Consider the following 144,179-nt stretch of genomic DNA (forward strand, 5'->3'; position numbering starts at 1 on the left):
CATTATAGTACCAGAAAGACCTTATCCGAGTTCTTCCTGCCCCTGGTAGCTCTTGGCTAACTTATCGGCAGCCCGAGAATCAGGTTTCTTCTTACAGGAGAGGCAGCAGCCCTCTAGCAGGAAGCACGCCCTGGTTAGCAATGCCAGTGAGTGACGTTAATAATCTGATGTGGCTGAGATCACTTACACTCATTTAGAGTCTGGGTCACGTATTGGAGGAAACATGCTAGCCCTTTATCTACTGTCAGTTCAGATTTCATGCTTCCTTCAGCATGTGCTATCTAAATTAAATCTCGACTCCACGAGGGAGCTCTCTGGCTTTTAGCTCCTATTTTTGGAATAGTAGTTAAGACTTGGATCTCCAGAAAAGGAGGCTCTAGGGCTCCTGCTGGGGTCTGGACTCTCCTAGGCTCTGCATGTCTGAGGGTTAGTGTTTCTATTTTTCTTGCCACTGGGCTATTGTTCAGCCAGTGACACCAGTGGTCATTCCAGGACCTCCCTCCACAGTCTCTGAAGCTAGAGTCCCAAGGACAGCATTGAAGTCCTGCCTTTCATGCTTGTCTGCCTCTTTTTTGCATGGGTAGATAGACTCCCAACAAAGAAGGACATGTAGTTAAGTAGCAGCTAGAGATCTGAGTGTGAACACTCAGATTTACCTGCTGGATTGAGAATATTGCTGAAGGGCAGCTGTTAACAGTGCTGGGACCTATTGCTATTTTCAGTAACACCTTTGGGTAGAGCTGGAGTAGCGGGGGAGATGCTCCTGTGGACCAAGTATGTGGAGGTCTCTTACAGGGCTGCAGGGACCTGGTGGATAGGGACGTGTGGTGGGACCAAGGGCTGTGGCTTGGTTTACCCTTGGAGCCCTCATCCTGGGATGGCTACTGCCCCCACGGGGTGTAGCATTCCCAGGGTGGGAGGATTGAATTGGAAAATTTGGACCCACAAACAGATGCAAACCTCTTCCTTTGGTTTCCCTCAATGGAGCTTGGACAAATTGGCATTTTCGAGAGGACTCTACCAAATTCTAAGAGCAAATGTAGAATATAAATGAGGTAGATATTAGAGGCATAAAAAGTCCAGCTCACACGGTTCTGGTCTCATGACACCTGGGTAGCCTGTAGCATTCTTCTGTGCCCTCCGGAGTCCCCTAGTTCCCTAGTCCCAGCTCTGAGATAGCCTCCCTGTGGAGGGCACCTTCTTCCCTGAGGCCGCAATCTGGTTTCCCAGATGTCAGCACTGGGTTTCCTTGACTCTTTAAGTTCTTCAAGGTCAAGGCCAAGGAAAAATGCTACTGCTGCGGGTCTGTAGGGACTTCCCACTGAGTTTTAGATTCCGGTCTGAAGATGGGTACTTCTCCAGCCACCCCAGAAGATGATGCGTTTCAGGGGAGACTTTTTCTCTGCTTAGAAAAAGCAGTTTGTTCTTAACAGATCCAGCAAGGAAACAATAGATACAAGCATTTAAGAACTACCCACTTAGAGCTTTGTGGAGGAGGTCACTGGTACATGGTGCTCCACTGGGGGCAAATCTGAAGAGTGAAGGCCTGGAAAGACACAGTTGGACAAACTCTTGCTCTTCGTCAGTGCCTTTCTGAGTGCGTTTGTTCTGGTATCACCCACGTAGTGCATTTCTGCATTGTCACTCATTATGCCTCTGAGCTTCCATAGGCTTCTCAGCAGGTGTGTCTGGTGTCTGGAGCATCTCCTTGCACTGGGGCAGAAAGAACTTTTCTGGGGGTGCTGGTGGGAGTGGTGGAAGGTATTTCCTCAACTGTGAGATGATGGGTGTGCTGGACAGATGGGATGGTCTCAAAGGGGCCTATTCTATTTCAGTGAGCCTTTTCTTTATCCAGCCTTTTCCACCAAGCCTTGCTTTCTCACTTTCTCTTGATCCAGGACTTGGTCAGACATTGGTTTTATGACATAACCTGTGTGACCGCATTGAGGTGGTATAATTCCAGTGCAAAGCAGAGGAACTTGGACGTGTCAGTTAACAACTATGTGTGCCAGCTTGGGTGATCCCTATGCCCTGTGTTTTGAAATAGCAAGGTATCCAATTCAGAGGTTTTAAAGGGACACCAAGGGAGATGGTTGGAGGAAGAGTTGGTTGATGTGGGCTGCAATGGGCTGGTCTGGGCCGACGTCATTGAGGGTGGTGGGATATGAACCCTAGAGTTATGTCTGACCAGTTTGGAGAGGCAGCGAGGGTTGGGGGGGGAGGTAGGCAGTGCAGGAGGATAATGTGGCAGTGGGATTGTGAGTGGCTGTGTCGAGTCGTGGAAGCCAGAGTTGAAAACAGAAGGGGTTGGGTTGTGAACAGGCTCAAGCACCAAACCCAGGAGTCGGGACTACATTCTGGAGACAAAGGGGAGCCTTGGGAGGGATTTGAGCTCTGAAGTAATCTGATGAATCTGCCTTTAGGAGATTGGTCTGGCTGCAATGTGTAAGATGATTGGATTAATTTTAATTACCAAGTTGTAGCCAGCAGTGTATTGAACGATGAAACCATAACATATAAATATTTTATTTGCAAAAGCATAACTCTTACATTATATTGTGGTGTAAGGCAGGAGAATATTATAAGATACTGATGGATATATATATCTTTTGTCCTGGAATTCACGTCAGTCTCTTCCCCATTTAGGCCATTAGTTGGTCCTGAGCTCCATACCACGGGGAAGGGGATGTGGTAGGAGATACAAAAGTGTGGGAATGTTCTGGAATGTGGTTTTCAAAAGTCTAAACCTCAACAAACAGGGAGAAGTTTCTGAAGAATGGGTAAAATTTCCCGGCCAGAAACTATAGGGAGGGGTGATTTCTCAAGGACCAGAAAAAGGAAACTCTATGTGAGAGGGTGAGAGGTGATGGAAGCAGAGATGGAAGCAGAACCCCACAGGGCCCTGCAGAACACTATAGAGACCCACAGAGCCCCATGGAACCCCACAGAGTCCTGCAGAGTTCACAGAGACACACAGAACCCCACAGGGCCTCACAGAACTCCACAGAGCCCCACAGAGCCCTGCAGAGCCCCGCAGAACCCCACAGAGCCTCACAGAGCCTCACACAGTGGTCAGTCTCCCAGAGACACTGCAGCAGGAAGACATGGCCACAGCATCTCCCCAAAGGCCTGCCCCTCTGTGTCATTGCAGCATCAGGGCCACGGGACTTGAAGGGTTATAGGCAGTACTCCATGTGAGCAGATGACATGGTCGCCAGAGGGAACCCTGCCCCATAGCAACCTGGCACCGGTGTGAATCCTGAATGGACTGAGCAGGAAGCCTCCACTTGTCCCCCTCACGTCTCCTTCCCTCTCATACCACGACCACACCCACAGCACTTCCAACACCAGGTGTGGGCAGATGTCCACAGTGAGCAGTTCTCCAATGCCAGCTGGGTGTCCTACGATTTAATTCAGTTCTGACATCTGCTCCCTGGAGACAGCGGCCCATCTCACAGGGCAAGCGCTTAGTTGCACAAGACCACTCCTTCCTCAGATGCCATTGCAAGTAGTAGGTCTCCACAGCTTCTGTCCCATGTGGCTACAAAACAGAGGTTCCTGTGTCTTCCTCCCCCTTGGAACTGATTATTTGCTAGAACAGCTCACAGAACTCAGTAAAACACTTACTTACCTTTACCTGTTTATTATGTAATAAAGGATGTTATCAAGGACACAGAGGCAGAGTCAGGTGAGGAGGTACCAAGGTGAGGTCTGAGAGGATCCTGAACAGAGAAACTTCTGTCCCTCTGGAGCTGGAGCATGTCACCCTCCTAGTATGTGATGTGGATGTGTCCACCAACCTTGAAGCTCTCCTAACTCCATACTTTGGGGCATAGGCATGGTCAATTATTAATTCCGTGTCCAGCCCCTCTCCCCTCTCTGTAGAATGGTGGGGTTGGGGTGATTGGTGGTGCTGGAGGAGGAGGAGGGGGCGCTGAAAATTCCAGGCTTCTAATCATGGCTTGGTATTTCTGGTGACCAGACCCACCCAGGAGCCATCCAGGAGCCCACCGAGAGTCCCCTCATTAGAACAAAAGACACGATTACTCAGAAAATTCCAAGGAATTTGGGAACTCTGTGTCAGGAACTGGGGTCAAAGACCAAATATTAGAACAAAAGTGCTTTCATCACTTAGGTATCCACAAGTGCTTTAGGAGCTCTGTGCCAAGAATGGTGGGGGTGAGGGCCAGAGACCAATACATATTTTTTCTATTATCTCCTAAGGGTACATCCCAGGGAGAGGGTCAGGAAGTAGTGCTTTAAATATCCCAGGAGGGAGATTTAAAATAGGAACTAAGTTGAGTTACAAAAATAAAGCTATAAATTTTTGACACTAGGGTGTAGGGATTGAGCCTCATACCTACTACAATGTTAATTTAGCTATAGTGACATCTAATAGTTTACATGGCTGGTTGAGGATCTGATACAGGCTGTTTTCTTTCTTTCTTTCTTTCTTTTTTTATTGTGTTATGTTAGTCACCATACAGTACATCATTAGTTTTTGATGTAGTGTTCCGAGATTCATTGTTTACGTATAACACCCAGTGTTCCATGTAATACATGCCCTCCTTAATACCCATCACTGGGCCAATCGATTCCCCCCATCCCCTCTCCTCTAAAACCCTCAGTTTGTTTCTTGGAGTCCACAGTCTCTCATGGTTCATCTCCCCTCCTTCACTTTTCCTTTCCTTCTCTTAATGTCCATGTTATTCCTTATGTTCCACAAGTAAGTGAAACCATATGATAATTGACTTTCTCTGCATGACTTCTTTCACTCAGCATAATCTCCTCCAGTCCCATCCATGATGATGCAAAAGTTGGGTATTCATCTTTTCTGATGGAGGCGTAATATTCCATTGTATATATGGACCATATCTTCTCTATCCATTCGTCTGTTGAAGGGCATCTTGGCTCTTTCCACAGTTTGGCGATTGTGGCCATTGCTGCTATGATCATTGGGATACATATGGTCCTTCTTTTCACTACTCTGTATCTTTGGTGTACGTACCCAATAGTGCAATTGCCAGGTCATAGGGTAGCTCTAGAGGTAGTTTTCTATAATGATTCACAAATCTGCATAGGAATTTTAGGTCATTTTCGTGGTGGAAAGAGCCCTAAGCTTAAGGGAGAAGCCCTATCTTACATGACCAGGTACCATGTACCATGACTTTAGGCTAAGGTTGCCATAAAAATACTGGACATTCTGATAAATGTGAATTTCAGATAATGATTACTATTTGGGATGTACTTACACCAAAATATTATTTGTTATTATTTGAAATAGATTTAACTGGGTATCCTGTGTGTCTCTCTCCCCTGCCCCGCCTACATCTAGCAACCTTACTTTGGGCAGGTCATTTAAACTCTTGGAGCTCCAATCTCCTCATCTAAAAGATAGAATGCTACCCACTTTGGAGTGCTGTGCTTAGGATCAAATGGGGTTCCAGCAGCGAGGGGAGAGTTTTTCTCTACCTTTTGAGGATCCCTGGCTGGGTCCAAAAATTGAACTGGCAAAGATAGGTTAGCAGGAGAAAATCATACAAATTCATTTAATACAAGTTTCATGTGACATGAGAGCCTTCATAAGGAAATGAAGACCTAAAGAATCAGCTAGACCTGGTATTTTTTTTTTTAATGACACACTAATTTATTTGTTCTATGCAAACATCTGCAATCTTGCTCATCTTCCCATTTTCTCCCCTAGAGTAGGAAAATTAACAGTGTAATACATAAGGCATCAAAGAACCATTAGGATGAAATTATAAATGAACCAGAGGGCCTTGGCTCAGTGGGCCAATCCTCCGACCACCACTCAGGCAACAATCCCAGGCTCCTGGGATTGAGCCAGCATCCTGCTTTCTGCTCAGCGGGGAGCCTGCTTCCCCTCTTCCCCCCGCCCATCTCTCTGCTGGACCTGGGTATTTTTTATCCTAGTTTTGATAAGGAGTGAATGCTCATGGAGGACTATGATAGATTAAAAGTTATGATGTAAGTGGAGGAAGCTGGAGAAACCAGCAAGGCCTGTTTACTAGGATTCTTCTCCATGTCCCTGTTTCAGAGGTAAGGATACTCCTTTCCTCTGGGTATAGGGAGCGTACCTCTCCCATGAGGGTTCTATGACCTGTTTGGGGGAAAAGGATGGAGAGAAGATCAAAGTGACTTTCCTGTTCCTGTTTTCTCAAACTCCTTCAGCTTAAAATATTTGCTATGCCAAGGGTGCCATATTTTAGGGCAGCATATCCTGGACCCCATCATTACAATGGCTGACATGATTTAGAATCTATAATCCTACGTACTCCTAGAACAGTTCTAAATTGTTAAGTCTGTGTTATATAGGACAAATTTAGGTTTTAATTCTTCTACTTAATAGATGTGTGTTCTTTGATATCCATAATATGGGATCATAGTGCTATCTTCCTCAGAATGTAATTATGAAGCTTCAGTGACTTAATGACTGTCAGGTGCTTAGCTCTGCGCATGGTATGTTACAGGTGCTCGATAAAGAAACTTGGTTACTACCACAGTTGTACAAAGATGATGTAACATTCTCTAGGTCAATCAGGAAGACTTGGAAAGGAATCATTGAACTGAGGACCCTTTCTGGAGTGCTCTCTCTGCACTGGGTGCTGATGGGTACTATCTTCTCCTTCCAGTTGGTAATCAGAGGGGACAGAAATTGGGAGTTTTAGTTTAGCAGGGGAACACATTTACACCTTTCCCTGAGTACATTAAGAGATAGAACACCTTTGTGAACATTTTTGAAGAGGCTAAAAAATTTCCTGACTCTTGGTGCCTTCAGTAAACGCAGAAGAAATCAACAGCTGATGCCTACATTTTACCTCAGGCAGAAACATCCCTCATAAACAAACTGGGGTGCGCGGCAGCCCTAGATGTATCACTAGCCCGAGGCTAAAAGGCTCCCTGTGTATCAGATGAAACAGAGGCAATCTGGGTGACAGCACTGGCGAGGGGTGAGCTAGCCTTGCGCCCGTGCTCAGAGCACAGAGGGAGAAAAAGGAATGAATCAAACAGCTCGCCAGGGGAGTTTCAAGAGAGGCTTGGATACCTTTTAATAGAGGAAAACCGTAAGATGTTAAGCACACGGAAAGAAATAAGAGCTAGGGAAGAGCGGCAGCAGGGTGCGTTTTGAACAGCTCTTGAGCTGGTGTAAAAACTCTAAGTATTTGTGTAGCTGCCTCTCTTGCAGTGTAGGCTTTTCAAGGACTCCAAAGACGTCATGGATGTGGGGACCGATCGGCAGATGCAGCTGGCGTGGAAAACCGCTCCCCCACATCCTCCCTCTCAGAAGCCCAGAGCCCACCATGCCTGCCACGCCCAGTCCGCGCACCCTGATACCCAGGCAAGTGTCTTCCACGGCTCTCCTCTCTCCAGATCTTTCAAGCGCCTTCTTTACCAAGTTTCTCCATTCGAAGCTCTCACAAGCCAGTTTCCGTGTTGCTGCCTTGCGAGTCGTTTTTTAACATTGGGCAGGTTTCACTGCTGAAATAATCATGCGTCATCCTGAACCAAGGTGCTGGACCCAAGAGTGGGATCTCGTATCTGTTTCTAGGGTGAAGAGCGCATTTACATCGATCGAGATCGAGCCACACGGTGTGAGCTGACAGAGAAGACGCCCCTTGGGAATGACCAATTTTTCACTTTTTTTTTTTTCCAGCTGAAGTATTTGTTATTTCATTTCATGTTTCTTTAGCGGCGATCAAGGCTTGTTAGTGCAAATGCACAAGTCAACCTTTCTTAAAAAAAAAAACAAAAAACAAAAAACAAAAAACCCCCAAAAACAAACAAACAAACAAAAAAATTAAAACCACAACTGCTTTCAAACCTGAGAGCCTGTGGAAGTCAGCTGTATTTTCTTATCTTAAGGTAAATATTTGCCTGTGTGGAAGCCTTGTTGTGTAAACCCATCTGCAGAGGCAATTGCAAATAATTCCTCGAAGCCATTGGCTGGGTGATGAAAGAGTCTTACAGGTTGAAAATAAATCATGCTCTCTGCTAAAAGTATATATTTTCCCCTTTTCTTATATTAGGTTCCCGTAGAGCCAAATCCAAGGGTCATCTGGAAGCCTCCTGCATTCATTAGTTTGGTTTCCCTGGTGACTCTCTTTAGATCACCTTGTTATCCCAAGCTGCTTTCAGTTTGCTCTTTTCTCATTTTCTCGTTCTTTCTCCCAGAAAGCTTACATAGAAAAATCCATCGCTAGAGAGCACGTGTTGACTGTGTCCCCAACATAGGCTCTCTCTGTGGTCTGGAGTTTGGGGAGGTGCAGATTGAAGAGTGGGGGAGGCAGCCCATGAGGCTGACCTGGTTAAGCAGGTGGATGGAACCAGATCAGTCACCCCATCCCTTCTGCTTTCACCCTCTGCCCTACCAGCTCCTTCCACTGCGCCCAGGACTTTAGACAAAGGCCTTTCTAGAAAGAGCATGGATTTTGGAGTCATACAGAGCTGTCTTTGCATCCTTCCACCTTGTTAGCCAGGTAAGGCACTTGGTACTGCAGATCAGGGTTTCTTTAGCTGAAACGGGAGGATACCATATGCCCCGCTTTCTCCTGGTCAGTCTTGGTTTATGCTTTGTGTCCCGGCACACTTACGCATAGAGTCTCCTTTCAATGTCTCAGTTGTCCCAAATAGGTTATATGGTGACCCTACAAAAGGAGGCTAACTCCTACCTCCTGTTGTTATGGTGAGGGTGGCATTTTAAGTGGCTACTGTAGTGTCTGGTACATAGATCCTCGAGATGGTACCTTTTGTTATTATTAATAATGATTTGAAATGATGCTCCCACCTGATCTAAGTGGTTTCCTTGATATGGTGAGTTCATACACGAACTTGGAACAGAAAAGTTCATTTCTGTTTTGCGTTCTGGAACCCATTTAGATTTTATGCTTTTCATCAGAAATGGAATTAACTCCTACCCTCCTTTTTTTTTAGGATTCCAGTTAAATGTAAGACTCACCAAAATGAATTCACCAAAGTCAGAAATAGTAATGATCAGCTTGGGTTGAAAAGGAGAAGAGAAATAAGGCACATTTTATTTCATTTTTAACAGGAAAAAAAAAGTGCTATTTAAAACAAAAACAAAACAAATAAAGCATTCCAGGGAAAGGTGGAATTCATCACAGGGTAGATTGCTTTTTCAAAAGTAATTCCCCTCAATGAGCTCTTTGGGTAGAAGTGAGAGTTGAACACTCTGGTAACAAAGCCCAGATGTCAGAGATATTTGAAAAGATGGGTAAGGTGTCCTAGCAGAGAGGGGGGAGTCCAACTGATGCTCAAGGTAAAACATACATTTGAAAAATAGTGGAAATGGCAGAGAAATTTATGGGAATAAGTTTGTTAGGGAGAAAACCAAGGGTTGGCCCAGTTTTGTTGTTGTTGTAGTTTTTTTGTTTTGTTTTCTGGAGTCCTGAACCAACTGTCAGACCTATTAACCTCACCTAGGTGCCAGGCCCTGGACTAGACCCTGGTACTGTGGGGATGGGGCACAAGGTGTACAGACTACTGAGAAGGAGACAGACACATGGGCGGTGGCAGGACTGTGGACTGTGGTACTGCCGTGCTGTGTAGGTTAGGATGGGCTAGTGGCTGTAACAAACAGCCCCCAGCCCATGACTCAGCTTGGTAGACAGTTGTTTCCCTCTTATATCACAGATTCATGCAGGTGATTGAAAGGCAGTCCACAATCTCCATGGTCTTGGAGTTCTTTTCTGGATTCTTGGCATCTCATCAACAGATGAAAGAAAGAGACAAATGGAGTGTTGCACAGGAAGGTTTTTTGGGGTCTGGGTTTGGAGGTGGTCTCCACAAGCCATTTGTCAGAGCTTAGTCACATTGTCTCTGCAGAATGCCATGGCTGGGTAACCACTTCCTGGCAACAATTCTACACGATGGAAGGGGAGTATTAGTTCTTTGGTGAACAGTCAACTGTTTTTGGGACTGACGCACAGAGGAAGAGTCTAAGAAGAGAGCTCAGAAGAGAGATTAAAGCTAATTGTGTGTGTGGTTGGGGAGGGAAGGGATATTATAGCAATTGATGGCTTCCCAGAAGAATTGATATTGAAACTGAGTTTTAGAGAAAAATAAGATTTAAGTCAGGAAGGCAGTGGGAAAGTACAATTTAAATAGTAGAAGCAGCATGTACAAAGGCACTGGGGTATTCATTCATTTGTCTAGCCAACAAATCTTCATAAAATTACCTTTAAGGCGCAGAAAGCATTCCAAATGCTGGAAATGCTGCTATACAGAAGATAGACAAGTTTTTCACCCTCATTACTCTATATTCTGAAGTGAGATAAACTATAAACAAACCAATGAAAAAGTACACAACTTGTTATACGAGGGAGAACTCTATGTCTTTAAGTAGGAGTGGAGCTAATGGCGTATATTGAATGTGATGGGTCAGGAAGTGAGAAATGATGAGATTGGAGGACATAGAAAAGGCCAGCCAGGAAAGGGCCTTTCATTCATGAAGGGTATCAGGAAGATGAGACGAGCTCAGCTTTAATTGTGGAAAGGTCTTTTATTTTTTAAGATGTATTTCTATAACATCACAGAAAAAAGCCAAAAAAAATTGGATCTCTACTCTGTAATCTTTTATTAGACAGTAGTTGGTGTAATTTATTAACTTAATGTTATTTGATTTATGCATTTCAGTTGTTGTCTTCACTATTTCCATTTCTTACATCCTCCATCTGTCTTGGTCGGGGGTGTGGCCCTTGATATTGCCCCTCTAGGGAACTAGAACATGACAGCACAGGGAACCTCCTCAGAGCCTTCTGTTGGCCCGCACCACCATCTCTGAACCAGGCTAGAGCACGAACCACTCTGCTGGGGCGTTCCTTTCTTTTTACTTCTTCACATTTCACTTTCTTTCAGCTCTCAAATGAGATGGCTCAACATTCTTCCTGACCAACCTGGAATTCTAACTAACATCTTCGATTTTGAACCAAAATTAAAAAAAAAAAAACTGAATAGCAACAGATAGTTTAGAACTGATTTCTATTGTAATAGAAGTGTACAGATATATTTGGGGGACTAGGAAAGAAAAAGAATATTGAAGTAACAAATGCAATTATCATCACACAGAACAGCTTTCTTGAAGATCAGAACTTCAATCTTCATATGTTTTTAAATTAACTTATAAATGATGTGACTTAAGGTGCCTATATCTGATTACAGCTTTGTGTGCAGCTGTGGCTCCCGGCATTTTTAGCATGCAATTTTATAGTAATGCTTCGTAATAGGAACATGGCTGTTTCTGAAAAGATTTAAAGTATTTCTCAGAATAAATATGACCATCAGCTAGGCAGGAGACAGTTAGAAGGAGAGTTTGGTTTCTTAAGGTGTATCACTAATAGCAATGGCTTTATGTTTAAGACCTTCTCCCCTTGGGTGGAAAAATGGAACCACAGTAGCCAAGGCAGAACATTATGCTTGTCATCTTCCGGATTCAAATGATTGGGCTTTAACCTCAGTGTAATGAAATTTCAAAGACGAAGTGAGTTGCCAGAGGTGCAGCTCCTTAGAGCATGGAGGGAAGAAGGAAAAGCATCAGAGAAGCATCCCATGATTACTCTACTCCAAACGTTCTGGAAATGTGACAGATACTGCTGCTAAGGCAGGGATTAAGGTTGTGGAGCATTCCTTCTGGGCAGTGCCAGAAGATGTCACTGTGGAAGGAGCTGGGCTCCTACACCTACCCTCTGGCAAAGGAAGGGAAGCAGGAAGTTTGGAGACTAACTTGTTTCCTTAGTGAAGCCAGCCAAACCCAGACAGAGATCAGAAGCCTGGAATAAACAGTCCTTCAAAGTTCAAGTTATCTAAGAAGGAAAACTGTTTCCTTTCTGTTGTGTGTTTTTACTAAGAAATGATGTGCTAGATGTGAGTATGAATTGAAAACCAGTGTTATCGGTTGTTTATTTATTTATTCAGAATAACACTTATTGAGTATCTACAGTGTGCCAGAAAGTAGACTTGACTCTAAGGATCTGAAGATGAATTAGGTATAGTGTTTTACCTTCCAAGGCTCAAAAACCCAGGAGGAAGTCATTTAAACAAATAAGTTTAATTTGATAAGATAAATGCTAATAGAGGTGTGTAAACATGCCAGAGGAAACCATGCTAAAACCAGCTCAGTGAATTTGGAGAAATTTTCATAGAGGATATGATATTTGGGTAGATTAAACTTATCTTCCCTTATCTATCTAAACTGCAGTGAAAATCAATAAACATGAACAGATTTTCCAGTTCAGCACTTCTTTTTGAGAGTTGGGTTTGTTTTGTTTTTTGTTTTTAAGATTTTATTTATTTATTTGACAGAGAGAGAGAGAGAAAGCACAAGTAGGCAGAGCAGCAGGCAGAGGGTGAGGGAGAAGCAGGCTCTCTGCTGAGCAGGGAGCCTGATGCAGGGCTCAATCCCAGGACCCTGGGATCATGATGTGAGCCGAAGGCAGCCTCTTAACCAATTGAGCCACCAAGGTGCCCCAAGTTCAGCACTTCTTAATTGCCCAAGCCACAAAGGACAGGAGAGTAGTTTCCAAACCCGGCACCAATCAGATTCACCTGTGGGGCTTAACAAACATTCCTGTGACCTTTAAACATATGAAAGGACTCACAACCACACTCACAATAAAACAAATGCAAATTATTTGTTGGAATGGGCTTAGCAATTTCACTCCTGAAAATGTATCCTAGACATATACCTGCATAAATACAAAATAACATACATATAAAAGTTATTCATTGTAATGTGCTCGTCCCCTTCCTTCCTTCCTTTCTATAATTTAAAAATATTGGAAATAATTCCAATGAGCATCAATAGAGGGCTGGAGGATAAGTCCAGCTACTCCATGGGGCACTATGCAGCCATGAAAGGAATGAGGAAGATCTCCATGTACTGATGTGAAATGCTACCGGAATACTCTGTTAAGTGTAAAACACAAAGCAAAACAAAACAAAAACCAGAATGAGGAATAGTGTGTGTGATACTACTTTTGCTCAAGAAGGGAGGACATAAGAATTTATGTATTTCTTTTCTTAATTTTGCTCCCCACAAACCACTGGAAGGTTAAATCAGAAACTAATAAAAACGGTAACCTATCTAAAATTTTAAATAATCTCAAAGTTAAGAAAAATTGCAAGTCTGGTGCAAATAATTTTTTTCAGAATCATATAGAGTAAATTGCTGAAATGGTGCTTCCTTCAACCCCCCAAAATTTAGTGTGCATTTCCCTGAAACATGTTACACTCATCAAATGAGGACTTCACATGGAAACATTGTAAGTCTGGAAACCCTAGACCCCATCCAAGTTTCAATCTCTGAGTGTACTTTAGAGCAAAAGAATCCTTGCTGAGAATCACTGCTACATTTAGTGTCAGGTTATTAAGCCTCCTAAAGTCTAGAAGCATTCTAAAATTTTTTTTAAACAGCTTTTTAAAATTTATTTGTCAGAGAGAGAGAGAGAGAGCATAAGTGGGGCAGGGGCAGTAGGCAAAGGGAGAAACAGAAGCCTAACATGGGGTTCAGTCCTGGGACCCTGGGATCATGACTTGAGCTGAAGGCAGATGCTTAACTCACTGAGACATCCAGGCATCCCAGTTCCTTAGTCTTTACTCCATGACCTTCTGAAGGTTTTGAATATTGCTGACCCATTATGTTGAAGACTATCCCTTGATTTGGGTTGTCTGATATTTCCTCATGATTAGATTCAAGGTTGTGCATTTTGGGAGAAACATCACAAAAATGACGTGTGTTCTCATTTCAAAATTTCAAGTTGTCCCATCACTGATGATGTCGACTCTGATCACTTGATAGTTACTCTCTTTCCCTTCGTGATTAATAAGTAGGTGGCAGGAAGGGACTTTGAGAGTGTGTAAATATCCTGTTCGTCAACAAACTTTGGATTAATTAATTCATATCATGGTTTCCTATTCTATTCATAGATTACAGTTTTTTACTAGCATTATTTTGAGGCTCAAACTATGCCAGATTTGACTAGTAAGAGCCTCTTCAAGATGGTTTCTGTGTCCTTCTGAGATGGTTTCATTATCTTTGGAGTACTTCCTTGCTTTCTGGCACAAGGTGTTCAAACGGACTTTCCCTGCCCTATCCCTGGAAGCAGTCACTTCTCCAAGGATACCGGATCCCTTTTACTGGAGAATGAGGTTTAGAAACTAAGATTTATGTGCTAGCTGTGCTTGTTATTATTGTGGCATCTCCTCTCAGGCCATATCAGTGGACAGATGAATATACATATATGTTTGTGTGTGTATAGATTTACATCTATATTTATTTCTATATCTATGAATATATTTTGAAAACTGAGGTCAGCTTAATTGCTCCAGTTCCTATTTCATATCACAGCATTCATTCTAATTTTCTCCCTTCCTATGATTTGTTACTTCTTTCTCTGACACAGAATCATCTGGCTCCCATTTCCCTTAATAGATTCACTTATTTGCCCAATCCACCTTTTGGCAATCAATCTCCCGTCTCTCATTTGCTTAAAGTAGAAGCTCTGTATTGTTTAATTTGAATTGGAAATTTCCATATGAACATATGATTTAAAAATATACACATGTTTATTTTCTCCTACCTTTATCCATTGAGGGGGCTTAGAAACACTGACGATTCAGGGACAGTGGGTACCCCAGCAAGCAGATTTTGGTTTCTAGGACTCCTTAGGAAAGTGGCTGATTTGGGGTCTGGGTGAAGGAATGAGCCTGGGATACCTTGCTGGGCTAGAAAAAGAGCCAATTTAAAAAGGAGTCTTATGGGACAAAGGTGGATAAATTTGAGCTTCAAAAAGAATGAATGCAATGGGATGAAACACGCTGACTATACAAATCTGTAGGTCTATAAAATGATACTCAAAAAAGAGAAAACCAAAGACAAAACAAAACAAACAAAACACCATTTTTCACCTAATCCTTCATCTGAAAAGTGATAATTCAAGATAATTATTTACTTTGCCTTTCCAGAAGGAGCAGTTGATGAGACAAATCTCTTGCTTTTCCTCTCTCCTTCTCATAAAGGTTATCAACTGATAAATATAAAATGAATGATAGAAATAGAAAAAAAAATCACCATTTTCAACCCCTAATGAAGGAATTGATTAAGACAAGAATCATCCGTGGATGATAAAGCCATTAGGTGATATACTGATGGAGAATTAGGTACTGTAGTGCAATCAAAGTATTGCTCCACAGATGATCTGATGGTTTAAAAAGAAAATGGAAATTTACAGTGGAGGGAGGAAGCTATCTCTGGTTCACCAATAATGGTTCAATTAGATATGATACACCTCACAGTGTGTTGCAATGTCATACAGCATAAATAATGACATCTTGCTTGAAATGTTTAACCTGGATGTAATCCAGCCTCTAGCTCCAAACTCTAGTTTATAGGGAATGCATGAATGAGTGGAATAAACCACATGACACTACAAATACAGAAAGTGGGCCATTCTGAGGAACGCCTGGCCTGGTCCCCCCAAGTCATGCCTAAGAATGGGGCAGAGGGAGGATTGTTTTAGGTTATAGATGACTAAAGAAATATAACAACCAAACGTTATGTGATTGGATCTTGGTAGGACTAAACTGGGAGAAATATATATTTTTGGAGCAATTGGTGAAATTTGAATATGGATTAGGTATTAGATAATAATAATAAAGAATTATCATGATTTTTCAAAGCAGTATAATGGTATTGATTTTAACAAGGAAAATATTATTTTTGTGATGTCCATGTAATTTCTTTAAAAACCTTTAGTAAAAAAATTGGTGAGGCAAGTATGATAAAAATGTGAGCAACTGTTAATCTAGATAATAGGCATATGGGTGTCATTATACTCTATTTTTCTATATGTTTGAAAATATTCATAATTAAAAATAATTCTGATTCCCACTCCCCAACCCAGACCTATTGAATGAGCCTAACCCTCAGTTGGTATCTTATTTTATCAAGTGTACTATCTCAGTGAGGGGCTGGATGAACAAATGTCCTTTTCATCTGTGTAATCTTCTTCAGTGAATATTGGTTCAAGTCCCTACTGAGGGTCAAGTACTTTTCTAGGTCCTAAAGAATCTGCAGTGAACAGATACAAGGGACTTTAAACTTAGCATCTTGCCTTCTCCATAGTAGGACTCTTTAACACAAACAAGCAAACTTTTAAGAATTATTAAATATTTAATTATTATTAAATATAACAAAAAACACAAAACACAGAAAATATACAGACAGCATAATGACTTGTTGAACAGTAGCTACACCCCTGATCCATACAGGACCCAGAATCCTCTGTCGGCGAGGACTCCTCCATGTCCCCCAGCCCCCAAGTCACAATCCTCTTCCTCCCCAGAGGAGTAGGTTTTAGAAGGCTATCGTAAGTTCAGAACCCTGCCCTTAATATTCTGAGTAGAACTCAGCCCCTCAAAAGTGAGGTTTTACATTTTTCCTCTGGTTCAAAAGATTTTCCTCTCAAAGTTTTATAAAACAGTACAAGTCAGACATGCATTATTACGCATGCGATTTTCACTTTATCATTTCAGGTAAATGGAGAAGCTCTGGGGCAGACTCATTCCTGATTCACAGCTAATTTTGAGAACATAATGTCATAAAGGATCTTCAGATGCAAACACATAATTCTGTCGGGTTGGGATGAAGAAATTAAAATGTTATTTAAAATAACCTCAGTGCCAACTTCAAATGAGTAGAGTTAGGGTCTTGATGGTCTGCGGAGTCATTATGTTGGAACGCTGTCAAAGGATGACCTGGGGCATCGCTCGTTTCTTGGGCTGCCCAAATCAGATGAGAAAGAAGCTTCTTTCCTTTAAAAAAACAAAAAATAAAAAAAAACCAAAAAAACCCATAAAAAACATTCGGAGAACTTTAATCATCTCCCCCTTTATTTGATTTTTTTTTTTCTCTTCTAAGTTAAGTTTTTCAGTTCCAGACCTGAAATATTGTAAAAATAGGCGATGTGTTCCCTGCCTAACAGTTCTCAGAATGCTGTCTTGGTTTAACAACAACAAGGATCGAAAAGTAGAGATAAGTGCATTTTGTCTGGAAGTTTCAAAGCTCTCCTCCTAGGTAATGTTAGATACACAATGACACATCATCCTCCCCAGGTTGTTGTGTGCTCTGAATAAAATACTAAGCACACAGTGCAGCATGGGGCGTACCCCCAGAATGCTGGAAGAGCTTGTGGGGAGGCTGAGGTGGCGGGAAGTGTTCTAGACTGGGTGGGAACTGGGCACCCCTTCCAGCAACTCTGTCTCCCACCTGGATGGCCGTGGGCCCATCTCTATGTGGTGAAGCCTCAGTCCCCTCCTGGGTAAATGGAGGCAGCTTCCCCACAGGGATGCCGTGAGGATTCGTGGTGACACCTGCCATTGACTTCGTGCTTACTGTGGGCCACCGTGCCCCTCCCGTGTGCCCCAGGCATGTCTGCTGTCTCCCGTATCTCAACGTTCCCAGCTGCCCCCCACCCCCGTTACTCATGAGCAACTAGAAAATGGAGGAAGCATAAGCATTTTGAAAAGGGCGCGCTTTGCCCTTTCTGCTCCCAGCCCCTCAGAGAGGCTGTTTGATTGCCTCCTGAGTCCTCAGTTAATAGTTTTAATCTCTCTCCAATTACTTAATCTCTCTAAACCTGAATTTCCTCAAGTTAAAAAATAAAGACGACCCTCCCCATGGGCTGCAGTAAGGATTAAATGAGATAATGAGTTTTTGCTTTCATGAGTGGTGAGTCAGGAATAGTTCGCAAAGTCTGGGGCCTGAGGCCCAGCTGCCCGTGTGGCAGGCTTCACTGTGCTCCGAGGACCCCCATCTCACCCCTCCTGGTCTGAAGGAGGGGGAGATAATTTGGAAGGAGCAGCTGGGGTTCCAGGATGACAAATGTCATTTTCAGTATGTGACGGGAACTCCTGCTACGGTCCAGGCTTCCCACTGCGAGCCCTGGAAAACATCAGTGAGAGATGGGGAAAACACAATTGGATTTTCCTTCTCTTATTATCTATCACTGCCTTCCTCTAGTCAATAAATGTCTCCCAGCTATTGCCTCTTGGCGGCTTCCTTGGGGTTTCGAGCCTGACACTTTAAGTTTTGATGAGGAATAATAGCCACACTTGGCCTTTTTTCCCCCTTGCCCAAAGCCTTATATTTGCTTTCTGGAGGAAAAATAAAAGTGTATCATGTTGTCAGTCTTGGGCTGGACATCAGATAAAAACAGCCAAATTGAAACAAAATGTCAGCAATAGGCTCTGGGGTTTGGGAGTGAGCTTCCTGGCTCTGAGGCGCTGGGAAGGGTGGCTCCTCACAGAAGAAGGAGCGTGGCTCTCTCTTCCTGCAAGTCTTAAACGGCCTATTGTGTCAGAAAGCCATTGGGTTCTAGTCTCAAGTTCTGTCCTGTCTACATTTTATTTCTCTTCATGGTGCTCATTTGCATGTAGGATGTGTGCCCAAGGATTAGGGGGAATCAGGCTGTGCTCCTTCCCAATGGCGAAATCCAGGAGAGAGCTTATGTATTCTACAAGGTTCTTTCTCTCCTTAGAATTTGAAGCAGTACCTGCAATTTCATCTGAAGGGATGAAAGCAGATGATGTTACTGCTTACACTTGTAGGAACACTTCATTACTTAGAGAAATAGAAGGTCTCAGTCTTCATGACATCCCTGCAGTAGGCTGGCAAGGAGACATTATTCCAATCTTATAAATGAGAAAATAGACTGGGGGCTCGAGCAACTTACTTTGGAATACACGGTAGTCCATTTTGCCTCAGCAAAATCATCAGACAGGGGCGTTATACACACCCTAAATGCACCCTGGTATCCAGTGGCTTTGGAAACAGAATCTTTGCTTGGATGGAAGGAAAATAATATTTATGGAGTGCTTACTGTCCAGCGCACCAAGGGTAAGTCAATTTGCCTGTATTTTTTCATGGTGGGTGACCACCTTCCTATGTTGTTGTGTATGAATTATCCCCACTTTATAGATGAGAGAACTGAAGTTCAGGAAGTGTATGTGGCTTGCCCTACTGGAAGGTGGGGATGGATTTGAACTTGTCTTCTTCTACTCCAAAGTCCAGGACAGCCAGGGATCATGGAACACAAGTCCTGACTAGACTTTCCTAGCAGGATCATTGTAACAGAGCTTCTGTCAAGCAAGGGTGGTCAAGGCTGGGTGTGGCTATACAACCCGCGCCTGACGGTCCAAGAGCCACAGACCTCTATGGAGATTCGTGGAAATCCTTCATTAATGCCCCTGTTGACAATTCAACGTATTTATGCTCCAGGCCATATTTCTTCATGTAGTCGTCAAATCATTTAAAAAGGCATTTAATTAGGCCTATTTATTAATTATGCTCCATCTGACTGATAAACACAATCTGTTGGACTGGCTTGAACTAAAAATGTATTTATTATTAAAACATTACTGAAATATAACCAATTTCCTCGTTTCTTGGGTTTACATGGAATCTCATGGTGTTGATAGATTATCCATTCTGATACTTAGGCTCAAAATAAATCATTTTGTCTCTCTTCGTAACTCTTGCTTTGTCATGAAGTTTGCTTGGCCTAATGGCTAGTTAGATATCCCCACAGCAAACTCTTTTATAACTCCATTTTTTTTTTTTCCGAAGAAGACAGAAGTTATAAATGTAAAGCTTTTCCAGAGAGATAAACACAACACCAGGCAAAGTGAGTGCAAGGCAAGATTTATTAAAGGCACTCTCCTGCGAAGTTTCAGGGCTCAGGAGAAGGGGAGCCAGGAAAGTTGCGCCGGGAGGAGGTGGGCACCCTCGGGCGAGGTTCCGCGACTCTGGAAAGCAGAGTCCAAGGCAGGGAGTCCAAGGCAGGGAGGAGGGGGCTTTTAAGGGGTCTCGAGGGGAGTTCAGGGGTCTTTTGGCAAGTTTCCCTTATTTGGTTATTTCGCCTGCTCGCCGGGGTTCCATTGATCCACTGGAGCCCAGGGCAGGGGTCTCAGATTCCCACTTGTCAGGGTCCCATTGGTCCATGGGAGCCCGGGGCGGGGGCGGGGGGGGGCGTTTCTTATTCCTGCTTGGGTCTTTGTTCTCCTGTCCGAGCACAGGTTTTGCGGCGGGAACTTTTCGCCATCTTAAGTAGCCCTTTCTTTCTGCCAGCCCAGTAATAAATATGCATGGAGAAGGAGGCTATGGGAAAAAAATTTGCAACTCTTGGTAACTTTGGGTGAACCGTGTACAACATCAGAGAATGGAGAAAAGTTATCTTGTGGGCAAATGAGTATGGTTGTTTGTTGAAAAGTCAGCACGGGGAGGGGCCAAAAGTCCAATGGATGATAAAAAGTTCCCACTGAATCGTTTTTCTTCAAAGTTTTGAACTGTTTGATTTAGAAGGTAATATATTTAGGTAGTTGTGGCTGAATCGTGTTTTTAAAAGGACGCTTAGGAATTCTGAACTTAGGAAGAAGTGTAGAAGAAATTTGTTTCCATCCTCTTGATAGAGATCCAAAAGGTGAAGTGACTTGTCTAAAGACACACATCTGGTTGGCTCAGAGGCAGAATGGATGGGGTCTACTGACTCTGACTGGGCTGAGCTCCCTTTGTAAGAAATAGGAAATTCATATGTTGGTTAATGGGAAGTTGCTGCACCTGAGTGGTCCCTACTCACAGGTGACTGATTATGTATATATTTATAATGCTACATACCTGTAAAAATTCAAACAAGATGAATATGTATAGAGTATGTACAGGTGAAAGCCTACCTCTTCCTGTCCCCTTCTGGTCTCACTTCCCAGAGCTCACCACCAATAGCCTAGTCTACAGCCACCAGATTTTTCTATGCACATTTAAAACTCTTCCTTCTTCCCCCAAACACACAAAATGTACTTTTATAAATTAAAATTAAACTGTTTACATATACATAATCTTGTGTTATTTGCATTTTCATAGCAAATTTAAAAAAATTATGATGTATTTTATAATCTATTTCAAGAAAATAGATCATGGGTTTCTTCCCATGTCAGTATATAGAAGGCTATCTCCCTTCCTTGTGTGGTATTCTAGTAGGTAGAACAGAATTTATTTAACCAGTCTCCTACTGGTATAACCTTGCTGTACTCTATTGCCAATTTTTTTTTTTAAAGATTTTATTTATTTATTTTACAGAGAGAGAGAGAGAGAGAGAGATCACAAGTAGGCAGAGAGGCAGGCAGAGAGAGAGGGGGAAGCAGGCTCCTCGCCGAGCAAAGAGCCCGATGCCGGGCTCGATCCCAGAACCCTGAGATCGTGACCTGAGCTGAAGGCAGAGGCTTAACCCACTGAGCCACCCAGGTGCCCCGCCAATTTTTAAAGATTGCAAATCATGACCATGGCACATTCTATTAGCAGAACCCAACACCATCCAACCTGCCTCTTCCCTCCCCTTGCAGTTTAAGAGTTCCTTCTACCCACCTCTGACCATCATTCAGTTTTTGGTTCCATGTTTCCAGTGAGGCATTAAAGTCACTAACAGCATATGCTGGGCACAGGCAACATGTAGCTCTAAAATGCAACATAATTTGTGCTCTTGTAGTGACTCAGAGTTTTGCAGAGCTGGAGGCTCATTATTAAGAATACGAACAGCCATTAGTCTGTAGAAGCCAGGCAGTGCTGGTTATTAGAAGCTCGGACGAAGAAATGTCAAGATCAGTCATCAGCAAATGTATATCTGAAAAATGCTGCTACTAATTATTTCTTTTCTTTTCTTTTATTATAAGAGTAGAGGAAGTTAGTGTCTGAAATTAATAAGCTTAAAAAACTCTATGTATTATCCCTTATGTCATTCATAATTCAACAGACATTTATTGAGTACGTGTTCTATGGCAGGTTCCATATTAGACCTGAGGCTTCAATGAACATCACACGTGGCTTCCACACCGAGGTGCCCCAGACGCTGATGCTTGAAAAGACAGTGTGTTCTTTTGTTGGTATTTGATGCTTTGTTAACACTAAAAAAAGGGAAAGAAAGAAACAGACAAGATGAACATGGAGAAAGAGGAAGAAGAGGAGGAAGAGGGGGAGGGGAGAACTTCCTTTTGAATGCTGTGTGCCTGGGGCAGTGGTTTGCATATTTCAGCGGGTATCAGAAAGGCTAGTGTGCTGTATTCAAGCTTCTCGCCTGAGTTATTAAGAAGGAAGGAAAGAAAGAAAGAAAAAGTAGGAAGGAAGACAAAAACTCAGTTCACAGCAATCTCCCCTTTGTCTCCCCAGTGCTTCCCCACCCCCACCCGCCCACCCCAAGGGCTTTACCGTGCCTGCCCCACCCCCTGCCACTCTCCAGGGGGAATGAGGGGCCACATCTGCAGGAATTCAGGCTCTTCGATTCTCCTCGCCTGCTTGGTTTATCGGACTTCCCATGGAATGTATTATTGTAGCGAGTCCCACTGCTAAAAAGCAGCACAAACAAACCAAGTTTGAAAGACACTGGCCTGGAGGATGAAGCCCAGGCCCCTTAGCCTGGCATTTAGGACACAACACCCCCCCCCCACCCCGCCGTCATCTGGCCCAGCCCCTCCTTCCCCATTCCCCTCCAGCTGCTCCGCAGTGGGAACCTCCTCTCTTTGGATCTTCTTTGGAAGAGAAGAACCAAACACCTTTGCCATCCTGCTGCTTTTCCTTGTGAAAAGCGCACCCAGTCGTTGAGCCCTCAGCTCCAGACTCCCCCATATTCTACCTCCACCCACCCTGGGGTGCCAGCCAGGGCAGCCTGCTAGGCTCCTGCTGGAGTCATTTGTGTGGGTGTTAAAACCAAACTGAGGCCCTGTGGCCTGAGGCCTAGAGGTTTAGACTCTGAAGTCAGAGCCCCTGGGTCCTTCCTCACAGTGTGACCTTGATGAGCAAGCGCCTCAGCTTTGTGAGCCTTTGATTCCTCACCCGTAATCACTCCAATTTTATAGGGTTACTGTGGGGATTAACTCTCTCCAGGGATTTCCCATAGACCCTGAGTAAAAAAAAAAAAAAACTAAAGGGATAACAAAGCCTCCGGCCCCACCCCACCCCCGGGTCCAACAGTCTGCCTCCCTCCCACCCCACTGCCTTATAGCTTCATTACCTTCCCTGCCTCATCTATACTCTTCGTTGTTCATTCCTCTTGAGTTCTTCCTTAAACATGTCAAGCACGCTCTTATTCCAGGGCCTTTGCACTGGCTGTTGTCTTTTCCGGGAATGTTCTTTCCCTCAATATCACATTGTTCCTTCTCATCTCCTTCCAGAATTTGCTCAGATGTGGCCTTCTCACTGAAAACTTCCCTGGGCCACTTTATCTAAAATCACCAACCCCCAACCCCTGCCACCACCAACACAGCAATGGAACTCTTTCCCTCTTTTAGGTTTGCCTCCTCTGCCATACTTAGTACTTATTACTATCTAACTCTATAATTCACCTATTTATTGTATTTTTTGTCTGCCTAGATTTTATCTCTTGTTCACTCCAGCACCCAGAACACTGCCTGGCACACAGTGGGTACTCAGTAAATATTTGAACACACTAATGAATGATGAAATAGATAAGGCAGGCAGATCATTTTGAGGGACATGAGCTTTTGATGATTTGGAGCCTCTGTTTGCTGGCTATGTAGCCTAGTTGTACACATGTGGAAAATCAGATTTGGAGGGAGTCACAAGGACTAAATTCACAGGTGTTGTTCTGCCTTAAATTTTTTTTTTAAAAAGATTTTATTTATTTATTTGAGAGAGTGAGAGCAAGCGCACAAGCAGGGGCAGAGGCAGGGATAAGCAGACTCTCTGCTGAGCAGAGAACCTGATGCAGGAGTCGATCCCAGGACACTGGGACCATGACCTATGCTAAAGGCAGACGTTTAACTGACCGAGCCACCCAGGCGCCCCATCCTACTTACTTGTTTTCAGTGAGCCACACCTAGCCTAGTTTCAGCTCCTGCCACTGGGGAAAGGAATCCTCTTCCTAGTATACACATCTGTACAGGAACCCAAAGACTCCTCAGGAGACTGACTGAGGCATGAGGATCAGAGCAGAGACAGCTGGTTATTCTGCAAAGACCCTTCTCATTTATGATTCATCTGTATTTATGGTTACATTGGTCTAAAGACTAAGGAAATGTCAGAAACTCCTTTCTTTGGTAGGTCTTGGAAAACTGCTATAACTTTTTACTCTCTGACTTTGGTTTTTCTGTTTTGTGGGGACAATGACCTATGCTTGCGAGCCAAGAGAGCTTCCTTCCTTTCATCATTTCCCCTTTTTGAGTTACATGTCTTCAAGGTTACAGCCCTTCTTTCACTGATTTTATTGTAGATTGCTCTTCTCTAAGGGACCTATTTTTTTCCTTTTTTTTTTTTTTAAGCTCCATGCTGGGCATGGAGCTCAGTGTGGGGCTTGAACTCATGACCCTGAGATTAAGACCTGAACTGAGATCAAGAGTCTGATTCTTAAATGACTGAGCCACCCAGGCACCTCAAAGGACCTATTTCTTAAGGCCCTTGGGAAAGTGGTTCAAATGTGATAGACTCCCATGCTCCTTTCAGCTGAGGTCTTGTAACATTCCTTGTAACATGCTTAAATAAGATGGCGGATGAACACCTTTACCACTGGAGCTAGTCTGTTTTTCATATTGGTAAGTACCAATCCTTATCAACCTCATAACTTAAGTGAACTTCATTGATGTCTTAGCTCATTCCAGTTGCTATAACAAAATACTACTGCCTGGATGGCTTATACACAATGGAAATTTATTTCTCACAGTTCTGAATGCTGGAATGTCCAAGATCAAGGTGCCAACATGGTTGTGTTATGGAGAGGGCCCTTTTCCTGGTCGTTAGGCACTACTTCTCTTTGTGTCTTCACATGGTGGAAGGGGATAGGGACTTCTGCACAGCCTTTTCTAGAAGGCTCTGATTCTATAAGACAGATTCCTCATGACCTAATCCCCTTCCAAAGACCCCATCTCCTAACATCATGCATAACCTTTGGGGTTAGGATTCAACATATGGGTTTTGGGGGCACAAATATTCATGGTAATAGACACAGTTCTATCTGATTAGAACATGGGACCCCCATTTTTAAAACGACAACCATTTTGTGCACAGTAGGTATTTCATTCACTTCATTGTCATAGCTCTCTTCTCTATCCTGCCGTCTGGGTTTCTAGGCTGACATTTTTTTTTTTTTTTTTTTAACTGATAAGGATGATTTTAATTTTTATGACTTTTTGTTTAAAATATTGTTAGTTCCTTAATGTTTTGTTTTACAGACTTAAACTTCTTCTTTTAAAATATTTTTAATATAGAGCAACTTGATAAGATACATCTTTGTGAGTGGAAATACAATAATAACAATTGCTCCATCCTAAATCCCTCCAGAATTTAGATATTTAGTGAATATTCTTTATGACAAATTTGTGTAAGTTCAATAAGAATCTGTTCTCCTTGTAACAGAACACAATTGAAAACGTTAATTATATTATCATGACTTTGACTGGAATGTCAGTTTTGAGAATGTGCATAGAATCAGATGTGTCAGGCAGCTTGAAGGAACTCAGGTTGACTTTATGGAACCATTAAAGTCTTTTGGGAACAGAGCCTAGTTGCTTGCTTACAGGGTTCCCAGTCCCCTTCCAGGTGAGGAAGAAAGGTTAATTCCCAGCACGTGCAGGAACTTCAAGCTACTTGGTGAACCTCAAGAAGAGAGGAATTCACCCAAATTTATAGGTATTGCAAGCAGTCTGATGGCTTGGCTCCTTAGCCTTGAGAGGTTTTCAAAAGTCTAATCTGAGATTCCTTACGAAAAGTTCCAGCAAATAGGCTGACATTTTGTATGAGAAGCAAAATTTTCCTTGGCTTGTCCATTCATGGCCATGCTCTCTGCTGCACCTTGCTCAAAACTTTTACTGACCTTTCCTCGATATGTGGCTGTGACAGTAGCCAGCTTTGGCTCAGACTGAATGAGTTCTGTATGGATTCATAGCTGTTGACATCTGCTTAAGTCATGATTATTATTGTAGTGACTCTTCGCTCCTCCATCGCATCGTGTAATTTCTATTTCTTTTTTTCTTTTTCTTTTTTTTTTTTCTTTTGTGGTGGAAAACATTAAGATTTGGGTCTTAGCAAGCTTGATGTTCATAATACAGGAGTGTTGTCTATAATTACTATACTGTGCATGAAATCTCCAGGACTTAATTATCCATTAGTTGCAAGCCTGTACCATTAAACAACATTGCTCCTGTTCTCCCACCTCCAGTTCCTGGTAACCACCACTCTACTTGCTGTTTTAATTTAAGAGTTCAGCTTTTTAAGTTGCATATGTAAGTGAGATAATACATTATTTGCCTTCCTTTATCTGACTTATCTCACTGAGCATAATACCCTCAAGGTCCATCCATGTTGTTGCAAATAGCAGAATTTCCTTTCTCATGGGTGAATGATGCATACACATATACATATAAGTCACATCTTCTTTACCATTCATCAATGGACAGACATTTAGGTTGTTTCTGGCTTATCTTTTGATAATTCAACTAATAGTGTCCAGTAGCACAAAGCAGGGTTGGGTTCTGCAAACACTTTTGATGAAGTTCTAGAACCTAGGTGAGGTTCGGTGGGCTGAGGTCCGGAGCCGATGACCAAGAAAGAATTCTTGAGACATCTTTGGTGCAAAATGGTGGTTTATTAAAGCACGGGGACAGGACCCGTGGGCAGGAAGAGCTGCTGCCCCGGGTTGTGAGGGTTGGCAGGTTATGTACCCTGCGGTTGGGGGAAGGTGAGGGAAAGGGAGGTTTCAACGGAGTTTTCATATGCTAAAGAGGGCCTACAAGGTGCGGGGATACCGGAGGCCTTGCGGCTTGATCAATGTTGTCTTTTGGCAAGCCATTCACATTTCTGCTATCAAGCGTCTTTGTTAGTGAGATTTGGGTTTAGAAGAAATTTAACTTTATTTAGGGCTTGAGGAACTGAGTTATTTGCCTCTGGAAATTGTGCTATTGATAAGGTAACTTCTTTGTTTGTAGATCTCTAGGACATTTGTAAACCAAGGGAGACTCCTGTCTTGCAGGATTGTGATCTCTGCAAGTTAACTATTTGTTTATCGTTTATGGCAGTCAGGGGTGCCTGAGGAATGTCACACATATTACCAAGGGGAGCGGGTGGAGAGGGGGTGCAAGGTGCCAGCTTTTGCTTTGTCTTCAGCCAGCCTCCTGCTCCCTCATCACTTTTGTATTAGTTTCATATTAATTATTTGAAACTACTTTAGTAAATGTGGATGCCTGTTTGCTGGTCATGGAAAATAGCTGAGTGAGTTTCTTCCTGCACACAAATATTAATGTCACACACTGTATGTGGCCTGTGTGGGTGAGGCATCCTGTGATCACACCACTAATGGTAAGACTAGTCTTTTTTTTTTTTAAAGATTTATTTATTTATTTATTTATTTATTTTTAAGATGTATTTATTTTACAGAGAGAGAGATATCATAAGTTGGCAGAGAAGCAGGCGGGGTGGGGGGGGCAAGCAGTCTCCCTGCTGAGCAGAGAGCCTGATGCGGGGCTTGATCTCAGGACCCTGAGATCATGACCCTAGCCGAAGGCAGAGGCTTAACCCACTGAGCCACAGAGGTGCCCCAAGACTAGTCTTTTTTTTCCCACACCACTCAGAAGTGTTTTATTAAAAAAAAAAATGAAGCAAACAAAAACCCCTTTAAATCAGTAAGTCTGATTAATTCAATATTAACTCAAGTTCTCAAAAACCCATCAGGGAAAGCCTCACAGGTATATTAGAGAAAAGCAGGCAGCTGCTGACAAGTCTTCAGTGGAAAAGTCAGTTGCACACTTATGCCAGGTGCTCTAATGATGATCAGGCCCAAGTTGTGTTTTTCAGAAAAAGGTTTCAAGATACACCAAAGAAACCACATGGACACCCCAACAGTACAAAGATGTGACAGTGAAGTTCAAGGATATAGGAAAAGCCAAATATGACAATACACACCAATAATCTATAAAATAAAATAAGCCTTTCAGTCATGGAAAAAAAATGGGAAACCTCATAAATCTAACACATAAAAAGAGAATTAACCCCACGTGGACCAACCCTAAACGTTTTTCAATGACTAAGCCAAAGACAACAGCTTAGGGCACCATTAATGTGTAGTTTTTACATACAATGTGTATGTAAATTAGAGTAATTTTTTTTTGCTCAATTAGCATTTCTTCCTTTTGATAATTTCCTTAATTTTCTCTAGGAACATTTTTCTTTTGGTTTGACCAGTGAACTCAAAAGTTTTGGAAACTGAAGTGAGTATCAACTCTTAATTGGGATACAAGTTGGGAAATGCAATCCTAGAAAAAGCTAATTTTAACTGAAGTGGCTTGACAAAGTTAAGCATCCATGCTCAACATGACAATGTTTGCCATGTTAATTAGTAGATGAATGGCTTCTTTTGTCTGGATCACATGACCCAGAATGATATTGGCATGCTCTATGGTGAGGTACTGCAGAACTATGCACTGACGCCCACCTGTTTAAGCTTTCAATAAATACAACCATTTTAAATCATTTAAAACAATTTCAGTAAAATAAGTGAAAAATATTGCTTTTCTATTGGCTTGTTTTGTCTCTCGAACTAGCTTGGAGTGGTATTCATGACAGAAAACACAACAGTTAATTAGTTGTTACTCCAAGCTCCTTGGGGTTCAATACTTCCTGCTCTTCAAGACTCAGCACTTTTTTGCAATGATAATGATATTCTTCATTAAGATTGCTACTGTCATGGGACCAACACCCCTGGGACTGAAGTGATGTCACTGGCTTTCTTTCTGACTCCTTCAAAATCCACATCTACAATCAATGTGGGGTTAACAAGTACAGGATCCTGAAGTCTATTTATTCCCATATTGGTGATTACTGCTCCCTCCTTTTAAAAAAATTTTTATTTTATTTTATTTAAATCCAGTTAATTAACATATAATATATTATTAGTTTCAGAAATAGAGGTCAGTGATTCATTAGTCTTATATAACACCCAGTGCTCATTACATCACGTGCCCTTGTTAATGCCCATCATCCTGTTACCCCATCACCTCCCTCCCCACCCCAGCAACCCTCAGTTTGTTTCCTATGATTAAGAGTCTCTTATGGTTTGTCTCCCTCTCTGATTTCATCTTGTTTTATTTTTTCCCTCCTGTCCCCTATGTTCCTCTGTTTTGTTTTGTTTTTTTTTTTTTTTTAAATTCCACATATGAGTGAAATCATATGTCAATTGTCTTTCTCTGATTGACTTATTTCACTTTGCATAATATCCTCTAGTTCCAGCCATGTCATTGCAAATGGCAAGATTTCGTTTTTTATTGGCTGGTTAATATTCCATTATATATACCTATATATATACATCTCACATCTTTATCCATTCATCTGTCGATAGATATCTGGGTTCTTTCCATAGTTTGGCTCTTGTGGACATTGCTGCTATAAACATTGAGGTGCAGGTGCCCCTTTGGTTCAGTGCATTTGTATCCTTGGAGTAAATACCCAGTAGTGCAATTGTTGGGTGATAGGGTAGCTCTATTTTAAACTTTTTGAGAAATCTCCATACTGTTTTCCAGAGTATGTCATTCCCACCAACAGTGTAAGAGGGTTCCCCTTTCTTTGCATCCTTGCCAACATTTGTTGTTTCCTGACTTGTTAATTTTAGCTATTCTGACTGTTGTGAAGTGGTATCTCATTGTGGTTCCTATTTGTATCTCCCTGATGCCAAGTAATGTTGGGCTGCTCCCTCCTTAATTATATCTGTTGTAATCAGTTTTGGACTTCCTGTATTAGAGACCACAACATCTGCCAGAACTGTATGTTTGGGAGTATATGGATGATATATTATAATCTCATTGCCTTTATGTCATTCATGTGCCCCATCTGTGTGTAGTAGTATTGCAATGGGCATTCCAACATTTTTGATCTTCTAGCCACAATCAGATTCTTCCCTGGGGTTGGAATGCCAGTTTGCTTAATTATTTCCTAGACACTCTATGAGGTCATCGGTAACATGGAATACTGGTCCAAACACATTTGACTTACATGAATGACATGAAAGCCATCAACATCCTTGTCTGGAGAAACAGTATTACAGATCTCTCTCTCATCCGTGTGGTCTGGAAGAGGCAGCTGAACAAGGAGGCCACCACCTATGTTATCATTATTTAGTTTATGGATTCAGTTCAACAGTTCTTCCTCTGAAACTGAAGTCAGTTTCACCATGGTGCAGTGATTCCCATATCTGCAGCTGCCCTGGTTTTGTTGAGGCTGGAGGAGTGACTTGCAGGATGCTCACTAACCAGAACCACACTCCCAACAAACCTGGCATCATGTGGCCCAATGCCACCCAATCTTCCACCTCCCGCCACACTTCCTGCTTGATCTGCTGGGCAAGGTTCCTTCCAGAAATGAGAACAGCTTCATTTTGAACTATGGAAAGGGTGATGGAAAAGGCGGAAAGGCAGAAAGGGTGGTGGTGGAAGTGGCAGCCCTTTGCAGGCTGGTGGGGGGGCGGGGGCGGCCAGTGAGCAGTGGCGGTGGGGCGGGGGGCAGTGGGCAGCCGGTGGCTGATGTGGTTATGGAGGATGCAGCTGCCATCACCCGTTCCAGTGTCCACGCCAGGCAAGACTAGTTTTCAGTCAACTCTGTTAATATTAAAATAATTATTACATGGCTGTTCTCCAAATGTAGTGATTCTAAGTTTAATAATTCCATTCAGCCAGTAATTTTTAAATTAAAGCAGTGGTATCCCAACTGTTTTAATTACATCCCTCATGAATGAAAATATGTATCCGCATATTCTCCCAATCCATATGGACTTATTTATAAATTATATACCCATGCCAGGATATCAATATGTCATCTGTATTAGAAAGCATGAATAAAATGGCAATTTTAAAAGGATGACATACAGATAAAAATTAGTGACTTTTTTCTTTTATTATTAATTGCTAGAACAATGTCACTCAATTATGATGATGTCTCTTTAAGCTGCTTCCTTTTAAAAATACCTTGCTAATCCTGATGGCTTCATGCTCCCCGTAGCTAATACAACAGGCACAACACAAACTCAAGGCAAGGTTCATAATTAACAAGAGGGGAGGTAAATCCATATTTTAGGTAGTCTTTCTATTAAGTTTAAGTTTGGAGGTTGACTTTTGGTTGGATAGATCAGAACCTTGCTTTACCTYATAATGTGGCTGATAAAAAGCTTTCCTGTCTGARGAATCAGAGATATGCAGGCTGTGCCATTTCTATTTTGTTTACTTATGCTTATTATCTGGGGGATTTGTCTTCAATTCTCTCCATTTTATGAAAGGTAGTTTACTTGAAACCAGATGCTCCATGCATTATACCCACCGAGACACATCTAAACTCCAGCATGGGGCCATTGGGTGCAAGTGAACAGCAACAACAACAAAAAAGTGTCAGCTCCTTGCTTAGGGAACTTCCACGCCCCCCCCACCCCCCCCACCCCGGCCAGATACCTAGAGAACCACAGGGGGTGCCCCAGGCAGGTCACACCTGGCAAGCTGACCAAGCAGGTGTGGTGCTTGTTTCTCACTCTCTCGCTCTCAAATAAATAAATAAAATCTTTTAAAAAAGAAAACAAAACAGGGCACCTGGGTGGCTCAGTTGGTTAAGTGACTGCCTTCAACTCAGGTCATGATCCTGGAGTCCCATGCTGGAGTCTCACATTGGGATCCCTGCTCAGTGGGGAGTCTGCTTCTCCCTCCGGCCCTCTCCCTTCTCATTCTCTCTCTTGCTCTTTCTCTCTCAATAAATAAATAAAAATCTTAAAAAAAAATAAAACAAAAAGGCAAGTCTCGAAGCTACTGGGCTTGGCATTAAAAAAACAAAACAAACAAAGAGAATATTTAAATTAGTGCAGCACCTGGGTAGCTTAGTCAATTAAGCCTCTGCCTTTGCTGGAGTCATGATCCTAGTCTTGGGATCAAGTCCCACGTGGGTGTGGGGGCGGCGGGGTGGGGGGGTGTTCTTTGCTCAGCGGGGAGCCTGCTTCTCCCTCTCCTCCCCACCTGTGCCCTCTCTCACTAATCTCCATCTCTCTCTCAAGTAAATAAATAAAATCTTTAAAATAAAATAAAATAAAATCTCCTTAAAAAATAAATAGTAGTAAAACTCAGCTCATTTCATATGCTTACATATAAATGTAGATATAAATGCATCCCGTCTTCAGGACCCCGACGGTACACAGACTCCAGGGAGAAAGACACTTGCTACTAACTCACCCTGGAAAGTTCACTGGGAACCATTGCTGCTTATAAATGGACATCCCAGAAAACTGCTTCTCAGACGCCAGGTGCTTATGTCATAACTTCACAAGTTCGTCTTAAACATACATCGTCTGTACTCTTTTTTTTTTTTTAAGATTTTATTTATTTATTTGACAGAGATCACAGGTAGGGAGAGAGGCAGGCAGAGAGAGAGAGAGAGAGGAGGAAGCAGGCTCCCCACTGAGGAGAGAGCCCAACGTGGGGCTTGATCCCAGAACCCTGGGATCACGACCTGAGCCGAAGACAGAGGCTTACCCACTGAGCTGCCCAGGCGCCCCTCATCTGTACTATTATTATCGATATAGATTTTAACTTTTTTAAAAAACATTATTTATTTTTTGACTTATTTTTAAAAGCTGAATTTATTTTAAAAGGAAACATTGTGTCGCTGGCAGGAATGGAAAAATCCGTCTCACTTCCCTGCCTCTTGTTTCACAAACCCACGTTCTTCTGACCACAGTCCGCACCTCGCTGCTGAGAGCCGAGTGCTCCTTGCCCCGCCTCCCTGCATTACCCAGCATTCCATGCGGCCCGGGAGACCGTTGATACGGAAGTGCATCCCATGGAACCTGCTGACGGGTTTCTCCGAGTCAGTGCCCAAAGGGCAGAGAGGGTGAGTGTGCTGTCTGGTTTGTGCCTTCACAGATCAACTTGTAGACCATACCTGAGGAAGGACATTTTTTTTCTTCTTCTAGGAAATGCGGAACCAAATATAAGATTCAAAGATAGTCGCGGTATTGTCCTGACGGCTTGCGCATTTGAGCTCGTGTCCCTTACCACTCCTAACCCTGGGTCTTGACTTCCTACCCTCAGTTGTGTTTTTCTCAGTTCTTACTCATTGTTTGTATTTATGGTATGCTGGCAAGTATGTGGATGCATTCGTGTACCAAACCACCGCAAAGCTTTGTGGAACGGGGCGGAAATACACAAAATATCTCACACGACGTTCCCTGCCCCCAGATGTCATTACTGACTTCATCTCTCGTGAGGATACAAGTCTGTGTATCTTATGGAGGACAGCACTAAGCCGGGACGCGTTGGATGTCTTATTATATCTACTTCATGACATATCACTACTTAGCGCATCAATTCTACACAGAGACCGACTTACTTAGTACTCAAGACAAACTTGCCTAAAGGGCACATCAAAAGAATGTTGTAGAAGTGTTAGATGGCCAGTTCTCTCAAGAGACCACCTTCTCTCTGTCTCCCTCACTTTCTCTCTCTCCCTCCCTCCCTTCCTCACTCTTTCTCTTATGCCCTCTATTCCTTGCCCTTCTCTCCTCTCCTGTTCTTCCCTCCTCTCTTCCCCTGTTTCTTCCTCATTCCCCCCACCACTATAAGAACAATCCTCGGCAAGCTTGCTGGAGGTGGAGATAAATTTCCTGAAATGGAACCAATTTGTCAGAGCTGAAGCCATCTTAGAACTGCCAGCCCCCAAATGAGCTGCCAGTGGACCCCAGCTGAGCTCAGTTGAGCCTCTCTCAGATCAGTGGTAGATTTGTGAGAAATCCTAAGTGGGTGTTGTTTTTAGCTACTAAGTTCTGGGGTGGTTTGCTGTGTGGCAATAGCTCACTGAGCTAGAGACTCAGAGATTGAGGGTATGTGACCCTTTGTTGATGGCAGAGCTAGGAGTAGAATCAGGCTGCTGCTTATTTGTGGTCTGGGTGTTTGTCTGTCATAGCACACTTCTGAATTGATCTACCTGCCTGCCTCTGGGGGAGCTGAGCTGTTGTCCTCTGAGAGTGACCACTGGTGCATTCTGTCCCCTCAGAGTCAGTGGTGGCCCCATGGATGCCTGGTGACATCCTTATGCCAAGAAGTTCCATTTAGATTTTGTGGAATGAATCTCTGTTTTAGAAGACATATCCAATAATCTTTGGTGGTTCTGTAGCGATCTGCCATCTCCATCTGCCTGTTTTTTTACATAAAAATTTCATAAACCAAATCAAATTAGCTCTACTTGATTTTCCATCTTAACATGTAGTGGCAAAATAAAACACAGTGCGTTGTCATCTGGAGGTCACGGAATCCATCAGTTCCCCGTGTTGTTGTGACTCTGAGATGCCTTCAGGGAATGTCTGGAGGTGGCTCTCCCTCCCACTGAACCTTGGCTGACTGCTTCCCTTCTGGCTGTGGTACAAAATGTCAGCCTATGGCTGATACTAGGCTTCATTTCTAAGACCAGCCTCGTTCGCATGCTTTGTAAAATCTCATAACAGCATAGTAAGAAAGGTCACTTAGCAATGAGACAGTCAATATGTTTCCACCCCATGAATGAAGTTTGGTGTAAAAAAAAGCAAAAATAGTGCCAGGAATAAATTATCAGCTTATCAACATGTTTATTAAATGCATCATACTTAGAGCACCAGATGTGAGAAAGACAAAGGCTAAATGCCAGCAGCAGGGTTGCTAAGTAAATTATTTGGCTTGTTGCTGGTAATGAGAGGTTGTACTTGGTGGGAGTTGCCATGAAATTATATGTTTCTGCTGTTTTGTTCCTCAATGAACCGTGATCAACTCTAGGAATTGTTTGGATAAGTTTTCCCTTTGGTGTTGATAGAAAAGAAAATTCCTTCTAAAAGAAAACCTTTATAAGCTCCAATTTTTTTTTTTTTTTTTTTGGAATTCACAGTTTCCTTATGTCTTCATTTTTAGTTGTTGGTGCCACAGCAATACATAAGTTAAACTGATTAATAAATGTATCAAATGTAATTTTATGATTACCTCCAAGTCTCCCTTTTCCTTATACCTTGCAAAGAAACTGTGACTTGAGTTATGGTCAAGGGTTAGAATGGGCAGAAAGAAAGAAGATCCTAAAAAGATGACTTTTGTTAGCATTTTCAGATCGTATTTCTGCTGGAGAAATGGACAAATCTTATACTAAAGCTGCTGATTTGATTAGGAAGACTACTAATTACACACTGTAGCAACACCCTCATGCACAATCTCCTATTCATAGAGCTGGTATTTTCCCCATTTCTTGTTTAGAAAAACATTTTCTGGCTTAGTTGAGAAGAACAAGTCATTAAATCTCCAGTAAACAATTCTGTGTGGGGTGTCCATTTGAGCAAGCAGCTGTCCTTTGAAAATTGCGTTTATTGTTTGAGGCTCCCAATTTTGCAGTCAGGAGGTTGTATAAAATCAATTAAGTCAGAGGATCTCTGGGTAATCAGTTCAAAGAACTGTTGCCCCAGCTGTGATTATTTGCCAACTGTGGCAGCTTACGCCCTGTTCCTGTGTCACTGGCGCCCACGCGTTAGCCTTCACCTCCTGGCAACAGTGTGGTCCTGCCCACCCCCCCTCCCCCGACCCCGGGCTCCCCTTCCCCCGCTTAGCTTGTCTCCTTTGGTACCCTTGCTGGTTGGGCGGTTGGGCATAGGCTGCCATGTCCAAGTCTTTCCCCGATTGCACTCTCCAGAGGTGCCAGGAGGATGCCCTGCTGGGTTAACAGGTTGTGGCTTTCACTTCCTCCTCACTGGCAGGTAGGAAGCTGGAAGGAAGGACCGCAAATTGCTGCTGTTGCTATGACAACCAGAGCGGCTCCTCAGAAAAGCTGTTGAAGAGAAAAAGCTTCTCTAGTCTTCTGATTATCCTACTGTATCTTCCCCCTTTCTTCTCCCCTTATTAGGCACCTTACGCAATCACATCTCCTAATAACTCTGTACACCTTCCCCTAAGAAAATCACTCACACTGAGGCTTAAGCAACTGACAAGTGTTCATCCTTTAAGGTACAAACTCTTAAACCCAAAGAAGTAACTCCCATAATATCTAATATTCTGATTTTATGCATCATTTGGCTGGGTGAAGAAGTATTTTTGATGTAGAGGGCGGAGACGTCATTCATTCATTTATTCACTCACCAAGCACATATTAAATACTCACCAGTAAGTACCAGGAGAAATGCTAAGCCCTGCAGATTCAGAGACGAAGAAGACATTGTTTCTATCTCAGTCTGCTGGAAAGGCAGATATGAAAATAAATAGTCACAATAAGGTAGTGCTGGTGTCTGGTAAAAGCCCATCTGACTCTGTGGGGCATCAGGGATGGGGAAATCGTTCTCCTAGGGAAGGGTGTGAGAGCCAGGCAAGGCTCAGGCCGCAGGGCGAGTTGTGAGGCAGGCCCAGGTATGAGGTACGCGCTTCTTACATGCTCTCCTGAGTTCATTCTCTCAGTTTCATTTACTGGCTAGTGGGTTGAGACCTTAGAAAGCCCAGGCTGACTTTGTGAGATAAAGTATAAATATGATTCAGATAAAGCTGGGGGAGTGTCATTTGTGAGTATTTAGAAGGTGGAGATGGTAGTGACAGAATCCAGGAGGCTGGAGGCTGGGAATGAAGGGGGACCTTGGGGTCCCCCTCATGGGGGAAAGTCCTGGCTAGAACTTTCAACTGGACCTGAGGGGCAGAGTGGGGACAACCGGAGGCTAGTGTGGGAGGTGTAGTTGGTGTGAGGTAATCAAGCCCTGGGGGGCATGGGAGCCCCAGATTGGTGGGGATGCAGATGAGAAAAGTCCGTCTGACTATTATGAAGGGCAGTAAGTAGTGTAGTGAGTGGCCTGGTTAACAGTTGGGCTCAGGTATTCAACAGATGGGAGTTTGTCTCTGCTCTACCACCACTAGCCGGAGCCTTTGAAGCAAGTAAGAATCTTTCCGGGCCTGTCTTCTCCACTGTATGGTGGGGAATAGAGATCTGTTATGGGTTGAATTGTGTCCTTCCCAATTCACATGTTGAAGTCCTAACCCCTGGCACTGTGTTTGATGATAGGGTCTCCACAATGTGACAATGTTTGGAGACAGAGTCTTTAAAGTTTAAGTGAGCTCATTTGGGTGGGCCTTAGTAGTGCAGTATGACTGGTGTCCTTATGTGAAGAGGAAATTTGGACACAGACACATATAGAGGGAAGACAATGTGAAGACACAGGGAGAAGATGGCCATTTACAGTCAACGAGGGAGGCCCGGAAGGAGTAGTTCCTTCCCTCACAGCTCTTGGTAGGACACCTTGATCTAGGACTTCTAGCCTCCAGAACTGTGAGAAAATAAATCTCTTGTGTAAAGTCCCACCCAGTCTGTGGTGCTTCATTATAGCAGCCCTGGGAAACTAATACCTAGAGTGGTTGTGAGGATTAAATAATTTATATAATATAGCAAAGCATGTGATAATATTCAATATGTGGTAGCTGTTATTATCAATAACAATAAAATTAGCTCTACTTTAAACAAAAATAAATCCTAACTTACTTGCATTGTTAGAGGCATAAGGCTATCAAGATTATTTGATATCTCTAACTGAGTGCCAGAGGTCCTTTGTTTCCATTCTGATGTATAAACCTTTTAAATATGCCTCATCCATCCTTACACTGATTAAAATTAAACTTTTTTTTTTTTTTACTTACAGGCCCGAGTGCCTCTCTTTAATTGCAAGAGATTGAAATTGAACATGTCCTGCTTATAGAAAGAAGTTTTGTTTTGTTTTTAATAAGTGAGTCGAGTTGTCAATGTTTTCTAATGACTTGCTGCTTTTTTTTTTTCACAATGGAGTGCTGAAAATTCCAGTTAACTTTAAGGTTCTATGCAATTGAATAAATCCAATGTGTCAACATTCTTTGCTTTCCATGGGCACAGTCTGCAAAACACAGTCTTACATAACTGCTCTACATTGTAAGGACTCAAACTTGTGTCTGGAACTTTAATTATAATAAAAAAATATGTAAATTACTATCATTGTCTCTATTTATTTTGGACCAGCTGCTTCTAAACAATTAACAAACAAATCATGTAAATGTAATTAGTTAGGAGAAATACCAGGCTCGGAGCAGAAAGCAGAAAAAACTGAATTCTGTTTACAATCTTCCAGATTTATGCTTCTCCATTGCATTTATGAGAGCTGGTACCAGAGAGTAAATTGCACTTTATCATTGCCCCGATCTGACATTTCTGTTTATCTTTTAAGACTGAAATTTACTCAGTTTCTTTCTCTCCCTTGAGAAGAAGGTTATATACCACGGAAAAAATGATCTTTATTGGTTCTTATCTACCTAAGGAAAGTCTGTGCCCGGAATTTCAAGGAAAGAAGAATGGGAAAGGAAGATGTAATTCAGACTCTAAGGAGCTGGGACTACAGGACCTTTAATGGGTATGGTGGATTAAAATGCCACTTCTCCCAACAGGAGGTGAAGCCTAGTACACACCTTCTTGAATCTGGGCTGTACTTTGCAACTAACTTTGGCAAATTGAACAGTGTGTTTTCCGAGCAAGGCCTAAAGAGTACTTAGAACTTCACTCTCATTTTCCTGCATCATTATCCTGAGATTGCCATATAAAGAAGTTTGCTTGAGTCACCTGGAAAATGAAAGATCACATGAAAAGAGACCCAGCTGACAACCAACACCAACACCAGACACATGAGGGAGGCCATCTTAGACTATCCAGCTGTAGTCCCAGGCAAGACCAGGAGAAGAATAATCTGGCTGAGTCTAGCCTATATTGCTGACCTACCAAATTGAGAGTCAGTAAAAAGAATGTTGTTTTAAGTCACTAAATTTTGGGTTGTTTGTTACACAGCAATAAATATTTGATACAAAAGTACATAGGATATTGACAAAAGGATTTTACAAAGTCTAACATTTTATCATTAAAAAAACACTCAACAAACTAGAAATAAGAAGGTAATTTCCGAACCTGATAAAAACTATCTATGAAAAACTCTTGACAAACATCGTACTTAACTGTGAAAGACAGAATGTTTCTGCTCCAAGGTCATAAACGAAAGGATGTCCACTTTCACCACTTCCATTCAACATTGTACTGGAGATTCTAGCTAAGACAATTAGGGAAAAAAAGAAATAAGAGGCATCCACATTGTAAAGAAAGAAATAAGATATTCTACTTGCAGTTGATATGATCTTCCATGTGGAAAATCCTAAGGAATCCACTAAAATGTACTAGAACTAATAAATGAGTTTAGGAAGGAGCAGATGCCAGATCAATGTACAAATATCAGTTGTATTTCTATACACTTGCAATGAATAATCAGCAAATGAAATTAAGAAAACAATTCCATTGACAATAGTATTAATAAGAACAAAGTACTTATATATTTGCTTAACATAGGAAATCTAAGACTTGTATAATTAAAGCTTTAAAACACTTTTGAAAGAAGACAGATCTAAATAAATGGAAAGACATCGTGTACATTAATGAGAAGACTTAACATTGTTGAGATGGCAATACTACTCAAACTGATCTATAGATTCAACACAGTCCTTACAATCCTTGTCAAATCACAGTTGACCTTTTTTTGTAGAAATTGACAAGCTGATCATGAAATCATATAGGAATGCAAAAGACCCAAATTGGATCTAACAATCTTGAAAAATAAGAGCAAAGTTAGAGGACTCACTTCCAGATTGAAGAAGTTATTACAAAACTACAGTAGTCAAGACAGTGTGTTATTGGGATAAGTATAGACATATAGGTAAGTTGAATAGACTTAAGGGTCCAGAAATAAACCCTCGTATTTATGTTCAACTGATTTTTTTTTTTTTTTTTTTTGGTTCAACTGATTTTTGACAAGGCACCCACACAATTACACAGAGAATGAGTGGTCTTTTCAAGAAATGGTACTAGGACAAATGGATATGCGGATACAAATTAATGACTTTAGAACCCTACCTCACACCACACACACACACACACACACACACACACACACACACACACACTAACTCAAAATGGTTGATAGAAGAGTTAAAACTATAAATCTCTTGGAAAAGATAAAGGAACAAATCTTTACGACTTTGGTTAGGCCAAAGTGAATTATCACTTTGGCTTTCTGCTCCACATTGTGCCCTCAGAGGTGTTAGTCTTGTTTTTGAAGCTGATGGGGTTTTCTTTTTCTATGTTCATGCCATGTCTAAGTGTTGGAACAAAAAGTGTCATGAGGTGAAGAAAACCAAGTGTGAATTTACAGTGATGCCCTTAGACAATATACCCCAGTCAGGATGTGATGCACTGGTAAGCAAAAGCCAGTGATCTAGGACGGATGGATACCTAGATAGGTTACCAAGATAAGTTACAACATAATCTGTTACCTGAAAGAAAGAGCATTCATTTTATGAGGTACTCTCTGGTAAAAGAATTCCAGGGGAAAGAGCTCTGGGAAATGCTGCATAGCGTAATCTACTCATAGAGATTCAAAGTGAATATTAGTAGATTAAGGATTCTGAAAAGTCCTATAGTAAATAAACTTCTTTGTCTTTATTTAATCTGGTATATCTCAAATTTTCTTGACCATGTAACAATTTTTTTTTCCATAAAGCTCATTAATAGCTCATGAACATTTTGGCAAATACCAGCTCTGAAAATCCTCTTGTTATTGATAGAGAATCACATTGCTTACAGAGCTAGTTTCTAGAAGATGTAGGAAGAAGTGGATACTGTATGAATTAAAATGAAGTTTTAGAGGGCACCTGTGTGGCTTAGTCAGTTAAGCATCTGCTTTCAGCTCAGGTCATAATCCCAGGGTCCTGAGACTGAGCCCCACATGGGGCTCCCTGCTCAGTGGGGAGCCTGCTTCTCTCTTTTCCTCTGCCCGCAGCTCACCCTGCTAGTGTTCTCTGTCTGTGTCAAATAAATAAAAAAAAAAATCTTAAAAAAAAAATGGAGTTTAGAGACTCAAAAGACTCTAGGCCCATTTAAAGTCTTTTTGCTCCTCTCTTTGCTCTAAACAAATTTTCTAACCATCTCTCAGAATTTAGACGTGGTTTATTCTGGAACTGTTCCTCTTCTGGTTAGAAGCCTTCCTGGGGCACCTTTGCATGGCAGCTCTGTCTTGCTTCAATTGCTTTGTGCCTCAGCTTGTCAGACAGTTGGCTTGCTCCTCTTGTCTGTGTTGGTACCTGCTTTTCACAAGGAGCAACTTTGGGGGCACAGGAATTTCTCTTTCAGCACCTGAGTGGATTCCAAAAGAAAGCGAGCTCTTCAGCAAGATGGGAGCTGTTTAACACTGTCCATTCCTGAAATGCGCATATGCTATTTGCCCAACTATGGACTCAGTGATACCCAGTGTGTGATGGGCACATCGAGTTCATGGGCTGGTTCTCTGCTGCTGGTTTGCCCTTCCCCCTTTCCATTCCTAACCCAAAAGATCTTCAAGAATCTTCTGAGAGCTAAAGACAAGAGTAATGTACCTCAGCTCATCATGTTGTCAGAAAATGTTTTCTATTTAAATGTTTGTTTCCTCCCACTGGCCACTGTGTTTCTAAGGATAGAAATTGTATCTCATTTTTCTTATTTCTTCTACAATAGGTAGAGATGATAATCCATAGTAACTGCACAGTAAATAAATAGAATATGAATCAATGCTTTCCCTATGGGTTAAAATGATTTTTGAATAAGTTCAAACTTCTAAAAGAATACATGAGGGGTGCCTAGTTGGCTCAGTTGGTTAAGTGTCTGACTTCTGATTTTGGCTAGATTCATGATCTCAGGATGGTGAGATTGAGCCCTGCATCCGGCTCCACACTCTGAGCAGTCTGCTTGGGAGTCTCTCTCTCCCTCTCCCCTAGTCCCTCCCCCTGTTCACACGCCTGCTCTCTCTCTCTAAATAAAACAAACAAACAAACAAACAAACAAACAAAAACTTGAATCAGACAGTGACCATTACCAAAGATTTGAAATAGGGAGTTTTTCTCCAAACAGTAAGACGACAGGAATTGATTCTTACCTTGGGTCCATCTCTCCTTAGTCCCTTCTCTTCTCCCAACTCTTATCTTTTTCTTTTGGGGAAAAAAAAAAAAAGTGAACTGCAGAAAAGTTGAAAGAATAATATAATGAATACCTGGGATACTTTCACCTACCATTATTATATGCAAGAGGATTAACATTGATCCCTAACATTATTTGAAACACAGTCCATATACTAATTTCCCTGTCTCCCTCGCCCAACCTTTTATAACTCACCCCCTGCCCCATGATTCCATCAGGGATTTCCTATTGCATTTGATGATGAAGGACCTGCCACAGGGCGCCACAGGGCTAAGAATAGTAGCTCCTCCCTACTGGGCTGGGCCTGCTGACAACTCAGGGCGTGATTTTATTATCCAGTATACCTCCCCAGATCCCTCTCCCCAGCTTGTACCCATAAATTACAACCAGGTTTCTCTTGTTTTCAGTTTGTTAGAGATTTTAATGAAATAGCATTTAAGATGTTGACATTCCTAAGACGAATAAATTCTACCCAGTGAAAACAATAGTGATGTCAGCATTACCGATTTTATTTTCTTGTGTACAAGGAGTCTAAAAATAGCAAGTTTCCTATTAGCCCTTCCTTCCATCACCACTAGTGTTTGGTATTTGTTCTCATGGTAGAAAATGGCTGCAAGAACTTCAGCCATCACATCTGTGTTCCAGGCAGTAGGATGGAGAAAGGGAAAGAGTTCCCCTTTTAAAACTGGTCCCTGTTTTAAAAAGGAAACTATCTGGAAAGAGCACATAATGCTTCTTACATCTCATTGTCAAAAAAGCAGTCACATGACCACAGCTATCTGTAAGGGAGACTTAAAAAAATGTAATCTTAGCTAGGTGGTAATGTGCCTAGCAAAAATTGGGGTTCTGTTACCAAAGAAGGACAGAATATTGGGTGACAACTAGCGGTCTCTGTCTGCCATATCTCCCTTATTGGGGGGGCAGGGCATAGGTCTTCAGCTTAAAAAAGATTACAAACTAATGCCCCCTAGGACCCGTGTTAGCCTAGGTTGGTTCTGGTTCCTTGGGGAAGATGCAGTATAAAGTCTTGTGGGGGCTTACATTTCCTATTTTATTTAACAATATTAAGTCTAGGGGGAGTAAATATTTATCAATCGATTTAGAATAAAAATTCTTCATAAATTCATTAAAACCATAATTTATTTTTTTAAAGATTTTATTTATTTATTTGACAGAGATCACAAGTAGGCAGAGAGGCGGACAGAGAGAGTGAGGAAGGGAAGCAGGCTCCCTGCTGAGCAGAGAGCCCGATGTGGGGCTCTATCCCAGGACCCTGGGATCATGACCTGAGCTGAAGGCAGAGGCTTTAACCCACTGAGCCACCCAGGTGCCCCAAAACCATAATAATTTATGTAAGCATGGTTGAAAAAGCATGGGCCTGGGTCAAAGAGACTCGGTTTGCCCCTTGCCTGCTGTGAGCGTCCAGTGGTACACGTGAATGGGTTCAATAACTAGTCAACAAATTGTAACTGCTCAGCGGCCTTCCTGTCTTTCTCCCATCCTCGCATCAGGATTCCACGTCTGGGCAGAGAGGCCTCATTAAGATCTGCTGCTTTCCAAATGCTCTTTAAAGCCAACTGTGTCTGGCTAAATTGAAAAGGATCCTTAGCCGTGGCCAGGGGGCCATTTGCTGACTAGTGCACATCTCTGGGTGAGCCTGCCTCGGTCTCAAGCTTTAAGTAGGGCACTTCTTATGTGAGGGGCGATTTTCAGGAAGAGCTTAGAATAAATGTATCCTCCATTTTTGTTTGTTGGTTTTGTTTTCATTTTGTGTTTTCATATAGCAAGAGTTAAGCTATGGAGACAGGAGGAAAAGCTTCAGTGAATGATTTAGGTTTCCTGACCCCCTGACTTTATGTAAAGGGCATGCTCTCTCCGAGGTAGACCCACAAAAGACCTAGGAACCTCCTCTTCAGTTCTGGACAATTCCCATCTCAGCTGTTTCTCTGGAATCCACTGCCTGAATCATGTAAACCGCTGAGAACAAAGAATAGAAGGGGAAGCTTTTTTCTAAAACATCTGTACAGCGTCCACTTCAAGTGGGGATGGGGAGTGGTGGGGAAAATTAATGGTTGTTTTGACAGGCTGACTCTTTAAGCTGAGGCACTAAAAGTATGTTTCACATCGTTAAATACAACTTCCCTTACTTACTCAAAGTTGAGATGTGACAATGCTTGATTATTATGTACAGGCTACTTTATTTGACTCTTTCTCCGTAGTTCACATGGGAGGATATTAATCACAGATTACTTCTGAGGCTTGGATAGAGTGATTTTGGTCTTCTTAATAGGTTTGATGTGAAATTGGTGAAAGTAGCTACTAAAATGTTGACAAGCTTACCACCATGTTAGGGATATTTATTATCTTTGGGAATCTCAGGGACTAAACATATGAGTAGTTTGGGGGACTACCTCTTTACCTAGATGCCTTTTAAGTGGAGAGATTGATTCTTGATTCACTGAGTAGTAAGTGTGGAGAAGCAAAGTGGTGAAATGGGTAGAGCTTTGGATTTAGAGTTGGACCATGTGGTTCAAAGCCCCTCCTTAGAAATTAGAGTGAACTTGATAAGGGTCACAATGAGATTCATGATAAATAATTTGGGGTGTCAGGGATTGACTTTGATGTTTCAACTATGCCCTATTATTTAATTCTGACACTGATTCTAGAAAGTGGTTTCACTTTAATCTCAGAAAGACTTGGTTAATCTCACAGTTAGATCCACCTGGCATGTTTCCCTGGGCTGCATGTCTTCACATGGGACACTTAATGCCATTTTGTAACCATGAAGACTAAAGCCACACACAAAACATGGTAGAGCAGAGAGAAGTAAGTTAGGTCCATGATGACACCATAGAACATCTCTCCCAAACTTAGACTAAAGAACCCAGGACTTCTGGTAATATGAGAAAAACAAATCTATGTGTTTAGTTTCTTTTGGTTGGGTTTCTGTTGTTTGTGGCTAAATACATTTCTAATTGATGCTGCCTCTCCCCCATAAACTGCAAATTGTGACAGTTCAGAAAGGGGGACAGGTTAAGCAAATTTTCATGTAACAGGTTGAATATAAAGAAATGTGTTTTTCTCCTCCTCTCACTTCCTTTCCTGAAATGGTTCCTTAACATATATTTGTTAGGACAGAGGGAATTATGTTCAGAAACCAGGACTCTTTTTTCCTTTGCTATAATGTTGAGATTTCTTCAATTCTAAAGTTTTCCTGCTTCTCACAATTTGATGAAAATTAAAGATGACATCTTCTTTAGAGATCAGCTGCTTTTGCTCCATTCATGACAAAAATCATTTAAAAATGAGAATTATTAAGTTATTTTATCTGACATAACTATGCTTGAACAATTTGTGAACAAATCAAACTGTAGCTTTTTCTGGTCCTAAATGAAAAAGGTTTCCTACAGCTTTAAAGGTTGTTGAATTTTTTTTTTTAATACACTAAAATTATCTGTGGAGATCTATAGATTAAAAGAGACTTTATGGAAATATCAGCCAGTTGTAATTCATGGAGACCTTATTTGGATACTGACTTAAACAAACAATATGTTAAACAAACTTATGAAACATTGAGATAATAGTGAAATGTTTGTGACTTTTATGCAATTACCATTAATTTTTCATTGTGGTGATAATATTATGATGATATTTTGGAGTTTTTATCTTTCAGAGATACAAACTGAACTATTTACGGACAAAACATCTTAGATTTGTCCATGAATTCATAACATGGCCATGAGGCTCATTGTTGATTCTGGGAGATGAGGTTCATTGTTCTAGTCTCTCAGCTGTTGTGTACAGTTGACATTTCCTGTAATAACAATATGAAAAACAAGCTAACAAAGGTGATTGGAGGAGTGATGGCATGACACAGGAAAAATTAATTGGGGGTTCTGCATACTGTCCCAACAACAAGTAAAAAGCTGGACAGATTGAAAAATCAACAACTCTTCCAGGAGCCATGAGAGAAGTGATGAAGTAGGGCACATAGCAGCCCTCAGGAGTTGACAACAGGCAGCAAGGACAGGGAATAACAGCTTACCTGAACAGAGACTCGGAAACTACCATGGGAAACAGTATCTGTAGGCAAACCACAACTGTAATCGGTCAATTGCTAGAGGCTCCCTGTGGACAAGTCTGAGTTAAAAACTTGAGGGTCTTCAGTTTTTTGTGAGATTTGCTTCTAGGACCTTGTTCAGGTTCTCACAGTAAATATCAAAGGAAAATCCCCTCATGCTCTTAGCGAGGGGAAGGGAAAAAGAATCATTTGAAATACACCAGAGACTCTGTCCCTAACAAGGTCTGTCCTCAAGAGAAAGTAGTTAATGAAAACTTGACCTGCTGGGCTGTTATCAGAGCCTAACTGAAAACCTGGGGAAATCCTAATCTACTCTAGCCATCCTCCATACAGAGGGAGAGAGAAAAAATGTAAACACTTGTGACATTCACAGATCAGAGGCATTGGCTTACAAAAGACTGAGACTTAATCATAGGACTGCAGAATGCCTTCCCCTCTTTGTACATCTTACCAGCACATTGCTAAAGGCCTACTTACAGAAGTTCTTTTTACCTGGGATATCATGTCTTGCTATCAAGAAAAATATTATAAAACATACTCAAAAGCAAAAAACACAATTTGAAGAGATAGACCAAGCATCAGAATTAGACATGGCAGGGATTTTGGAATTATCAGACCCAAAATATATAACAACTATGATTAATATGCTAAGGGAGCTAATGGATAAATAGCATACAAGGACATATGGGCAATGTAAGTAGAGAGATGGACATCCAAAAAGAAAACCAAAAAGAAATACTAGAGATTAAAAAAAAAATGTAAAAGAAATGAAGAGTGCTTTTGATGGGCTTACTAGTAGTAAGTCTGCACATGACTGAGGAAAGAATTTCTGAGCTTGAGGATATCTCAATAGAAACTTCCAAAACTGAAAAACAAAGATAAAAAAGTTTGAAAAAACAGAACAGAATGTCCAAGGACCGTGGCACAACTATAACAGTGTAACATACATGCAATAGGACTGCTGGAGAAGAAGAGAAAAGAAACAGAAGATTTATTTGTAATATACTTACTGACAATTTCCCTAAATTAATGTCAGACACCAAACCACAGATCCAGGTAGCTCAGAGAAGACCAAGCATGATAAATGCCCCCCCAAAACCCACCTAGGTATATCATTTTCAAACTATAGGAAATCAAAGTGCTGAAAAAAGCCAGAGGAAAAAAATACCTTTATTATAGAAGAATGAAGATAAGAATTACAGCTGACTTCTCCTCAGAAACCATGCAAACAAGAAGGTAATGGACGGCAATATTTAAAGTGTTGAGAGAAACTACTACCAACAGAGAATTCTGCATCCTTCAAAAGTGAAGGTGAAATAGACTTTTCAGACAAAACAAAACTGAGGAATCTGTTGCCAGTAGACCTGCCTTGCAAGAAAGGTTAAAAGAAGTTCTTTAGAGAGAAGGAACATAACATAGATCAGAAACTCAGATCTACATAAAGGAAGAGTATCAAAAAAAACAAAAGATTAAGTTTTAAAGAGTAAGTCTTTAAAGATTAAGAGTAAAACAAAAAAGATTAAGTCAGAGTAAAACAAAACTCAAAACTTTTGAATTTGCTCAAAATACTAATTCTATGGGGTGCCTGGGTGGCTCAGTGGGTTAAGCCTCTGCCTTCGGCTCAGGTCATGATCTCAGGGTCCTGGGATTGAGCCCTGCATCGGGCTCTCTGCTCAGCAGGGAGCCTGCTTCCTCCTCTCTCTCTGCCTGCCTGTCTGCCTACTTGTGATCTCTATCTGTCAAATAAATAAATAAAATATTTAAAAAAAAATACTAATTCTAATATATATAATTATATATGTTTATATGTAAGTGAAATGAATGACAATGGCACAAGGGATGGGGAAAAGGAATTAAAGTTATCTTTGTTATTAAAAGGTACTCATACTACTTGTGAATTGATATAGTGTTATTTGAAAGTGGACTTCTATGAGTTGTAAATGTTGCAAATGTGGAAAACACTCCTGTGTTTCTCCTTTGTGCTTACACAGCTATCATACACTATTTCTAATATTGTTGGGATTTTCCATATGTCAAACAATTTTGTCAAACACGAGCTGGCTATCCTATAATTTGATTTAATTCAATTCAGACACTAACATGAGTTAGTGCAGACCATATGGATTAAGGGCTCAGTCCCACAAGACTGCCTTCCACTTTAGGTCCCAACCGCTAGTGTAGGTCCCCAGGTTACCCACAACTTCTGCTGACTTGGCTACAAATTGGAGGTTTCCGTGACCCCCTCCTTGAATTCAATCATTTACTAGAATAGCTATAGAACTCAAGGAAGTGCTTATTTATGTTTACCAGTTTATATTACATAATAAATATGTTTATGTTTATCAATTTGTATTGTATAATAAAGGATATGATAATGGATACAGATAAACAGTCAGATGTAGGGTGAGATCTGAAAGGGTCTTGATCCACAGGAACTTCTGTTTCTGTGGAGCTCGGCAGCACCCCTCTCCTGGCATGTAAATATGTCCACTAACCTGAAAGCTCTCTGAACCCTGCACTTCTGAAATTTTTTGGAGGTCTCATTATGTAGGTATTATGGATTAGTAACTCAATTTCCAGCCCCTCTAACTCTTCCCAGAGGATGGGTGGTGGGGCTGAAAGTTCTGAGATTCTAATCATGACTTGATCTTTCTGGTGATCAACCCCCATTCACGAGCCCAACAAGAGTCTCATTAGAACAAAAAACATTCTTATCACCTGGGAAATTCTAAGAAATCTGGGAGCTTTGTGTCAGATGTTCCTAGCATAAATAAATGGAGATATATTCAATGTTCATGGATAGGAAGTCGCAATATTATCAAAATGTCAGTTCTTTCCAACTTGTTCTATAAATTCAATGAAAACCCAAGTAAAACCCTAGCAAATTATTTTGTAAGTAATGACAACTGATTATAAAGTTTGTCTGAGTAGTCAAAAGACCCAGAAGAGCAAACACAATATTGGAGAAGAAAAATTAATTTGGAGAACTGACATTATATGCTTTCAAGACTTACTATAATGTTACAGACATCAAGACGGTATGGTATCAGTAAAAGAATAGATAGATGATAGATAGATAGATAAATGAAATAGAATAGAGAGCTCAGCAACAGACCCACAAAAATATAGTCAACTGATCTTTGACAAAGAGGTCAAGGCAATACAATGGAGCAAAGATAGTCTCTTTGACAAATGGTGATGAACAATTAGACCTCCACATGCAAATAAATGAATCTAGACATAGACCTTACATCTTTCACTCTTACATCTTTCACTCACTTTCACAAAATTAACTCAAAATGAATCCTACATCTAAATGTAAAGCCAAGCTTTAAAACTCCTAAAAGGAAAGAGGAGAAAATTTAGGTAATTTAGGTATGGTAATGACTTTTTAGATACAACCAAAGGCTTTAACAATGAAAGAAATAATTGATAAGATGGACTTGATTAAAATAAAAACTTCTGTCCTGTGATAGGTTATGTCAAGAGAATCAGAAGAGCTATAGACTGGGAGAAAATATGTTCAAAAGACACATCTGATAAAGTACTGGTGGGAAGGGATGAATAGGTAGACCACAGAGGAATTAAGAGCAGTGAAAATATTTGGTATATATTATAATAATGGATATAGGTCATTATACATTTGTCCAAACCATAGAATGCATAATACCAAAGTAAACCCTCATATAAACTATGAACTTTGGGTGATTATGATGTGCCAGTGTAAGTTCATCAGTTGTAAGAAATATTTCACTCTGGTGAGTGATGTTGATAATGGGAAAAACTCTGCATGTGTAAGGACAGGGGTAAATGGGAAATCTCTATACCTTCCTCTCAATTTTGCTGTAAACCTAAAAACTGCTGCAGAAGGTTTTTAAAAAGTACTAAATAAATTGAAGTCAGAAATGTTACTCAGCTATTAAAAAATTAGAAAACAAAAACTAATTTTCTTCATTTCTTCATGAGAACCTTCATTTAGTTAACCCAGCCTTGAAAGACCTCTCATGGGATGCTTCTTACATCGTAGCTGTTCCAGTCTTTTCCAGTTTCTGGAGTTCCATCTCAGTGATGTCTTTTGTGATTTATCAGACACCTAGCATTTATAGTCCTGTATTGTCAGTTACTATATAACATATAGGTATTTCATCTCAACTGGATTAAAACCGTCCAGAAGGTAGGGACATATATATATTACAAATATAAAAAATACATATATAAATTATATATTTAATATATAATATAGTATATATTTAATGTATATTTAATATATTTATATAAATATATGTGCGTGCGCGCGCGCGTGTGTGTGTATTAAACTCTCTCTCTCCATGGCTGTTGAGGGTCTTATACAAGAGAGGCATTTAGAAAAATATTGCTTCATTTGGTGGCCAGCTCTGATTGTTTTGTACGGCTTATAAGATTACTCACACCTTATTGAATATCTGCTATGTGCTAAATGATTTTTTTAATCACATTATCTCTGATTTTTAAAAACCACAGTTAAGTGTTTTTAAAAAGGTTGTTACAGTTATTAAACAGATGAGTTAGCTTAGGTTCAGGGAGGTTAAAAACAGCTTGTATGTAAGCACACAAGGAGAAGTCTGCAGAACTGTGATTCCAACCCAGGTAGGATTCATTGCAAAGACCTAGCTTCTTGCACAAAAGGCAGAAGATGCCAATATCCTGGGAACCCAGAAAGAGAGGACAGTTGATGAGAGCTGCCTATCAGAATGCATTCCCTTCCAAAATAGTTGTGTGATTTTTCTGGCCTCTAGCTGGCCATGCAGAGTCCATCCCATGAAGTGAAGTGCATCTCACCCTTGCCCCTCAGTGGTGTGGTCCCTGCAGCTGAGCTTGGAAGGCCACTGTGGATCTCTGGGTGTTTCCCTCTACAATCCCACCACTTCCACCAGACAAAGGCAGGTGCTTGAGCACTTCTGAAGAGAAATACGTCTGTTCTTGAAAAAGAAAAATACCTCTCTGGAGGGTTCAGGAAAGGATGTTACATAGCACAGCTCATGGTTCCATTGCCCCCAAATCACAATTAGAGGTCTCTTCTGCCTCCACAATTCTCACAAAAGCTGTCCTCGATTGTCCTGTCAGGTCCAAGTTGCACCATCCCCAACCCCTCTCCCCATGCCACTCCCCACGCCCCCCATCCCTGCCCTCTGGTTAGGACCCTTTTTCCAAATAGTGTTATCTCCATGCCCAACCTCTTTAAGAGAGAGGAGAGAGAAAATGTCAAATAATATATTTATAGTTTGATATTTTTATTCTAATTCAAACAACACAGAAGTGCCAAGTAAAATATTAATATTTACTCCTGCCCTCTTCTCCTCAGTCCCACTCATTAGAAACAGAAGATGGCCTTGGAACCTTCTATATTTTCCTCTCTTCAAAGGTCATCATCCATTTCTAGAATGGTATACGGTTTCAGCAGAAACAGGAAAAACTGATCTTTCAAAGCTGTCAGATGTATGTGTCCCTGGTTCTAGGAAGAGATCCATCTTTTGTTTAGGGAAACAAAACCGTTTCATGGGCTTTTTGAAAAATACAGAGCCAAGGTCTGGAGCCCAGTTCACAGAGAGAAAGGGAGACTGAGAAACACTAAGCTGCTTTGCATGATACAATAAAAGCGTGTCCTCAGTAAGTGGAGAATGGTATGACTTTGGATTCCTCAAGAATCTTTGAAAATACTGGGAGGCCCTTGGAATTGGGAGGCTACTACCCTAGAGGAGAAATGCTTGAATCATTCTTTGGATGTTGCAGGAAAGGGTGGCCTGGGAAGGCTGGGGAACTGGGAGCCAGTGGAAGCAGCTGCTCTGAGACAGCTTCCCCCTAGCATTCTGAGACATCTTCCCTGTCCATGCTTATCCTTGTCCAAGCTTAGTGGGCTTATCACAACTTCTCAGTGATAGTGAGAGAAGCAGCCATCAAGAATACAAGAAGATAGCTCATTAGTAGGTGAAAATAAATGGATTATCACTGGGCAGGGAAGTAAATTAACTTTGCTTCAAATGTAAATGTTCCTGCAGGAGCTGGAAGAGCATTTTAATGACCTTCCTATGGCCAAATATAAAACACATCAGCAGACCAGAGCCTGTCGTCTTTCCTAGACTTTAATTTCCTCCTTTGAACAAAGGGACAATGAGACATCTGATTTGGAACAGAATGTGTTGCACTGTTGTTAAATTAAATGTGAAGGGGAAAAGATTGAGGCTTTAAAAATGTGTGCTCAATTTTACCATCAATAGGAGGTCTCTGCAAAATCATCACCTGACTCAGTGAGGGCTCTGTTGGGTTATCAGACGCCCTGGGCTCTTGGGAAATGAAAGGACCTGAGGTTGGTTGCCATCTGTTTGTTGCTGGGTCCAACACTGTGCCTCCCCCACCCCCAACCACAGTGCCCTTGATTGCCCTCTGCACTGGCTCCTTGCCTCAGTACACACTTGGTCTGGTCTTTCTCCTGAGTCCTGTCCTCAGGACCTGTGGGCTCTCTGGAAACACTCACCTGCTGTCCTATTTCCCGAGACTCCACTTGGTCATAAACAGAAGGTTCATCTTGGAGTTAAAGACCTGGGCTTGAGCCTTGTTTTATCTCCGATTTGTCCAACTGGGAAGTGGATTAATAGTAGGTCTTTACAACCTTAGAATGGTAGTGGGTGATAGTGGACATGGACATACTTGCCAAGCTTTGAGAATTATAGAAGACAATGCAGTTGGCATTAACAGAAGCATCCAGCTTTACAACTCCTGTCACTGTGGTGATGACTTCTCAAGATGCCCCCTCTGGGCCTTGGATAGGTAGGTCATTTGATGCGTAGTCCTGGGCTCCTCCCTCACTCCATGATGCATTTCCTGGCTCCCGACCTTTGTCCAAATACTCAGTCTCCCATTGTTCATTTCTCCAGGATGCTCCCAAGGAAGCTAGTGTTCTGAGCTCTTACTGAGAAATGAGAGTAATGGCTTGATGTCTTTATTGTTTCACATGATAATTATGTATATCTATCTGATGAATTTTATTTATTGTAAAGAAGTATAACAGTAATAGTAAATAAAAAAAAAAATCCACCACTGTTTCACCCTTGGCCATGCCAACTGTTTCCATTCCTTGAGTTCCCTGCTGGTCTTTGTCCATATGCTACCTGCTTTATGGAGCAGTAACTCATAGTAAAGCTACAGTTCAGCCTTTGCTTTAGCCACACGAATATGTTCATTTGCCATGTTGTTACACAGCTCTCAGAATCAACCTATTTGTTGGTCATGATATTTCAGACCATGGGTATATTAGGACTTTTTTAGCCATTCTTCCCATTTTGGTTATGCGGGTTATTTCTATTTTTCTTCATTATCAGCAACTTTGAGAAATAGATACCCTAAATTTGTTTCTCTTTTTGAATGATTTCCAAAGAATGAATTCCAAAGACTTGAACTGAGTCAAAGGCTAAGAACAGTTTTTGGGATGAACTATTCATTTAATAAACGTGTTCTGAGGATGGCTATGCTAGATCTTGAATTGTTACACATGAAAGTCATAGAAGCTGCACTCAACTCAGCATCTAGTGGCAAAAAAAGGACATCGTTATCATAATTACTCCCCATGAAGTGTTTGTTCAGTGCTAGGCTCTATGCTGTCAGGTGTTTACATATATTATTTGAATCCCACAATATTGCCAAGGGCAGCATTGTTGCATTCCTATTTGGTAGATGAGAAAACTGAGGTTAAGAGAATTTAAATAACCTGCCCAAGGTCACACAGCCAGTGAGAGACCGAGCTGGGGATTCAAACCAAGGTCTACCTGATTTCAAAGGCCCTGGGCTTCTCATCAGGCTGCTCAGTCCCTCTTCATACACAGATATTTGCTAAATTGTTTCCCCTTAAGAGTGTGCAATGTAGTAGTCTTTCTTGGTCAACAGCATGAGACTTTGTATTTCATTTCTTACTGATAGCATAAGGTATGATTATTTTCTCCACCGATTGTGTAGGTTTTTCAAGTGTAAAAGTATAAATATTATTATGCTTTTAAAGGGAGGCTTTCAAGAACTTAAAGCAAAGGATTGACTAATACAATGCCTCAGAGAGTGTGAAAAGGCTTGCCCTCAAATCCTACTCTGGAAGCAGCTGCTTAGTCCTAGGGTTTTGCCTTGACAAAGGCAGAACTCATTCACATGGTTTCTGGAACTGGTCCAGATAATGTCATCATCCCTACCAAAGAGGATTTGTGGGATGTACTCAATCATTATCAGATTTCAAAGGCTATGGCTATGAGGCTCTTCAGCTTATCACGTAATCCAGGACATGCAAGTTCCATCATAATACATTTTGTTTTTAAATAACTTTTATTACACAAGGGATTCCTATTCATTGCAGACAAATCTTGTAATCAGATAAGCCAAAGGAGATAAAAAGTCATAGTTCTACCTCTGAGATATAGTATCACTGTATGTATTTTGTAGCATAACCCTTGTATATATGATCTTGCCACACCCAGTTTCCTGTGAACTGGTTTTCACATTCAGAATATTCCCTACACATCTCCCAGGTCACTGAAGATACTTCAGTAGTCTTCTCTAATGGCTTCCATGGTGTTTTGTTCTGTCATAATGTACTTAATAAATTATCTATTATTAGATATTTAGGTGGATTTCATCTTTTTGACACATAAACAGTCCTATACTTAAATCTCTTATCCACATGTTTACTTGCTTTCTCAGGTTAAATTACTATAAATGTAACTACTGGGTCAGAAAGCATGTGGTTTTTAAAAGGCTTTTATCAATATTAGTAAGTTATCTGACACAAAGACTCTATCAATTTACGCTTCCCAAACTCTTGGATGCTATTACACACTGTACTTAGTTTTGTTCCCACCACCTTAATAGGCCTATATATGATCTCATCTTAGTTTTAATTTGTATTTCTCAGGCTGAAGGGTTGCCAATTACTTTTTTGTGTGTGCATTTTTTTCCCCCAAAATGCCCTTATTTTAAATACATGTTTGACCAAATTCCCATTTCTAACTCACCACGTGAGGTTAGGCTAGCTTCGAGGCACCATGAAATCTGGAAGCTCCCATTCTAAAACAGATGTCCGTTCTAGAGGTGTTTGGGAACATGGCGGCTATGATGAGTACCTTGGAAAGAAAAAGATGACAGAGATTTTTCTGGAAGTAGGATTTTACTGTGCTGTTGTGGCTGGAATCAACTTATTGTTGGATGAAAAAATGGTGAGAGCCATAAAGGGTCTTCTGTTTAACCTAAAAGAGCTTCAGCCGCTGTGAATTCTTGAGTGCAGTGTAGATACCAACTATGACACCTGGGAGGGGCGGGTGCTGCTGATTTATCCACATACCGTTTCTATTTGTTGCTGCTTCACTCTGGCAATCTGTTGCCAAATGTTACTTTCCTCTCCTCTGGAGAGCCACACATTTTAATTAGTCGAGGAGGGAGTGGGATGTTCTGTTGCCTGCCAGATGACAAGTCTTGGCTAAGAATGGAAATCAGTAAAAACATTAAGGCCATTTAAATAGAGTTGCTTCTGTTTCCGGAAATGAAATCTCTCAAGGGAGTCTTAGCATGACAGGACTGTAATAAGGGCTTTGTATTTTACTTATGCTTATTTTGGTAAACATGTTTAGAATTATGGACCAGAGGCAGATAATGCTAGAGCTTACAGTTACATATGATTGAATATCCGCACATCATCTGATAATACACAAAACAGGGGAACAGTATCTAAGGCAATACTCGCTATGAAAGCCAAAGTGATGGCGTACATCCTTACATCTTGTGTTGCAACACCAGTTGTATTTTCAAGGTATTCAACTTGAACACTAAACCTTTCACTTATTATTTATTCATTCAGAAGACAGTTTTAGGATCCGGTTTATGCCAGAGACAATACTAAGCAGTGAAGATAGTGAGATATGGCTGCAGTCCCAACAGGAAATTGTATCTGGAGAGGATAGTTGGCTAGACAAACAGCTGTAATATAAAGCATGACACAAATCCTGAACCAGAGAGAAACAAAACATAATAAAGGGGGTCTAAATGAGTAAAATCATTGCATGAGAAAGTTAACTTTATGCCTCATTTCCGGTATTATGAATATACAAGATTCAAACAACTTAAAACACGCAACTTAAATTGCGTTGTTTAAGGTGGTTATCTCTGCAGGGTGGGTTGATAGGCAGAAGACAGGACCCTTTCCTTGACCTCCGCCTCTGAAGCAGTCCTGGTCTTGAACCCCAGTCTGTCTGCTGAAGTTTCTTGACATCCTGGGTGCTGAAGGCTGGCGAGCTGGGGCTGTGAATAATAAGATGTCTTATTTCCAAGCTTAGCACCATCGGATCATAGGGAATTCTGTTTCCTAAGTTTTGACAAACTCAGTTACACCCCAATACATGTCTACTGGGATCGAGAAAACCCAGCTTTATAGGCTATATTATTTTAGTCCCTTACTTTGGCTTCAGAAGCATTAGAATATATGAAGACCCATATGGACTCAGGAGCCTTGTGAGCTGCAGAATGCCAGGAGCTGTGAGTCATTCATGGTATCTTCTTAGCAGTTCTATACACGGCTTGTCTCACACAGAGGTCTGCTCTCAGAGCATTGCTGACTTTTGGTTTACAATTGTAACTGTCTTGTGGTCACTTAAGAAAATCTATTTAGTGTTTTTATTTACATTAAAGATTATAAGCATTGAGTGTTATATGTATAGTTCATATGTTGACTAAATGAAGTCATTGTGCTCTATTCCAGTGGTAATTATGTTTTCAATGTAATTATTACAAAGAGAGTCTATAGCTTTCAGTAGGTCATCAAAGGGGTCAGTGATCCCCCAAAAGGTTGAGGTGAATTTCAGCCCAGGTAGAGGCCTCTTCGGACAGGTAGGGGAGGGTTTCCTGATGGGCAGGATGCTGCTCAGAAAGTGTGTAATCCACCAATATGGCACCCACTGATTTTCCAGATCAGCACTGTCTGTGCTTCTAAAGAAATGCCGTATACATTCTCTGGTGCTGCCTGTGAATTATTGTTCATATTTTCTTTTATTAGGTTGAACAATATGAAATTGCTGCTATTTGACCACTTTTTTACTTGCAAAAATCAGAATACAAATGGTTCAACACAATACAGGAAGCCAAGTACCTAGTTTGAGCCCTTTTAAGAAGGAAAATGGAAATTCCTCTTAAATCCATTTGTGACTTTGACACTTTTTCTCCTTTTCCTCAGGACTGTAATGCCAAACATCTGAATCACAACAACCACCAACTCTCTGTAAGGAGTTTGATGACTGACTCTTAAGGACAAGACTTTAACCATGACAAGATGACTTCTCGGCTCTAGGGCCAGCTAGAACAGATGCTAGGATTAAGGGAAGAGAAGAGAAGAGAATTATTTCATGTCAAAATCTTACTGGGCTGAGCTATAGGAATGTAACATGCAAGAGCTGGGAAATGCTCTGTATACTTTATTTGACGCTAGTCTGGCCCTCACACAAGCATTTTGTATGGTTTATAGCCCTGTGATTTGACAGGTGAGGGGAAACAGGAGGGAGGACCAGAGAAATGCTACACCATTGACAAAAGAGCCAGAACATCATTCCTTTGAATAAAAGGATAAAGGGCCTGATTTCTTTTGCCTGGAGAAGAGGGTTGGAAGTGATTTAGTAGCTACTGTATTTAAGGCACTACTAGGACCACTGCTGTGGTTCTCTACCTCAACAGAGGCCTGACTAAGGAGGAATGAACTTCAACCACAGGCAGGGATGGCTTCTTGATCATTATGGCAACAAATATAGGAGGCACTAGGTGACATTTCAAACAATCTTTCCCCCACCAACTATGGAATCCTAGTATGATCCTTTCAAGATATCATAACTGTTTCATCTTTATCTCTAACCAGTAGGAACAAGTGTTTCAGAGTGAGTCGTCAGGAATTAGGAACAGGCTGGAGGGAAAGAGTTTGGGGTGGGGGCCGAGACCTTTATGTTGTCTTAAACACACTTGAGCTAAGGTCAGTCCTGCCTGTGACAAAATCACATAATCTCTCAGGATCTTTTTCTACCTGTCAACGGAAGGTGAGTCAGGAAAGAATACCATCATCATATAATTTATTGAGATGAAATCCATATGACATAAACCATGTTAAAGTGAATAATTCAGTGGGTTTTGTATACTCACAATACTGTGCAAACACCACCTCTATCTAGTTTCAAAACATTTCCATTAATCTGAAGTGAAACTTCTTGCCCATTTAATAGTTTCTCCCCATTCTCTCCTCCCCTGGTTAACCCTTGGCAACCACCTAATCTGCCTCTTCTTTCTACAGATTTATCTATTCTGGAGATTTTATATAAATGGAATCATGCAATATGTGACCTTCTGTGTCCGGCTTCTTTCCCTTAGCATGATGTTTCCATGCTTCATCAACATTGAAGCCTATAGAAGTATTTCATTCCTTTTTATGGCTGAATAATATTCCAGTGCACATTTGTACCACAATTTGCTTATCCATTCATCAGTTGATGGGCATTTGGGCTATTTCTCCCATTTTTTGGTAAAGTAGGCTCCACACCCCAGCATGGAGCCCAGTGTGGGTCCTGAACTCACTACCCTGAGATCAAGACCCGAGCTGGGATCAAGAGTTGGACGCTCACCCAGTCGGACGCTGGGTGAGCCACCCAGGCGCCCTGGGCTATTTCTATATTTTGGCTATTGTGAACAGGGCTGCTATATGACATGTATGCACATATACTTGTCTGAGCACCTGTCTTCAATTTTGGGGGTACATGCCTAGTAGTTAAATAGTGGGGTAATATAGTAATTCTATGCTTAACGTTTTGAGGAACTGCCAGACTATTCTCCACAGTGGCCATTCCCACCAGTAATGTATGAGGGTTCCCACTTCTCCACATCCTTGTCAACACCTGTTATTATCTAACTTTTGCTACAGGCCATCATAGCAGGTCTGAAGTGGTATCTTATGGTGGTTTTGATTTGCATTTCCTTAATGACTAATGATGTTGATCTTTTCATGGTTTTTTGTTGGCTTTTTAATATATTCTTTGGAGAAATGGCTATTCAAGCCCTTTGCCTGCTTAAAAAATTGTTTGTCTTTTTGTTGTTGAGCCATGCAATTCTTTATGTATAGTAGTCTAATTCTCCTCCAGTATTTTTAGAGGATTTTTTTCTTTCTTTGTCATGGATGCAAGACATATGTATAAGAATCACCCAGAAAGTTTGTGTTAAAACACAAATTCATGACCCCCTCACTTTTCCTCTCCCAGATTCTGACTCCAAAGGTCTGGGATGAGACCAAGAATTTGCATATCTAATCAACTCCCAGATAATACTGATGGGGTTGACCCATGGACCACATTTTGAGTAGTACAGCTAATATAGACAGCTTTTGGAGTGGCTGTCCCATCCTTAAACTCCGATTCTGAGACCCTGCTCTTATTTTCTTCAGAATAATAGGTTCCTGTGACCATATGTGTACTTCATGATTGCGTCCCTTGGCCATAAGCTGGTTGATCAAAAGAGGTGCCTGACCCAAGCTGGACCAGCCACATTTTCTCTCTTAATGAATTTGCAGTTGGGACTCAGAGATACTAGTCAGTTTTCTACTGGTTTCATAATTGAATTGTGTAAGTGCTAAGCTGGGGTGTGATCATTCTCTGTCTTATGCTTATAGAAAAGTTAGAAGGATAACACAGAGCTCCTGTGTATGTTTCACCCAGTTTCTCCTCATATTAACATTAAATAACTATAGTATACTTACCAAAACTAAGAAATTAATATTGGTACATTACTATTAACTAAATTTTAGAGTTTATTTGGATTTTTATCAGTTTTTACACTAAATTGTCTATCACCACCCCCTTTTTTCTGGATCCAATCCAGGATACCTCATTGAGTTTAGTCATCTCATTTCCTTAGTCTCTGGGCTTCTGACAATTTTCCAGATGCCCCTTTCTTGCCATGACCTTGACAGTTTTAAGGAGTTGAGTAATAATCCCAATTTGAATTTGCCTGTTGTTTTTCTTATGGAGAAAGTAAGACTAGTCATTTCTGGGGAGAAATCCATAGAGGTGAGGTGCTCTCCTCATCATTTCATATCGGGAGTATTATGATATCTACATGACTTATTGCATGTGATGTTATCCTCAATCATTTGGTTAAGGTACTGTCTGCCAGGTTGTTCCACTGTAAAGTGATGATTTATCCCTTTCCATTTTCTATTCTTTGGAAGTGAGTCATTAAGTCCAGCCTATACTCATGGAGAGGGGAATTAAGCTCTACCTCCTGGAGGGAGCAGTATCCACAAATATAATTTGAAATTTTGTAGGGAAGAATTGTCCTTTTTCCTTAAAAATAGTTATTTATTCAGTCATTTAATTATATTAATATGGGCTAGCAAATACTTTTATGCTTTGGATTATAATCTAGTACTATGCTATTTCTTTTGCTGCTCAAATTCTTCCAGTTTTGGCCACTGGGAGCTCTTTTAGTTTGGCTTCGTGTCCCTTTGACATCCTTGCTTCCTCCTCCCCTTCCTCCACCTCCTTTTCTTTTTCCTTCTTTTTGCACTTCTTTACTTTCCAGGCACTGAAAGAACTTTCTCTTTCAATTTATTCATTTAACAGAACAACCCATGAGATAGGTTCCCAATATTTTCCCCCTTCTACAGATGAGAAAACTGAAGTTCAGACGTGGCCATGTGTTCTGTGTGCTTGTGCTTGTGGGCATGTCGTAGACACGGAGGAGGTGGGCGAGGCTTCCCAGTGCTTGAGGGCTTTCTAGTTCTTGATTCCTGCATCTCCTGAAACTTATCTGTACTTTTCTTAGGTTCTATGAGAAGTCTCTGTTTGTTTTTAAAAGATTTTGTTTATTTATTTGACAGATAGATCACAAGTAGGCAGAGAGGCAGGCAGAGGGAGAGGGGGAAGCAGGATCCCTGCTGAGCAGAGAGCCCATTGAAGGGCTCAATCCCAGGACCCTGAGACCATGACCTGAGCTGAAGGTGGAGGCTCAACCCACCGAGCCACCCATGCTCCCCTCCCTGTATCTTTATAAGATGATTTCTCTCCCCAGAAAGATGGTTTGAATGGAATTCTGTGCATGCTGGGGGGTCAGACTTGACCCCACCATAGCTCATGGCATCATCTTAAAATCTGAAGGAAGCATCCACACCATCATTTTATAGATGAAGCATCTAAAATACAATGAGCATTAGTGGATCAGATATCAGTCCATGGACTGACTGCCAGTCCAGGGTCAGCTCTACAGGATTTCACCACCTACTGATGAGAGCTGGGCAGATAAGGAAGGAGCTCAGGGTTTAGGTGAGCAGAAAGCCTAGTACTGAAGTAGCACTGCACACCTAGTACCCTATGGCTCAATGGAGACACCCACTACCTCTCCCAGGCATTGAGGGAAATGACTGCCCGCCCCCCCCCAAGAAGGCGCTGCTGAAGCTCATGAAGCAGGTGAGTCTTACCAGCAACAGTGTGGGGAGAGAGAGACAGAGAAGTCCAGGTGAAGACCACGCAAGCACAGCAGGGTGGGGGTGGTAGCTAGAGCTGGGAGCCATGGTTCTTGCTTCTTGTCACAGAAGATGATGGGGGAAAATCCCACTGAATGTTGGTTGCAACATTTGTATGGGATTTATTACTGACAACAGGGACTATTTACATTAAGCAGATGGCCCCTCTGAACACTCTTCAGCATTGGCAAATAGAGGGGGCATTAACTTGTCCTTTTTCTGCTTTGCCTCAGGAAACACCATTACCCAGGTAGAAGGTGTAGCTTTTTCAGAAGACTGTTGAGAGAACAAGCTGCTTTTATTTGTCTGTTTGTTTGTTTATTTATTTGTGTGTGTGTTCAATATTCTGCCTATTTTAGTTAAATAGCTTAGAATTTATATTTATGAAACAGACATATTTTCATTTTATTTAAGATTTTATTTATTTATTTATTTGAAGTGGGGAGAGGCAAAGGGTGAAGAAGAGAGAAAGAATCCTAAGCAGACTTCCCATGGAGCACGGAGTTGTGGGGGCTCAGTCTCACAACCCTGAGATCATGACCTAAGCCTAAATCAAGAGTCAGACACTTAACTGACTAAGCCACCCAGGTGCTCCATGGAACATGACCACTTTGAGGAAGGAATTTTCCCCAAAAGATCAGAGAAATGTTTGGCAACTTTGTAACTTGTAGGTTCCATAGCTTATCACACTTTTTAAGTGGAAGATCATTTGAGCCTTAGCTTTTAGCCTCCTGTCTTACTGATTTACAGACTGCTATCACTGAGGAACATATGAGTTGAGTGAGAGGAAACCAGAGCACTTGTTCTTGGTTGTTTTTAAAAGCAGATTATTTACTGTATTTTTATGGCAGGCAGGAGAAAAAGTGTTAACATGGTTTTTAATGAATTCAGATATTTAAATGATAAATGACTAATGTGTTTTGTAGATACAAAATAAACCAATAAGTGATCAATGATTAAAAAAAAAAAACAGATTTTTCCAGTCTCCTAATTCTGGACCTGCCTGTACCCTGTCGCTAAAGTCCCCTGTCTGAGTGAGGTATAGTGAGGGGTCAAGGGTCCTCCCTGGCCCCACCTGCTTCTGTGAGAAGTAAGAGACTCACCAATCCTGATCCACGTAGCAGCTGATAAAATCAGGTTGCCCCTGTCACTCTCCCTCTCCCACATACACCTAGCACACATGGGTGACTTAGTGTGGAAGGAATTGTATGTATTAGTATGAGTAAAGATAATAAAATTATAAGAACAGCTAACATTTAAACACTCACTATGCGGCAGATAACGTTCTAAGCACTTTATCTTCGTTAACTCAATTCTCAGAAACTGTCATAGAATGTATACTACTAACACCCTGAATTTAAAGATGAGGAAATCGAGGCACAAAGAACATCACGCAGCATGTGGGTGGCACAGTGAGCACTTCGTCTTGGCAACCGTGATCACAGCCTTGTATACTGCCTTTCATGTGCTCCAATTCACATTGATATGTGTTTCCCACATCGTTCTCTCAGGGAATATTGTCTTTGTGGACGTATTTCTGTCCTTCTGGAGACTTCTGAGGGGTGGAATAGGCAGAGAACACCAAACTCAACTGCTGTAACTCTTCTCCCAAGATTGCTGGAAATGCAACATGATAACGAAATCTCTATCCCTGTCACAAATGGCTTGTGGGTCCTTTATGGAGATGCCTACCTTGGTTGGGAAGATAGGGCAATATGCTCGCTTTGGTGAGGAATCTGGGCAGAGGGTTGACTGGCTCTGTGGTTTAAGGGAAGAGACATGTGCATTGGGGGACAGGTGTAGTGGGTGTTGGGGGTTGGCTCTTGGTCAGAAACAAGAAGGAAAGTTGTCCCCACTTTAAAGAGGGACGGCAGAGGCCAAGGGGGAGCAGGAATCCCCAGTAGCAACATGAAAGCCAATGCTGTGGAGAAAGGTGCAAGAGGAAGAAATTTCAGAGTGAAATGACGCATGCTCTGCAGTGTGATCCCCTCGTGACTTCCCTGCACTCAGTCTTCAGGAACGTTCATGAAAACCGGCGAAGGGTTATAGTCACTGGAGCAGGTGGAGACAGAAGCAGCCAGTCTGTACACAGGGCGGGTGTCAGCTAGGTACAGAAGGAGGAAAGTAAGAGAAAGAAGCATACATCAAGTTGCCAATGTTCTGTGATGCACACATATGTGTTATATATATGATAATATACAGGTTGATTACAAAGAAAAAGACGTGTAATGAGCATGAACTTGGGAAATGATGGACAAATCTGTCTTTGCCTGGCCTTCACCTCACTGCACCCCAGGATAAAACCATGGTCCCTTCCTGAGTCACCTTCCACTGCCCTAGGATGGCCCACATGGCTTCTTTCATGAAGGTCAGAAGCAAAGCCCTTCCCCTATGCCACCACCCTTCTCCTGCTTGATACTGAGCCATCTCTCATCACTGGAGACTCTCTCCTTGCCAGCAAGCTGCAGACCCACCGCTTGTTGGTACCCACTGGGTGACCCTGCCTACCTTCACTCCTGGAGACAGGGCCATACCTAAAACTGTAAGCTGGCCTGAGGTTTCCTGCCTCATAAAGCATGAGGATCACCAGGGCAAATGCTCTGGCAAAGCCTTTGGGTGGCTAACAGGCAATTGTAAGGATTTTGATCAAGGTGACTTTGGTGCTAATTAGGGCTTCCAGTAAAGAAAGAAGTGCAGTGACATTGTGAATTTAGCAGCTGAATGCACTCTGCTGCTTCACCAACTCTGGGCTCCTTCTCCTGGCTTGTTGGTGATGAATCCTTTGGTAGAGATGCCATGCCCTTGGGAGCAGAGCCTCGGGGAAGCCAGGCCAAGTCTTCCAGTGAGGGCCTCCCACTCCATGCATGCATCACAGGAAGTGTGTGCCAAGCGGGGATTTTCTGGCCATCACAGCGCTGAGGGTGGGAGGCTTTCTTGAGTACTTCACGAAAGGTGTAGTCATGTCGTCGACAGTGTGTGCTGGTTAGGCAGACTTGTTGAAAGGAGTGCAGATTCACTCATGCTGCCTCAGGCAGTGTTGGGGAATTCACATTTCGGGCCCTAGGCATAATTGGGGACTTGCCCACATAGCCAGGCCTCATGGGCACTGAGGTCTGATAAAACAGCCAGTCTCCAGGAGGACATGTGACCAATGTCTCTCAGAAGGCAGAGCCATCCTAGGATTTTCTGACCTTCACTTGAATGTTCTCCAAGCCCCAGGATCCAGGGCCTGGTCTTCCTCTGCTCCTCTTTGTGCATCATTTTGTTTCTTTTTTTCTTAGCCCCTAACTGATTCTCAGCACAGCATGGCAGCTTGCTTTTCCCAGAGGCAGAGGTCCAACAGAGAGGGCACTCTGAAGACAGAAGCGATAGTTTTTTCCTAACCCAATGTTAGAAGTGACATATCTTCACTTCTGCCATATCTTAGTGGTTATGAAGACTAACCCTGGGAACAGGTGGGCGTGGTCTACATGCGTAGATACCAGGAGGTGGCAATCATCAAGAGCCCAGTTGAAGGCTGGCTACTGCATTTTCTCGAGAAGCATTGGATATTTTCTTTTTTCTTTTTTTTTTTTTTTGAATTATTTTATTTTTTAAATTTCTTTTCAGTGTAACAGAATTCACTGTTTTTGCACCACAGCCAGTGCTCCATGCAATCCGTGCCCTCCTTAATACCCACCATCTGGCTCCCCCAACCTCCCACCCCCTGCCCCTTCAAAACCCTCAGGTTGTTTTTTAGAATCCATAGTCTCTCATGGTTCACCTCCCTTTCCAATTTCCCTCAACTCCCTTCTCCTCTCCATCTCCCCATGTCCTCCGTGTTATTTGTTATGCTCCACAAATAAGTGAAACCATATGATAATTGACTCTCTCTGCTTGACTTATTTCACTCAACATAATCTCTTCCAGTCCCGTCCATGTTGCTACAAAAGTTGGGTATTCATCCTTTCTGATGGAGGCATAATACTCCATAGTGTATATGGACCACATCTTCCTTATCCATTCGTCCACTGAAGGGCATCTTGGTTCTTTCCACAGTTTGGCGACCGTGGCCATTGCTGCTATAAACATTGGGGTACAGATGGCCCTTCTTTTCACTACATCTGTATCTTTGGGGTAAATACCCAGTAGTGCAATGGCAGGGTCATAGGGTAGCTCTATTTTTAATTTCTTAAGGAATCTCCACACTGTTCTCCAAAGTGGCTGCACCAACTTGCATTCCCACCAACAGTGTAAGAGGGTTCCCCTTTCTCCACATCCTCTCCAACACACGTTGTTTCCTGTCTTGCTAATTTTGGCCATTCTAACTGGTGTAAGGTGGTATCTCAATGTGGTTTTAATTTGAATCTCCCGAATGGCTAGTGATGATGAACATTTTTTCATGTGTCTAATAGCCATTTGTATGTCTTCATTGGAGAAGTGTCTGTTCATTTCTTCTGAATGTGGCAATGTTTTATGTAAGCTTTTTATCAGGGAAAATTTTAACCAAACACTAAAATAGTACCCCTTTCCCCCGACACCCACATACCAGCTTTAACAATTGTCAGCTCATGGTCTGTCTAGTTTCCTCTACATCCTCCCCTCCCCACATTCTCCTCTCCTCAATGGATTATTCTGAAGCAAATTCTAGACATCATATCATGTGACCAGTAAATATTCCAGTCTTTTTTTAAAGTAGTGAACTCTTGTTAAAAATCACAATCATAGTAAGTAAAAGAATAATAAAAATTGTCCCAAATCATATAATATACAGCTAGTATTCAAATTACCCCAATTTTCTCAATATTTATTGTAGTTTGTCATGATCAAAATGAGACCCACACATTGTAATTCATTATTATGTCTCTCAAGTCATTTTCAACCTATACCTTCCCATTCCCCTTCATTCAACTCTCTTCTTTCCAACATATTTCCAAGGGAAAATATTTTTTCTGTAGCCTTTCCCATAATTCATGAAAGGTTTTAAAATTCTTCCTCAAATGGTATTAAATGATTTAGAAAATGAAAAGGAGAAATCAAAATGTTCTATACCTATTTTAATTCTTAATTCTACTTCCTTTGATTTTTAAAACATGGTTTAAAGCATCTTCAAATAATATACTTTTTTATTGGAAGTATAGTTGATGCTCAGTGGTATATTAGCTTTGGATAAACAACATAGTGATCTGACAATTCTATTCAGTAAGTTATGCAAACTACAGTAAGTATAGTTACCATCTGTCACCATGTGACACTAGTACAATATTATTGACTGTATTCCCCATCCCCAAGCTGTACTCTCTATTCCCATGACTTATTTCTCTTATAACTAGAAGATTGTGCCTCTTAATCTCCTCTCCCCTTGCAACCACCAGTTTTTTCTCTGTATTTATGATTCTATTTCTATTTTCTTTTTGTTCATTGGCTTTATTTTTTTTAGATTCCACATACAAGTAAAATCATGTGGTATTTGTCTTTCTTTCTTTGACTTATTTCACTTAGCGTAATACTCTCCAGATCCATCCATGTTGTCACAAATGGAAAAATCTCATTCTTTTTATGGCTGAGTAATATTCCACTGTATTTATAGCTCTATGTGTGTCTATATCATCTATATCTATCACATCTTTATCCATTATCTATGGATAGACATCTAATTTGCTTCTATTCTAGTTTTCTTTCATTCTAGTTTTCTTCTAGTTTGCTATTGTAAATAATGCTACAATAAACATAGGGGTGCATATATGTTTTTGGATGTGCTTTCATTTTCTTTGGGTAAATACTCAGTATTGGAATTACTAGATACTATGGTATTTCTACTTTTAATTTTTTGAGGAAACTTTATATTATTTTTCACAATGGTTGCACCAATTTACATTCCAACCAAAAGTGCGTAAGAGTTCCCTTTTCTCCACATCCTTGCCCAAAATTGTATTTTTGATACTAGTCATTCTGAATGGCATAAGGTGGTATCTCATTGTAGTTTTGATTTGTATTTCCCTGATGGTTAGTGAAGTTGAACATCTTTTTATGTGTCTGTTGGCCATCTATATGTCTTTTTTGGAATAATGTCTATTCAGGTCCTCTCCCCATTTTTAAATTGGATTATTTATTTTTTGGTATTGAATTGAAAAGTTCTTTATGTATTTTGGATATTAACCCTTATTTAGATACATCATTTGCAAATATCTTCTCCCATTCAATAGGTTGCCTTTTATTTTGTTGGTTTCCTTTGCTGTGCAAAGGCTTTTTATTTTGTTATAATTCCCAATAGTTATTTTTGCTTTTGTTTTTCTCATCTGAGGAGAAATATTCACAAAAATGTTCCTAAGGCTGATTTCCAGTATTGCCTGTTTTCTTTTAAAAGTTTTATGGTTTCAAGTCTCACATTTAGGTCTTTAATCCAAGTTTATTTGTGTATATGGTATGAGAAAGTGGTCTACTTTCATTCTTTTGCATGTAGCTGTCCAGTTTCCCCAGCACCTTTATTGAAGAGACTATCCCCATTTTATAGTTTTGCCTCCTTTGTCATAAATCAATTGACCATATGAACATGGGTTTATTTCTGGGGTCTCTATCCTGCTCTATTGATCTATGTGTCTATTTTTATTTTAGTACCGTACTGTTTTGATTACTATTTTATTTCTTGAAATCTAGGAGTATGACACCTCTAGTTTGTTCTTCCTTTTCAAGATTGGTTTGCCTATTTGGGGTCTTTGAATGTTTCATACAAATTTTAGGATTGTTTATCCTGGTTCTGTGAAAAATTCTATTGGTATTTTGATAGAAATTTCATTGAATCTGTAGATTGTTTTGGGTAGTATGGACATTTTAGTAATATTAAACCTTCCAATACATGAGCATGCTGGATCTTTCCATTTGTTTGTGTTGCTTTCAATTTCTTTCATTAGTGTTCTATAGTTTTCAGAGTACAGGTCTTTCACCTCCTTGGTTCAGTTTATTCCTAGGTTTTTTATTCTTTTTGGTGCAGTTGTACATGGAATTGTTTTCTTAATTTCTCTTTCTGCTACTTCATTATTAATCTATAGAAAAGCAACAGATTTCTGTATATTTTGTATACTACAACATAACTGAATTTATGTATTAGTTATAATAGTTTTTTGGTGTAGTCTTTAGGGTTTCTATATACAGTATCATATCATCTATAATTAATGATGGTTTTATTTATTTCTTACCAATTTGGTTGCCTTTTATTTCTTTTTGTTGTGTGATTGTTGTGGTTAGGACTTTCAGTATTATGCTGAATGAAAGTGGCAACAGTGGACATCCTTGTCTTGTTTCTGATCTTAGAGGAAAAGCTTTCAGCCTTTCCACATTAAGTATGATGTTAGTCAGAGGTCTGTCATATATGACCTGTCATTTATGGTATGCCATATATGTTAAATAATATACTGTTTGATTTGGAAGGGATGTTGGAGGCTGCCAACCTTCTCGTTTTACCTGTGTAGAAATTGAAGTCTTTGAGTACCAGGCATGAGGTCATCAGGGCAAACTGCAGACATAACCAGGGCTCTATGATCCTGTCTCTGGATTTAACTGTTCACACTTACTGTTCTTTTCCGCATCTGTCAAAGAGGAATCAGTATTAGTTGGCAATTTCATATTTTACATGTACCAGGTTAGTTGAGGTTTTTAGTGATGACCCAAAAGATCAACAGGTAAACTGTGTTCAATGTTTGCTCATTCCATCATATCCAGAAAACTGAGCAATTCTGTAATTGAGCAATTACTGCACTTGGTAACACTTCTTAGCCACCAACCTCATTTCAGTCTCATTCTGTATTTGAATGGTTCTAGAGGTATTTTAGGAGAATTCTTCACTCCTTCTTTACTGTCCTCCCTTTTTGTCTCAGTGGACCTCAAAATATCTCATCTTTTGGGTAGGCAATCCTTTGCTTCCCCACACAGCAAGCCCTTAATTGGAATTTTTAGGAAGCTATTTCATTAGGCAGTGTGGATTAGGGTAAATGTTGGACTATGCATAAACTTCAGAATCACACTTCAGGGGCACCTGGGTGGCTCAGTGGGTTAAAGCCTCTGCCTTCGGCTCAGGTCATGATCCCAGGGTCCTGGGATCGAGCCCCGCATCGGGCTCTCTGCTCAGCAGGGAGCCTGCTTCCTCCTCTCTCTCTGCCTGCCTCTCTGCCTGCTTGTGATCTCTGTTAAATAAATAAATAAAATCTTAAAAAAAAAAAAAAAGAATCACACTTCAGGTTTTAAGAGTCCCTCGATGTTGCTCACCAGTACTGGCTGGACCACATTCACTTTCTTGGCACCACCTTTCCCCCACCCACCAATCCTCATCCAATCCTCAGCTCCCCTTAACACAATTTTCAAGGCAGTATCTGACATGTAAAATTTCTTAATGTAAAAATTTAAAAAAAGTTGAGAGGACAAGCTAACTCTTCAGCTCCTTTATAATTATGGTTTTTTTGTTTGTTTGTTTTTAAACTTCCAGGCTACTGGCCCAGCCTGTCCCTCCTTCTGATCTCTCATGGACCTTGCCCCTTTTAGGAAAAAAAAAATCAAAATATATTCTTCTGAAACCATGTTCCTTGTAGAGGTGATCTCAGACTTCTAAGAATACCTTACTCCTTTACCAGAATAGTTTAGAGACTGTATTTTATTCAATCAATAACTACTACAAACACAATTAATGTTTGCTTGGCACTTTCCTCAAAGCTGTGGATTTACAAGCAAGTATGAGGTATGATCCCTGCTCCCATGTTACAGAAGGATTTAGGACCCAAGTTTAAACCACTTACTATTTGATCTTGAGCCTGTTTCACATCTTCAGGTCTTTAAAACCACTTACTATTTGATCTTGAGCCTGTTTCACATCTTCAGGTCTTGGTTTCCTTGCCTGTAAATTTGGTTGATAATCCTTCTGTTTCATGCAGTTTTAGTCAGGATTTAATGAAAGAGTAAACAAAAGAGTTGAACTTAGTGCCAGCTGCATACTAAGGACTCAATAAATTTAGCTAAATCACTATTGTTATTTAGAGAATTAGAAACATATATTTGGGGTAAATGATGAAAACTACAATGAAGAATTTAGATTTAACGAGGTTTGGAATGTCAGGAAAGTCATTTAACATTCTTGAATGGGTGATATTAAGGCAGTGGTGTTTTAGAAGTCTAGATGTATCTTACATGGGTAAGTGGATGAGAGAGGCAGAGAAGCCAGAGAACTGTGGGGCAAGGAAGAGGGACTCAAGCTATGCCCAAGGAATTAAGAGTAGAGGGGCTCTCTGAGTAGCATTTCCTTGGAAAGAACAAAGGAACTTGTGTCTATTTTTTTATTCAGGGAAGGAGGTTGAGACGAGAGCCAATGCTACCTCCCATCCCCCTAAGTGGGAAGAGGAGAAAGAACTGTCCATGGTAGCAGTCCAGTATTCAGGTAAACATGTCTCTGTGTAGGAAGTATGATGAGTTGTTGTTGTTGTAAGTTATTGAGTTTAAATTAAGGTAACCTATTTAACCTATTTGTCTTATTAACCTCAACATCTTCAGCAACCAGCACAAAGCCAGGTGCATAGTCTTTGAACAGAACTGAATGGAGTTTGAGGTGACAGCTGGGAAGTCAAGTGAAGCTGTAGGCATCTGGACATATGGTATCCTTAGGGATGCATCCCTCTAAAAGTGGTATTAAAACTACATGAAAGGAGGATTATACTTGAGATTAAATGTAGAGGAAAAAATAAGAGCACAAAAAAGGAGAAAACTTTAAGGCCATTCCTAATTTGAGACTAAAAGGAAAGAAAGGGACTGTATCAGTCATTTGTAGTAAAAACAACTTCAATATCTCTGAGGTGAAGCACAAACATCTTTTTCCTCATTCACAACGCATGTCTAGCACAGGTTTGGGGGGACACCCTGCTCAGCTGGTCCCTCAGAGCCCTCTCTGGATGCAGGACTGCTGCTTCCTTGAATGCTCATTGTTCCTCTGTGTTTTGTTCCATTGTTCCATGCTGCATTATTCCTCTGTGATTCTTTAGTTTTCCTTCCACTATCAACTACTAGCTCTCTCACTAGGGAGCCATATTCACACTTTTGGAGAGAGGAAATTGAATTGACTCAAGAAGTCAGAACCCTTGCTATTGTACCATAGGCCACTGCCCAGCCTACTGTTTGCCTTTTTGTCCAATTCTCCGTGGCCCAAGAGGTCACATTAAAGTAAGTGACAGTCCAAAATATTAACCTGAAGTCCTTCTCAGAGGCTGGTCCTGAAGCAGCCTCACTTTATGTGGCTATTCTCAAAGGGAGACCATGAGGCCAGTGTTCAAGTGAGAGTCCAGTGTTTTCTTTGAGGGAGCTTGGTCTGTTTGTAATCAAAATCTCAACTAATTTGCACTTTTAGACTTATTCTTATTTTCCTCTTATTCTTCAATTTCTAAAGTCATCTCAAGGTAAAAGTGTCAGTTTTGTGGTCCATATGGGCGGAGGTAAAAGAGGTAAGAAATGCTTTAATGTGCTACCTTTGATTTTTTTGTAATATGAATACAGTTTGGGAAAAGCACATACACTGCGTTATCATCACTACTAGGAGAGATGTAATGTCAATTGTCGTATTTATGAATGTAACATGGCAAACAAACACAGACAACTGGAAGTCGGATCACAGATGCTTCCCACTGAAACTCAGCATCTTGAGCTCAGAAACTTGGTAAATTAAAGGGCTGACCGAGGCTTGTCCTACATGTAGCCAGAGTGCTTTGCTTCCTAAAGAAACATGCCTTTTATCTGTGCAGAATTTGAGAGCTAACAAATTGATTTCCCCCTTTTCCCTCACTGGTGTATCTCCAGTCTTTCTAGGTAAACAAGGCCAGAAAAGTTGTAATGTAGCCAAGATCTTGAAAGAAAGGTAGATAGACACAAAGATTAGAATAGGGGTCTTCTATTTCCAAGTGTTTTGTTCTTTGGGGCTGTAGGAGGCTGCAGGCCCTGCCCTCTCCCTCTTTCACCTCCTGCAGGGACTAAAATGGCTTGAGGTGGCACAATTTAGAGCACAGATGGCTCTCAGCACCACCAGCTGTGTGACCTTGGGAGAATAACTTGGCTCCCTACTCTTCATTTTCCTCCTGTATAAAATTGAGGTAATTATAACTTAGCTCCAGGGTTTAATGTAATTTAGATAATGTCTTTAAAGTACTTAGCATATGCTAACCACTTATTAAATGGTGGTTATTATTACCATTAAAATTATTCCTTTGGGTTAAGCTATTGCTGTTGTGTCCAGATGTAAAGAGGTCTTTTAGCAGGTCAAGCCCATTAACCTACAGCCACCATTAACTTACAAAGAAGGAACTGAGGCAAGCAGGGCAGTTATGTCGCTAGAGAGAAAAGTTGATAGGTGGCAGTGCCAGGAAGACATGTCCAGGTGGGGCTCCTCAGACAGGGACTGAGACGGCTGGTCCAGTGGGTAGGAAATTGGGGTATGGTGGTGGCTCAGAGCCCTGATGTGGGGAGATGAGGTTGCAGCAGAGATAAACCCCACTCTGTTTTTTTTTTTTTTTTTTTTTTTTGCTGTGTGCTGGTGTTTGCTGATAGGAATCTCCAGGACATCTTCAAGTGAGTGAGGATAGAATCTTCTTAGTCACAGCTCAGGAGAAGCCATTCAAGAAAAGTTCTTATTCAAATGGGGAGGGGACACACTTTAAGAACCACCATAGACTAGTCTATGTCTCCACCCCCACCTCTACCCCTGTTGCCAGATAACCGCACTAAGGGGGTATGAAGTCAAGCTGGCGTGCAAACTTGTCTTGGGAGAAATAGAGATAACTAATAAGCTGAAGAAAATATTCTCACCATCCCTAGAAATATAAGAAATGAGAATTACATTAATTATCAGAACATTAATAAAATATTTTTCAGTTATTTTTAAAATATAAATTCAATTAACATATAGTATATTGTGAGTTTCAGAGGTTGAGGTCAGTGATTCATCAATCTTATATAACACTCAGTACTTATTATATCACGTGCCCTCTTTAATGTCCATCACCCAGTTACCCTATAACCCCCCTCCCCTCCAGCATCCCTCAGTTCATCTCCTATGATTAAGAGTCTCTGATGGTTTGTCTCCCTCTCTGATTTCGTCTTGTTTTATTTTTCCCCCTTTCCCTATGCTCCTCTGTTTTGTTTCTTATATTCCACATATGAGTGAGATCATATGTCAATTGTCTTTCTCTGATTGACTTATTTCACTTAGCATTATACCCGCTAGTTCCGTCCGTGTCCTTGCAAATGGCAAGATTTCATTTTTGATGGCTGAATAATATTCCTTTGTAGATATATATACCACATCTTCTTTATCTTCTCATCTGTTGATAGGACATCTGGGCTCTTTCCATAGTTTGGCCTTTGTGGACCTCGCTGCTATAAACATTGGGATGCAGGTGCCCCTTCAGATCACTCCATTTGTATCTTCAGCGTAAACACCTAGTAGTGTAATTCCTGCATCGTAAGGTAGCTCTATTTTCAACTACTTAAGGAACCTCCATACTGTTTTCCAGAGTGGCTGCATTTTAGTTGTGTTTTCACCAAGAGAGGATTATAGTGAGAATTCAGAAAAAATTTGCCTCTGACTCTCTGGGTATGTCAGTGTGAAAATGGTTAAGATTCAAGATTTTTGTTAAAAAAATAACAGAATATCCCAAACTGGTATTGCTGTCACTATAGACATCATGCTCAGTGCTTCTGTCATTCACTTAGGTGTGTACCTCCTTCCAGACCTGTCCCCACCCACCCCATCGCTCCTCTCAGCTCACTGCATTTTCCTGTTTCTGCTGCCAGAACACTACCAGACTCCACTGTCTTCTTCCTCTCTGAGTCCTTTTATGTTTCTTGTCTATGCTGCACAGTTAGAACATTTCATCCATTAAAAGTACTTGCGTGCTTTGCAAACCAAGGCAAAACCTCTGCATTCAAGTTGTTTATAGACCTCTGGAATTGACCAGAACAAGGATACATGCAAATGTAACACAAGACAGAATGGGAAAATGTCACCTTTTGAATATAAGTTAAATATTGAAGTCTTTTGAAGAATAAGGAAGGTAGATACAGCTGTGAATTTCTCTCTGTACCCCATTTTACAGATGGTAAAGTTGAGGCCCACAGGGAAGAAGTGGGGATCTTTGGTACCAGGAACTGGTTTGTGTATGTAAGCTCAGGTGCTTCCTCTCTGTCTGCCTTGGGTAGCAAGATTCTGAGTGGACCAGGGTTCCATTGAGCCTTCTGAGGAGCTAGTCAAACAAGAGGCTCTGCTTTTGGTGGTCAAGTGTTTGGGAAACATCTACCCTCTTCTGGGAGGCTCAAAGTAGCCATTCACACATTGAAGTCTCCTAGAAGTTCAACAGAAGAGAAAGCTTTATTCAACCTGGAGAGACTGGAATCTCCTCACACACTTTCTGACCATGCGGATCCAGCCTTCTAGTCAGAGAAGCCACCAAATACTCCTGGAGAGCCCCCATCTTTGTCAGTCACTCAATGACTGTTCCTCTGCTCCTAAGTTTGGAAACTAAGAGGAGAGGAGAGAAAAGCCTCTGAAGGTGAGATTTTCCTCAGTTCCTTCCTCTGGCTAGCTTGCTTCTAAGGCACTTATTTTGTGCTTTTGTTATGAATAGACTTGACCTAACTTTTTTGATTAGGACATTTACTTCAGCATGTTGGTTTGTGACAACATTCTGGACCATGCGTCTGAGCCCATTTGTCATTACCTGTGATATAATCCCTTCTCTGGGAACTTTCTAGTTAATCTTTTTTTCCTACTTAATTTTTAAATACCAAAATAATGTATTTGCTTTTATTTATTTTAAATATTATTTGTTCTTAAAATAAGTCATACTGGCCCATGGTGCAACATTCAAAAGTCAAAAGCGTCGGAGGTGAAGAGTGTCACCTTCAAACACTGTCCGCCAGTAGCCCAGTGTTGTGTGTGTGTGTGTGTGTGTGTCTATTTTCCTTGCCTTTCTTGACCATGTACAAATGGCCATGTACACACATTGTTAGCATCTTGTTTTTGTACTTAGAACTGCATCTTGGTCATAGAGCATCATGAGTACATAGAATGTCCTCATTTGTTCTGCAGCTGTGTGATACTGTATGTGCCGCAGTTTATTTAAACATAACATTTAGGTTATTTCCAGCATTTTGCTCTAGTCAGTGCTGTAGTAAATAATTTGAGAAATTGAGGACATTGGTAAAATTAGTAGCAGCCTCCTGCCACTAGAACATATCCAGAAAGTTAGCTGATGGTCTGTAAAAGCCCTCTTCATAATGTGTAATAGCTTCATAATAGCAAGGCAGCCCGTATAAATAAATCACTAATAAAGTGGGGTAGGAAAACTTCAGATAATTTATGCATACTGGTGAGCATACAGCATACAGGGGGCTAAAGGCAAAGGATCTAAGACCTGCAAAGGGTCTAGGTGATTTTATTTCAGTGTGAGACAGAATTGTCTTGGGCATGGTTACCAAATGCCCCCAAGGTGCTCACCCAGCAGTGAAGCTGGACCTGTAGCACTCATATTTACTGGATTTCTCAAATTTTAAAATCTAAGAATGTTAAACAATTTTTACTTTTACTTTTAACAACAATAAAATAATACAACATTTGGACCTTGAGCAATGCAAGGCTTGGGGTGCCAATCCCCCATGCAATCGAAAATCTGCCTATAACTTTTGACTACCTCCAAACCCAACTAATTGCCTACTGTTGACTGGAAGCCTTACCCATAACATAAACAGTCAGCTGACACATACTTTGTATGTATGCACATTGGTGAACTGAATACATATTGTATATTTTTGCCATAAAGTAAGCTAGAGAAAAGAAAATGTATTAAGAAAATCAAAAGGAAGGGAAAATACATACTATATTTATAAAAAAAAATCTGTGTGTGAGTATGAAAAAAAATCAACAGAGTTCAAATTGGTGGTGTTCAAGGGTCAACTATAATTATATTTTTAAAAAATATTTTATTTATTTGAGAGTGAGCAAGACAGAGCACAAGAAGGGTGAAAGGGCAGAGAGAGAAGCAGACTCCCTGCTGAGCAAGGAGCCTGTGGTAGGACTTGATTCTGGAACTCCAGGATTATGACCCAAGCCGAAGGCAGACGCTCAACCCCAGGTGCCCTGGTCGACTGTAATTTTAAAAGCTAACATTTATTGAGCACTGACCATATTCAGACACTATGTTAAGCACTTTATAACTATTACCTTATTTAATCCATTAACATCCCATGAGATGGGTGCTATTCTTATCCCCATTTTAGAGAGGAGGAAGTTGAGGCTCAAGGAGGTAGGGAGCTCAACCAAGGTCACACAGCCAGTGAGAAATGGAGCCAGGTTTCTGAATCCAGAGCTTTCTCCCTTGACCACTGCTACTCACCACAGGTTTTCATTTTGTGAAGCAACAGCAAAATAAAAAGAGATTTGAGATTTTTATACTCCTAAATGTGTCATGGAGGTTTGCAGTCAGCTTGGAGGACTTTAAAAGCTGTCTGACTGACCGGTGATTCAAATACGTGAGTCAATGTCTTCCTTGTCTCCTATGTCGCTCTTCTGGCTTCATGTGCCAGGATTGTATCCTGATGCTTGTTTTTGTTCCCTCAGAGTAACCTGCTTGAAGCGCAACAGGAAATCAACACTCTGAAAACGACTTTGGCATTTTGTAAGAGACGGATGTCTCTCATCGGCTGTGATATTGGATTTCTTCTTCTCACCATGTTCTTTCAAAGGCTGAATTTATTCTTCAGATCTTCTTCCAGATGCTTTATGTACAGATTGTAGTGCAAATCCCCTCTGGTGAGGTCCAGTTGCGTCCCTGATTCAACTGGGAAGCACTGTGAGGCTCACAAGAAAAGACCATGAGGAAGAACAGTTTATAAACAGCACATAATGCCTCTCTGCAGACTCTTCCTGTCCATCTTTGTATTTGAAATTTAGAAATCTCTTGTTTGACAGGGTTTGCTGTAATTTGTAAATAAAATTATTGGTAATTTTCCCCCTTTGAGATGGGCAGAAGGACTGTTGTGCTGGCGGAATGTAATAGGAATATTTATAATTCAAACCCCATCCAATTAGAAAGAGCATTTGAGGTGCTGCTCCAGTGATCTGAGCGTCCATGAAGTAGAGATTTTAAGAGTTGCCTATAATCACAGTCTGATTCAAGTCCCACGTCTTCTCCTGTGGAATGCAGGCTTTGACCTTTCTAACAGGAAGCGGTCCCTGCTTATTTAGGTGTAGTCTCAGTGTCTGCTTTTTCTTCCCTTTTAAATAATCTCTTCCTGGGGCGCCTGGGTGGCTCAGGGGTTAAGCCTCTGCCTTCGGCTCAGGTCATGATCTCAGGGTCCTGGGATTGAGCCCTGCATCGGGCTCTCTGCTCAGTGGGGAGCCTGCTTCCCCCCTTCTCTCTCTCTGCCTGCTTCTCTGCCTACTTGTGATCTCTGTCTCTGCCAAATAAATAAATAAAATCTTAAATAAATAAATAAATAAATAATCTCTTCCTTTGGTGTATGTGGAAAAAGGGAAGTTGTATCAGATCCTCTTTCCCGTGTTACTCAGTGGTCGCCAGGGGCATGTGTTGGCAACACACTCTCTGGCCCCCATTGGCTCCTCCTCCCTTTGCTGTGCTTGAGGCCAGTACCAGCATGAGGCAAGGGAGGCAGCCAGGAATCATGGTTTGAGGAGGCATTTTCTCTACGGGTTGTGTGGGCTCAAGGTCCATCTGCATTGGTTCTGGCCCTATATGCCAGTCACACAATTTATGGACTCCTGACCTTTGTCAGGGAGGATGCAGGTGGGTCCAAGCCACATGTCCTCAGCAGCAATACCCCAGTGCTGAAGGGTATGCATTCTGGGAATGGACATACTGCCTCATCTCTTTGTACTTCACTGTCCTCATTTGTAAAATGGGTTGATGATGCTAAAATTACAACCTGCCTTGTTGGGTTGTCCTTTGTGAAGACAGGCAAAACACAAAGAGTGCTCCACACAGGTAAATGCCCAGGGAAGCATACCTGTTCCTCGTACTGCTCTTCCAGGTCTCAGTCCCACACACTTCCTGCATTAAACTTTCTAAGAAGGTTGGAGGAAATTAAGCAGAATTTTAAAAGAGAGTTTAAAATTGTCAAATGAAGCATGATTTCCTTGAGACTCCAGGGAGAGGGTCCCAACAGTGAAAGGCTAACCAGAAGTGCTGCATTTCCTGACCTGTCTCCCTCCCTTGGGTCTTCTGCCCTCTCCTGAGGCACCTCCATTTTCACTTCTTTGTTTTCTGGATCTTCTGCCACCACCTACTTTGAAACAACCTCATTCTGTCCTTATAGAACTTTCACCCTGAAAATATCTCTTGTTTCTACAAAGACTGCTTCCCCGGGCTGAATTGTTCAGGCCAAATAGCATGAGAAAGTCCAGGGTCAGTTCAGGGTGGGCACTGGTAGGTCATGCGGAATCTCCCGTAAAACCTTCTGGACAAGTGTGCCTCTCTAAGAGACATCGGTTGGTTGTCCTCCCCATCTGTCTATCCCCCTCTCCCACCAACACTACCTTGATTTTCTCTTGAGGGTATCATTCCTTCCTTATCCTCAGCCATGAAGTCCAGGTATGATTTTCCCTTCCTCAGTTCGAGGGTTGAACTAAAGCCAACAAACACATATTCTGTACCCCTGGCTCTGGTGATTGGTTCAGGATAGAGCTCAATAAAGCCAATCACAAGACAAGAGGAGACATTTGCTGGGGCTTCTGATGAAGCTGGCTTCTTCTGCCAGAGATTTCTGAAGTGGCTTCTAACCCCCATGGTCACCCTCCCTGACCAGAAATGTATGAGAAGGGACAGGGGGGCAGAGCCTGCTTAAGGATGCTGTCAACAGCAGGTACATACACACAGACAGTGAAGGGGAGGGAGGGAGAAAGAAGGGGGAAAGAGAGAGAGACAGAGAGGCAGAGGAAGACAGAAAGAAAAAGGAAAGGAGGAGCGTTAGGTTTTAGATCAAGCCGAGTCTGAATTTCTTTGGACTGTTCAGTTATGTGAGACAACAGATTGTCTTTATTGTTTAAGCCAATTAGAGTTGTGTTTTCCATTACTTACAACATAGTGACCTAATTGATTTGGTGTCTTCCTTTTGTTAAGAGTCCAGCAGAGTGTGCAAGGGTCAAAATCAATCTCTCTCTCTCTCTCTTTCTCTCTGCCTCAGTCACTCTTCCCCCTTCACCAAATACATATATTCCTAGGGAAAATATGAATTTATAGATGTTATAAAGTCATTGCCATTCATAAGAAGAAAAACATTTTTTGCATGTATGGTAGTCTGCATGGCATTCTTGCCTGGAGAAATGTACATTATTGTGCATGACTGCTTTAGTACATGTTTCTCACTGCACCTCAAATCTCAATTTGTGCACTTGAGACTCACCTGGGGCAAGAAATGAAGCCATTTACTGAGCTACACACTTGTGCCTGGCTGCTTCTTAAGCTCCTTGGAAACTGAGTTAATTCAGTTAAACTGAATTAAACTTTGAAATTCTAACTTGTTATGGCCTGATTAGTTTTCCCACAAGGCCATTCTCCTCCCTAGTTGAAGAGGCTGGATGGAAGGTGTGTTCTTTTAGTTTTTGTTTTTTTAATACTTCTACTTACACTTGTTCCAGAGGTCAAGTTGAAATAGGAGTTTCATTACATTGCCTAAAAACTTGTGTGGTCTGGTTGATCATATCTCTTTTCATCTACTAATCCCCATTAACCAAAGTTCTCTGAATACTTTTAATACTCAGGGCAATGAAAGATAATAAGAATTTTCCCTTGACATAGACTCTGAAATTTTTGCCCTTCCACAGTCTCCATATTCTGAATTGGCTTGTCCTTCAGAATAAGAATGTAGTTCAAGGGCAACTTTCATTTCCCTGTAGAGCCTTGGGAACAAATTAGACATCTGAGATAAAAAACAATCCTCAAAATGTCACATTTTCAACATATTTTTTTAAAAGATTTTTTTATTTATTTGACAGAGAGAGAGAGAGAGAGAGGTCACAAGTAGGCAGAGAGGCAGGCAGAAAGAGAGGGGGAAGCAGGCTCCCTGCTGAGGTCCCTGCTCCAGGACCCTGAGACCATGACCCAAGCCAAAGGCAGAGGCTTTAACCCACTTGAGCCACCCAGGCACCCATTTTCAACCCATTTTACATTTATAATTTGTAGGGCCTGAGAAGGATGTGCCTATCTCACTTCAAAGGAAAGTTTGTACTTTAGGAAAGGCTTTTGTCTTTTTACGACATACAAAAAGAGTAAACATTTATAGCAAACCAATTTGCAATGTTGTTAGCTAGCATATGTAAGTAGAGTGATGACGTCACATATTGTGCAAACCAAGCTGCTTCTGAGGACAGAAGTGGAGAACTATTTATTAGTAAGGACATCAAGACTTCTACTACTAGCCAAGATGGAGCAACAGGGACAGATTTACCCTCCCACCTCAAACAACAAAAAACCAAACAAAATATGTGAAACACAGTTTTTAAGAATTGGACATCAGACAATAAAGGACAGGGATCCCTGAGACATAGGAAATGAATGATGTGAGCCCTGTGATTGTCCCATATTACTAACTGGAGAGAGTTTCTGGTCTGTGACACAAGATAGAGCCAGGTGGTCTCCCTATGTTGAGGAGACATTGCTGGGAGTATAACACTATGCTACTGGAGTTCATGGTGCAGAGTACTAAAGAAGAAATAGCAACAGAGAGAAAGGAAGAAAGAGAGAGAGAGAGAGGGAGAGAGAATGCACTATGGAGATCTGCAGAGGTTCCCTCTTAAGTACCCAGCTGACTACTCACCAATGCACAGAGTTGAGGAAGAACCCAAGGTCACGGAAACAACTAAATGTGTAGATTAAATGGAATTTCTGGACCTCACACAAGGCAAGGAGTAGTTCTCGTTCTTATCAGCCAGAGTGGAAAACCTCACAATTCCTGGTGTGCCAGGTAGAGTACTCAGAAGGTTTTTTTATTTCAGTAGTGGGACAAAATTAACATTATGCTTTCTGGCTCCACTGAAGAGAGCTTAAAGTGAAACCCAAGATGCTCAAACTATTGCCAAGTCCTTTAATTCTGTTTCCAAGAAAATTTCAAGAATTTTTATAGAAATACAAAATATCCAACACCCCAAAAGATTAAATTCACAATGTTTAGCATCTAATTAAAACTTGCCAACATACAAAGAAGAAGGAAAATACAACCCAGGAAGAGGAGAAAAATCTATTTATTGAAACCACCCTAGAACTAATATGGAGCTGGCAGACAAAGACAATACAGCAGTTGTTATTACTGTGTCCCACATGTTCAAGAAGCTTAGAGGAAAGATTTCATATGGTAAGTAAAAGCATAAAGAAGGTTCAAACTGAGCTTCTAGAGATGAAAACTACAATATCTGAAAAGACAAACATACTGGGTGGGATTAGCAGGATGTTAGAGAATTGCAGAAGAAAAGATTAGTGACTTGACAACATAGATAGAAACTACTCAAAATTATACACACAGAGAAAGAAGATTGAAAGGAAAGTGAACAGAGTGTCACTGAGCCGTGAAAAGCTCCAAATGGCCTAATATCCTGCTAGGTAATTGGAGTCTTCAAAGGAGTGGGCAGAAAAATGATTTAAAAAAAATGATTTTAAAAATGATTTTTAAAAAATGAGACCAAAAACATCCCCCAATTCAGTGAAAACTATAACCTGCAAATAAAAGAAACTCAACAAAACCCATGCACAAGAAATATTAAGAAAATCCCACTGTGCTACATCATAATTGGATGGCTTATAAATAGTGATAAAGGGAAAACTTAAAAGTAGCTGGAGATAAAAGACATATGAAGTACAAAAGAATGAAGATAAGAATGACAGGAAAAGGAAAAAACAAGCCGTCAACATGCTTTTCAGATCCCCCAACCCCCACCAATTTTGAAAAATGAAGGAGACATAGAAGAGCTGAGAAAATTCATGCCAGCACACCTGTGCCACGAGAAATGTTAAAGGACGTCCTTCAGGCAGAAGAAAAGGATATAAGATGGAAATTGGATCAACCAAAGGAATGAAGAGTACAGGAATGGTAACCACATGGATAAATATAAAATACTTTTTCTTATTTTTAAAATCTCTTAAAAGATAATTCATTTTGGGGGCATCTGGGTGGCTCAGTTGGTTAGGCGTCCCTGAGTATTGAGCCCCGAGTCAGGCTCCCTGATCAGTGGGAGCCTATTTCTCCCTCTCCCTCTCCCTCTGCCTTTCCCCCCTGCTGCTGCTCCCTCTCTCTCATACTCCCTCTCTTTCTCAAATAAATAAATAAAGTCTTAAAAAAAGATAATTAATTTTGTTAGATTTACTTTCTTGAAAGAGAGAGAGGAGAGAGAGACGAGGGGGGAGGTGGAGCAGAGGGACAGGGAAAAAGAGAATCCTCAAGTAGACTTCTGGCTGAGTGTGGAGGCCAATGTGGGGCTGGATCTCAGGATTCTGATATCATGACCTGAGCCAAAATCAAGAGTTGGATGCTTAGCCAACTGAGCCACCCAGGTGCTCCAAAGATAAGCGACTTTCAATGCAAAATTAATAGCAGTGTATTGTGTGGTTTATAACATATGAAGGGGTAAGATGTGTGGCAACAATAACACAAATAACAGAAGGGGAGAAATGGAAATATATACAAATGGTATTATACTGCTAGAAGAGGGACTGTATTACATTAAAAATATGTACACTGTAAAGCACCCTCTCCTAAAAATAACCACAAAAAGTGACAGCTAATATATCAACAAGGTAGCCAAAATGATATAAAAAATTCTCAATTAATCCAGAAGAAAGCAGAAAAGGAGAAGAAGAAGAGCCTATGGAACAAAGAAAAAACAAACTGCAAGGTGATATATTTAAACCCAGTTGTATCAATAGCCACATGAAATGTAAATGGTACAAACATCCAATTAAAGACAGGGATTGTCAGATTGGATAAGAAAGCAAGAGCTGACTATATGCTGCCTGCAAGAACCACCTTTAATAGAAAGAAAACAGGTTAAAAAGAAAAGGGTGGGGTTTACGACAGAGGCTGGAGCCATGCCACCTGGGACGTGTGGGATTTCTCTTGGGGAGGAAGGTCACCTGTTCCACAGAATCATGGATTCGTGGAATGTGGCCAGTTCCTCAAGACTAGAGAAAACTCATTAATGAGAATCAGGTGCCTAGTCAGCTTGGAGCGAATACATTGACTTGGTGTCTTTTAGTGGAAACTGGATGTGACAAACATGAGAATGATCCCAAATTAGAAAGAACGGAAAAGAGAGAAGCTATTCTTGGATTGGCATAATACCCATGTGCAGAGATAAACTACCAAAGAATGAAGAAAATGTTCCTCTAGGAGCATTAGTGGATGTTATTAGGAAATAACATGAATTGGAGAAGTTACTTGCGGAAACAGAAGTTTTATCTTGTTTGAGACAAGGATTAAAATACTTTATAAAGAACGCCTATACTTGGATGATCAATTCAGTAGATCTGTGATGGAAGTGGGTAATTGGATGGACAGGGTGAAGAGGACAAACTGATTCACATTTGTAGGGAGCAAGGGGATGTGACATATCCTGGAAGGACTTATCACCACCTCAACCTGGATGCCGGGAGCTTCGGGAGAGCAAAGGAGCTGTTCGTTGGAGAACGAATATTGCTATATACAATGGACAAGCTGACAATTTTGGTGTTTAAGGACAGTTTGTGAAATTCTGGGCGCAAACAGCATTGAGGTGCTCTCTCTAAGCCAACAAACTCTTCAGAGGCCCTAAATGTAATCATTAGGCAGAAATTTAATCATTTCCCCCTTGCTTTTCACATGGCAAATTTGAAGCTAGGCTCTTTCTCCTTGGTTAGATTATTGGATCAGAGTTCTTTAATGAAACAAAACTGATTCTGACATGAGATAAACTGTGAAAATGTAGATACATTACATTTATGAAATTCATTATGATTCATTTTCTCTAACTAAATCAAGAAGAGTGGTTCCGTAGACCTGTTTGTATGCACATCTGACTATAACCTGTGTGAAAGCTTTAATCTCCCAAATTATGACGACCTCGCATATTTTATCTGAATATTATTCTTTGGCTTTAAGTTAAATATCAGTCGATACCATTACTGTCCTACAGGGAATAATGGGTAGATAAGTAACCGAATATAAGATACTTCTGCCCTAGGTTGAGGCACTGAGGAGAAAGCCGATCATTGTACACACTCAGTAACTTGAACAATTTTTCCTGTTCAAAAGAAAACAACGGTCTTAATTTTATGCAAATGAATGCCCATACCTTGAATTCAGATATGTTTCATACTTTTGTCTGGTTCCTTAAAATCACCTTTGTTTAGAGTCTTTGTTTCAGCTCCGCGTATCTCTGTGACAAATAGGGAGCTCCAGCTTGGAGCGAATTGCTAAATCCCACCATCGCAGGGAGACAGGAGTGCCACGTCCCTTGATGTTTATGTTCCAAAAGAGAGGCTCCCGAGACCTTGAGTTTATAAAGCTGACAAAAAGTTTACGTAGCCTTTGCAAAAATTTACATACCTGTCAAAGGATTCTCGAACATTAGGCTTCTCACAGAAATGCTCTTACAAGAGAGGAGGGGATTGAAGCCTCCTTCCTCTGGGGCATATGGAAAATGCTAAATGTTTTTATTTACCCCTACTGTGCCTGGAAACCAGGTGGAAAAAGGAACATCAATATGGAGAACAGATGAGGCAGAAAACTAAGAACTGGGACTAAGTCAAGTCTCCTTCTCCCAACCGTCGCAAAGATAGGGAAATCCCTTTCTTACACACCCAGGCGTTTATCTAGAAGAGGAGCCAGGGAGGAGAAGAAAATCTCAAGTTCTGAGTATTTATTCTGATAACATCAAGTTTTCTTAAGACACTTCTTAAAGTATTGGTTAGAACTGAGTTTATTAGACCACGCTATGTTATTCTTTCACTACTCAACCGGGTAGGAGCTCATGAAAAAAACAGAGCAGTTACAAAAAATAAAAGGGGTGGGGGAGCTCCAGCGTGGCTCAGTTGGTTAAGCGTCCAACTCTTAATTTCGGCTCAGGTCGAGATCTCAGGGTCTGAGTGTGGAGCCTGCTTAAGATTCTCTCTCTCCCTCTCCTTCTGCCCCTCCCCCACCCCAGCTTGTGCTGGCTGGCTCACTGTCTCTGTCTCTCTCAAAAATCAAACAAACAACAACAGAGCAATTATGAAAAACATGGAAGTTACATTTTCTTTGCCACTTTGGATGTAAGGCATAGATTTGTGTTTCTGCTGGACCATTATTATTTTTTTTAAAGATTTTTTTTTTAATTTGATAGAGATCGCAAGTAGGCAGAGAGGCAGGCAGAGAGAGAGAAGGGGGGAAGCAGGCTCCCTGCTGAGCAGAGAGCCCCATGTGGGACTCGATCCGAGGAACCTGAGATCATGACCTGAGCTGAAGGCAGAGGCATAACCCACTGAACCACCCAGGCCTGGACCATTATTTTTAATTTGCGTAATTGGTCGTGGCTTGGCTCATGTGTGAGAAAGTCAAACCAGACCATAGCAAACCAAACCAAGAAACATTTGAGTACAGGATGAGTCCCTTAAAAGCCATATATGCCTGACTGAGGTGTGAAATAAATATATACACTTAAGAGCAACTATCTTGGAGTGCCTGGGTGGCTCAGTCAGTTAAGCTGCTGCCTTTGGCTCAGGTCATGATCCCAGTGTTCTGGGATCGAGTCCTGCATCAGGCTCCTTGCTCTGTAGGAAGCCTGCTTCTCTCTCCGCCTCTGCCTGCCTGCTACTCTGCCTGCTTGTGCGCACGCTCTCTCTCTGACAAACAAATAAAATCTTAAAAAAAAAAAAAGAGCAAATATTGAGTCTTGAACACTGTGGACAGAGCTTAATATAAAAATTATTACAGTTTGATTTGCCGTTTTCCAGGACTCTCCTTCTCTCTGCATGCATACAAACAGAAATAAAAAATTATGTTATCGTACATATCCTACCATGTCAGAGAAGAAGAACAAATATTACCTTGAAATATTTGTCCAATATTTGGCTTAAAGTGACCTCCAAACATTGATGATTCACAGCAGAAAGGGTAAATGTTGGTTAATTTAACTGGTGGAGAAAAGAAAGATTAAGTGGAATTGCATTTAAGCAAAAAAGACATTGTTTCAGAACTACCCACATGGAAGGAAACTCCCTTGGGCAATGCTTTTTGTGTAATTATTTTAAGCTTCCTATTAAAAACGGTGTCCTCCAGAGATTCGGTTTTCTTGTCGCATCCCAGCTGAGAGAGACTCACACTAATGGCCTTTCAGCTTCCTATTTTGGGTCCAAAACGCATGATACTGAGCGTAGCTGAATTTTTCCAAAGGACCGGATTACCAAACATATTTTCCTTTTAGAAGCAGTGAATCCAATTTCCTGAGAAGTCTAGAATAAACTGCACAGAAATAGCTGGGATTTTTATGTTAAAAGAACAGTAATTGGATTGTATGCACACAGCTTCCTAAAACCGTGTGACTCCACACTGTTTTAAGAGAGGTTTGTGTTCGGCTTACATAAGTCGCAGTCCCTTTCCTCAAGACTCCGCAGTCAGCTGATTCCAGAAAGGAGATAACACACTCTGCAGGCATGTGTGGAGCCTTGGAGCTGTCTCAGGAGCTGGTACTTGGGTTGTGCGATTTGTTCTGTTTAGAAACAGTAAGGGAATTTAAATTTACACACAAAGCCTCTCCCATTCAACAATTTTGAGAAGTTCTCAAAATTGAATCACACTATTTTAATAAGTTAAAAAAAAATCCACTGCCAAACTCAAACTCCTAGACAAATCAAGAAACTGATTTATTGAACTTTGTTTTGGTTCTTGGCCAAAGATGATTTTGTTATTTTTAAGAGGTGAACACACGGGGTGCCTGGGTGTCTCAGTGGGTTAAGCCTCGGCCTTCAGCTCGGGTCATGGTCTCAGGGTCCTGGGATCAAGTCTTGCATCAGCCTCCCTGCCAAGCAGGGAGCCTGCTCCACCCCCTCCCCCCGCCTGCCTCTCTGCCTACTTGTGATCTCTCTCTCTCTCTCTGTCAAAAAATAAATAAAATCTTAATAAACAAACAAATAAATAAATAAAAGGTGAACACACCCTATCCAGAAATATCTCACAACTTTGAATATTTAAAACATATCTTTATTTTACTACTCGATTTAGAAAATATTTGCTGACAAAACTCGTTGTTGTTGTTGTACTCTATAGTGAGGGGGACATATCCTGGTACTCTCAGCCTGAAGACTCGGCTAAGTTCCCTGTAAGGGCCTACTTAGCCGGAGCAGCCCCACCTCGGTAGAACAGCCATTTTGTTTTTTATGCAGTGAACTTAGATTGACCCTGCCCGCCAGAGGAGCTCACTCAGAAACGGGTCTGGGAAACCGGTAAAATATGGCCGACCAGCCGCTGATAAAAGAGCCCATATACCAGGACATGTCATGTCAAGGAGAGATAACAGAGCCCAGAATGCAAGGACGAGTCAGGCCAGGTGGAGACATCCAATCAATAAAACGTACATACTATCTCCCTGACTACCAAAGAATGTGGGCCTGCCTTTTGGGCAACTTTTGGGCACCAATTCTGACCAGAGTGATAGGTTGGTTCAAATAGCTACTATAGGTAGAATTATAATTCAATTGGCCACCTGTGTGTGGCCAGGCTCAACCACATGGCCTTTGCTCTATAAAAATTAGTCTGTAAGGCAGGGAGGGGTCGCCTCTTTGCAAGAGACGGCCCCGAACAGTTGGTTTGATTCTTGATGCCCGGCGCAAAATAAAGCTTTGCTTGACCTTTGCTTTGTATCAGTCTCGTTCCTTTGACCATGGACCCAACATTCCCAAGTTCATTGTTGGCTTCAGGCTGTGTCTCTGGGGGCAGTGAAAGACATACTTAGAGAGCAAGAAAGGTTTAGATAGTCCTGGCCAAATAGGAGATACATAGGAGATACACTGTCTAGTGCTCCCTACTCACTGGGAAACTCAGTATCTATGGATGGTAGACCCTCCTTTGCTGGAACCTATGTAGTGAGAGAAACCTTTAAGTAAAATACTTAAAATATAAAGTAAGAGCTACATGGTAGTGATTCCTGTGATTACTTTGAACAAAGAAACTAGAGTTAAGAGTCCTAGTGTCTGTCACTTTTTATGGTCCATGCTATCTGCAATAAGGCAGCTTTCATTTTCCCTAAGGAGGATTATTAGGCAATAGTAAGGGAAAAAAGGCAACATTATTTTGCAGTTCTTTCGTTAGGAAGGAAAGTCAATTTCTCCCCTTAGAATTTCAGTTTGGCCATTGGATTCGCTTTGGCCAGTGAGACGCTAGGGAGCGTAACATAAACAGAGGTCTGGCAAGTGCTTGTTCACTGGAACTTGTTCTCTATTTGTTGTTTTTGGAACCAAGCCACACGAAAAGGCCCTGAGTAGCCTGGAAGATATTGGAGATTTGTAACCCAGTTACTCTATTGCTCCAGACAAACCCAGACATGCAAGCGAGCCATCCAGAACCAACCAGTCCCCGGCCAGTCTACCAGTTGATTGCGATGGCATCTGTGAGCCCAGGGAGGACCAGTGGAGGAGATGCTTAGCTAAGTCCAGCCAGATGAGTGGTCTGTGGAATGATGAATTAATAAATAATCATTTTAAGTCTTTAGGTTTGGGGATGTTTTGTTCACCGCAAAATCAAACTGATTTTGTATATAATACAAAATTAATTTCATAGATGACAAAATCAGGCTATTGAAAAATCTCCTTTTCATGCATATTCAAAAGAAAGCCTACTGTGCTTTTAAAAAGAGTGCATGCAACTTCTTCAGAGCATCTAGAGTAAGAAATCATTATCCGTGTCTGAGTCTAAGAAAAACAAATAAACAAATGAACAGACAAACAAAAAGAAACCCATCGCTCCGGCAAGTTCATTAAACTAAATAAACTTCTCAATTTCATCACAGAGTGGCAGGAACAGCTTCTTTCCACTCTTCCTAGAAGGCAAAGTAGGGATAACAGCACTATAATATGGAAGAAGAGAAGAGATGCCCGCGGTTATGTCTTTCGCCACCAATATTTCTGCTTGGTTGCTCAAATACTTCCACAACAGACAACAACGTCAATGGAGCTAACATGGTCCAGGCACGAAGCCAAGAGCCCTTCACGGACGATCTTACTGAATTCTCGATGAAGAGATGCTGGGATGACTCGATGAGGAGAACGCCGCTCTGGTGTCCGCACTACAGATGAAGACATTGGATTTCAAGTGCCGAAGTCACTTATTGGGAGATTATTTAACTAATGAAGTGATGAAGCTGGAATTGGGATCCAGCCAGTCTAGATTCTTAACCAAGTACCCACACTCTTTGTCAAGGTGCTACACCACCTCCCAAACAGAGAGCTGAAACAGACACCCCATCAGGACTGCTTTATATTTTAGTATCCTACTCTGGATAATGACAAGGATAGCCTCGCTTTGATTTTCACTGTGATTTGTAGGCCTGGAAGCTAAAAGGTAAAGATGTAGTCATTAGGCTACTTTCATGTTGGATACCATCATTTTACACTTTCTGCTATTTTAAATTATGTTCCCCCCTTTTTTACGTCTCTAGCCACAGCGGGAAATTATGTCTCTTTTCAATAATGAAGCTTTCGTAAATATCAGAATATCAGAGAAAGTGGCCCCTTTTGTTCCAGAAGAGTTATAGGAGGATTAAGGAGGTTTACAGATCCATGCAAGCGAACACAGACTTTAACACTGTAGAATCCACTTATAACTCAGTTTACTAAGTCAACTAAATGAATTCACGTATTTAAAGTGCTCTGCATATTGTAAGGTGTTATACAAATATTGTCTTTTGCTAAATCAGTTTTTAAAAAAGATTTTATTTATTTATTTGACAGAGAGAGGGAGCACAAGCACAAGCAAGAAGAAAGGCAGGCAGAGGGAGAAGCAGGCTCCCTGCTGAGCAGGGAGCCCAATGTGGGACTCGATCCCAGCACCCTGGGATCATGACCTGAGCCGAAGGCAGATGCTTAACCAACTGAGCCACTCAGGCATCCCTGCTAAATCAATTCTTGAGAAATGTGGACACAATAGGGAACAAAGGTGACAAAGCCATAAAGTGAAAAACAGAGATTGTACCTCATTGTTGATTCTATTATGAGGGTCTGCTTTATAGCAAAGCATCATGGGAATTTCTTTAGTTGACTTTGACTCCTTGATGCCAGACTAACAATTCTATCCCATGACAAGCTGCATACTCCAGTCACTGTGGAGCTCTTTGCAGTGTTATAAAACAGACAAGTATTTACATACTCTTTTATCACGTCATTTCAACTTTCTGAGCCTCAGTTTCCCTCTTTAAAATGGGCATCCTGAGATTGTTATGAGATGTGGATAAATGTACATGAGGAGGCTGCTATAAGGATCCCAGCATGTGAAAAATATGGACTAAGACATTAATCCAATACTAAATTCAAAACCTGGGCCTCCAAGCTGGTGGTCCCCAAAGACCTCATTGCTGTCTGTTTGCATCCCAATTGGAAAGAAGTAAACACTCCAACCTCAATAAATTCTCTCCATCCTTACAGTGTTTTCCTCATTCCTCTCTCCCTTTTCTCTAACCTATCTTTTCAAAGACTTTAGCAACTACAGTCGCCTATCCAGCCATCATTAATATTTTATTACCACAAACTGTGCTCTGTAACTGTCTCCCTGTGACCTTTATTGTCCCTTGTTCACAGAAATGTACTGAAAGATGAGACAGTCCCTGGCCTCATGGGTGAAAATCTGATGGTTTTCTCAGAAATTGGAATAGAGAACAGTCCTTGGTTAAGCCACTATTTATATTTAAGATCAGAATGCTCCTTTAAAAACTTGCAAAGAATGTGTTGCTATTAATAAACTTCTCTTAGTACTGATTAAAGAAAACTCTCATAATGTTTAAAGTCTGACAATGTGCTACTGGTTAAAAAGATTCTCTAGGGAGAGCAGACTTTAAATAATCAAGTCCACTGATACACAGATGAGAAGATGTTGGGGATTTGGGAAGATGTGTTTCTGTTGGCTCTGTGTTCGGAAGAGACTCTCAGAAATCTCTTTATCTTTCCATAGCCAGAATAACCCAGAGCATAGCACGGTGGTGGTGATCTTACTGCATGTTGGACCTGCTCTCATGCAAACTCATCTGTCTTCCTCAGTGCTCCCGGGGGGCATTATTTTTTAACACGGTGACAGTCTACAGGTACCTGGGTCAGTAAGAGATGAGTTGGGCTGAACCCAGCATTCTGACTCCAAAGCTCTCAGGGTTTTCTTTGACATAATCTCCCACAACTCTCTTCCTCACGGGAGGATACTTCTCAGCTATTTTCTAGGGCTCATCTTGGCCTGGATGTCTGCTTCAGTATTCTTCTCATTGCCTTTCTTCATTTTTCCTTCTTGCTCCTTCCCCTTGCATGCCCTGGCATCATCTAGTCTCTTCCCTGTACCCCTGACCACCCGCTGTCCTTCACAGGGCCCTGGGAGGCTTGTACTTCCTGGATTCTGCCAGGAGGGGGAGCAGTGCTTCTCGATGAACTCCTTCAAGGCTGTAAAACCTAGGAGAGGTCAATAGCAGCTCAGTGTCCTTTTTTGGGAGGTGTTTGGATTTTTCACGAGGAGCTAGAATAGCAGCAGAGTTAAGCAGTGCAGCTGGATGGAGCTGGGACAGGGCATTCGGGCCAGGGAATTGTTCTAGCCTATGCTAATTGACACAGTGGCTGCTTTGACATGGGAGGGAGTGTCACAATCAATTCGCCATGCCAGCTTTGGCCAAGGGTGCCAGGTATAGATAAGTGTGTGTATTGCTGACTCTGGCTGGAGCAGAGGCTTGAAAGATGCAAACCTCAGGGCCCCTATGGTGGATCATGAATACTCAATGTAGTCGAAGGTTTCCTACTTAAAGAGAATTCCTGTTATTGCCGCCTCTGGTTTTTGCCCATTTCTCTTTTCTTGCTTCCATTTTGACACTTGGACATCCAAGTATCACAGATCTGCAACCCTGAGTGGGGGTCTGCCCGGCCAGCCAACCCTGGGGCTCAGGTGTAGAAGAGCATTATAGGTAGCAGATGCCCAGCTGACCATGAAGCCTGTGATTATGAAATGGATTAGAATGAATAACCATTACCCAATTTGTTAGGAGTCGAAGAATCAGGGGTCTGGAAAATTCTGTGGCCCTGGGGAGAAGGAGAACAGCAGGCCCACTGCTCCAGAAGGTCAGTGGGCACTTCTTAGTGCTTGTAATGCTGTTTTCTGGTGGCTGACTTGTCACCCTCTGGGGACACTCCCCCCTTTTAAGGGACAGAAGCCCAGAGATTTGTGCAGCCTGTCCCCCTGGTGATAAATGACCCTGGGATGGCTCATGTTCATTTTCATATCACTGGCCAGTTGCTTGCTACTACTTAAGCATCATTTCCCAAAATAATGAGAAACAGGATCATTACCCATCCCTTTCCCAGCGTTATGCCCAAATTTGTGGGTTTATTTTATTCTGAAACCGTGTAGAGTTCCATTATATCCTTATCTGTTTCAAATATGTAAAAAATAGTGCTTTCTATATGATTCAAAATAGCTATCTACAATGACAAAAACAGGAAAATAAATAAGTGGGATAGAAAAATAAAACTAATAAAGGAATTATATTCTGTCCATAAGGGTCTCCATTTCTGGATCACCAGCAAAGATTTCACCTAGGTTTAGATTAGAAACAAACTGGTCATTGGCTTTCATTCTTTTCTTTCTTTCTTTTTTTTTTTAGAGAAAATATTTGGTAAACATTTAAAGTACACAATATTTTGAAGACAACTATAGAATATTTGAGGTATGGATATAAGCACGGGAGAAAACAAAACAATGATTCTTCTGCTGAAGCCTCTTGAGATATAGAAAATATTTCCTGCTTCCTCAAGACCGTTTTTCAAGATAAATCCATTTGAACTCACCATGAAAGAGAATTATTCAAGTGAACGGAGGCTAAGGAGAAAAACAGACATTAAAAACTTTTCTGTCATTCGGTCTTCCTAAAATAGAATGTTAGATACAGTCTCCTATGGAATATGTTAACCGTGATGTGGAGACGTACATTACAGATTCAATGTGTGAATCTCTTCACCTTGTAAGAATTAAAATGTTACAGGCTAAATTATTTTTGCTTACCAACCAAATCTTAGTGTCCTCAGCACAGAAAAAGTTTTGTGTGCCTTCCTGCATATTTTTACTTGCATTTGCAAACATTTACTACTCACAGAAAATGTGTATTATTGTTTTAGTGACTATTCTTTTTTTTTAAATATGAATGACAACATTCTGTATGTGTAGTTCTGCAAATTCTTTTTTTCCATCAACAATGTATCTTCGAGATCTTTCCATGTTCATATGTATAACTCTATCTCATATAATGCACGTCTCATGCTACACACATATATGTCAGTATTATTTTTAAACTGATCCATAATATACTATAGTGGAATCTATGTTTAGGATATTTGACATTTCTGCTACTGATGAACACATAGGGAGTTTCCACTTTCATTCTTTCATTTTTTTTTTTTTTAAGATTTCTTTTATTTGTTTGAGAGAGAGCAGGGCTGTTTGAGAGCTGAGCAGGGAGCCCTGAGCTGAAGGCAGACGCTTAACCGACTGAGCCACCCAGGCGCCCCCTGTCTTACGTGTCTTGAACATGCCTTCTTGGTCAGATGTGAAATGTTTCTTTAGGGAAGATGCTAAAAGACAGAATTGCTGGGGCGCCTGGGTGGCTCAGTGGGTTAAAGCCTCTGCCTGTAGCTCAGGTCATGATCCCAGGGTCCTGGGATCGAGCCTCACATCGGGCTCTCTGCTCCGCGGGGAGCCTGCTTCTTCCTCTCTCTCTGCTGGCTTGTGATCTCTGTCTGTAAATAAATAAATAAAATCTTCAAAACAAAACAAAAAAAAAACAGAATTGCTGGAACATAAGATATGTGCCATTTAGAATCCTGTTAGCTGGTGATCAGAATATATATTTGCCCACACTCTCTACCTGTATTAGTATTATCAAACATTTTAAATTTTCACCAATCAAATGGGCTAAAGATAGTATATTATTGTTTTAATTTTCATTTTCTTGATTTCCAATTGAATTGAACATTGGTTTTGAGTGTTTAAATGCCCTGTTTGTATTTCCCTTCTGTGAATTGCCTGCTTGGGTGTTTTGGGATATTGTGGGGGAGTTCATTTTTACACAGGGTAATTGGCACTCCCTTCCATTTTTAGGGATTTTTTTTTTTTTTTGGTCTATTCCAGAAGGCAATCTTTTTTTTTTTTTTTAAAGATTTTATTTATTTATTTGAAAGACAGAGATCACAAGTAGGCAGAGAGGAGGGGGGAAGCAGGCTCCCTGCTGAGCAGAGAGCCCAATGTGAGGCTCGATCCCAGGACCCTGAGATCATGACCTGAGCCGAAGGCAGAGGCTTTAACCCACTGAACCACCCAGGCACCCCAGAAGCCAATCTTTTATCTGTCTTATGACAAAGTATCTTCTTCTAGTCTACAACTTTTTAAAAATTATTTTTATTAACATATAATGTATTATTTGCCCCAGGGGTACAGGTCTGTGATAGTCTATCACTTTTTAAAAATCTTTTTCTTCATAATGTTATTTGTCTTCCAAAGATTTTCATTTTGAAGTAGCTAACTTTATGAGTCTTTTTTCTTATGACTTTTTGTTTTTGTATCCTAAGAAGGACCTACCTATCGACACAAGGTCATGCATGTATTTTCAGTTATTTGTTTTGAATACTTTTATGTATTTCATCTTAACTTTAGGACTTTAATCCAGTCATAATCTATTTGCAACGAGCATAAAATAAAGATATATCTTATTTTTTCCCAGTGGAAGTCCCGTTGCCCCAATGCTATTTATCAAATAACCTGTCCTCTGATTTGAAACGCTTTCTTTTGAATATACTAAATTTCCATTTATATGTGGAATTTCTGTTCTAGTTCAGAGATCCACTTTATTTCTCTTCCAATACTATATTGCTTAAAAATGACTATAGCTTATAATGAAGTTTGATACTGGAAATTACAAGTGCCTGAGTTTTTTCTGCATTTCCAAAATAATCTTGATTACTGCTTTGCATTTACTGTTTCATGTGAATTTTAGTATGATCTTTCCAAGTTGCATAAGAAGATAATTTGGGGATTTTCATTAGGAGTGCATTGAATTTACAGAGTAATCTGTGGAGAGTGGGGTGTTTACAAATATTGAATGTTCTTGTTCACAATTGGATATATTCTTCAGTAATATTTTAGAGTTTTCTCTGTAATGATCTTGTACATCTTGATACATTTATTTAGGTGCTTTGTAGCTTTGATACTGTTGCGACTGGTATATTTTTCAATTGTCTTGCAGGTGTATAGGAAAGGATAGTACTTTTCTTTTGTTTTTTAATCAACTAATTTATTTGAGAGAAAGAGTGCATGGAGCGGGGAGGGGTAGCGACAGAGGGAGAGAATCCCAAGCAGACTCCCTGTTGACTATGGAAGCCTGATGTGGGACTTGAGGTAGCAACAGAGGGAGAGAATCCCAAGCAGACTCCCTGCTGAGTGTGGAGCCTGCTGTGGGACTCGATCTCACGACCCCAAGATCATGACTGGAGCTCAAACCAAGAGTCTCATGCTTCACCAACTGCATCACCCAGGCGCCCCAAGGATAGTACTTTTAAATTATTTTTTTCATAACAGAAGTTTCCTAGGCAAGGAAAACTTACTTGTTTCAATGCTGGGGAGATGTCTTCGAAACTTTAGTCTTTAAAGCTTTAAAAGAGTGAGCAGAGATGCATACAAACATTTTTTTCATCAAGAAGGCAGGCCTACCTTTACCAGCCAACATTTGCAGTAATGCTGGGAGTTACCTATCATTCTAATTGTTTTCAGTGCAGATTTTGCTGCTCCTCTCATCCCCTTTATGAAGGAGTTCTGCTGTTTAAATCAAAGAAGGTCCAATAGTCATTCATCTTGAATATATTAGCCTTAAAGAAAGGTAGATAGATTTTCTTTTTAAATAAACCAGTAAATATGGATTGGAAACTCTTTTGTGCAAGACACAGTTAGTTATTGTGAGGGATATAAAAATGGGTCAAATGTTTCCCCTGCCCTCAAGGAACTCACAATGATGTTAGCAGTGGATGTGTTCTCAAGAGCTTAGTGGCCACAAACTCAGCAAAATGTTAAGAGCTAAACTCACTGAAGGAGCACTCTGGCCCAGAAACACATATCGCTTTATTTACTCCTTATAAAACCCCCACGCAGGGGACATTACTAGTCTCTCCATTTTAGAGACGAATCTCTGAGTTTAGGAGTATACAATAAATAATTTGGCCTTTGTTCATCCTTCCTGGGAGGGAAACTCTAAACCCATGGAATTTCCATAAGTAATAGGAGTGTCTGTTTTTCACAGCAGGCCCTCAGATCACACCTGATAGTTCATACCGGTGAGGTGACTCATGAGGGCCCCCTCATGAGATAGTTTGTACTAAGAAGATGAACTCAATATGGGGGGTGGCCAGCCAGAAGGACCATCCATGTGATGAGAGGGTTGGGGCTCTGAGCCATGATATCGACCTTCCAAGGAGACAGGAGAGCTGGAGATGGAGCTCAGTCATCTTGCCAATGATTCACTTAAGCCTGTGTAATGAAACCCTGATAAAAACCCTGCACACTACTGATCCAATGAGCTCCCATGGTTGGCAATACTCTAAGTATTTCCACAGAGCATAGCCAGGAGGAGGCAGCACCACTCAGGACTCCATGGAGAATGGATGTCTGAGACCTTCTCAGAACTCACCCTACACGTCTCTCCCTTTGGCTGGTTCTGGCTTGTATTCTTTTGCAATCATAAAATTATCCTTGTAAGTATAACACGTGTCTGAGTTCTGTGAGTCATTCTGGTGAATTAGGGAATCTAAGGGAGTTCATGTGGACCCCGGAATTTTATAGGCAGATGATTTGAAGTGAGATTGATCCTGGGGACCAAACTTGCTGGGGCCTGAAGTGAGAGGGCAGTCTTGCAGACAACTGTGTCCTTCACCTGTGAAGTTCAGTCTAACTCGGGGTAGGTGGTGTGACAAGTTGTTGCCGGAAGTCCCCTGCTTGCAGAGACCCTGTGGAGGCTCCTGGTACAAAGTACATGACTCCCCTCCGATTTCTCTTGCTCAAGTTTTGGTCTCTATATATCATGTATGGAGATGGTGGAGGGGCCAATTCCCCTCACTGTTGTCCCTTCTCTGTGGCAGGTGCAGCCACACTATGGCTTTCCTGTGAGGGGGCAGGGGATGAGTAAGGAGGAAAGCTTACTCTGTGCAAAATCCCAGTCTAAGGGCTGCATTTTCTGCTTCACATCAGAATATGCCAAAGAAAACCAGACATGAGGGCTGGTGGAGAGCTGGATGAGGACTCCTTAAAAAAAAAACCTCCCAGACAAGGATTCTGTGAGCCACTAAAACCCTATTCATCTTGCGCCTTAATTAATAGGCAGCTAAGCACAGAATGTGTGAAATGCAATTAAGATGCAGACATGAGTCAATTTTATAGCCACTGGCTTAGAAAACACGTGCTTTCCCATTTGAGATCTACAAGATTTTTTAATACCATGTGGCAAGAATCACGCACATTAATTTTTTTTTTTTTTTTTAAGTTGGTAGTTCTGCTGAACAATGTTCTGTGTTGGGTCAACACTGACTGAGTCCTAATCTGCATGTGTGCTCTTGGTATGAATAGAAAGCAGTCCCACCTCCAACACCAAAATGCCCTCCCAGGGCATTTTCCTATTCACGCAGTTCCAAGAATTCTAGTCCATTCAAATGGAGTTCTAGAAAAAGAATTCTGAAGAAATTTTCCTTTCTTAGCCACCAAAAATGTCTCAAAAGTGCCATGTGTGGGGCGCCTGGGTGGCTCCGTGGATTAAGGTCTCTGCCTTTGGCTCAGGTCGTGATCCCAGGGTCCTGGGATCAAGCCCCGCATCGGGCTCTCTGCTCAGCAGGGAGCCTGCTTCCTCCTCTCTCTCTCTGCCTGCCTCTCTGCCTACTTGTGATCTCTGTCAGTCAAATAAATAAATTAAATATTAAAAAAAAAGTGCCATGTGTGTGTTTTTGGGCAGGGCTGGAGCTGTTGTCCATTTTGCTGGGGGTAGAAATGGCACTGATGGCTTATTTTTTGGAGCAAAACCTCAGCATCAATCAATGCACCTCTGTTCCCTGTGGCTGGGGCAACAGAAGTGATTTCTTCTAAAGCTGGAGCATCACAGCCAGACTCTGTGCTGTATTCTTCATAGGAGGTTGGTTTTCAGGACCCCTCTGAGCTGTGGCCACTATGTCTGTAGGAAGAAAGCCATGAGTAAAGGAGGATCGCAGTGGATGACATCTGTATTGGTTTTCTAGGGCTGCTATCAAATTCCTACAAACTGGTGGCCTAAAAAAGAGAAATTTATTCTTTCACAGTTCTGGAAGCTAGACAAAATCAAGGTGTCACCAAGGCTGCACTTTTTCCAAAGGCCACAGGCAAGAATCCTTCCTTGCTTTCTTCCAGTTTCTGAGGGCTCCGGCCATTCCTTGACTGGTTGCTCTATCACTCCAGATTCTGTCCCTGTCTTCACATGGCCTTCTTCCCTGGGTCTCTGTGTGTCCAAATCTCCCACTCCTTTCTTTTATAAAGACCCCAGTCATTAGATTTAGGGCCCACCCTAAATTTAGGATGATTTCATCTCAAGTTCCTGAGCTAATTACATCTGTAAAAACCCTATTTCCATATAAAGCCACATTCTGAGGTTCCAGGTAGGTATGAATTTTGGGGGGACACTGTTCAACCCCCTACCAAAGATGCAGGTTTGAGTGATGCATTTTCCTGATCGAGACCTTTATTTGTAAACAGAGTCTGATAACGACACTTACCCAAACTACCAGTAAGATTATTAAGATCGAGTGAGATAGTTGATGTGAGAATGCCTTGTAAACTATTACAGGGGTAAGGGAATACATATATGATGGCATATCTTAACAACCAGCAAGAAGATGCACTGTCTTTGTTCGGGGAAATATTTCGATAGGACCGCGTGCTGTGACAGCGAGAGGCCCAAGATTCGGTGTGGGTGGTAACCCAGGTAACGTTTGCCCAGACTGCCTTGTACATGTCTAGAAGAGGAAGGCTGCATTTTATCTTATTATTATATTATTTGGTTATTTTATTTCTTTTTCCCTTGAGGCGAGTGTGAATTGGGAGAATTTTGGACATACTTTGGATTTAAAGGCAGCACCTAAAAGCAGAGAAGCTGGGAATTTTTAAAAACAGAATTAGCTGTTCTGTGCTTTAAAGTTGTTTGTTCTGTGGTGTGTGGTGTGACCCCTTCCCATGATGCTCAAGCCCCAGGAAATGTCACCTGTATCAGGGGCTTTCAGCAGAGAGGATTTGGGGGAAATTCAGGGAGAATCATGTCAGGAAGTCAGATTCAGACTTAGCCAACATGATCTCAGACAGAAACTGCTTATGTATACACTGAAGAGGTGACAAAGGACACCCCCTAGGAATTGGCAGGAAGTTGGTGGTGGGGGGAAGGGGAGTTTTTGGTCTTAAGGCATAGAATGAGGGTTGAGCCCAACTTATCTAGAATTCCCAAGGCAGGACAGCCCCTGATGACACTGTGTTCTTGTAGCACTGGAGATAGTTATTAAGGAACATTTACAAGCAACAGAGGTGTCTTTCCCCAAGACTGCATCTTTGTGCAAGGCACAGTGTTCACATTGTGAACAGCATAGTTTCTGTTTCAGAGAAACTCAGGGTCTAGAAAGAGAGATGGATCTGTGATTGAAGAGCAGCCCAGTAAGAAGCACATGGAGAGCAGAGGCTGTGAAGGAAGCAAGGGGGGCCCAGGTCAGACACCAGATCCGAGGTTGGATTTGGGCTGGAGAGCTGTCATGATGGCTTCCTGGAGGCTGAGACTTTGTGGGGGTATTCATTTTATTTATTTATTTATTATTATTTATTATTATTATTTATTTATTCATTTTATAATGAATAAAAATTGACCGGGGGAAAAAGAAAGTTGGGGAGATCCCTTCTATTGCCCCTTGCCTAGCCCAACAACCTGTTAGTACCAACCTTTTCAGGAGGAACATAAGGGCCGGAGTGAGAGATGTTCTGGAGAAGACAGGGTCTGGTTGTAGCCCCTTCAGTCATACTTCACACGCAGGCCCATTTCTGCCCATAGCCAATGACTGAGTGTATTGCAACTGATTGATTATCATTTCACAGAAACCCACACAAAACATGGCGTGCACTGCCAACTATAGTTACAGTAAAGCCAAAATAGCTGTAAGGCAAAAGAGAAGTAATGAAAATACATTAATATTAGAGCAGGTTGTGAAAATCCATTAGGTAGACCAAGAAATCGTATAAGAGATAGATTACGGATATCCACTAATCACTTGCTTAATTATGAAGGAAATTGCTCCTGATGTTTCAAAAGCCTTGTAGTACCAATCTAAAAGTCCTTCTTTTCAAATGTGCCTCATCACTTATTCAGCTTGGAATGCGCCAACTGAAGTATTAGTTGTCAGTCTGGATCCTGTTGCCATTTTCTCCAGAGAATGAGGCTTCTACTGCCAAAAATATGAACATGTGTGTGTGTGTGTGTGTGTGTGTATTCCATAAAAGCTGATATTTTACAAAAACATATAGAAAGCATGTCATATATGTAGTAAATCCTCATGGTTTGTGGATTCCTTATTTGAGAATTTGCCTACTTGCTACAACATTTTTGTCACCCCCACATCAATACTCGGTGCTCTCCTAGTAATTTGCAGACATGTGCAGAGTGGTGACATATTTGAGGTGCCTAACCAGGCATGCGCCCAGCTGAGGGGCAACAAGGAAACAGTTCTGCCCTCTGTCAGCTCTCGTGTGGAGGTGACCAGAGGACAGGGATGGTGGCGCCGTGCAAGGTCTCACAGGACTTCTGGCTTGGCGTCCATCTGGACCAGGTTTGCATCCCAGCTCCAGCGCCTGTGAGTGGGGCGTCTTCAGGCAAGTCACTCAACACTCTCTGAATCTTGTTTTTGCTTTTGTAAAAGAAAGAAAATACAATCTACCAGGATGAGTTGTTTTTAGGTTTTAAGATTATAATCCACATGATCTATAGTACATATAGACATAAATAATATATAGAAATATATGCATAGCTATATAACATATAGGTATTTCCTTTAGATACAGTGGTTCAGTTTTCTCAGGGACTTTATAGAACCAAACAACTGAGAATAATGAGAATCAATGATATACATTACACATATATGTATATGTATATACATACACGGACATACATAGAGAGAGGCACACATACATCTGAATGTTTGTAAATGAGAATGGAATGTGTTTATCCATATGCCATATATCGTCCACTACGTACAGATATGATCAACAGACTACATTGCTAATGGATCTTACTTCTTCCATGTTTAGAAGTGAAGGAAATTCTCTTCCAAAAGGACTTTGCTCCTTATGAAAAGGGAGCAAATTACTCCTTTTTGTAGGTGCATTAAGCCTTTTGGGGAAAACCTACTTGAGCCTACCCGGTAGACTGCCTCTTTCAAGACACTAAATAGTATCCCATTAGTCTTACCAAGTTAATGCAACTTCAAAAGGGAAATCATTTGCTCCTCTTTCAGAAGTATGAGGAGAACTACAGTGCACATTTTCTCCTACTATTTTTCTATATTTTTCTATTCATTGGTTAGGATTGCTAGATGAGACTTACATTACTATAGTCAGAGGGTGGCTGGCCCATGACAGGTGAAAAATGATGCCACCTACTTAACAATAGCATAGGAACTTGGAGAGATTTTTTGCAGGAGTTCTAACGGGTTCGTAATGTTCCATTCCTGCTCTCCCTCTATGGTTCTTGATGAGCAAGGGAACAGCTTTGCCAGACAGCTGGAAGGTATCAGGGCATCTGTCCTGGGAACTGAGTGAACCGACTACAAGAGGTAAGACCTCCATCTTGACCTCCGTAACCCAAAACATACAGCTACTGAGCTGGTGAAAAAAACATTCAGAAATAGAAGTGCAGGGTTTAACTTGCTCCTGCCAAGGGTAAAACCATGTATTTCTCTTCAATGTCATGAAGAAAGAATTCCCATTTACAAGTCTATAATTCTTACCTGAAGAAAACTTGAGTTGTTTGCATTCAAAATGTTTTATTAGTTGAAGTAGATTAAGTTCAAGAATAAATAGATCCCACATTAATGATGGCTCAAACACAAGATAAGTGAACCTCTCAGTCATCTAAGAGTCTAAGTGGTTGTTCCTGCATGACATACAGGAATATGCCGTGTCTCAGGAATCCAGCCCCATTCTGTCTTGTGTCTCTGTCATCTCCTAGGTCCTCACTACCATCTACATCTACTAGGCAGAAGGAGGAAGAGTGTGGGTTAGGCATAGCCAGTTGTAAATGCCTTGGCTGAGAAGCTCCAGCCATTATGTATGTGTTCCATTGGCTAAAACTCTGTGTGTGTCCACACCAGACCTCATGGTGTGCTGGGAAATACCTAGGTGTCCAGGAAGAAAAGATCATGGATTTTGGTGAGCAGCCAGCCATCTTTGGCACAATGTCGTTATGCTACAGAACCTGGAGGAGAGACATAGGCAACCCCTCACCACACGTCAAGGATGAGATCTCAGAAGAGTGGTGGGCCATTGACGGTATAAGTACCCTGGGGAAGATGCTGGTTTCTATTCAGAAGTAAGAACTGAGACATAAAGGTTAAAGGCAGAGAGTAATCTATTTCTGTCTCTCAACTATTGTTGGTGTTTTTTTTTAATCTTAGAATTGACTGAAAAAATTGTTGAGAAAACAGTTCCTCACATAAAAATGAGGAAGCCAGGCAACATGTCTACGAAATTATGCCAACAGCTTGCAGCTAGATGTTTCTGTCTGCTGGTATGTGGAAAAGAAGGGCCCTTTGTGGGAGTAAGTGGTCATCCTCATAGATTTTTAATAACTTCTTCACATTTTTATGGTTCTCCATCCATTCAGAACCATATTTTCCAACTTGCCTTGCCTCTGGGAGACAGATATGCCCCTTCAATTCTTCCAGAGAAATGTGTGGGAGTGATTTGGAGACAAGCTACCTGAGGGAACTAGCAGAGCACTGGGGCATCTGTGTTGCCGGTGAGAGTGGCCAAGATGGGGTATTTCTGGGCTCCACTGTGGTGGAGGCAACCTCCAGATCACAGAAGCGGTGAAATCATTTTGGGGAGTGGTGGCAGCTGCTCTATTCCCTGGGATATTGGGAGTTGTCCCCAGAAGCTCAGTCTAGCATTATTCCTCCAGATTCTCCAGTGATTCTGTGAGCCTTTTTCACATCCTTTAATAAGTTAGCTCTAGTAGAACCAGAACTCATTTCTTTGTATGTTCCTAAAACTCATCCTTCATATTTTTTTATTCCACCCAGAATCAACACTGTGCTAAAAATATGCGAATGAAAAGTTCTGTCCATATTGTGACTGAATATTTAAGCTAGAACAGAACACACTTGGAAGACATCATGGTTGTAGCGGGAGAACACCAAGGTGGGGAGGGGAAGGTCTGTTTCAGGAAACTGAGTCACGGCCATTTATTTGGCTGTGCCTCCACATGGGGAATGCTTCCTGAGTTAACCCAGAAGGTTCTGGGGTATGATTTACTAAAGGAGATACATTCCTTCACAGATAGACTACAAAAAGAAATGAGCTACTCTTTATAAACGGATATCTCACATTTTCTCCTGTTGGCTCTGGAGGGCAATGGTTACTTGGGCCTTTTGTGTGGAGAAGTAATTTATTTTGTTCAAAAATTTGATGCCCCAAATAATGTTTCTAGGATAATACAGGCACAATGGAGACCTAAACCAAGGGCACATACTGGATATATATAAGAAGTGGCCATGGTCTGTGAGAGGAACCTTTCTACTTTCCAAAGTGGAGAAAGGATTTTCTCCTGTTGGCTCTGTAGGGCAATGGTTTCTTGGGCCTTTTGTGTGGAGAAGTTATTTATTTTGTCCAAAAATTTGATTCCCCGAATAATGTTTCTAAGATAACACAGGCACAACGGAGACCTAAACCAAGGGCACATACTGGATATATAGAAGAAGTGGCCATGGTCTGTGAGAGGAACCTTTCCACTTTCCAAAGTGGAGAGAGCATTTGGGTTCTGTTGCTTACTAACTGTGTGTGACTGTGTGACTGGAGGCAAGTTACTGGACTTCTCTGAGCCTCGTTCCTCAATCTGTAAACCAGAGATAATAATCACAGGCCCTTGCTCACAGGATTCTCATTAGGCTTAATTAGAGGTATGTGATAATTCTCTGTTGCAGGCACTAGGAACAAATTCTGGTTGATGTCAGCTGAAAAGGAATGATTGAACGCTACTGAGATGCTCACAAAGTTGACAGGAAGGGGAAAGAACCAGGGTCAGAAAATGAGCAGGCATTAGGGGAAGTTGGGCAAAAGAGAAGAGCCCAGTATGGTTGGTAGGGACCCCCTCCACCCACCAGGATCCTCTATCACTGACCTGGTTCCTGCTGTGGCTGCTACCCAGGACTTTCAGACATTGATCCAGACTCTTCCTCCACCATGTCTAGACATCGTCCTCTGTCAGAGATGGACTGAACCTGGATCGAACCTGCTTATGAGAGACAACCATTAAACATTCAGGAGTTTTTCAAGCTGGGAATTAAAATATTTGTTGTTTGAAATCAGCCACCATAATTGACACCCCAGAAACTGACAAATGATAAAGATCAGGGCTGGGTTTTGTTTTGTTTCATCTTGTTTTGTTTTCTGCAGAGATCCAGTTTTCCAGCACACTGTGCCCTCAAATACCAAATGAGCACCTAATCGGCCCAGTCTGGGACACAAGGTAGTGCATCAACTCCAAGGGGATGGGGAGAGTGAGGGACTGGCCTTTCAGATTATAGCAGAAAGTGGCTTCTCTCTTACCAAGACTGAAACAGTTGGAGGATTCTCCCCAAAAGGCTGAGGATTTCCATGCCTGAGTCACTTCCCTAAACTTCAAATATTTTCTGCAGTATAGGAAGGACTCACCTAAAGGTATGCCTTTACCCTTAATGAGAACCTAGTATGTGTTGGGTCTCTTCTTCCTTCTCTCTCTTTTCCCCAGTTTGGCCACATGTATAACCCTGACATTTCTGTTTGATATGTGCTCAGAAATTCGGGCCATAAAGCCTTAGTAAAGTCTTGCCCTAAGTTGTATCTAGTTAAGGCCAGCTCTAAGTTTCCAACATTAAATCAACAACTGTAACATTATGTGGCCTGTTAAAGAAATGAGCATCTTTAGATGGAATATTGTCTTTGTATCTGCACATCTAAGTATTTTTTGAGACAAAAGTAACTAATATATGCAAGCACTTGGAATGAGATAAGTTTCTTGTTAAGATACTAAAGGTCAGAGGTGTCTGGCTGGCTCAGCTGGGAAAGCGTGTGACTCTACATCTTGGGGCCATGAGTTTGAGCCCCACATTGGGTGCAGAACCTATTTTAAAAAAGATACTAAAGGTCTTTCTATTTATTAAGTTATACAAAATCCTAACGGGAGAATTTTTATTTAAAAAAAATAAAAAGATTGTTAAAGCAGAGGAATCTTCCAAGTGAGAAATTAATATTCTTTTTCCTTCACATTAATAAATGTTGAGGTACCTGGTTAATCAGCCACAGTTGGGAAAAAAATATATAAATAAAATCTTTTTCATGAAAATTCCTTTTTTTATAATATCAGTTCCAAATGATTTATGTCCTAGGACTTGGATGAAGAGGAGGAAAAAAATGCTTTTGTAGTAGGAATTGCATTGCCACGCCTGTTTTCTCATATGTATCTTGTTTAATTCATGCTGTGTATTCATCACTGTGTATGCAGTTTGGGAAAATTTGCCACCATTCAGAGTCAGCTTTAATTTTTCTAAGGTTCAAGACGTAGGGACTTTTTTACCACCCCCCCCAGGTGTAATTATTCATTTTTAAGGGCATTTGGCAGTTCCTTTACCTGCAGGTTTTGCTCAAGTGGCTGGAAGGGAGGGTACAGAGGCATTGTGGAGATGAGGGCAGGAGAGGCCCCATGGGGTGCTCAACCCCAGCATGTTGGCAGTGACGGGGACTAGTCTCCTGGCCTCATTCAGGTTCCCCCTCGGAAAATTAAGGGCCCATTCAGAAGTTCATTTATATTTCCTTCCTCTTTAACATTTGCATTCCAATCAGTGATTCTAATCCCTTCTCTTGAGTGAAAAATATACTTCATTATTTGTAGTTCCATTGGGCAAACAGACAAGAAAGAAACAGATTTTTCGATCACTGGTGCCCCATTTCACACCTGCATTTCAGAAATCCCCTCTTCTCACCATTCTCCCTGAGCACAATCTTATTTTTGGCCAGGCTGGCCTGGGAATAGCATCTCTATAGAAACCGGGTGAAGGCTTTCCTGGAGACCAAGTGTCTTCCCGACATTTGCATGTCATCTCAATTGATAAAACGGGTAGGTCTTCCACCATCTCCAAGTCTTTCTGTCAGCTTACCAGTCAAATCCTAAATTGGGTACTGCACCTGAAGGGGCCTGTGAGCTGAGAGGAGGCCTTGGTGTTGTCATGACAACAGGGAAATGCCAGGTCTCCCCACATATGCGAATTCAACTGTCACTTTTTTTTTTTTATACACCAGTTGTTATTATATTTTCTGCTGTGAGCAGAAATGAAGTAACATTTTGGGTTTTCCCTGAGGGATTCAAAGCCATTTGTGTTCTTATTGTTTGTCTGTTTCCTTCCTCTTCTAGAACCCCAACCTGGGTATTTTCAGAGTTGTGTCATCTGCTAGGACCCAGTTACCACAGGGCGCTCTAGAGGCTCCCCAGCGACGTTTGGGGGCTGGCACTGGAGTAGTGAAGATCCAGGGTACCTACAGTTTCATACTTTGGAGTTTAGGTTCTCAGACAGAATTCTGTACGCCAGCTTTATAAGAGAATAAATAGAAATAAATAGAAGCCCCAGAATGCATCACTGGTACTAGGGCTATTAGGGCTGGGAATAGCTTTCAACAGTACCCAGACTATAGGGATAAACTATGTAACACACATCTAATGTTATTCCCTTCCCTGCCTCTAGCCCCTAATGTACAGATCATTGTAAAAGTTCCAGAGTGCTACCTGTTTTCTGGAGCATGGCAGAATGATAAACTCTGGAAGGGAACATTTGCTGGTGGGTCAACTACAGTTGCCAACCCTACCAAGCCCAATCTCCTTGTGCCTGCTACGTTTTAAAAGAACCAAGAGGCTAGACCACCCTCTGGTTTGGTTTGGAAATCCTTGCAGGGTTTGTGTCAAGGCACTGTGATGGGAACTGTATCTTATTATAAAGAAACGGAGGTGCTGAAATTACTTGCCATTTTGAACTGAAGCACTTTGTTTTGAACGTCAGGAGAAGAGGGGCATCTCCATTCAGAGCCGTTGGAGACTTAGGGACCCAGGGCTGTGTCACAGGTAACTTCTAGTCTATTTTAGACATGCCAGTTTGATTTCTCACTGTGGAATGCGCCTGGTGCTCTGACAAGAAGAGAAAACACACTTTGTTCTGAAGCATATGCTGTCCCCGCTCTTCGGGAAGGGATGAGACAGAGCCTAAAAGGTTGCACACTCTGTGTTTATTATTTTGTAGCAAAGCATGTCTCTACATTTACTCCATGCTGGCTCGGTTTTCCATTTCCTGTGTAGATTTATTCTCCAACTGGGAACAACTTCATTATCTACTTCTGCAGATTAATTCCTGAGTCATGAACAGTTTCTCTTGAAAACAGATCACAAAATCTAGACTTGAAGAGCCGGGGCTTGACCATTTCTCAGTCTAAGTGTTCCAGAATAAGATGTTCCGTGAAGATCGACTGTAATAGAACCACTTCTGATTTATTAGGTGGCCTGAGAATCTCAAATCAGGCAGAGGAAAGAAACAACATTAATTCAATAAGACTGCTATCATTTATTAAGCATCTGCTAGATTCCAGGCATTTTGTGTATCTCGACCTCATTTAATCTCTGTTTGTGCATCTGTGCATTTGATCTCATTTTCAGATGAAGGAAGTTCTTCCAGAGATGAATTTGCCCAGGACACACAGCCCTAGGGCTGGAGCTGAGATGCAAACCTGAGTGGGCCTGAGTCTTAGGCCAGGGAGTTACACCCATAGCAGTGCTGTGTCACCTGTCCATCAACCACAGGGCCTGGCATATTTTTGCCTATACTTATAAGTTTAGTATTTTTAATGTTTATGTTCTAGAAATATTTTATTTTTTTAAAGGTTTTATTTATTTATTTGACAGAGATCACAAGTAGGCAGAGAGGCAGGCAGAGGCTGGGCGGGGGGTGGGGAAGGAGGCTCCCTGCTGAGCAGAGAGTCCTATGCAGCCCTTGATCCCAGGACCCTGAGATCTTGACCTGAGCCGAAGGCAAGGCCTTAACCCACTGAGCCACCCAGGCGCCCCAGGTGTTCTAGAAGTATTTTAATGTTTGTGTCTGTGGCTTTCTGTTGCAGTTAAGGCTAGTAGAATCTTTCACAGTAATGGAGAGGCAAGCCCTCAATGAAAAGAAATTGAATCGAGATAAATTGGAACAATATTATGTGGAAAGGAAAGAAGATATTTCTCGCTAACTGGATGAGATTGTGGCCTGGGATGTAAGAGCCAATCCTTCAGTATTTATTGGGATGCCCACATAAGCAGAGTCCTATATTCTGGTCCTTAGCAAAAAATCGGTATAAGATATTGACTAACTACTGGAGGTTCCAGTTTTCATAAAGCTCAAGTGGGAGGTAAATGTTGATTGTGCTCTGTCAGGCGATATTTACCTTGTATGAAAGATGAAATTTTAGGAAAATATTGGGGTGTTGAATTTCATTAAATTTTTTTTTCTAGTTTTTTTGTTTGTTTTGTTTTTGTTTTTATTTTTGTTTTTAGCAAACAGGATGAAGAGAAGCATAGTAGGATGACTGCATTGCCCAAGAGAAAGGGGTGTCATTGGCACAGATCGCAATGAAAGTAGTGCCCAGTTGGGAAAAAATGAATCTTTTCTATTTAGAGATACAGGCTTTTTGCTTATTTCTCTGAGCAGCTGGGTGGATGGTGGTATCACTTAGCGAGAGGCAAAATACCAGGGAAGCATGAGTTTGCTTTGGGGGAAGCCAAGAATTCTTCTGTGGGGATGTGAAGTTTGAGAGGCTGACTATGTCGCTGGAGACCCAAGACTGGAGTTGAAGGGAGGGGCTGGAGATAGAATTCGGGGAGTTATAGATAGTGGATAGTGTATAGATAATTCCCAACACTATGGAACTGAATGAGATGTTCTAGAGAGGGAGGTGGAGAAGAAGAGAAGAGCCCAGGACTGGGCCCAAGAGTCTGCCAACATTTAGAGGTTAGGTAACTGACCTCCTGGCACAGGAGACTGACAAGAGGAACAGTCAGTGAAATACAAGGAAAACTATGAAGGAGAGACAGTTGCTGGTCACATGCTGCTGATTACAAGCAAAGCCCTGCAGATCTTTCCCTATGTATTTTCTGAATATGCTTCTTCCTCTCCACCCCCACGGCTGCTTCCCTAAAGACATAAATACAACATAAATTCATAAATACAGCAAAAGTAAGTTCATGAATGCAACAGCCTCTCAAGGGATCTCCTCACCTCTTGATTCAGCTGTCTATAGTCCATGCTTTGTGCTATCCCCAGAGCAGGTAATCTCTCTAAACTGCAACACTATTACGTCACACCCTGACTTAAAACCGAAACAGCTCTCTGTTACCCACAAAATATAATCTTAGTTCCTTAGTATGGCCTAGGAGGCTCTTTACTTCCTGAAACTTGACTACCCCACCACCAGCTCCATTTCCTACACATCCTGTGCTCTACCCTCAGTGAATCACTTTTATTGTGCCCTGCTTTTCTTTTTGCCTTCCATGCAATTCCTTCTGGCTGGTGCTGTTCCCTCTGGCTAAAATGTTTTTCCCTACATTGTCCCCCTAACACTTTTCAACATATAGGTCTCAGTTCTACAGGTACCTCCTCTCTAAACTCTTCCCTGACCTTCTCTAAACGGATTGGGTGTTGTCCATCCTACCATCCCATAACTTGCCATAGATATTTGGATTATAGCATCCCGTTGGTATTATGGCTGCTTTTTATGAATATTAGGATACTGGATGCTCCCATTAAGCCATGAATTGCTCAAGTAGGAACCATGACTTCTCTTTTAATGTCCCCAGCATCATGTAGAGCATTTGATTCCTATAAGAAGCTCCACAAGTATTCATCGAATGACTAAGACCTCAAAGACTTCATGACAATCTGCATGTTCATATTACTATACTTCAGCAAGGCTTTCTCTAGGGGATTAGTAACTTATTAATATTAAGAGTCATGGCTAATTATTCACCTGGCTCTTACCTGCATGTTCTGGGTGAGTGGACTGCTCAAGTACTCCCAGATTTGGGCAACTGATGATTGTTCTGTTTTGTGATTCATCAGGACACATTACTGAGTATTTCTTATAGGGGCTCACAACTGTGAGTCAGACAGTTGGTTCCTTATATTAGGAAAAGAACCCACTCATTCCATTTATTGAAAGCTCAGAGCTGTATTGCTTTAATTAATATGAGCCAGTATTTGTCAAAGTTCCTCCAGCTACAGAGAGTATAACTTGAGACATAAGGAAACTTGCTCTCTTAAAACTCCACATTTTTATTAATATAATTTTTTAAAGAAAATATCTTATCGGGGCACCTGGGTGGCTCAGTGGGTTAAAGCCTCTGCCTTCGGCTTGGGTCATGATCCCAGGGTCCTGGGATTGAGGCCCACATTGGGCTCTCTGCTCAGTGGGGAGCCTGCTTCTCCCTCTCTCTCTCTGCCTGACTCTCTGCCTTGTGATCTCTGTCAAATAAATAAAATGAAATCTTTAAAAAAAAAATGATAAAAAAAAAAAAGAAAATACCTTATCTTACCTAGCTATAACGCATCTAGAGTAAGACATAGGGAGGGAAGAGGAGTAGACTACATTAGCTTGGAGCTGAAATAGTTTTTTGAGGAGATTTATGGATAGCACAACAAAATCAGATTCTGGCATTTAAGTACATTCCACTAGAAAATATTTTAATAGTTCCCTGACATTAGATTACATAATATTAGGAATATGATCATCATTGTCTTTTTTTCCCTCACTTGGCATCTTTAAGAAAAAAGCTATTTCAAGATATATTTACTGCTAAAAGATTAAAAAGATAAAATTCAGGTTTTAAGTGTTATTAAAGCAGGCATTTTGACCTCTCAAAATTTGACCTTTTAGATATAAAGTATTCTAGCCCTTTCCTCTGTGTTTCATCAGGAGTAACTGAAATCATACCAGAATAATGAGAATCTGTCCTATTTTTAGAGGCCTAGAAAAGAAATCTCCACCAGTAACTCATTTTAGTATACACTAACCGTCTGGAACTTCTTTCTCCTGTCTTCTCAAAGTATGTCCCTTGTGCTTCCACAAAGCCCTTAGCCTCCTCCAAACCTGGACACCACCATCCATAAACTCGCATCTTCTATGGGAATGCTTTTGGCTTCACCTAACAGAAATCTTAATTCAAATGGACTTAAACAGTTAGAAAACTTAGCACCTCCCATAGCAGCAGGTCAGAAGGCATGTGGGCTCCGGACTTGATTTGGTGGCTGGAGAATATCCTTGAGGACACAGGTCTTTCCACATTCCCTTGACCATCTTCAGAGCTTGTTTTCCTCTCAGGCAGGTAACGGGATTGGCTGTTCAAGTCCAGAAGACAGAAATCAGAGGGAGAAGAGGGGTTAGTTCTTGCTATGTCTCCTTCTTAGAAGGGAGGAAACTTTTCCTAGAAGTCCTCCTGCAGACTTCTCCTCATGTTGTTGGTCAGATAGGCCATTCTTGAGCCAGGCCTTGACAAGAAGGGTGACATTTCCGCAACTGACCCATCATAGCTGGAGTAAACCACAAGGGCCATTCCGCCTGCCTGGCACTCCTTCTGGCATTCCTCTGTAGCCTCTGGACCTCTCCCATTACCCTGTGCTATTCCCTCCAAAGATTGGGAAGAGAAGGACCAAGAAGAGAAGGACAAGAAGACACAGATAGGAGAGCCAGGGTCTTTCAAGATTCTAATAGGGATACAACTTAAAATGGAGAATAGAATTTATGGGAATAAATCCTTTTCCATATTTATTAAGAGAGTTAGATCATGTGATTAGAGTTCCCATTTAACCCAAAAATGCTTCTGATAGGAGTCCGGGCGGTGAAGTTAGACAAGCCTGTGGGCTTTGAGATCAATTAGTTTAAATGTATCGAGCCTCAGTTTCCTCATTTGAAAAATAAGACTAATGATCATCTTGTGGGTTGTCGTGAGCACTAGAAATATTATACAAATAGCGCTAGCATCACACCTGGCACTTCATATTTAGGTAATTAATATATGACAGCTGTTGTTTATAATAATAAAGAGAAGGAATTTGAGAGGCTAGGACAGCTGCCAGAACAGTCAGCAGCAGGGACCCCAGGAAGGCCAAGCACTTTTGATTGATTATCATGAAGTGGCAACTGCCAATATTGAATTATTCATTGTGCGAACTGCATTATTTATGCTCTCTCATTTAACCCTTTATTGCTCTTCTCCTTTTAGAGATGAGCATTCAGGTCACAGGACTGGTGAGTTGGAAGAGCCCAGTCTGGAATCTGGAATTGCCTTGTGCCAAAGCCTCAGGTCCTAACCCTAACATGATAATGTTTCCAGACAGCAGTCCCTTATCTCAAGGTTGCCTGGGTGGTGACCTTGTGAACAAACCACACCAGGTAGTGCTCTTTCAGATTTCTTCGACTCACTTTCTTTACCTAATTATTTTGACTTTTAAAATTGCATGTATGTTGGGGCGCCTGGGTGGCTCAGTGTGTTAAAGCCTCTGCCTTTGGCTCAGGTCATGATCCCAGGGTCCTGGGATTGAGCCCTGCATCAGGCTCTCTGCTCGGCAGGGAGCCTGCTTCCTCCTCTCTCTCTGGCTGCCTCTCTGCCTACTTGTGATCTCTGTCTGTCAAATGAATAAATAAAATCTTTAAAAAAAATAAAATTGCATGTATGTTGATAATCAGTTACCATATGCAGTCTGTTTTCACTCCTTGTCAACACTGATGCAGAGCACGAAACCTCTCCACATTCCCTACAAAGAAACCCATGGGCACCGATGATCAGTGAGCAGTGCAGATTACACTAAAGACTTTGCAGCAGGGACAGAGCAGCAGGCTTACATTACACACTTCACAGCAAGCTATGGACGATTCTCAACATACCATCTCCTCTCAAGATTCTTCCTTCCCCACTGAATATGCACGGTGTGGTGGATTGTTCTCCTCGGCACTTCCCCACAGCAAAGCCCCCACAGGGTCTTAGCTCCTTTCCTTTGGTCCTTCATCTCCAATCCAATGATCCCATCCCCCCACTTTTTGCAGGACATTTAGCACTTCTCCACCTTCTCCCTTGGATTACGCACCTCAGCTCATCTCTGGAATCAACTCAAAATGTCTCCTCCTCATAGGAACCCAACCTCCTCAGAAAACAGGGAGGAAAGAGAGATAAATAATAATTCCTTGTCTTTTGAAGGTATAAACTGGATCATCTTGGGTTGAAGTGGGGCATAAGTACCTCATTTTCCTGGTCAAGCGTGCTGACCAGGTTCGCTCTCCAACATTCATGACCTGTGGCTCTAGTGAATTACTTCATTTGCTATCAGGATAGCCTAAGGGCTACAGGGAAATGTTTATGAGATTATGTAACTATTAAAAGAACAGTAATCCTCTTTATTTCCACAGGTCTCTATGTACCTTTAAAATATATTTCCTCTGACTGTCAAAGTAATATATGTTCAGTATCCATTATTTGGAAAATTCAGGAAAATATAATGGAAAACATAAAAATCACTTATAATCGTACTGCCCATACTGACCTTCTGTTAACATTTGGGTATACTTTCTTACAGCTTTTTTTTTTTTCTTTTCTAGTCTCTGTCTCTTTCTCTCTACCTTTAGACCTCTTAACCATTTAAAGAAGTGTTCAAGAACAGAAAGCTCTCTTACCTTTGCTGTGGAAGATGAAAGTAGGAGAATGGATTCAACAAATGAGGTTGAAGACAAGCATCAGATAACTCTTTTCTCTCTGTGATGAGAAGGGGAGGCCACACAAGGTTAACGGGAAAACTCCTACATGGCTGCCTAACTTAAAACAATAGTCCCCAAATGCACGACATCCAGGCAGTAATGTTGAAACACAAGAAACACAAGAAATATGTTTATAATTTTTACATTTTAAGAACATAGAAAGCAAATATGGCAATCATCTTGAACCTGTGGTTTATTTTAAATGGGAAGAAGTGAGCATAATTTTAAGAGAGACTTAAAAGGTTTGAGAAAATTTTCGACCTATCATTTAAGTTCTGCTTGAGAAAAAACCCTACATTTTTTTCCATGAATCAATGTTAAAGGTGTGGTTTGTCTTTGTATGTTTAATCAACTAGCCTCACTGGGTCTTTCACTGTACTATTAAAGTTAGATGTGGTTAGCAGTAATGTGGAACTCATGGACTATGTTTATGTACATCAACAACTGTGTTGTTTTAAGTATCAAAACCCATAGGTTTTAAGTATCAAAAATAGTAAGCCAGCCATTGTCTCTTGTGCATGTACAGTATGCCAGATATGAGGCCAAGTGCTTTACATACAACCTCACTGAATTCATATAACACCCTTCGATAGGAGTCTTATTATCCTTCTCCGTATGTCAGAGAATTGGAGTTTTGAGAGATTATGATATACACCTACTCGAGGTAACTTGTCTCATGATTGGCAGTTTTGTCTGAGTCTAGATTTAGTGTTCTTAGCTAATAAATACCTTTTCTGTGTTGTCATGACAATTCAGCCAGTCTCAGCAATGGGCTTTGGTTGTGGTTATGCACAGGTAGGGCCGGCACCAACTCAATCTTATTAGTTGAGGGGCAACATCCTTTTTGAATCAAGACATAAATGCTATCTTAGGGGAGAGATATTGGGTTGGGGTAGAGGCGTCAAACCATTATCAACCATTGACACTTTATCTTGAACTGGCTTATCGATTAGTTCACTGGCCATTTCACAGAATTGTGAGAGAATAACGCTGTTGTTTTTTTTCCAGCTAAGGTCTATCTATTTCTCAGGGTTTGGTGTGGAAGGAGAGCCTCTGGGAAGCCATTGGAAAATATGGAAACAGAAGGAGGGAAGATTGGATGCCAAACCTAGTGGAATGAAATTCAGAGATGGGGGTTCATACATGGTTTTCTTCAAATTGAGAGTTGTGCCCCCATCTGGCCAAGGTACTAAATGTCCTAGCCTCTACACAGGAACATACTTTTTAGATAAACGACTCAAGAAAGACTTTAAAATCTTGCATAGCTTATACTTTTATCATGAAGCATTTGAAGACCATATCAAGAAATTTGGAAACATCAGGACATTTGAAATCGTATAGAATTATGCCTTAACAACTGGCTACAAATTTGGTAAAAGAAAAAGAAAAACAAAACACAAAGTTAGATTCCCATCTCATGCCAGACCTCATATACATTCCAGGTGAATTAACTTTTGAGATTAAAAAATGTAAAGTTATCCATAGAAAATATAAACAAATATTTATTAAGAATTATGGGGTAAATCAGGATCAGATAGGGCTGTCCTTTAGAGGTTGGCATGGCATCCCGTTCTGTTAAGAAAAAGTAGAAGAATAATACCCAGGAGGTGTCTGCGGGTTCATGGTTATAGGTCATAGGCCAAAAAGTGATAGACCACAGGCCAAGGCCAAGAGGCTTCCAGTTTAGAGAATTAGTCCAGGCAAGTGCAAAGGCCTTTGCACTCCACTTAGGAATAGAATGATAAACAGTATAAGGAAGCCCAGTTGAGCACAGCTCTAAAGGCCAGCTTCTTTGCACTTGGTTTTCTTTGAAGGCATTTTCCAGCAAAGAAATTATGCTAGAAAAAGTAAACATTGACTCCAAACTGCAAATCCTTCCTTTAGCGCATATGTCAACATTCAGGCAATCAAGAAAATCACAACTTTGAACCAGCGATGGTTACCTAAACCTAATTGGAATGATGCCAGTCTGATTGCTGGGTTTGGCTACAAAAATCTTGCTGTTCATGACAGTTCACATGTTTCTTTTGTCCTTGTCCAAATGGAACAAGGAAAGACCAAGATCTTAAGTGTGGATAATAAAAACATACTAATAATGAATTTCATAAAACCAATAAGCAAAATGAACCCAAATGTTCTGTTTAGTCTCATAGAGGAAAAAAGTATCTATTTTATTCCTTCACTAGTAAACTCTAGCCTCTCTGTTTTAACTCCAGTTTTTACTGTCTTCCATCCCACTCTTTAGCCATTTCAATCTATTCCAGGTCTTTTATTCGTATTTTCCATTTCTGATCATGCTTAGCCTACTATCAACTTACCTGCATTGTCTTTCCTTCTTTTCTCCTCCCATATAATGTTGAGACTATCTTTGAAGGCTTAGTTCAAATATCATCTCTTCTGTAAAAATTTTACAGACTGCCCCAGTGCTTGCCAGACATACTCTAAACTCTAAGGGCACCTTGGTCTAATTTCTCCTCAGTCCATTAGGCATTCATTAAGCTATTATTTAGTTGGGACATCAACACTTAGCATCTGGTATGGATAGACACTACTTCAAATGATTGCCAAATTTTTCAGAACAAGGCCCATGTTCTATCCTTCTTTGTCCTCCTAGCCTCGGGCTACTCCTCTGAAGCTGCCTCCTTGTCTGCCAGCAGGCAGTATGGCCCCTTGTAAAAAGTAACTAATCAATTAGTCCTTGCTGATTGATTGATTGATTGACTAAAGTGACATTTCAGGAGACAAGACAGCAGTGACACAGGAGGGCTGACTAAAAGCCAGCGTAGAACTTGTGAGGGGTGGTACTTCATCCATGGTTTGAGACTGATGTGACATCAGCAGGAGTTATGCCAGTCCAAGGAACTCTGCAAGAACTGACGTAATATAGATGCTATCCCACAGGATGCTCATAGCAATCCATTTCTATTGACATTTCTATGAAGTCAGGCAGTTTTTCACTATTTCAAGCTTCAAAGACCTGTTCTTATGATTAAGTGTGATTCATTAAACAAGTGTAGTGAGTGCTAGTCATGGGCAAAAACATCTAGAACTGGCCCTGGTGCCCACTTGGTGCTCAGAAATTGTTCCTTTTCCCCCACAGCTTTGGGGGACCAATGTTCTGGTTGTTTCCAAAGATGGCCCCTTCTTCCCCACTTCCCCGCTCCTGCCTCATGAGATTTTCGTTGTGGAAGATGGTTCTTTGTGGTATACTAAAGCAATTTCAGATGCATAATTTCATGGGGGCATCACATGACTCCAGTAGGAGGGGTATTATTAATCCCTAATTTTCAAGTGGGAAAATTGAGCCTCAGAGAACTTACAAGACTTGTTGCTGGTGAATGACTTGAACTTGGATTTTTCCAATTTAGTAAAGGAGAAGGAATGAAAAGATGGAGAGGAAGTTCTGTTTTGCTTTGAATGCTATTACCTTGGGAATACCACTGTGGTGAAAACCATTGATTGTCTCCCAAACAGTGGTAGATGTACTGTGAAGTGAATGTGTTGAGTGTCGTTGGAAGTTAGGAAGCCATGGAGAGACCAGTTTTTGATGAGCCTGGACAGCCGGCCTACATCATGCTGGGCATTTGAGCCCGGTCACAGATGCACATCTTTACCTTTGTGATAATGGAAAACCATGAAATGTTTGAGTGTGGACTGGGATGCAATAAGATATGCTTTAAAAATGAAAGAAAACAAAACAGAGCCAAAATAACTTCTTACTGTCGAGGAGTAGTCAATGGTTTAGAAATACCATTGTTTATTTAACTACTTACCTGTAGAAGGACATTTTGATTATTCCCAATTTTTAGCTATGACAAAAAAGCTGCTATGATGAAGCATACATAGGTTTTTTCGGGGACATAAGTTTTCATTTCTTTGGGATAAATGTCCAGCTGTGCCATGGATGGGTCGTGTGATAGCTGCATGTTTAATTTTTTAAAAAATCTGCTGAACTATTTTCCAGAGTAGCTGTATCATTTTAGAATCCCACCAGCAATGTATGAGAGATTGTGTTTCTCTCCATCCTCACCCACATTTGGTATTGTCACTTCTACACTTGGTATTAGCTGTTTTAATAGTTTTAATTTGTATCTCCTTAATGGCTAGCAATGTTGAAAATCCTTTCATTATAGAGAAAATCCTATATCCTCTTCAGGGAAATGTCTCTTCATGTTTTTTGCCCATTTTCTAATTGTAGTTTTTTAAAATGTGAAGTTTTGAGTGTTCTTTATATATTCTAGGTATGATCTTTTGTTCAGTATGTGGCTTGACATTTTTGTCTCCCACTCTGTACCTTGTCTTTTCATCAAGGTTTTTCACAGAGCACAAGTTTGAAATCCCAATGAAGTCCAATTTATTAACATTTTCTTTTATGGTGTCATTTCAAAGAACTCTTGACTGCCCTCAAAGATTCTCTTTTGTATTATCTTCTAAAATTTTTATAGTTGTATATTTTGTATTTAAACTTATGAGCCATTTGGATTTAATTTTTTGTATGAGATAAGAGGCAGGCCAACCTTTCTGTTTTTGCTTTTTGGTCTATGGTTATCAGATTGCTCTAGCACACTTCTTGGCCATCCTTGGCTATCCTCCCTGCATCAAAATGCTTGTGCACTTTTGCTAAAAATCAGGGAGCCATATTTATATGACATGACTTCTTGTTTCTCTCTTTATTCTCTTGATCTCTGTGTTTATCCTTCTGCTAATACCATACCATCCTGACTACCAGAGCTCTATAGCCAAGACTTAAAATCAGGTAGATTCATTCTTCCCATTTTTTTCTTCTTTTCCAGAAATGTTTTAGCCATTCTAGTTCCTTTGTTTCTTTCTCCATGTAAACTTTACAATATTCTTGCTGTATCTATAGAAAATCTTGCAGGGATTTTGATCGGGGTACTGTTAAACTGCATTAGCAATTTAAAGAATGGACTTCTTTATTATGTTGAGTCTCCTAATCCAGAAACACAGAATATCTCATTGTTTATTTTGATCTTCTTCGATTTCTTTCACCAGTGTTGTATAGTTTTTGGCATACCAGTCCCTTACATGTATTTCATTTTTTTTCATCAGTTGTAAATGCTTTTGCATTTTTAATTTCAGTTTCCAGATGCTCATTGCTAGTATATAGAAATAGGCTTGACTTTTGCATGTTGATTTTATATTTTGTGACCCTGCTGAACTTACACATTCTTGGAGTTTTGTATAGATTCCTTGGGATTTTCTATGTTGATTATCATGATGTCTTCAAACATGGGCAATTTTATTTCTTCCTTCCCAATCTGTATGGGCTATATTTCCCTTTCTTGTCTTATTGTACTGGACTGATCTTCCAACACTATGTTGAATAGCAGTGGTAAGAGTGGACATTTTTTGCTTTATTCTTTATTGCATGAAGAAAACATTTTTTTATTATAATTAACTATAATGTTAGCCATATTTTTTTTGTAGATGTTCTTTATTAACTTGGGGAAGTTCCCATCCTTTTCTAGTTTTCAGAAAGCTTTTGCCATAAATGGCTGTTGAATTTTTTTCAATTATTTTTTGCATTTATTGATAAGATTATGTGAATTTTTCTCTTTTAGCTTGTTAATATGGTGAGTCACATTGATTTATTTTTTGAATATTTAGCCAGCCTTGCATTCCTGGAATAAACCTAACTTAGGCATAGTATGTCATTCTTCTTATATATTGCTGAATTCTGCTTATTAATATTTTGTTAAAATTTTTTGCAACTAAATTAATGAAGGCTAATTGGTCTGTAACTCTCTCTCTCTCTCTCTCTCTCTCGGTACAGTCTTTGTTCGGCTTTGTTTTTAGGGTAATGCTAACTTCATGAAGTGAATTAAGAAGTTTTCCTTTTATCTTTTATTTTCTACATGAGACTGTATAAGATTTGGTAGAATTCTCCAATTATGTTATCTGGGCCTAGAGGTTTTTTCAGGGCGGGGGGGGGGGACTTTTAAAATTACTAACTCAATTTCCATAATAGTCATAGGGCTGTTCAAATTATCTGCTTCAGAGTGGAGAAGTTACTGTAATCTGTGTTTTTAAGGAATTGATCCATAGTATCTAAATTGTCATGTAGATTTGCTCACTGTATTCTTTTATTACTCTTGATATCTACAGGTTCTGAGCAACATTCCCTTTTACTCTAGACATTGGTTCTTCGTGTCTTTCCCCTTTTTCCTGTTTCTCAGTCTTGTTAGAAGTTTGTCAATTTTATTGATCTTTTCAAAGAATCAGCTTTTGTTTCATGAATTTCTCTGTTGTTTTTCTGTTTCAGCTTCACTGATTTTTGCTCTTTACTCCTTTCTTCCTTTTTTCTTTGGGTTTATTTTATCCTTGACTGCATGATACCACTCTAAGTCAGAATCTCAAAGGACAGAGACCACCTGACTTGTAATTGAGTAACTGGAAGACCAGGAAAACTGAAACAAACAAACAAACAAACAAACAAAACCCCACAAAACTTCCTTCCCCTCAGGCAGAAATTGATAAAGCTAAAATCCTTTGGGTAAAAAATTAAGAGTCCTTCTAGTCAATAAACTCAAAACACTGGCAAAACTTTATGTAAAAGGAGTTGTCTTTAAGAGTCATGTGGTTGGGGGCACCTGGGTGGCTCAGTGGGTTAAAGCCTCTGCCTTTGGCTTGGGTCATGGTCCCAGGGTCCTGGGATCAAGCCCCCCCGTCGTGCTCTCTGCTCAGCGGGGAGCCTGCTTCCTCCTCTCTCTGCCTGCCTCTCTGCCTACTTGTGATCTCTGTCTGTCAAATAAATAAATAAATAAATAAATAAAAATATTAAAAAAAAAAAAAGTCATGTGGTTGGCCCTAAGCCCATTGTATTGTCTCAGGTCCCCAAAAGCACTATTTGAAAACAAACGATGAAGGAAAGAGATCAGTACAGCTCCATTTAATAACTTGACAGTCATTCAGTTGTGAAATGCTTACCGTTAAGAGAGGCACTGGGCGAGCTGTGAGTGTGGTCTCTTCTAGGGTCAACAAAACCCTAAGGGCAGAGGAAGAGTTTCAGCTCAGTCAACTATTCTGAACACCTAGTAGGAGAAGGACACTGTGGCTGGGTTTGTGTAGCATACAAAAAAGAATTTTAGAAGTCCAGAGGAGGTGCTTATTTTTAATGAGCTTTTGGTTTTAAGGCTTTACAATCCCAAGCTCCAAAATAGTGAGTGCAGGGATGCCTGGTTGCCTCATTTGGTTGAGCCTCTCACTCTTGGTTTAGCTCAGATCATGATCTCATGGGTTGTGAGATCAAGACTTGCGTGGGGCCCCTGGCTCAGGGGGAAGTATGCTTGGGAATTCTCCCCTCTCTCCATTTGCCTCTCCCTCCACTCACTCACTTTCTCTCTCTCTCATAAGTAAATCTTAAAACATTTTTTAAAAATGGTGAGTCCAGCTCCAAATCATACTCCCATGCTCTCTAATCCACCAGTGGATAAAATACCCAAGTCCTGGCAGATAACTGAAGCAGTTGGAACATGCTGGGGTTTCTGGATCTTACAGGGAGTGGGCCCATGGATACCTAATCAGGACTGTGAGAAACTGCTAGGAAATACCTGTCACCTTCTTGGGAACTGGCTGAGGATAAAGCATCGCTGTCCTCGCGTCTCTCTTACTGTTACTGTTCAGAATGCTCTGACCTAGCTAGCAAGGAGGAATGGAACAACATCGTGACAAAATTTGTTAGCTCTTACAGAACAAGATGCAGCTCCCCAGGGATCTCCCACATGCCTCACTATGCTCTCTTCCTGTACTGCCTCCCATAGCCCCCTTTCCCACCCTGGGATGTCATCTCTGAGATGCCTGGGTGCCCAGCTGCCTTGCTAACTCTCATGACCCCTGGGGACGTATTTCATGGCTTTTCCCTTAGAAAAGTCAAAAGCCAGTATACACTAGAGATCTGTCCTTCATTTTGTGTTTAGGCTGTGCTTATTCCACAAAAGTGAGACCTGAAAATGTCAACAGTTGAATATAGAATGAGGTTTTTAAAAATAGATTTTAAAATTCATAATGGCAAATTTAACTTCAGTACTAAGGAAGACCCAGTATCCTGTCCTTAAGAACAATGAGGTCTTCCAGATTCCTTATTTTGAAATACATTATCTTGTAAGGAGTGTAAGAAAGATGTCCCCTGAGTTAGGGACATTTGCAGAAAACAATGAGGAGGGTGTTTGACTGCCTAGAGTCTGTGGGAAATATATGGTTTTGTGTACTTCAGTAGTATCCCAGAGCAAGAAAACAGCTACTACCGAGTACTTACCATGTACCAGGCACTGGCATATAAAATACCCCAGTGAAATAAGTATTACTATCATCCCCATTCTCAAGATTATGAAGTTGAGAGCTGGAGAAATTAGGTAACGTACCTAGTATCAATTAACTAGTGCATGTTTAAGCCCAGATGAAGCCCCAATATATTTGATTCCTACGTCAGTGTTCTTGGTCCCTGATTCTTCTGCCTAGTCCTTTATAGCCAAATGAATACAAGAGCAAAGGAATCCAATTAACTACCTTATTCTATAAATTGTGACTTGTGGTACCATATATGTGCCACAAGCTCACCTGGGAATATGAGACATGGGCTGCTCTTTCTGACAAATAGTAGTACAAATCTACAATAACTTTTGTTTCTAAATACTCTACCTAATCCATTGAAACTTTTCCAAAGCACAAAAGCATGTTTCAAAATGTCTGTCAAATTAGGCTGGTTTCCTCTTCTAGTAGTCCCCTTCTGTGTGGTTTCAGCTGCTGGGGTCAAAGGCAGTGTGGAAGCCCACAATTCTCCTTCTGATTTATAGGGGGGAAGGTCAATAGTAGCGGGAGGCTATGTCACCACGCCTACGCCATTCACCTTGTTCATCTCATCACACAAGCATTTTATCATCCCGCATCATCACAAGATGAAAGGTAAGTACAGAACAATAGGCTATTTTGAGATGGAGGGAGAAACCACATTCATATAACTTTTATTAGAGTATGTTGTTAAAATCGTTCTATTTTATTATTCATTATTGTTATTCATCTCTTACTGTGCCTATGAAACTTTATCGTAGGAATGTATCTATAGGAAAAAATCATAGCATACATAAGCTTCAGTCTTATCTGTGGTTTCAGGCATCCAGTGGGGGAGTGTATCACCCACAGGTAAGGAGGGACCATTGGACTTAGAACTAAAATATGTATGTCTGTTGGGGAGTATGACCTCAATTTCTTAACTGAATGAGATCCAAAGAGATACTTGGAGCCCAGTCACTTTGTTCTTTCCCTTTGTTCTAGTCAGTAAGATGCCAGCCTCTGCGACCCACGTGTTACTGGAGGACATTCTCCCCATTGCCTTATCAGCTTGTTTTATGTTGTCCATAAGAAATTTAGGGACTGTAGTAGTACTGACCAACTTCGTTCATCACTGGCATGAATATCGATGGGAAAATGTGTGAATAGACCAAGACATACTCTAATTAGGAGGTGGAATGGAATAAAACAAAGTGACTATAAAATTACCTATGGTAATTAGTATCGCAGTCTTTGAAATGGATTGGGGCATCTCTGGGGAGAGTGAATTAATAAGCGTCTTTCTTTAAGGTAGTGCATAATGAAAGTAATTAAGAAGATGAGTATGCTGCATGGAGTTCTTCTTTTTTCCCACAGTGGACACACAACATTGGATGATTCAGCTGCTCCTGGAGCCGGAGTCTTCACCCTGGATCAATTGTGGGCCTTCCTGATGACACTTTAATAGAATAAGTGGGCACAGAGTGACAGCTAACGATGGGAGGCTTGGGCATAAAATAGAGGTACCGTGGCCTGCAGCTAAACAAAAGTTACACTGTTTAAAAATTCAGAGTCCAAGAGCTAATATGTTGTTGACAAAAGGACAAATGGCAAAAAGTTTCCACTAAGGTAGGTTATAAATGCCAGGAAATCATAAAATGTGTTTTTGATTGAGACAAAAAGAGCCCATATACAAAGGGAAACAGACCGAGGACAGAAGACTTCATTAAAATCTCACATGTTGTGGAGATGTGTGGTTGTGGGTACTCATGCCTGTGTATGGGTTAAGAGGCCTTTGAGAAAAGGACTCTGCCTTTCCAGACTTCAGCCTCCTCATCTGGACAGTGACATTCTCGGATGTCTGTGCCATTGAAGGAGGTCCTTGGAGAAGCTCCTCTCTACAAAATCACCCGTGCAAAGGTAAGCATTCTCAGGGAAAATGGGGCTGACCTATGGTTAACTCTATCAAATGGCTTTAAAATTAATCCAGAGCAAGATAGAAAGAGGAAAAGCCCCTGTGGCAGTCACAGGTCTTCATGATTTTCTTTCCCTCAGAATTTACTCTAAGTGAAGGTAGAAACCAGGACAGAGAACTTTTGTCACAGATGGAAAGAGAAAAAGGGAAGCCAGTCATTTTATTCTAATTCATGTGGATTAAAAAAAAAAAAATCCTCCCTCATGGTTTCCATAGCTACCCAACCCCACTGGTTTTCATTTGCAACCAGCCTTGGGCAGATAGGTCAGGGACTCCTGGCAACACAGCTCTCTCACCCGCACCACGGAGCCACATGCCCTATGTGACACTGATCAACACCCCCAGATATCACCAAGGAGGGAAAAGCAAATTCAAACAACTAAACAATTACCCTTTTCCCTTTTAGTTTTGAAATTCTTATAAAAAAAAAAAAGACTCAAGAATGTCCTTCCAGCTAAATGCAAACTAGAGCATTGAGGTAAACAATGATTGTAATAAAGTAAAAACATAGATTTTAAATATTTCCAAAAGTGTGCTTCATATCCACAGCTGGAGGCACAAAATATCATATTTGTTTTCATATTGAAACATAACAATGAAAAAATACTCCCAGAATGATGAGACGAATTTTTCTCCTACGGTCCCCACCCCATGTGACTTCTAGGGTGTAATGTCCCTTGACACCATCCTGGTAGTTTCTGGTCCACACCATCAGGAATATATTGTTTGGTGTTCTCCTGGACTTCTCACATCTTCTCTGAAATTACTATTCAAGGCTGTTTTCTGTCCCATTGTCCTTTCAAGTGTCAATAAAGTCCACAGTCTCAGTGTTCCCAAGTAGAGTCGGTCCAGACAAGGATGTTAATAACCTTTCCTGAATGTTGAGGAATGTTCACTCTTGAGGCCTTTGGGCCCCGAAGAAAGCTTCAGGGTTTGGACCTTGTTCCTAGTAGCCTCCCATGTGGCTCTTCCTCCAACAGTGAGAAATTTGTGGAAAGAGGGTCCTCAGCAGCTCTGCTCCTCACTTCCAGCCTAAGTCAAGAAAATCCACCTTAGCACGCTCATAGTTCCTCAACGAGAAACCCCCCCCTCGCCTTTCACCCCCTGAAACACACAAGAGCACATGATCTTCCATGGCCCACACATTGAGGGGTTTTCTGATGAAAGATGGTTTTCTGATTAAAGATCAAACACACGTGCTTATCTTCCTTCTGAGGGTCCGTTGGAGAAATGTAAGGAAGACACACAAAAAGCTGAATCTCCAACAGCAAAGAGAAGGAGAGGCAGGCTCAGGAGAAGAGCTATTTGAACTAAAGTCTGAAAGGTTTGACATGAATGCAGATTATGAGATGGATTGAGGTAGCCATAACTGGGTTTGTTCATAAAGAAGCATCTAGATAGTTTGCCTCACAAAACCATGAGGAAGTGTGAATTGGATATGTTGGATATAGTGGAGGGCAGAAATGAAGCTTGGAGCCCAAACCGGGAGGGGGGGTGTCAGTGGTTTGTTGACAGTCTAGGTATGGAAGAGTCAAACCTGCTCTCTTCCCATCCGGCGGGTGAGGACAGCCAGGTAGTTCCCCCAGGCTGGAGGCTGGCATTTCTTCTGGGGGAAGTTGGATGGATTTTGGTAAAAGACTTACAACATTCTAGCACTGGGGTATTCCTGGGTCAAGGATGATTTCCCACCTGACAATCTAAAGAAGACCAGCAATTTACAGGCCGTTTCCTACGTCGACAGAGCTCCAAATCAGCTTTTCACGGCACCATTCAAATACCAACAGCCAAACAAGGACCTCCTGCACATTTGAAGCACCTCCAACAGTGGTGAGGTGGGGTGTATGGACCCAAAGGAAAAGATGAGAATGCAGGAAGAAGAACAGAGCTTTAAAATTTAAAAAGAAACCACAGTTACTACCTGTGGTATAGGAAGGTCACCTGGAAGAGCGTGTTATGTGAGCCAGTCTGAAATCTCTCCCTCCAAAAGGCGCACAAAATAACTCAATCTGACATTTAGTCAATGGACAAGTATTGATTACCCATCTTTTATATGTTAAGCTCATCATGGGCATTGATGGTCATCAATTGTATTTTTAATGGCATGTGATTGATTATATCTGTGGTCTTAATCACTTTCATGGGTGCCTTGCCTCTTTTACTGAGTACAGTCTGCCCAGTGGGAAGTGAGAATGATGGGAACAGAAAACCTCCTTCTCTCTCAATGAGGTGGAATGATGGAGAGACAGTAGACATAAATACAGCCTGATCTACTCTGTGATGCTTTATAGCTTACAAATGCTTATTTATCTCACATAGTGTCCTATAACCCTGTAAACTAGAATATCTTTCTAGGGGTCCTTTCACTCCAAGCTGGGCTTGAGCCTCCTAGGAGACGTAAAGACAGACGGAGATGATGCGTGGAGAGAGCTCCACAGGCCCACTGCCCAAGTGTGCAGAAGAGCTGGCCGCTGTGGTGAGGATTAGGACACAGACAAATGGAAGAGTGGGGCCAAGTTGGCCTTTTCTTACCATCACTCCCCATCTCTGTGCTTGCCTGCCTTCCTCCCTCCCTTTGTATCCCATTGTGCCTAGATTTTTACCCCCTGGGTGCCTAAAGTTCCCAGGTACCCATCCTCCAGCCCCAGCCTTTAACATCTGCTCCCACCTCCCATTCAAAATACATCAATCCTTGTCTTTTTCCTTCTGTTTTTTACCCCTCTCAGAATAGTTTATATTTATGTTCTTAGCTTTGCAATCCTCTTGTAAAGTCAAGGGCTAGATTTGACCGTCCTACCAAAGCAGACTGAATTCTTTTCACACGATTTTCAATAAAATTGAGCCCAGGGCTAATGGCATAGGCACCCTTTCCAATGAATTGAAGGAAATGAAACAAAGTGCAGAGAGAAGGGGGTTCAAGTCAAGAGCCACCTGGAGACCCAGGTCCATGATCTTGAACGTACTGTGATAGTGGTTGATTTTGGATTCCAAAGGTTTGTTTCAGAATCACCTAAGAATCTTCAACAGAGGAAATTTTTATCTTTTTGCAAATGGAACGATGCAATGGTAAATCAGTTACTCGGGTATTCAGGAGAGGTGGGGGTGCATCTTGTCATTGCCGATTTTACCACACAGGCAGGTGGGTGTCTGCTCTGTGGTCCCAAGTAATGTGCCATGGGATTAGTTGAATGGATGGGAGATTCAGACTCTCCTGCCTTATAGTAAGATGAGTGGGGGAAGAAAAGTGCTTTCCCTAGAGATTAACCATTGACCTGTGGAATAAACTTACGACTTCCTTCAAACAGAGGAGGCAGCTTTAAGCCTTTTCCACAGGAAACCCCGGCTCTTAGCCTGGCAGATCAAATGTCCTCAACTGAATATATAATTTTTAGAACTACGTGGTAGAAACTTGGGTGAATATTTACATGGTATAGATCTGATTCCCATACGAAGACTGCTTAGTGTATAATGGAGGGAGGGTGGTGCTGCAGAGCTATAGGAATGGCGGTGGCGGGTGGAGGGGGTGGGGGGGGACTTGTGCACGCGCACAGATGTTGTAGGGGGGGAGGTGTGAGGGGGAAAGGTGTGAGTGGGAAGGTGTGAGTGCGCATGTGCACCCATTTGAACTGGAAAGAAGAGCGAGACAGTGGACTATTTACCTATAAAATTTGGCTCTAACCGCCCCCCCTTCTATTTTGTTGTATCTTATTACAACCATTTTCAGCCAAATAGTGCTTGTCTCACTTTTATTTTTACAGGAAATAAAGCCATTTTCCTGTCGTGGTGGGTGACTGTGGAGTGATACTGTGTGATTAAGAATTAGCCATCTGCTGACTGGCTAAGCAAGGATCGTTACTGCCCAGATTCTAAGACAGAGCTTCCTGTGGGGTCAGATGATTTCAGAAGAATTCTTATGGTGAGAATTAACTGAATAGCCCATCTGCCAGCACTCCCTGGTCCAAATTAAAGCTGCCTCAGCCACACTGATCACATACCTCCTAGTAGCAGGGATCCTCGTGAGGGGCCGGCACCCACTGGACGAGGACTCTGAGTGCTTCACAGTTTCTGTTTTTATCTCTGAGAGCTGTGGTCTGTGATTGTATATTAATAAAAGGAAGAGACAAAATGATCGTGTTCAGATGATCTGATTTTCTCTGAGAAAATCTAAAAGAATTAATTAAAAGGTTAGAACACGGTGGCTGAAGACACTCAGACCAACGCATAAAACTGTGAAGAGGAAAATGGTGCAGACTTGACGCAACCAGAATGAGGTCTAATGGGGGGACGCTGTGAGCCGTTGCTGGGACGGAGACGGCCTGTCCTGGAAGCTCTTTGATAAACTCAGATGCTTCAGGCAAGAATCCATAAGCAGTTAAAATCTTTCCTTTGATAACCCTCATCAGCCTACTTAAGAACAGACTGTCCAGACGGACTCCTTTGCTAGACACGAGCTAATCAGTTTATCCAGAAAATGTGCAAACAAGATTCCCTCTCCCAGACTTTCCTCTCCTCTTTCTCCTATAAATTCTTACTTTTTTTGCCTTCCTTCCTTGACAATAGTCCATCGATCATTCTTATGAGTAAATCTGCATGCTTACAACAAACTACTATACCATATCAATAACCACTTGTAAAACATAATTTTTAAAGAGGAATTGCTGTGGGAAAAGGAATCAATCAAAATTTAAACCTGTTATCAATTTTAACAAAAGATATCTTTTCCTAGGAAATATACATGGTTATGTTTTTATTGCTATGTACCAAACCCCCTCCCCCCAAAAAACCTTGATGACTTAAAACAACCACCATTTTGTTTGTTCATGATTCTGTGGGTCAGTTGGGACTTAGCTGGGTGGATCCTTTGCTGTCTCACTGGGAGTAGTTCATGCCATTGTAGTCAGGTGGTAGAGGGGGCCAAAACATTCAAGGTGACTACACTCATGTGTCTGGAAACTTGGTGAGGATGGATGGAAGGCTGGAATTTCTCTCTCTGTTTCTCTTTCTCTCTATGTGGTTCCTCTGCGTGGTGAGCTTGGGCTTCTTTACATGATGGAAAGGCCTGTGTGTGCCCCTGCTTGCATCACATTTCTTACTCTCTCAACAGATGAAGTCATTGTGAGTGGGGCCTATACAAGAATAAGGGAAACATGACCCAAGGATAGGTCTACCACCATGTCTCTCTGCTCATCCTTCAGTGGCATCCCTCTGCTCTGTAATTGTTAGTTTATTACCAGACTGGAAGTGTCATTGGTTATGGTTGTACTTAAATGTCCTCAGAGCCTAGTCTAGTACCCAGTCAGTGCATAACTACCCATTGGATGAATGAATGAAGGGATGAACACCTTGAGTAACATACTCCAGTCCTTCCTGGGAGAACTAAAGACGGAGCCATGAGAACCAGCTATTACCTTAATTTCTCTCATTTTTACACCACATCCTTTCTGTGCCCACAGGGAGATATAAAAACATATAGAAAAAACTGCCTTCCACTAAGCTCTGTCTGCTTCTGTCACAGCTTTACTAATCTCTGGGTCATGTCTCTCCTCACTGCTTTTAGGAAACAATGGAATCCTGTAAGCTATGTGGTCTGGAGTTGTTTTGTATAGCAATTTTTAATCAAACCAGCTGAAAAAAGAAGTCTAACATTCACCCCAAATTTCATGGATATGGGTGTAGTCAGAAGAGGAAAACACAGGGATGGTGAGACAGCCCAGAAAGAGGTGGGTTGTGGCGACCCACCACACAGCAGTGAATGCCACATTATGGCCAGCAGAAGGCACAATATTTCTTAAAGATGGGACTGTACTTAGAAGAAGCCCAGGGGAACTCTCTTTAAATATATTAGTCAATCCTTTTGAAAGGTTGCTATGGGGACGCCTGGGTGGTCAGTCACGTTAGTGTCTGGTCATGATTCCAGAGTCCTGGGATTGAATTGTGCATTGGGCTCCTTGCTCAGTGGGGAGCCTGCTTCTCCCTCTGCCTCTGCCTGCCACTCCCCCTGTTTGTGTACTCTCTCTGACAGATAAAGAAATAAAATCTTCAGAAAGAAAGAAAGAAAGGTAGGAAAGAAGGGAGGGAGGGAGGAAGAAAGAAAGAGAGAGAGAAAAAGGGAAGAACGGAGAAATGTTGCCATGGTTTACTTGAAAGGATGAACAGCTATCAAGAACCGAGGTTTGGGTATCAGCTCTGTGATTTCCTTATTTGACCTTGTGATACCAGCTGGTGTTTTCCTTCTCACGGCCTGTGAAGTAAGAGGGCTAAGTCAGCTGGGTAGATTTTGCCCTGTGCAAAATCTACCCAGCTGACTTAGCCCTGGGTTCCATGGAAATGTTCAGGTGGGTGAGAGGGCCACCCTGACTTCAAGCAGGCCACTACTGATCTCATCTCTTGTATGGATCTCTCTTATATGTTCTTTCTGCTTAATACTTTGCTTGAACAAAAGGTGCTGCTACTAAAAAACTTTTTTGTTTTTTAATTCCTTTCATCTCTGGAATTCTCTGGCTCTTCCAAAATCCATGGACTACTTTGAATAATCAATTACATAGTTTCATGTTTCTTTTCTTTTAGGGAAGAGAAAAAGCGCATTAAAAAAATATATATTAGAAAAGCCATCCCTGGCTTTTGATGTAGCTTTGTGTTTATTTTGACATTTACAGCAATGGATAGTTGGGTGCTAACCCAGCCTTTGGTCTCAAGAACAGAAAAGTAGTTTACCAAAATCCCTTTATAAACCTTGTGATGGTTGCTTTCCAAATTATTACCAATTTCAGATCCTTTGGAATCCAAAGACCTAATATACAATTTGTGTTTTGTATTCTCACAAAGCTGCCCCCCTCAGTGCTTTGGTTATATGGGCTTATGAATTTGAAGAATTTTGGTATCTGAGGGCAGATTTGAAACATATCTTCTTTGCTGATTGTCAGGATTCTCTCTTGGCTATTGTGTGTAGATGCACTTTCATGTCTTCAATCCACATTGAATGAGCACCTACTGTGTGCCAGATACTGTTCTAGACCCTGAGGGTATAGCTGTGAATGGGAGTCCCTGCCCTCGTGAAGTTTACAATCTGCATGCATTAATAGGCGAGGGAGACAATAAACAGATAAAGAAACAATTCAGGTACTTTCAGATATAAAGAAAAACCCAGTAAAATAAGGGAAAGATCTTGAGAATGACATGGTTGAGGTGTCTTTTAGGAGAAAGATGAAAACGAGTGAGCCATTTATCAAAGAGCTGAGGGGCATAGAAAGGGGCTTGGAGGGGGAAGAATGGTCCGGAAAGGGGAAGCAACAAGTGCAAAGCCTGGAGCAGAAATGGAGCCTTATATTTTTGAAGGATAGGAAGAAGGTCAGATGGAGATGATGATGATAATGATGATGGCGATGATGATTTTTTTAAGAAAGGCAGACTGCCACATACAGACCCTCATTTGGGTGTGTCTGGAATATGGAAGCTTAACTACCCTACATCCTCCCACAAACGGCCCCTGAGAGCTTGTTTGAGGTCCTAGCGGGGAATACGGCTATTCCAATACTCTTGACAGAAGAACAGTCCTCCTCTGTTGGGGAAGGTTGTCCTCTTTGAGCGAGCAGCTTCAGGAGGGATGCACGTGGAGCAGTGAGGAAGGAAGAGGACACCCGCCTAACCAGCCAGATGGGCCAAATCAACCCTGGCGATCAATGGGGTGACAGATGTCACAGTCAGATCATCCTCGCATCCATGACTGGAGATTACTGAGGGAGGGACAGAATGGTAGGAGATAAAGTTGGAGGGAGGCCAGATCATGCAGAGCCTTGAAGGACATGAAAAGGAGTTTGGATTTTATTTCAAGTACAACAAAATTGACAGGTTTGAAGCGAGGGTGTGAGCTGATACCCATTTTTAAGTGAGACATGAATGATTCTGTGTCATTGCCCTATTTTACCTTTTAAATAGCACACACCATAATCTGAAATTAACTTGCCTCTTTATGTATTTACTTGTCTATCATCTGTCTCCTATACCTGCACACCAATAAAATGTAAACTCCTGCTGTGATGATTTTGCCTCTTTTGTTCACACAGCCAAGTGTCTAAAATAGTGCCTGGCACATAGTAGGTGCTAAGAGTTGTCTGTTGACTGAACAGGTGAATGAATTTGTTCACTTAGATCATTAAATCTGAGAAGAGCACTTGTGGTTTGTTGGTGGATGACAAAGTAGGAAATAATGGTATCTAGTGGCCCTTTTCTAGTTATACCTGAGGGCAATGATTCCCTCACCACTCCTGCATCATGTACAGGTACAACGGGATCACAGTGAACTTGAAGTCTATTCCTGGACTGCAGGGACAGATGTGTGTGTCTTCTCGAAAACTTTAGATGTGGTGAAGCATGGGGAGAGCAGACATTTGAAACAGGGTGGGTCTGGAACCAAATTTCTCTTCTGGCTCTTGATAGCTGTATGATTTTGAGTCAATTATTTTAAAATAGCCACCACTGTGACCTCACGACTTTGTCGTGAGTGTTTTCTATGAGGCAGTTACCCTCTTCTGTGCTTAGCAAATACAGGAACCAGAAACTTGCCCAGATAGGTGCTGCTTCCCCTCCCAGAGAAAGAAGGGGCTTGGGTGGTGATGGGGAGGTTGTAAGGCCATTAGTGGTGGGGGGCAGACACCAAGTGGTGCAGTTAGGTCAGCACCTGCTGAAATTCCCAGCTCCATCCCACCTGCTATGGTTTCAACCACTGCGCACATCCACCAAGTCATTCTAGAAAAGCTGTGGGTTCTGCCTCCTGAAAACCAAAGCCAGAATTCATCATATAACAAATACCCACTGAGGGCTTTCTGCATGCCAGGCAATCTTCTAAGCACTATGCGTATCAGCTAATTTGGTTAGTCCTCATGAGGACCCCGCCTTATGGCACAGCGGAGGGAATTCAGTTACAGGGGTCAAGTAACTCACCCAGTGGCACATGGATGGTGAGTGGCAGAGAACCAGAGCATCTGGGCTCCAGAGCCCTCCTCTTAACCACCCTGCTCTCTTGGGACCCCGGCCATGAGACATGAGAGGTGGTCTGAAAAGCTGGGAAGATGAAAATTCTGCAACCCATGTCTGTGGTCTCAAATGGCTCAATAGCTCCCCCCACCTCCCTTTAACATCCCCAGGACCCACTGTTGGGCCGGGCTTCCAGTCAGGCCCACCAGAGAAGCTGATTTCTAAAAGATTTCCTAGGTCCCATGGCCAAGTGGCTGCAGAACGGTCCCAATCTGTCACACACTGCCTTTACATCCCTCTTCCAGGTGAGCGGGAAAGCACACGGGCTGGTGTGTGTTTCTTAGGCTGTTAGTAGGGCTGGTGTCTCTCCGGGTAATCCCCCCACCCCCACACAGCATCTGCCACCTCCTCCGCAGACAGCAGGGCACCTTCCTCGGGACACCTGTACTGCCGTCACAACCCAGTTTTGAGTCCGTGAGTGGCCTCTTTCACCTCGAATCTGACTTGCATTATCCCGCGCACACACAGCGCCCAGCACACAGTAGGTGCCCAAGAAACGGAAAACAGCAGAAGAGGAGAATTTCAGACAATGATGAAGAGCCGCCAGGGACCCGGCGCTCCTGCCTCCTGTGAGTCCGGGAGCCGCGCCAGGTGAAGCGCAGCCATCGCCCGCGTTGGCTCAGACGGAGAACCGCTTTAAAGGGCAATGGCAAATTTCAACATTAAAGCATGAGGAATATTTTTATTACTCCACCTTGCCAAATGGAACCGGAGCAGATCTTGATATAAAAATTGACAGGAAGCAAAAATGGAATGAATAAAAATAGAAAAGAAATTACCAAGCTTTGAGAGGAAGTATACAAGATGAAAAGGGAATTAAATCTACCTTGACTGGAGGAGATGATATAAAAATGAATAAATTGACAGTAAATTAACATGTAGCACATCCACAATCTGTCTTGAGAGATAACAAAAGATATTTTTATTATCTCAATGCAGAATTTTGGTTGATTTTTTCCCCCTGTTTGCTCCTGAAATGAGAGGTTTCATTTTATACAGAGCTAAATGTTATGTTTTGCCCAGCTTTGGGGAGTCTGAGACGTGCTTCTGTCTAAACTTACCTGGATTTTCTTGTATGGAATTTTCTGTGAAGTTGACAGTGATTACCTAGGGGTTGGAGAGGGTGCGTGTGTGTCATGTGTGGGTGGTGTGTTGTTTGGGGTTGTGGGAGATGGAATATTTCAGGGTTGAAACCCTTAGAAGTCTGATATGGCAACTGCAGAAGTTAATTAGGAAGCGCAAGATCCAGTCCCTTCTCTAAAGCTTATAAAAACTTCTCATGGGCAAATCGCCTCATCTCTAGGTCTTGGTTTCACTAACTATAAAATGGAGATGCTAATTGCTACTTTTCCCGTCTCATTTATGAAGATCAAATGAAATAATGGACATGAAGTTACTTTGAAAAGTCTAAATATGATGCTAATGCAAGGAATTATTTTTATAATTTTGTCTAAGTAATAAAATTATTGTGAGTGCAATTCTAGGACTGCAAAAATTTATTTTGAAGAGTGGAGGAATGGCAATGCATAATAATTGCATATATTTAAGATTTTATCTTATAATTTAAAAACTCCACAATCTACATTTACCTATCAGATTCACCCAATAATCCTGTGAGATAAGCAGCTCTTTAGACGAAGAAAGGCAGAATGGATTGTACCAAGTGCCCTGGCTCTTGAGTGGTGGAACCAGCCCTAGAGCCCACATAATCCCACAGAGGATCCAACAACTGCCATCTTGAAGTTGCTGCCATCTTGGGGTTGGGCTGTGCATCTCAAGGTGCCTCACTCTGAACTGGACTCAGGAGGATTTTTTAGACTTTGGAGATGGATACTGTCAAGGACAAGGCACAACCCTAACCCCAGGTTTCCTTTAAATAGGAAACCAGAGTAGCTGAAGAAGAGGGACCAAGGCAGAAACCTAGCTGTAAGACTTGGAGCACCAGGGGAGGACTGGACTCAGAAAGGTCATCAGACCAGGTGTCCAGAGTCAGGGCGTTTGAAGATCCATGTGAATCCCTGGGCCATGGTGGAGGGCTATAATCTGGGCCCAGGGAGATGGTGAGGCACCAATGGTCAGAACTGGAATGCAAGAGCCGTCGTGAACTGCAGTCACCACACTGAGCCCAGACTGAGGCTAGGGCACCTATTACCCCTGCCTCAGGTCGGGGACAAATTGCCCAATGCTCACTTTTTCTACTCCTCCATGGAATTCAAAGTATAACAATACTGGACCTTATCAGAAGCGTGCAGAGGTCTGACAAAATTCTGATTTTCCCCATGACAACTGCGCACTTTTTAAAAACATCAGCCTAGTTTCTTCTGACCATTCCAGTTTCTAGCTTCCTCCTACTCCACTTTCCTCATCCTCTTTCTCATTACATTTCATCACTTTCTAATATGCCATAAAGTGTGTTTCTGTATTTTGCTTACTGTCTGTCTCACATCATTAAAATATAATGGTTCCAAACTCACTGCTGGGTTTCCAGCGCCTAGAACAGTACCTGGCAAAGTCATGCTCCATAAATACCCACTGAGTGAACGAATCAAACATAAAACTCTTTCCACATTTTTTCTCTCCTCTCCGCTTTGCTGACGCTGTAAGAGTCGTTGGGTTACAAGTCGGGTGACTTGGCACTGCCTCCATTCACAGTGGGTCCTGAGAACTGGTGCAGGGAGCTTCCAAGCCAGGAGTGGAAGATTGAGTGAGTGCTGGGGAGTGGAGGGGGGAGAGGCTGCTGAGGCACTAAGTACTAACGGTGGGACCTCAGTAGCTGAGGCAGGCTGGTGGGGGCTGTTAATACGGGGCATTGTCCTGGCCTTTTCCAACTGCGCCACACAGGCAACTGCTTAGCACGCCTGCTGGCAGCAGGGCCAGAAAACCTGGTTCCATTTTGTCACTTGCAACCCAGCCAGCCTTTGAGCCTCTGGGACAGTTCCCACCTTTGGCACATCAGCCTCAGGATGACGGCAGGAGCTGTCTGCAAGGAGGGCAAGGAACAGCTGGTTAGGGTTTCTCTGGGTCCCCCACCTTCCCATTTTAGACAATCAGGGAAATGAAAGGAGGACATATGGTAGGACACATTTGCTCTGCTGGGGTCTTTGAAGAAAGAGGACAATATGATTCAGCGGGAGTCTCCGGATCACTTTGACAGGCCCAACAGAGCTCTGGCTTCTGTTCCAGGCGTCACAGTATCTGGCCCAGACAGTCTCTATCCGAAGTTTTTGTATCATTGCTCACATTTCGGATGTTCTCTCAAGTCTCCGAAGATTGAGTTCTATTTTTCTTGTAGTTGAATTAAAAACATGACTGATCTTGTACTTTGGGAGGAAATGTTCATTTGTTGTTGAAAGACGATGCATTTTGAATCTCTCTGGGAACCCAGGGTTGAATCATCTATTTTCAATATGCAGACCCTTTTATGTTTGATGAACAACCTCAGTCCAGAAATAATTGCTTAATCTTTTCTAAATATCTAGATAAGATGTTTGTTGCAGTAAACTTGTTATTAAAGTACAACATGCATTCAGAAATGAGCTCAAATGTCAAGTGCTTGAGACTTTTCATGAAATGAACACATTTCTTGTGTCAGTGTCTGGATCAAGAAACAAAATGACCAGCTCACTGATTACTCACTTCTCCCCACCCCGCCCCAAATTACCATCATGATGGTAGTAGCTTTGCCAGCTCGGGGGTTTGACAGGAACAGAGGTATATGGTATGCACTCTTCTGTGCCTGGGCTCTTTTGCCCAACAATTTATTTGTAAAGACAAAGTTCTGGACCTGACATTGAGGGAGGTGGAGGAGAAGAAAGGACAGATGTTTTGGTCTAAAGGTTAGTAGACCTGGGGTCAGGCAGATGCTGGCCTCAAGCAGAAGCAAAGAATGGAAGAAGGACCCAGATATGCACAGATACTAAACTCCCCATTCTACTCCTCTCACGCCACCTACTCAGTGTCGTTTTGATTTTATTTGAAGGGACACCGGAGAGGACTCCCTGAAGGGGTGACTACAAGCATGGAGAGGAAAAGGGAGGCGTCAGGATGACCCTTTAGGTCTCCCGGAAACTGAGCTATTGCTAATTACTGAGTCGGGGAAGACTGGTGGAGACACAGTATTTGGGGAAGTATTAATCAACTGCTTTGGATAAGTTAGATTTTGAGATGCTTCTTAAACAAAATCCAAGTGGGTCTGGAGCTGGTAGGCTGGGAGAGCAGTCAAATATCAAGTTTACACATTTAGGAATTATTAGAATGATAATAAAATAAAGTTTTTAACTTTATTGGGCAAAGGGGAATAGTGTTCATGTCACCTGAAGAAAGACGTGAACAACAAGCAACATGGTGTCTCAGAATGAAATCCCGTTTCTGTTCCATCCTGTTAATCTCCTCTATATAGTGCACTTGCCTTGCAAAGTACATCCACTCAGCCCTGAAGCCAAAATCCTCTCCTGGATCTCCAGCCCCTTTGGTTCCTCTCCTCCTCAACCCCTTCCCTTGTTTGATATCACAAAAGTCCAAATAATTGAGGAAGAGGAAATTTTCTTGAGAAAGGAGAAAGGTGGAAGGGTAGGGAGGAGGGTCGTGGTCTGGCTGTTGGAAAACTCTTCTTGACAAAAAGGAGGAGGAAATCCTTAGGACACACACCAGTTCGTACCAGTAGGCATAATCACATATTCTGGCCCACCATATTTTTATTACATATTCATATACATGAGTTGTCCCTGGAATTTTCTTGAAAGCTGGAAATTCCTCCGTGTGTTCCAAGAGAATTTTACTATACGGTGAACCAAATAGTTTAACAAAATATATTTGTTGGATAAATTTTCTCCTTGCCAACAGGACTAAATTGCTTATCTATATTTTTATTCCAATATTTAACAATTCAACTGTGGTAGGCTAAATATTTACCGGGCCAGTGTGTGTGTGTGTGTGTGTGTGTGTGTGACCTAAGGAGGGGTAAGTAAGCTCCTAATTGTGTAAGCAGTGGTATTTGGGAGTAGAAAAAGAACCATTTCAGATGAAACTCCCTCTTCATTGCCTAAGGGTTGGCAGCCATTGTTGGCCAGGACTTAGTTTTCAACCAGGAATAGGATGCTGGAATGAGGCCCTGGCAATCCTTTGTGACTAAACTCAAGAACAAACATGTGCTTTCCCCCCTCAGATATTTTTGGTGATTAATTCACTTGCATGCAACCTCTAACAGATGTAGCACTTGGGGGAAAAACACAACTCTTCCTTCATGCCTAGATTCCTCTTCTTCTCATAATTAAACTATAAAGAAAATAAAAGATGAGATGAAATATGCATCATTGGCTTAAGAAGAAACAAATGGAAACCAATGGCGCAGTGTGCAGATCGACAGACTCCCTGGGACAGTGCGCGTTGGCCAGCTGCCAGCCTACCGCTCTGCTCACTTCCGCCCGCCTCCCTCCTCTTCCGGCCTCCCTCCTCTTCCGGCCCCCCTGCCATGGCCTGACTTGAGGCCCTCTGCTCTTCCTCATCTCTGCCCTGGTGGGTTATTTCTCTTTCTCTTGTACAACGAGTAATTTCATATTTCTTCAGGAAAGACAGAGAAATAAGAACACATTAAAGAAAGAAAATCTGTATTCTGGTCATAAAATAACAAACTGACCAGTCGATGAGGGCCCAAGCCAGGTGAGTGCTAAGCATTAAGAGAGGGACAGTACCTTCCTTTCAGGGAACACATATGCAGTTTTTTAACCTTTGGGACTCTCTGAGGACCCAAAGACATTGGATGGGTGGAAATAGGTTAGGTTTTACTCACAGATGGGGACCAAGGAATGCTTCATAGAATGAGTGATCTGACGAGCTCTAGGAAGTCATATGCCCTAAAATACATCTCCCACCTGCTCTGTTTCAGTGACTAAAATTTCTTTTTTTTTCCTTTAAATTCAATTAATTAGCATAATAGTGCATTTTTAGTTTTAGAAGTAGAATTCAGTGATTCATCAGTTGTATTTAACACACAGTGCTCATTAGTTCAAATGCACTCCTTAATGCCCATCACCCAGTTACCTCATCCCCCTACACCCCTCCCCTCCAGAAACCCTCAGTTTGTTTCTTATGATTATCTTACAGTTTGTCTCCCCCTCTGATTTTGTCTTACTTTATTTTTCCCCTCTGTTCCCCCATGTTCCTCTGTTTTTTCCTTAACTTCCACCTATGAGTGAAATCATGTGGCAATTGTCTTATACTTTGTGTAATACCCTCTAGTTCCATCTATGTCATTGCAAATGGTAAGATTTCATTCTTTTCGATGGGTGAATAATATTCTATTGTATATATATCACATCTTCTTTATCCATTCATCTGTCGGTGGACATCTTGGCTCTTTCCATAGTTTGGCTATTGTGGATATTGCTGCTATAAAAATTGGGGTGCAGGTGCCCTTTTGCATCACTCCATTTGTATCTTTAGGGTAAATACCCAGTAACGCAATTGCTGGGTCATAGGGTAGCTCTATTTTCAACTTCTTGAGGAACCTCCATGCTGTTTTCCAGAGTGGCTGCACCAGCTTGCATGTCCACCAACAGCATCAGAGAGTCCCCCTTTTTCTTCATCCTCACCAAGACCTCTTGTTTCCTGACTGGTTGATTTTAGCCATTCTGACTGGTGTGAGTCGGTATCTCATTGTGGTTTTGATTTGTATTTCCCTGATACTGAGTGACATGGAATATTTTTTTAAGTGTTTCTTGGCCATTTGTATGTCTTCTTTGGAGAAATGTCTGTGCATGTCTTCTCTCCTTGGTTCTCATAACAACCCTGGAAAGGGGACATGGCTTAACAGATGCCCATTTAATAGATTAGGCAACAGAGGCTCAGAGAAAACTTGCTTAAGTCAGGCCTCTTCCAAGTGGTGGGGCTAGAAGTTCTGACTCTCCATCTGAACACTTCTTGTCCTCTAACCCAGGCCGGGGCTGACAATTTCAGCCACTTCTTGAGGTCTCCGGCTAAAACCTAGGTGTGTGGCTGCCAGGGAGCCCTGGCTCATTCATCAGACTAGCTTGGTTAGAGAACCCAATCCTGAAGGTGGGACAGAGTGGAGAGAAAGTAGGACAATTGCAGCAGACATGGACAGAGGAAGAAGGGAAGGCCAAATTCATGCCCCAGGTCTTCGCGATGTACCTAGCACCTCCCTGCATATAGATGAGAGTGAGGACGAAAGAAAAATGGGGTCGTTTTGTTGGAAGCTGGCCTGAAAGAAGTTATCCTTCTTTGAATCAAGGTGACAGACGTGGTGCAGGGTTCCTCATTAAATCTTGAGAAACCCACAACCCTTGAACCTTCTGTGGTTTCAGTCCTCAGTGTGACTAGAACAGTGGCTGACCTCCCACCCTCTTTCCTCTGCCGGGGTGTGGGTGTGTAAGTGCCATCCACAAGGGCCAACACTTCAGCAAAGACCCCCCAGTGGAGGGACCGGTTATTGGCTCAGCACTTGCCCCTGTTCTTAAGAGATCCTGCAGCTACCTCTCTGTCAAAGACCCTCAGATATGGGAGGAGGTGGCCCAGCAACCCTTCTCTCTCCCTTGGGGCTGTGGTGTCCATGATGTAATCTCTGATGTCCACCCCTAGGCATCTGCTAGGAGCATGGAATGGAGAACAGAGAATAGCTTTGAACTTTGGCCTATTTGAAGGTATAGTTTCTCCCTTTCGTTCTTCTTCTTCTTCTTCTTCTTTTTTTTCTTTTTCTTTTCTTTTTTTCTCCTTTCTTTCTTCCTCCTTCCCTCCCTGCTTCTCTGTCATTCTTTCTCTCCCTCCTCCTTCCTTCTTTCTTCCTTCCTTTCTCTTTTTTCTTTGTCTGCTGGCTTGCTTGCCTGTCTGCTTGCCTATTTTCCTCATTATGAGATTTACTCCTATGTAAGCCGCATGGAAGGTCTCTTGTTTTCTCACACAGACCACCACTTTAATATACTCTGATATGTCATAATTTAATATACTCTGATATGTAATAAAATTTGAAGCTCCAAAAAGGGATTTCCCTGACCTGCTGTATTTCTAAAGGTTTGTCTTTGTTGTGGATTTCGTGGTATTTACTGAGACGTGTGCTAGGGCGTGGTTTTGTCACCTGGGTCATGTGTAGATTCATCTGTGTGATCAAAGACTTCCTCACATTTACTGCATGTGCCTTATGACCTGCCCTATGGTTACAGGGGTTGTGGCCCTTTTCATAGGAATAAGCTACTGATTCAGTGTCTGGTCCCCTATGCTGAGTAAGGTGGAGCTTGTAATTGACCACGTTCCTCTTTCGCACATTTAAATGGATTCTCTGTCCTGAGAGTTCTCTGATTTCCAGTAAGCTTCTTCTAAAGGTGTTTCCATGGTGATCACATTTAAATGGCGTCTCCCCAGAGTTTGTTTTTTGATGCTGAGTTGGACTGAGTTCTTTTAAAACTTGTCCACACTCATGACACATACAGGTATGGATTCTCCTGTGCATTCAATGATGGGACTTTTCTGGCATGATTTTCCACACTTACTACCTATATAACATCTCTTCACTTTTCCAAATTTTGATTTACATTTAAAAGTCTTATAGATGTACATCCCTGTTTATAGCAGCATTACTCACCATAGCCAAAAGGGGAAAACAACTCTAACGTCCATTGATGGATGAATGGATAAGCAAAATGTGATGTGTATATCTAATGGATACTGATTCAGCCCTAAAAAGGAAGGCAATTCTCACACCTGCTACACCATGGTTGAACGTTGAGGGACTTATGTTAAGTGAAATCAGCCAGACACAAAAGGGCAAGTACTGTATGATTCCACTACCTACAAGAGTCAAGTTCACAGAGACAGAAAGTGGGATGGTGGTTGCCAGGGGCTAGAAGGTGGGAGGAATAGGGAGTTACTGTTTCCTGGGGAGAAAAATAAGTTCCAGAGGTGGACAGTGGTGATGGTGGCACTGCAGTGTGAATGTATTCAGTGTCGCTGAACAGTACACTCAAAAATGATGAAAGTGGTGAATTTTATTATATATATATATTTTTTTTTTTTACCACAGTTCAAAAGAACAGTATAAAAAGTTTTATAGAATCCTTCTTTCAAAATGCTTGCATTTTTCTCTAATATCATTCCTTTTTTTTTTTTTAAGATTTTATTTATTGATTTGAGAGAGAGAGAGAATGAGAGCAAATGAGCCTGAGAGGGGGAAGTTCAGAGGGAGAAGCAGACCCCCTGCTGAGCAGGGAGGTGGGGGGGGAGCCCAGTGGGAAACTCCAGGATCCTGACCTGAGCTGAAGGCAGTCTCTCAACCAACTGAGCCACCCACGCGCCCCCTCTGCTGTCTTTTAAAGCAGCTTCTATCTTCAAGGGATCCTCCAAAGGGCTCTCCATACCGGCTGCTCTGCACGTTCTGAAGCTGAGGACTCCTTGGTCTCAGGGTTGTCCCACGCAGCAGACAGAAAATGCTAAAACCATTTCAAGGTTCCATCCGTCAGTGTCAGGAACTCTCTCAGCTCTTTGGGAAAATAGGACTCAGGGTTCTTGCAATTTGGAAATCACAGCTTCTCTGAAAGTTGAGGATGGCAGGGAGACCCAGGTCTTGCTATTCTCCAATATCTCCTCTCTGGAGAGGTACTTCTGGGCAGGTTTTAGATAGAGCCTTTCCACTCACATCCTCAAACTTTAAGGAACCCCCAAATAATTCATGTCCACGGTGCCATGGCCAGTTCCCAAAACAGGGAAGCCAGGCTTCTGAAGCCTGGCTGAGAGGACAGTGGCTATTCTTGCCAATCCTGGACTTTCCCAGAAGCCTGGGAGGATCAGGGGCAGCAATTCCTCCAAT

At 41.6% G+C, this 144,179-nt stretch overlaps 1 pseudogene; it reads right to left on the minus strand.

The window, feature by feature from the left end:
- Positions 1–28,660: 28,660 nt before the first annotated feature.
- On the minus strand, positions 28,661–79,523 carry LOC116878773 (annotated as a pseudogene).
- Positions 79,524–144,179: the final 64,656 nt, after the last annotated feature.

Source organism: Lontra canadensis, unplaced genomic scaffold (assembly GCF_010015895.1).
Source record: "Lontra canadensis isolate GAN:19392208 unplaced genomic scaffold, GSC_riverotter_1.0 scaffold59, whole genome shotgun sequence".
In the NCBI taxonomy this organism is placed as follows: Eukaryota; Metazoa; Chordata; class Mammalia; order Carnivora; family Mustelidae; genus Lontra; species Lontra canadensis.